General features: G+C 49.1%; 2 protein-coding genes across 4 annotated transcripts in view; one reads left to right on the forward strand and one right to left on the reverse strand.

The window, feature by feature from the left end:
* Positions 1-24641: 24641 nt before the first annotated feature.
* Positions 24642-73238, forward strand: LOC132591455 (tubulin polyglutamylase TTLL11-like). Of its 2 annotated transcripts, none has more exons than XM_060270080.1 (8): positions 24642-24735; positions 27530-27663; positions 30521-31099; positions 36282-36377; positions 40699-40817; positions 59647-59892; positions 66077-66180; positions 72790-73238. In XM_060270080.1, the coding sequence occupies exons 2-8, from the start codon at positions 27532-27534 to the stop codon at positions 73029-73031; spliced, it is 1518 nt and encodes a 505-aa protein (XP_060126063.1). In that variant the 5' UTR covers positions 24642-24735; positions 27530-27531; the 3' UTR covers positions 73032-73238. The 2 variants fall into 2 exon arrangements, with proteins under 2 accessions (XP_060126063.1, XP_060126061.1); XM_060270078.1 differs by lacking the exon at positions 72790-73238 and adding an exon at positions 69452-69717 and having other exon boundaries at positions 24643-24735.
* Positions 73239-102002: 28764 nt separating this feature from the next.
* The window catches only part of LOC132591434 (disabled homolog 2-interacting protein-like), a 52224-nt gene continuing 11194 nt past the window's right edge, over positions 102003-143032 (reverse strand). The window contains exons 3-10 of one of the 2 annotated variants that reach the window (XM_060270011.1): positions 140450-140686; positions 133293-133494; positions 125945-126123; positions 119638-120469; positions 117178-117330; positions 109023-109225; positions 105784-105871; positions 102003-102656 (exon numbers count right to left, since the gene is read on the reverse strand). In XM_060270011.1, coding sequence (XP_060125994.1) covers positions 102489-102656; positions 105784-105871; positions 109023-109225; positions 117178-117330; positions 119638-120469; positions 125945-126123; positions 133293-133494; positions 140450-140686 — 2062 coding nt within the window. In that variant the 3' untranslated portion in view covers positions 102003-102488. Of the gene's footprint in view, positions 102657-105783; positions 105872-109022; positions 109229-117177; positions 117331-119637; positions 120470-125944; positions 126124-133292; positions 133495-140449; positions 140687-143032 lie in introns of both variants that reach the window. The other variant, XM_060270010.1, reaches the window with a different exon arrangement.

Here is a 143032-nt window from a genome sequence, read left to right on the forward strand (position 1 = left end):
TCATCCAGAAGTCATGTGTGTGAATAGGTCATCATAGATCAAAATACCACAGGAGAAGCCTTCACCACATCACAGACATAATGAGATATCTCCAATCCTAGCCCTACTCAGAGTAGACCCATTGAAAACAATGATCATTATGAGATCCATTGTTTTCAATAGGTTTACTCAAGTATAACTTACATGGATATAACCAGATGATCTTTTTCAATAGAATCAGTCCCCATATTTAGCTGCAAGTTACGAGTTGAGTATTCAGAGCTAAGAGAAACCAGGCAAATCTACATATATATGTAAATAAAGTATAGGTAGCTTACCTTGGGCCAAAATACATTTTAATGAGATGGTGGAAAGTTGGGAGAAACTCAAAGCACACAGGCAAAGAAGAAAATGGGGAGCCTTTAAAAGTAAGTAATCAAGATTATGGTCTGTGAGCAAATTTCAAGAACTGTAGCTCTAAATCTTCCAACCCTTTTAAAAGTGAGTATTGGCTGGCAGAATTTAAATAGCTATAATCATATTCAAGTACCCTACAGATGAATAAAAATCTCAGCCCAGGATTGAGAGCCCACTCTGAACAGCGTGCATTGTAAAAGAGGAAAGGGGCGAGATTTCCTGGCCTCAACTGCAAGAATACTGTGCAGGAGCCAATGACAGCACACCCACCAGCCATAAGGCCACAGAGGCTGCTACACAAGGTGGACGCAAGAGTGTAGGAAGCAAACTGCTGCCTATTAAGAATCATCTCAGAGCTCAACACCACCCTGCCAGCAAACACACTGTTATAAGAAAAACATTCAGAAAGAGCAAAACATACTGTGAAAACAACTTTTCTTTCGTGGCTTGCAGGTTCTATTCCCCCCCCCCCCCAAAAAAAAAGGTTACCGTGCTTTCTTTTATTACTGTGTTGTCCTCCATCGCTTGACAGAACATTGCCCAGGAGCTTCATGTGACTTGGCTGCCACACTCACCGGCCCTCACATGGCTTTCTCCGGCCTCTGCTGTACTGGCATGGGCTTCAGGGTCTTATTAGCACTACATGCAGGGACAGCGGGTGGCGCTGTGGGTTTGGTGCTTGCCGATCAGAAGGTCGGCGGTTCAAATCCCTGCGAAGGGGTGAGCTCCCGTTGCTTGGTCCCTGCTCCTCCTGCCAACCTAGCAGTTTGAAAGCACGTCAAAGTGCAAGTAGATAAATAGGTACCGCTCCAAGCGGGAAGGTCAACGGCATTTCTGTGTGCTGCTCTGGTTCACCAGAAGCGGCTTTGTCATGCTGGCCACATGACCTGGAAGCTGTACATCGGCTCTCTCGGCCAATAACGCGAGATGAGCGCCACAACCCCAGAGTCGGTCACGACTGGACCTAATGGTCAGGGGCCCCTTTACCCTTTTTTTACTAGCACTACATGCAAAGCAAGGAATACTGTTGACGTGGCATTTGAGGTCTTGATGAAGGAACCTCTTTTCTGAGCATCTTGAATCAATGCATTCCTATTTCAATTTTACTCCAAAGGGATTAAACAACAGCAACCAATGAATTATTAGGACAGGAGACTTCAAGGGTTGGTGGCAATTTATTGATTCTCTGCTGCGCTGCAGGAAAGTGAGAGTCTGACTGTGTGGGTCTTGGGCTTCCCCTGCTTTTGGAGTACACCTCTCAAGAGCTTCCCGTTGGGGAAAATGGGGGCCTTAGCTTGAAAGGTCTTCTTCACCCTTTGTCTAAGGCTGGCTGAATTAATCTAAAATACTAGAAATCACCAATAATGGGTGTCAGGAGAAATGAGGACAAACTTCCCCTGGATTGCACCCACTGAACACACAACAGAGGATCCCTCCAATATGCCCGTACTCAGGCTATAAGGATCCTTCCCTCTTCACTGCAGTTACAAAACAAGCAGCAGCAGCAGCAGCAGCAGCAGCAGCAGCAGCAGCAGCAGCAGGGAAACGAGTGTTTAACAGGAATTCATTCGCAACTCTGAACTGTACAGGAGCAAACCATCATTGCCAGGCCTTCCAATGGACAAACCTGGATTGGAGGCCCTCTAGTGGCAAAGTCATTACGCTACAAGGCTGGGGAAAAAGGACCATATGAAGACTTTGCACCCACATGGGAGTAATTGTGACCTCATGCAGGAAAGTGGCAGGATGGAAAGAGGGAAGTCCCCCATGCCACCTGCTTTATCCCCCGACTGGGCTCACTCCCAGCCCAAGCGCCTTCCCAGAGAAAGCTGGGAGGACAGGAATCTGATGGGACAGAGGCAACAGGCATGGCAGAGGATGGCATTCCTTTCTCTGCTTGGAATCAACGCTCCCCTGCACACAGCTGGCATTCTAGCACAGAGGAAGGAGTGGGGAACTTTTGTGGCCCTGCAGAAGTTGCTGAATTCCATCTCTCACCACCCTTGACCAATGGCCAGGCCAGTGGGGCTGCTGTCTGTCACACATCTGGAGGGCAACAGGAGCCCTGGCCCTTACAGCATCTCACAATCAACCTTCCGGCCTCCTCCCATAAATGCCATGCTTGGCCCTGCATGAAAAACCACAGTGGTCAATGGTCAGGAGTGATGGGAGTTGTAGTCCAGCAACCCACAGCTTCCTTAGCTCTGGCCTCTGGAATACCATACTGCCAGTCTAAGATCAATTGGTGAAAGAGCTAAAGTAACGTATGTTTTGCAATCTATGAAACCCGAGTTTCAGGTTCCTTTGGGCGCCCACAAGCAGGGGCAAAATTGAAATGGCACTGACCCCCCCCCCCAACAGGGCCTTCTCAGTAGTGGCGCCGTCTTTGTGGTGACCCCCTCCCTGGGAAGCTGCGCCTGTCTCCCCCATTATTGCCTTTCAGGAGCAGTTTGAAAACCTGTTTGTTTACACAGGTGCCTTCGGTGGCTGAAGGAAACTGGATACAGGATGAGAGAATGCCTTTTCCAAAGAGGTTTAGATCTGTAGCTCTTCTTAGAAGACTTTTAAAACCATTGTTTTGTGTGTGATATGTTTACCGCCCTGGGCTCTTGAGGGCTGGACCTAAATTCAATGAATGAATGAATGAATGTGGCCCAACATTTTCCCCAACCCCGCAGATTCAAAAGATTTAATTGTCTACAACACCTTTGGCCAGCCTGGATCCCTCCCAAAGTTTTGAACTACAATTCTCACCTGCCACAGCCGCAGCAAATCCCCCTTTTCAAGGGCAGGCAAATGACACCACCTATAAATACAGCGTACTGGGCCTGTTGGCACCCTGCTCCTCAAAAGAACCCTATGAAGTAGGCTTGATTTATAGCTTTGGGAGGCAATGGGGGGCACCACCACTGGCCCTCCAAGTCCCGCTTTTCCCTACAAGGAGGGCTGACATATACATCCCGAAACAGAGTACTGTACAGTATATGCCTTCTTCCACATACCATGAGCGTCTGCAGGTGTCCAAGGATGAAGAGGCTGAACTTGGCTCGGGTGAGGGTGACATTCAGACGCTGGAGAACGCAAAACAATCCACAGGTGAAACTGGCTCAGGATGGGCAGTGCCCCCTGTGTCCTCCTAGCTGACCACAGTGGAGTTAACTAAATCCCTGTTGAAGTTTCAAGGGCATTAGAAATGCATTTGTAAGTGCACTACTAAAAGGTTGCAGGCATTCCTACCAAGGTTTCCATGTCTATGTATAATTTCAATGGGCCTCCTCTGAGTAGAGACAAGCCCCTGCTGCCATGTTTCTGCTTTACATTTTTTATTGGAGGCCCTGATTTTGATCAATTTTGTTAGTGGTGAATATTTATTACTGATACTCATTTATACATGGTTTCCCCCCCTTGCTTTGCAATATTTTAGCTTCTCTCTGCCTCCCCCATAGGTTCTTTATGAAGGTTCTTTTAAGATGATAATTTAAAACATTCAGAATGGTTGTTTATTGATAGCTTTAATTACCATTTAATTTACTTGTTCCTTGGGTGCCTCCTTTATTGGACATCATTTGAGAGCAAAGTGAGAAGCTTGGGGCATAAATCTTAGAAGCCAGTCCATGATCTGCTTTTGCACAGAGCACCCTTCCACCCCCCCCACCCCCCATGTGGAAAGGAAGTGGGCTGGTGGTGGGAACCAGCTTTAGGTCAAGACCTTGAGCCACACACACACACCCCTTTGCAGCACAAACCATTGGTGGATTAATATTATTTGTTGTGATTCATGTGAAAACTCTCTCGTTAATATTTCAAAACTGTGCCTGAATATTTTATTCATTTCAAAGGTGACTTGCAAAACAGAAAGGCACCAAGAGCGCAACTGTGACCTTTTTCTCCTTCTCAAAAAAACAGGAAAAGTCCACAGGAAAAGTCCAAACCTGTAAAGGAAAAGGAAACGAAGTGCAGCCCTGTTTGCCTATTTCACCCCATCAGCCCTCCGTGGGGCCAACAATTCTGCTGGGTCACATCTCAGAGCACCAAACCCCTTGCCTGCCAGGGAGGACAGGGGTTTGGTGCTCCATTTCTCCTCTCCCCCAGTGAGACACCGTGGAAGCTCCCTCACAGAGAAGCACCAGGAATTGTAAGTTCACTGGAGTAAGAAGCTGCAGTGATGAAGCTCACATGGCCTTGGCCTGCCCTCATCCCCTGCAAATAATATTGTGGGACCAGAAACCTCTCCTCTCCTGAATCCCTTATGGGCATCGCAGGTGGCTGCAAGAATGCAGCCAGAGACCAACAGGGGGCTCTAACAGACAACCTTGATTTGTGGACAATGGCCCACACACTTGACCACCCCAAGGATTGCACCTAAGCCATAGAATTGCCAGCAGAGGCACCCCAGTTGACACCTCAAAAGACAACAGCAGATGTAGACTGGAGATGTCACTAGAGTCACTGAGTGGGCTGTTGCACCTCACTTGGCCCTTCTCTAAAATGGGAATATATCCTGTATTTCACACACTGCTGTTGCATAAATAAATGATTTGGGGGGGGGGTATTATTGTAATGAGCTATCAGTCTACATACACTCTACTATCATCATCCAAGAAGAGAGGTCCCTGCCCCAGTGTTGGGGAATTTTATAGGGGGCGGGCACCCAAAAGAGGCTTCATTTGGGAATCAAGATTGGCACAAATGACCTCAAGGAGACCCCGTCTGATCCTACAAGACCACTCTAGTATCGCACCAACACGGACCCCTCGAGATCAAGCCCTGTGTAATAAAGGCTCCCTTTCCTACCCTTTCTCTGTTGCCTGAGACTCTATGTAACCATATTTCTTTATGAATGAATGAATACCGTGTATCTTTATTTCTAAATGAAACCCCTTTTGCTACTCTGGCCAAGGGCTCTCAGGGATGCAGGGAACAGCCATCATCCTTTAAGCGAGAGGTCACGTAGCCAGGGTGGTGCTCCTCTGCATATCCATAATGCATTCAGGTACCATCTCCTGCCATTCCCGACCCTCCGAAGCCAGAGGCAATACACACACCTGGCCCCATTGTCGTCGTCCCCCCCCCCCGCCAGGTACTCAAGGATCCCCTCCCAGATACTTACTGGTACTTGCTTATCAATGTCCTGGGACATCGTGCATTGTTACCTTATGCTAATCCTGCTTACCTCCTGTTTACCTGTATGCTAATGCCCCTTGCACCTTCCCCTTTTCTGACGTTTTACCCTGTCACAAGTGATGTATGCATGATGCTTTCGATGTGCATTATGGGATGGTGGTGGGAACTTTTAAAAGTTCCTGCAGCCCTGTTCACGGTGTTCAGTCTGGCATTGAACCTGCTGCGCAGTAATAAACCTTGCTGTTTGCTCCGGATCGTGGCTGGACTCCTTCCTTTTATACTCCGCAACGACCACAGGCCCTTGCCTGATGAATTTTGCCCTAACACCCAGGGACCCTACAATGTATATTTTAACAACAGGGAAACAACAGAGGGAGGGAAGTTTTTCTTTTATGAAACAAGTGCAGGCAAGTCCAGCAAGAGATGACGGCCCAAGTGTACTTCAGCAGCAGGGAAGGCCTCAAATGAAAGGCCTCCCCAGCGACATCACTTTTGAAGGAAGATGAGGAGGGTTATGGCACAGTGCAAATGTTCTTGGAGAGGGAATTCCAAACATAAAGGGTCAGCAAAGAACAGGAGGCCTTCCGGCCACTGAGGGTGGTGGAGATGAAGGGATGAAGGTCACTGGGGCCAGGTGTTCCAGAGAGTAGGGGAGATGGGGAGTTGAGGAGAGGCTTGTCTGCGGCTGCAAGGAGTGCGCAATCTCCACATGCAGAAGCAGTCCACTTCTGAAGACGAGGTGCCCAGCTTGTGGGTTTCCTAGAAGCATCTGTAGGCAGTGAGGTGTAGTGGCTGGAGTGTTGGATTAGGAGCTGGGAGACCAGGCTTCAAATCCCTGCTCAGCCATGAAAGTGGGTGGCCTTGGGCCAGTCACTGCCTCTCAGCGCAGCCTACCTCACAGGGCGGTTGTGCAAATTAAATGAGGAGGGGGAGAACTCCTTGGAGGAAAAGGTGGGATATAAATGTAATGAATAAACTGAACCCTTGGCTTCATCCAGCAAGGAGATTATGGGCGGACCAGGCCTACTGCACCTACTGCACTTTTGTACACCACAGGACAGGGAAACCCTGACCCTCCAGGTGGCGCTGGACAGTATCCCCCACCCCCAATAGGCCATCCTGACTGGGGCTGTTGGGAGTCCAGCAGCATCAAGAGGGACACAGGTTTCCCAGCTCTGATCTAAGAATTTCACTTACAAAAAAAAGAAGTTCAGCAGCAGCAGCAGCAGCAGCAGCAGCAGCAGTTTAGCATAAATATAGCTACTTGCCACTATAAAAATCCAGACAAGCATCAAAGAGCACATAATTCAACAGTAACATTTCAGAAATGGTTAGAAAGGAAGGGGTTTTTTTTGTTTATGTTTAAGTATCAAATCAGGTTCCCAGAAGGAGTCAGGATGGATGCCTATGATCATGTGCAGAATTTTCATTCAGCTGAGCAAGTACAAGTTTCCCCATCCCTGACCACTGGCCCTTCTGGCTGGGGCTGCTGGCTGCTGGACTCCAGCAGCATCTGGAGAGCACAGCCGACGCACCACTGGACTTCGGGGTTCTGAAAAATCCAGGATAAAGTGGAACCTTCATCCACATTCAGGTTCATTCGTCCACATTCATTCGTCCACTTCTTCTTCCGTAACATCTGTTGGCTTGAGGTGAGATAATCATTAACAAAAAGATGACTACGCACCCATCGGTTTTCAGGGCACGGTCATAGACGTAGTTAGAAGGGAAGAGGCAGATCTCGGGGTGCATCCTGTACTGAATGGTGAAGCGCAGGACTGGAAGCCTGTCAATGACTTTCTCCTGGAGCTGCCCATTCAACTGTCTGCTCAGCCGCTCCATCAGAGACTGCCCATAGCCGTAATCCTCAGCTTTCTGCCATGGTGGGAAAGAAGCAAGAGAGAGGAGGAGGAATGAGAGTTTCAGTGGGTGGGCCAGGCGTAGGCAGCAACTAAAGAACAAGAGGTTGCCATTTGAAATTGCTCCCTGCTCAAGAGTACAGTTAACAAAAACTACTCCAAATAGCCACAAAATTAAGGGTATAGAATACAATGGTCAGACTTAACCTCTCAACACATGCCACCAGATACTTGACACCATTTGAAAATTAATTCTGGACCCAATAAAACAGACAAACCCTTTTTATCTATACCCTACAAAATACTGAACAAATTAACATTGGGCAATATGATCCTGTAAAACAGTTGTGGGAATCTGATTTAGGCATTGAAATTGAAGAGATGGATTGGAATAACCTGCTGGCAAAAAAAAAAAGGTGAATCACTCTCAACTCATATACTGTATGAGAGAATACATTTAAGCTATTACTGCACATAGATGGCATCCGACCCCACTAAAATGTTCATATAAATAAGACACAACACAGGAGAAGAAGTACAGTGCACACCAAGTTTAGGACTGTTAACCACTTTCAGGGAAGAACACCTTAATCTTTACTACAGATAACTGAACACTTCTTGTGGCAGCACGCCTTACGGTGACACAGAATTGGAAGAGCCTGGAACATTTACGTTTCTCACTGGAAACAAGTGAATGGACAATTGCCTTAGCTACTGAAAGAAAATTGACAAGAGAGCACAAGCAGTGAGCAGCACAAGAGTCGTAGATGACTTTATTGACATTTGGAATCCTTTCATTGAGTTTTCAAATGATAACCTGGCCAACTGGCACACACACACACACACACACACACAGAAGTTGCTGAATTGGAACTCATTACCAAGCTTAAAACCATGGAGCCACCTGGGATGAATAAAGACATCGGAGTCTTATCTCATTATGCATGATCAAGCTTTCTTTAGCGCCTCAGCCCTTGCTCCCCCCCCCGGACTAATTGCAGTCATCAGCAGTCGTTAACAGCCATCTACAGGTTTACCACTCCCATCAGCCCATCACCCATTCCCACCCACCCACCCCCACCACCCTCTGTATATATATAAGGGTCTGACACTTCCGTTTCAAGTGTATCTGAAGAAGTGTGCATGCACACGAAAGCTCATACCAAAATAAGAACTTAGTTGGTCTTTAAGGTGCTACTGAAGGATTTTTTTTTATTTTACACACACACACACACACACACACACACACGTGCTCTCATAACACAGAAGTGTGCCCGCTCCACCTTATCCCCAGGAGGCAGGACACTCAGCGCACGCAGCTCCCAACGGGGAGAACGAAGGCCTGACACCTACTAAAACTTTGGGTTTCCTGCCCTCCTTGCCGCCATATGCGGGGCGGAAAGAGAGTGTTGCTTATGAGGCGTCCTTCCCTCCTGAGGCACTTCTTTGTCCGTGAGGAGATGCTCTTTTTTAAAAAATAATGGTGACGATAATGATGGTGTGAGAGGCTGGTGTGTGTGTGTGTGTGTGTGTGTGTGTGAGAGAGAGAGAGAGAGAGAGAGAGAGAGAGAGAGAGAGAGAGAGAGAGAGATATGATACAGGTCAACTTCGTTATTAATTTGGGTAGACTGATGTGTCTAAATTTGGGTAGACTGATGTGTCTAACTTAAACTTTTTCCATGACCAATTCTAATTTAGACTATGACTATTCCCAATATAACCTCTCTTAAGAGTAAAAAGTCCTCTTTTCCTTCGTGGTGGGCTTCATTTTGTATTATATTATCACTGTCGTCATCGTTATCTTTGCATTCCAAATCACAGTCACTATCGTTGTCACAATCTTCCCCTTCGGTTTCGGTATCTTCATCCTCTGAGAAATCATATTCAGCAACCACCATCTGAAATTGGTGCTTTAACTCTTGTAGTTGTTTCTCATCTCGGCAGAGTCCTATCCTTAATTCCCACAGGGTTGTCAAAACAATCCGCTGGAACTCAGGGGAATACCTTTTTGTTGACATAGTTCAGTCCTGTCAAGGTCAGTACTTATCTTATGGGGTGGGAAATGGTCGCTGCTTGTTTTCCCAGCCTCATTTTAACAAACGAACTGGCTGCTTTTTCCAATTCTTAATACATAAAGATCCAGGTTGATTTTTAAAGAGCATATAACCATAAATTCTTAAAAAAACAACCCCAAAAAGCATCCCCGTCAAGAGTTCCCGAGAGCTGAAACCTTTCAGTTGATCGGTCCATAGATTTAGTAATCAAAGCTGCGGTGAAGCTGAAATAGCTGGTTTTGCGTAATTTGGTCACTTCTTCTATAAGATAAGATATCTTTATTGTCATTGTCCCCTTGCGGGAACAACGAAATTACTCGGTTGCTACATCCACTCCGATAAAGCATTCCGCATAATCCAAAATTACAAAAACCTAATTAAAAACAGTAAATATAATACAAAATAACAAGTCAAATAAGATGACTTCAAAGTCCAGGCTTTCCATTTAAGGCAAAATCGCTCTAGAGAAGAAACTGTTCCTGAGACGGCTCGTTCTTGCCTGCATTGTTCTATATCTCCGTCCCGATGGCAGGAGCTGAAAGAAATGGTGACCAGGGTGCGTTGGATCCCTTGATATGTCTAGCGCTTTTCTATGGCACCTGGTGGTGTAGATTTGTTCTAAGGTGGAGAGTGAGCAGCCAATAATGTTCTCTGCTGTTTTAATAATTCTACACAGCCCTGCTCTGTCCTGGGAAGTACAGCTTCCGTACCACACACATAAACCGTACGTGAGCACGCTCTGTATGGCACAGTGATAGAAGGCAAGCAGCAGCTTTTGTGGAAGATGGTTTTTCCTTAAAATTCTCAAAAAAATACAGTCTCTGCTGCGCCTTCTTCACCAGCCCCCTTGTATTAACACTCCAGGACAGATCCTCCTGTAACTCAATGCCTAGAAATCTAAACGTTGTTACCCTCTCCACACAAATTCCGTCAGTCAAAAGTGCCTGGACCTTGTTCCTCTGTCTCCTAAAGTCCACCACAAGCTCCTTTGTTTTCTTTGTATTTATGAGCAAGTTATTAACTCTGCACCACTCTGTCAGCCGCTCCACCTCATCTCTATAGTCTGTTTCACCCTCCTTATCAGAGATGAGCCCGATCACGGTTGTGTCATCTGCAAATTTGACAACCCTATTTCTAGGGTGGGCAGCGACACAATCATACGTATAAAGAGTATAAAGGAGCGGACTAAGCACGCATCCTTGTGGTGTTCCTGTGTTAGTCCTAAGCATGTTAGACATATAAGGGCCCAACCGGACCCTCTGGGAGCGATCTGAGAGAAAGTCCAGTATCCACCCACAGAGTGATAGCGGGAGCCCCAGATTTCCCAATTTAGTTACCAGACGTCGCGGTAGAATGGTATTGAATGCCGAGCTGAAATCTACAAAAAGCACTTCTTGACAAACCGCTGTCCAAAATCTGAATACCTGTGGGCAGGGTCACCACAGGTGGAAAACGGTTCCTTTTTTCAAATCCCCCCCACCTTTTTTTTGTAAGCTCATCTGTGTAGACGTAATGTGAAGCTTGGCTCTTAGATGGCTTTGGAAGTACAAGAGACAGTTTGTTAGAAAAGGAGAATAGGTTTCGATGAAACCTCCTGTTCAGAGGCAGCCTGCCTTTTGAGTACCAGCTGCTTGGTAGGAGATATCCTGTTGGGCCCGTATCCTGCCTCTGGGCTTCTCATGGGCGTAGGCAGGGGGGGCAGGAGGGGGCAGCTGCCCCCCCCTAGAAGCAAAAAAATTAATGTATTTTACAGACCATAACCAGCACTTTTCCCCTCCAAAAACTGAAGTGGAAAAGGCTTTGCTTTAGCAAGAGCAGCTAAGTCTCCGCTTGCTGGGGGGGGGGGGGGAACACAGCAGTAACAAAAACACATCAAATAAATAAAGCAAAGTGGCTACCAGTAGTTAAGCAGTTAAGACAATGGAGCATATATCCCCAGGCAAGATTTGATAGCTGACCATTTCACCCTATTGTTCTTAAGTGGGACTTGTTAATGAGCATTCAGGAACATTAAGAGTTCTATTGGCGATTTAATGAGGGTGCAGACTCAGAGGATTCAATTTGACTAAGGTGGCTCTGCAAGGCTAAAAGGAAGTGAATAAGAAAGGGGGGGCTGTAGCTTTGACAGACACAGTGATGTTTATAAAAAGCATTGGTGTTCCAGTCTGCCCCTCCTCCTGCATCTGTATACTGTAAATCAGGGGTGGCCACCTCCCAAGAGTCTCTGATCTACTCAGAGTTTAAAACTGGGGGTGATCTACCCCCTTTTGGGGGGTTCAGGTCAAAGCTGTTGAGTTTTTTTTTAAAGGAAGGGAAGCCCTGTTTTGGGGGGTTTAGGTCAAACTTGTTGAGCTTCTTTTAGGAGGGAGGGAGGCCCATTTTTGTTTAGGGCTTCAGGTCATAGTTCAATTTTTTTGAGGGAGGAGGAAAATTTTGGGTGAGCTTTTTTTAGGGGTGCCAGTGGATCTACCACAGACATCCAGTGATCTACTGGTAGATCACAATCTACCTGTTGGACGTGCCTGCTGTAAATCAAGCAGAGAGAAAGCTGCTTACAAGGCTCCTGTACATGCAGAGTTCCAGCATCACAGCGTCACCCAGAGGCACCCACAAATATGAGTTATCCCTCTCTCTATTTCTTCCTTCCTTCCCTCCCTCTTCCATCCTTAATAAAATACGGGGGGGGGGCAGATAAGCCCCACATAGAAAGCCCATCAACATGGGGGGATGACTCTTTCAAATACGGTATTTACCAGTAATTGGGGGGGGGGAGAGGCACCTAGGCCTCTAGGAGTTGGCTGCTATGCCTAGGAGTAGGACAATTCAAGAAAGCAGAACGATGCATATGGTATGGTAATATATCAATAGAATCGTAGAATTGTAGTCGGAAGGTACCACAAGGGTCATCTAGTCCAACCCGCTGCAATGCAGGATTTTTTTCCTAAGGTGGGGCTTGAACCATGGTTGAAATATTATGCTGATATGCAGCAACGCCTCGGAGCTGTCGTAGCTGCGGCCATGCCTTGCCCCGCCCTCGCCCGCCCTTCCACCCCCTCTCGCCTGCCCGACCCTCCCGTCCTCTTGCTGCAGAGTTCCAGCATCACAGCGTCATGAAGAGACACCCACAAATATGAGTTATCTCTCTATTTCTTCCTTCCTTCCCTCCCTCTTCCATCCTTAATAAAATACGGGGGGGCAGATAAGCCCCACATAGAAAGCCCATCAACATGGGGGGATGACTCTTTCAAATACGGTATTTACCAGTAATTGGGGGGGGGGCACCTAGGCCTCTAGGAGTTGGATGCTATGCCTAGGAGTAGGACAATTCAAGAAAGAAGAATGATGCATATGCTATGGTAATATATCAATAGAATCATAGAATTGTAGTCGGAAGGGACCACAAGGGTCATCTAGTCCAACCCCCTGCAATGCAGGATTTTTTTCCTAAGGTGGGGCTTGAACCATGGTTGAAATATTATGCTGATATGCAGCAATGCCTCGGAGCCGTCGTGGCTGCGGCCGTGTCTTGCCTCGCCCTCGCCCGCCCTGCCACCCCCTCTCGCCTGCTCGACCCTCCCGTCCTCTCCAGCCAAGCAGGGTAGCCGCCAACGCTACCAGCCCCAGAAGCACAAGGTGGCCGCTGCTGCCACCGCCACGATGTCATCAGGCCCGTTGGCCCTTTAGCCCCGCCCACTTTGTGGCCCCTCCCCTTCTGTGCCTTGGCCCCGCCCCTGAACGACCATGGCTTGCCCCCCCCCCCTAGTTTTGATCCTGGCTACGCCCTTGGGGCTTCTGGCTGTCCAGCATGGGAAATGGGCTATTGGAGTAGATGGGCCTTTGGTCTGATGCAGCTGCAGCGTTCTTCATCATAGGCTGCATGCTTTTATCTATCGTGTGTGTGTGTGTGTATCGCATTGCCTCCCTCACCTCTCCCAGTCTGGAACAACATTTCCCACCCCCTGCTAACCTAAAAAAGACTTGAAACACTCCCTGCTCTTAAATCCTTGCTATACTGTCAGTGTGAAACGCTTTGACAAATGCTGTAAATGAGAGGTGCCCTGCCAGCATAATTTTTATTTATTGGTATTTTGAAATTGGCATTGATTTAAATATTAGTTACTTATTAAAAATGAAGATTCCAGGGGTACGGGAGAGCTACCCTGATGCTTGCCTCCAAATCTGTATTTCTCGTGCATTTGAAGAGGGCGTGGAAAGGTGGTTGTTTTCCTGAGAATTGCATATTTTTTTGCCTCACTCTCTCCAACCTTTCGTCTTCACGAGTAAATCGATAACGAAATGAACCACAGGTCCTCCTTCGTGCCTTGTTGACTCTTGTGGGTGTCATACTTGCTCCATTAAGCAGCAGAGGAAAAAATAATTTCCCCAATTAGCATGCATGCTAATTAATTTCAGGGACACCCCCCCCCCCACATTTCCCAAAGCACGCTGCCTTCAAAACTAAAGCTTTTAAAAAATAAAAAAAATCCTTCAGTAGCACCTTAAAGACAAACTAAGTTTTTATTTTGGTATGAGCTTTCGTGTGCATGCATACACTGGAAACAGAAGTGTCAGACCCTTATATATATTCAGAGGGTGGGGGGGGGGGTTGATGGGAATGGGTGATGGGCTGGTGGGAGTGGTAAACCTGTAGATGGCTGTTAACGACTGCTGATGGCTGCAATTGGTCCTGCGGGGAAAAAGCAAGGGCTGAGGCGCTAAAGAAAGCTTGATCATGCACAATGAGATAAGAATCTGATGTCTTTATTTATCCCAGGTGGCTCCATGGTTTTAAGCTTGGTAATGAGTTCCAATTCAGCAACTTCTCTTTCCAGTCTGTTCCTGAAATTTCTCTGTAATAAATTATGGCGCCACCTGGGATGAATAAAGACATCGGATTCTTATCTCATTATGCATGATCAAGCTTTCTTTAGCGCCTCAGCCCTTGCTTCCCCCCCATAGCTGCCAAGTTTTCCCTTTTCTCACGAGGAAGCCTATTCAGCATAAGGGAATTTCCCTTTAAAAAAGGGATAACTTGGCAGCTATACCCCCCCCGGACTAATTGCAGTCATCAGCAGTCATTAACAGCCATCTACAGGTTTACCACTCCCATCAGCCCATCACCCATTCCCACCCACCCCCACCACCCTCTGTGTATGTGTATATATATATATATATATATATATATATATATATATATATATATATATATATATGTCTGACACTTCTGTTTCAAGTGTATCTGAAGAAGTGTGCATGCACACGAAAGCTCATACCAAAATAAAAACTTAGTTTTTTTTAAGGTGCAACTGAAGGATTTTTTTTTAATTTTGCTTCGACTCAGACCAACACGGCTACCTACCTGTAACTAGAGCTTTTAAAAAAGGCATTCTTGGAAATAATCCGGAGACATGTTTGCATCCTTCCCCCCAACCTCCCATCTTTGCGCACAAAACTCCCATAGTAAAGGGGGGGGGATAACCCGTAAATAGCCAGGGGGTGTTTTTTTCATGCAAACTTCTTTTAAAATGTTGTCGCTCCAGTGGTGAACATGCTTCTCTGCAAAAAGGGGTGGCAGTGGAAATGAAGGTGTTCTGTGTTGCTGGAAACGGCCTCTGCATTCACCCTGGGAAAACGGTTGCATCCTGAGTCTGGCACCTGTTGCAATACACCTCTGAGAGTGTTCCAGTCAGTCTTGGGGGCACAGGCTTGTTTGTCCCAGGGGTGGACGCACGATTTGAAGCAGGTGTTGGGCGGGGGGGAAGTGGAGGGCAGCAAGCTTGCATCAGCTTAACGGTCACCCAGGATTAAGTAGCTGCACCAGTGAAGGAAGTTTCAATTGCCAAGCCAGTGAACTGGGGCAACTGGGGTTGGCTTCCCCCCCCCCTCTAAAACCTGGTTGGGGCTCTGGGGTGTAATAGAGGAGAGAAGCTGAAATGCCATTGCTCTGATGGCGAGCGGTTAACTTTTGTTCCTTAAGTTGTATGCTTCTGTGCATGTCTTTCTGCGATAATTTATTTTGGTCTATTCCATCTTCAGGCACCCAGCTTCACTGGATATCCATAATACCGGAATTCAGGGGGCGTCCAGTGAAGCTCTGGTTGGCCACTGTGCGAACAGGAACGCTGGACTAGATGGGCTCCTTCTTATGTTCTGTGTCCTCACAACGGCCCAGTTGAGTTGGCCCAACTTCACTTGGTGAGCTTATGGTTGGGGTGGCAGTGGGGGGCTTGAATGTGGGCCTCCCCAGTACAGCCTTCTCCAAATGGGTGCCTTCCAGGTGTTTCGGATTGCGACAGGTTGGCAGAATCTGCCCAGGAACAGCCAATGGCAATTCTATACATTTTTGGATGTTAGTAGGGGGATTGGCACTGGTTTTACTGGCTAAAAGGAATGGTGCCAACCCAGTACCAAATTTTGATGACTGTATTTAAATCCTTCCCAACATAGTCCAAAAACATGCCCCAAAAGCAGGAGGGTCTAACTGAGTTACCTGAGGGTCAAGCTGAATGAGTTACATAAGTGTCAAGCCGATTGGTGCGAGTAATCTCGCACCTTTTAGCTTCAAGTCAAAGGAAGGAATGTATTTGGGGCCCAAAGGGCCCCAATTAAGGTGATAGTGTAAATCCCTATAAATCCTAGAATATGCTTATAATAGTGAATTATGGTAACCTGTTGCTTTAGAGAAACTGATGATTCAGCAAGAAGCCGTCCCTACTGGGAAAGAAGGTCAGCTAATACGTAAATCACAAAGAAGCAATTCATGAACTAGAACATAAATTGTTCCATCCACACGTGACACAGGTTCCCATAAATGCAAACTAACAATATGTAACAGATCATGGTAAGAATAAAAGTTTAGTTAGCAACGCTTATTGCGCATGCGTATTAGATTAGGTAATGACATACGTATTAAATATGAAATGAGGTGATGAATATTAAATATTAAATGATGTAATGCTTTATGTGATTGGTTAAATCAAAATCCTTTGTCTGAAATGTTATAAATTCCTGCCCGACCTTTGGGCGGGGTTCCGGTTTACCGAAATGATTCGACTGTAACCTTATTGCTTTGCAATAAACATAATGGACTCCTAACTCCTCTTGTCTCTGAGTTTTATTGGCTAACTCAGAAGATAAGCCATTTTTGGCTTACAACAACGCCTCCCCTAGCCAGCATAGCCAGCGGTCAGGGAGGATGGGAGCTGTGTGGTCCAGTGACCAATGTTAGCTTTGCTTTTTTTTCTATTAAAAATAAATTTTATTAGTTTCCATTTAAAAGATCACAGCAAACCACAACATTACAAAAGCAAAAATCATGGCATTTATCTATCCCAAATGAATCCAAAGAGAGAGAGAGAGAGAGAGAGAGAGAGAATACACAATCACAAAGAAAGAATACAAACAAACCAAAAACATATGCCTCATATCAGATGGGCGCAGAAAAAAAGAAAGGAGAAAAAGAAGAAAAAAGTATAAGATAAACGGAAAAAGAAAGAAAAAAGGAAATTAAGATTTGACTTCCAGTTTACCTCTCTGTAACTCATAAAATTAAGTTCTATTTCATGGCACGGTTCTTAATTTATTTACATCATTATTCCTCAAATATTCCATTTCGGGCTCAGGTACGATCTGCTGGTTGGCTTAATTATTTAATTTGTTTCTAAATATTCGTAAAATATCCTCCATTCCTTTTTAATTTTTTGTCTCGTCCGTCCTCTAATTCTTCCTGTGAATTTTCGCTAGCTGTGCCTATTCTTTCATTAATAATTGCCACTCAAGTTTGCTGGGTATGTTGTTGCTTTTCCAATTTCTCACTAACAGAATTCTTGCCGCTGCTATTCCGTACATCGTCAGCGTTCTGTTAGCGCTTTTAACATTCTCGGGAATTATGTTCAACAAAAAAAAGCTCTGGTTTCTTTTTAAATGTTGTCTTTGTCATTCTCTTAAGTTCCTCGTAGATCACGCTCCAATACTTATTTATCTTGGAACATTTCCACCACATATGTATTTGTGTACCTGTTTCTGTTCCACACCTCCAGCATTTATCTGATTGATTGACCAACGTTGGCTTTCCATGTGCTCATCAACGCAGTTACTGCTGGCTTCCTCCATCCCATGATTTATTTATTTTTCAAAAAGACAACCCTGCACCAAATCCAACTCTGCAATTGTGAGGGACAGGGGATATCGCGAAGTCCCTCCCCTCCTGAGTTCAAGCCAATCCCCGAGCACAGGGGGAAGCAGAGAGAGTTCCGATTCCAGTGGGGAAGCAGGAAGTCGTGTCCGAGGCTCAGGCAAGGTAGAGGAGCCAGGGTCCCAGGTGGGACAGGAAGGGGCGAATAAGGGGGGGAGACCCATCCCCCCAACTCCGGAATTACGCAGAAAGAGGAGGGGAAAGAGGATGGGTCTGCCAAAGCTTTTGTGTTGGAGAAAGACGCACCAAAAGCCATTAGGAGGTTCTGAAACCGACTGACCACATCACTCCGTGTAAATAGCAATGACTTCAGCACTGTAAATACGCAGCACCAATAAAAGAATAAAATGCAGAGCTGCGTAGCGTCGTTACTCTGAAGTAGTCCACTCCGGCCACTGTGACAGCAACCTCCGAATCCTTTTTGGGCTACTTTGGAGTTGCCGGGATGAGCGTGTCAGAGGCGGAGAGATGGCGGCAGATCGCGGAGCAAGCCCAGCAAGAACTGCAGCAGCTGTCGCTGCAGGCGCAGGGGGAATTGAAGGCAGCTAAAGAAGAGACTAAGAAGGTCCAGGACGACCGGCTACAACTTGCGGAACAGGTGAGAGCGCTTCAGGAAAAAGAGCAGCAATTAAGGGCGGCGGCGGTAGACCTCCAAAACAAGCTGGATGCAGAGAAAAACAAGGCGGGAGGGGCACCCCAAGTCCAAGTGCTGCCAGGAAGGAGAGCCGGGACGCTAGTAAGCAAGTTCAATGGAGACCCGAGGGAATATCAGGGCTTTGAGACTGAGATTGTGTATGCTCTTGAGCTGCACCACGATGAGTTCCCTGATGATGAGCACAGGGTAGCGTTTATTGTGGAGCACCTTACCGGGGCAGCCAGGGAGTGGCTAAGACCGTTAATCGCAACAAAGAATCCTTGCATGAAGAATGTCAAACTATTTCTAGAAGGTTTGAAAACGATGTATTCGTCCGATAGTCATATGGACCAGACTAAGGAGGAACTTCATAATTTACGCCAAGGAAATATGACAGTTCGCGCGTATTGGGCGAAATTCACCATGCTGGTGCACAGATTGGGGTGGGAACTAGAGTCACCCCCAATGCAAGCGGCGTTCTACTTGGGGTTGCATGAGGAGGTGAAGGATGAGCTCTCGAGAGGTCCAAAGCCCAGTAATATGGATCAGCTGAGCAAAGCGGCTCTGGCGGTGGGGGTGAGACAGGAATCCCGGTGGAGCGACAAGCAAGCAACGCGCGCAAAGCGGGCTTGGTTCCCACGGTCGCAGGAGAAGCCACTCCCCCAACAACCCTTTCAAGCCACGCCTGGGGCCAGTCAGGACCAGGAACCCATGCAGATTGATAGCGCGCGCGCGCGGGCTTTTCAAACCCCAGCGGCGCCAAGACGCAAGGAGGGAAGGGGTGGGAATTGCTTTCTCTGCAACTCCCCCCAGCATCTCGTCAGAGACTGCCCACATCGCAGGGAGTGGCAAGGAAAGGCGGGAACGGTTGTGCCCTCCCCCACTGACGCAGCACCACAGCAGGGAAACGGGAAAGCCTGGCTGCAGGAGACAAGGGGCAGCAGCCAGGCACAGTCCGCAGACAACAGCCCCAGCCCACCCACCCGCACAGAGAGGAGCAGAGCCAGCCCACCCCTCCCAGAGCAGGAGTGGTTCTAGAAGTGACGCTAACGCTCCCAAATGGCTATCCCCTGACGGTCCTCGCCCTAATTGACAGTGGTGCCTCAGCCAACTTCTTCTCGAGAAACTTTGCAGAAGAGCACCAGATCCAGCTTCTGCAGCTGGATTTTCCCCTGCACGTGGCAACCATTGACGGCAGAGAGCTGCTGGGAGGGGCCATCACTCATCAACCCCCCCCCCATGAGAATGACGGTGGGAAGGCACTCAGAGACACTGGCATTCAACGTCACAACCATCTCAGACCCCCCCATCGTCTTGGGCATGAGCTGGCTGGCGCGCCATGACCCCTCCATCAGTTGGCACCAGAGATGCATCACTTTTGGATCGGACTTTTGCCTGGAACATTGCATGCAGCACCAACCAGGGGAGGGGCCTCCGATAGCCACGGTGGCCACCATGCACGTCAAAGGGGGTGAGGCGATACCCAAGCCGTACTGGGACCTGCAGGAGGTCTTCAGCGAAGCGGAGTCCGACCACCTACCCCCACACAGGCCTTTTGACTGCCAGATCAACCTGGTGCCAGGGGCAACTATACCCCCAGCCAAGCTGTACGCCATGTCAGACCAGGAACTGGAGGATCTGCGCGCTTTCATCGACAAGAACCTCAAGCGGGGGTTCATCAGAGAAAGCAAGGCAGCAGGGGGCAGCCCGGTCTTCTGGGTGGACAAGAAAGACACGCAACAGCGCCGTCTTGTGGTGGATTTTAGACGGCTGAATTCAGTGACAGAGCCAGTGGCTTTCCCCATGCCCAGAGTGGATGATCTCCTGACAGCGGCACGCAGGGGCAAGATTTTCACCAAGCTAGACCTGAGGGGGGCGTACAACTTGATCAGGATCCGGGAAGGCGATGAATGGAAAACCACGATGTTCACGCCTCTGGGCTCTTTTGAATATCTGGTGATGCCCTTCGGGTTGCAAGGGGGCTCAGCATGCTTCCAGGCCTTCATGCACCACGTCCTGGGGTCCCTCCTCTTCAGGAAATGCTTGGTCTTCCTGGATGACATCCTTATCTATTCCGATGACCCGGTGCAGCATGTGAAAGATGTCAGGGAGGTGTTGCAGCGCCTGAAGGAGAACCACCTGTATGTGAAGCTGGAGAAGTGCAAGTTTCACACCAAGGAGGTGGACTTCCTGGGCTACAAGCTGTCAGACAAGGGGCTGGCGATGGACAAGGACAAGGTGCAGGCCATCCTGGACTGGCACAGCCCCAGGACGCGCAAAGATGCCCAACGCCTACTAGGCTTCGCCAACTTCTACAGGAAGTTCATCAAGAACTTCTCTCGCGTTACGGCTCCCATCACGGACTGCCTGAGAGGCAAGCAGAAGTTCAGGTGGACACCAGAGGCGCAAGCAGCGTTCGAAAGCCTCAAGAGGGTGTTCGCCTCAGACCAGAACCTGTTCCACGTGGTTCAGGACGCGCCCCTACGCGTGGAGACAGATGCTTCTGATAAAGCTGTGGGCGCCATTTTGTTGCAACTGGACGCCAACAGAGAGTGGAGACCCTGTGCCTTCTTCTCCAGGAAGTTGACCCAGCCAGAGCGAAACTACACGGTGTTTGATCGGGAACTTCTTGCGATCCACGCTGCGTTCCAGCACTGGAGACACTTCCTGGTGGGCGCCAAGCACCCCATCCAGGTGTGCACAGACCACAAGAACCTGGAGTTCTGGAGAACTGCCAGGGTGCTCAACCAGCGGCAGATACGGTGGGCAGAGTTCTTCTCGAACTTCAACTTCTCCATACACTACATCCCGGGAGAGCAGAATGTCAGGGCGGATGCCCTCTCCCGCAAGCCAGAGTACATGGAGGAGGAGGCGCCACCGGCACCCAGGCACATTTTCCCCCCGTCAGCATGGTCCTGCGGAGCAGCAGTGGTGAGCGAGGCGGAACTCACAGCACTGACGGCAGCGGATGAATTTGCCAACCGCATCTTCAGAGAACTGAGAGGGGGGGGGAGCAGGCAAAAGACTTTGCAGAACGCAGGGGGCTGCTTTTCTACAAGGGTGCACTGTACCTGCCCACCACCCAGCTTAGACGTACGGTCCTCAAGCAGATGCACGACAACCCAACGGCGGGTCATTTTGGGAGGGACAAAACCGCTCACCTAGTCATGAGACACTTCTGGTGGCCAGGGGTGCGGGAAGATGTTCGAGACTATGTAAGGGGCTGTGACACCTGCCAGCGGGCAAAGGTGGTCAGAGCAGCGCCACCGGGATTGCTGGAGCCCTTAGCCACGCCACACAGGCCGTGGGAAGTGGTGTCCATGGACTTCATCACAGATCTGCCCTCTTCCAGGGGCAAGACCGCAGTGTTGGTGGTGGTGGACCTCATGTCCAAAATGTGCCACTTTATACCGTGTGCCAGGGCGGTCTCTGCAGAAGAGACAGCCAAACTGTTTGTGGATCACGTATTCAGACTGCATGGATTACCTTTAAGGGTTATTTCGGATCGTGGCCGCCAATTTGTTTCCAGGTTCTGGCGGCGGCTCATGAACCTCCTGCAGGTGGAGGTCAGCTTGTCGACGGCTAGACACCCGCAGACCAATGGACAGGCGGAGAGGGTCAACGCCATTCTGCAGCAGTACCTGAGATGCTACGTCAGCCAGCGGCAAACGGACTGGGTGGATCGCCTGCCACTGGCAGAATTTGCCTACAACAATGCGGTGCACGTCTCCACAGGGGTGTCGCCCTTTAAGGCCAATTACGGGCGTGACCTCAGATCTTTCCCAGAGAGGGAGGGGGAGGAGGAGGAGGAGGGCCCACAGGCTGAGGATTGGGCAGAGGAACTGGAGACGGTGCACCAGCAGCTCAGAGAACACTTGGAGAGAGCCAAGGAAGCGTACAAGAGGGGGGCAGATCGCCACAGGCGACCGGGGGAGGTCATTAGGGTGGGGGACAAAGTTTGGTTGTCCTCGGAGGGCCTTCCCATCAGAGGGCGATGCAAAAAGCTGGCGCCCAGAAGGTTGGGCCCCTTCACGGTCACGCAACAGGTCAACCCGGTGGCATACAGGCTGGCACTACCAGAGGACATGAGGGTGCACCCAGTGTTTCATAGATCGCTGCTGTCGCCGTACAGGGAAAGCAGCAGGCTACGAGACAGCGAACAAACCCCTGAGGGAGGGGGGGAGAGGGAAGGCAGGGAGCAACTCAATGAGGCCACGGCCATCCTGGATTCAAGGTGGGGGGTGGGGGGACTGGAGTACCTCATGGCATGGGAGGATGCTCCACCGTCCCAGAATGAATGGGTCCCAGCCACTCAGATACAGGAGGAATTCCTGGTAGAAGAATTTCACGCCCTCTTTCCCCATAGACCCAAGCCCTGGCACATGGAAAGGGAGGGGGAGGGGGAGGAAGCACGGGAGAGCAGTTCACCATGGCGCTGGGAAGCGGAGTTTGAGGAACCAGAGGATGAGGTATGGGTGTCACCGAGATCCACCCAGTCAGAGGAAGGAGCAGATTGGCAGAACATTTTTACCCCCACCAGCTCTGACGCCACGGACTTTTTGGGATTCCCATCCTCCCAGGCGGAAGGGGGGGGCTTGCAGGACTGGGGGGAGGTGTTCACACCAACGGGCTCGGAAAGCACTGAGTTCTTAGGCTTCCAGTCGTCACCGACACCTGGGGGGGACCTGGGGAGGGGTGAAGGAGAGCTTGGAAGGGGGGTGGATGTGAGGGACAGGGGATATCGCAAAGTCCCTCCCCTCCTGAGTTCAAGCCAATCCCCGAGCACAGGGGGAAGCAGAGAGAGTTCCGATTCCAGTGGGGAAGCAGGAAGTCGTGTCCGAGGCTCAGGCAAGGTAGAGGAGCCAGGGTCCCAGGTGGGACAGGAAGGGGCGAATAAGGGGGGGAGACCCATCCCCCCAACTCCGGAATTACGCAGAAAGAGGAGGGGAAAGAGGATGGGTCTGCCAAAGCTTTTGTGTTGGAGAAAGACGCACCAAAAGCCATTAGGAGGTTCTGAAACCGACTGACCACATCACTCCGTGTAAATAGCAATGACTTCAGCACTGTAAATACGCAGCACCAATAAAAGAATAAAATGCAGAGCTGCGTAGCGTCGTTACTCTGAAGTAGTCCACTCCGGCCACTGTGACAGCAATGAAAAAAGCTGAATTCTGGAACCTTGTAAATCGGGCAAATGTGCATACAGTGGTACCTCTGGTTAAGAACTTAATTTGTTCTCGAGGTCCGTTCTTAACCTGAAACTGTTCTTAACCTGAGGTACCACTTTATAGCTAATAGGGCCTCCTGCTGCCGCCGCGCTGCCAAAACACAATTTCTGTTCTCATCCTGAAGCAAGGTTCTTAACCCGAGGTACTATTTCTGGGTTAGCAAAGTCTGTAACCTGAAGCGTCTGTAACCTGAAGCATTTGTAACCCAAGGTACCACTATGCTGAATCTTCCACCCTGCACCCCTGTATTTCTCCCAGTGTGATGCAGCAGCTCAAAAAGCCAATGCAATTCTGGGCTGCATCAAGAGGAGTATAGCATCTAGATCAAGGGAAGTAATAGTACCACTGTATTCTGCTCTGGTCAGACCTCACCTGGAGTACTGTGTCCAGTTCTGGGCACCACAGTTCAAGAAGGATACTGACAAGCTGGAACGTGTCCAGAGGAGGGCAACCAAAATGGTCAAAGGCCTGGAAACGATGCCTTATGAGGAACGGTTTAGGGAGCTGGGTATGTTTAGCCTGGAGAAGAGAAGGTTAAGGGGTGATATGATAGCCATGTTCAAATATATGAAAGGATGTCATGTGGAGGAGGGAGAAAGATTGTTTTCTGCTGCTCCAGAGAAGCGGACACGGAGCAATGGATCCAAACTTCAAGAAAGAAGCTTCCACTTCAACATTAGGAAGAACTTCCTGACAGTAAGAGCTGTTCGGCAGTGGAATTTGCTGCCAAGGAGTGTGGTGGAGTCTCCTTCTTTGGAGGTCTTTAAGCAGAGGCTTGACAGGCATATGTCAAGAATGCTTTGATGGTGTTTCCTGCTTGGCAGGGGGTTGGACTGGATGACCCTTGTGGTCTCTTCCAACTCTATGATTCTATGATTCTATGATTCTTCCATGAGAACTGAGCCCAGTGCTGCTTCCTTTTGAGGAATCAGGCACAGGAGTCAGAGGATGAAAGCATCTTCCAGATCACAGAGAAGGGGTGATGTGCCCACCAGTCCTGTTAACTGTCTGCTCAGAAGTAAATCCTTCTCTGTCCAATGGGACTTTCTCCCATGTCAACGTAGGCGATAGAATTGCATATCTCAATCATTTCTTACTTGCGTATAGCATTCGCTTCAAAGGTGTTTGTCTCTTATCTCTTTGCTCCAGTTTCCATTTGGCCGCCGCATACCCTGCGACATTTACTGGCACGGTGTCTCGTTTCACGATAATGCCATCTACTCGGGCCAGGTCAACAAATTTCCAGGTAATAGATCTATTTGCGTCGCTCATTTGAAAGAAGCCAATTGTAGGAACTTGATCTTGCTTCCACACTTGTGCTAGGGTTAGGGTTAAGTTCCAACGATACAGGATGGTGCCACAGGGTTCTGTCTTGGGCCCAGTCTTCATCAACATCTTTATCAATGACTTGGATGGTGGGCTTGAGGGCATCCTGAGCAAGTTTGCAGACGACACCAAATGGGGAGGGGTGGCTAATACCCCAGAGGACAGGATCACACTTCCAAATGACCTGAACAGATTAGACAACTGGGCCAAAGCAAACGAGATGAATTTTAACAAGGAGAAATGTAAGGTACTCCACTTGGGCAGAAAAAAAAAATGAAAGGCACAAATACAGGATGGGGGACACCTGGCTTGAGAGCAGTACATGTGAAAAGGATCTAGGAGTCCTGGTAGACCACAAACTTGACATGAGTCAGCAGTGTGATGCAGCAGCTCAAAAAGCCAATGCAATTCTGGGCTGCATCAATAGGATTCAAACTTCAAGAAAGAAGATTCCACCTCAACATTAGGAAGAACTTCCTGACAGTTAGAGCTGTTCGGCAGTGGAATTTGCTGCCAAGGAGTGTGGCGGAGTCTCCTTCTTTGGAGGTCTTTAAGCAGAGGCTTGACAGGCATATGTCAAGAATGCTTGGATGGTGTTTCCTGCTTGGCAGGGGGTTGGACTGGATGGCCCTCAGGGTCTCTTCCAACTCTATGATTCTATGATTCTATGATCTTGCTTCCACACTTGTGCTAAGGTTAGGGTTAGGGTTAGGGTTAAGTTCCAACGATACAGGACTGGCGTAGGAGAATGATGGCGTATATGGGAATTGCGGAATTGACATCTAGATTGAGACAGTAGGGTAGCAAGTTGTAGGAGAAAGAATGGGGAAAAGTTAAAAAATATATGGATAAGGCAATTGGGAAATGAAAATATTGACAAATAAAGACACCTCATAGTTGGAAATAAAAACTCTTTATTGGCTTCATTTTAGGAAAAGACAAATTACAATGTATATACAATGAAAGAAAATCAGCGATGAACAAACGTATTTTTATAAAATGGAATATAAAAAAACAAAATAGAAAGGAAACTAGTCTAACAATAAAGAGGAACAAACTGCAGAAAACAGAAATTTATCCTTAAAAAAAACACACAGCAAAAGTAGGTGTGGAAGTCTCTTTTTATGTTATCCGTTTTATTTTATTTGTATGTTAAAAAGTGTTACAATTTTGTTGAAAATGTAAAATCGGTGATATATCTGTTATGTGAAAACGAATGAAAAATTACTGTAAAAAAATAAATAAAAGAAAAGAAGCAATTGTACAAGGAAAGGGGGGGGCCCTTTGTGGTGTTTTCTGTCTTCACAGACGGACAAGCCCTCTTCAGGTGCCGGAAGGGTTTTCTCATGGGAGAGTGGAGCAAGCTTCTTTTCTCCTGCTCGGGGTCTAGGACCCAAACCAACTCCATTATTTAGATCCGCACTTCGCTTTTCCTCCGTTCACCTAACCCTTCTTCAGTCGACCCTCTTTCTCCCTTAAAAGGACCAAAGCGCTTTATGTGTAATTGGAACTGTCCTGCCCGATTCCCGGCCATGGATAAAACCAACACTGAATACCGGCCGGCCCAAACTTGTCCTTGGACGTGTCCAGAAGAGGGCAACCCAAATGGTCAAAGGCTTGGAAACGATGCCTTATGAGGAACGGCTTAGGGAGCTGGGTATGTTTAGCCTGGAGAAGAGAAGGTTAAGGGGGGATATGATAGCCATGTTCAAATATATCAAAGGGAGAAAGATTGTTTTCTACTGCTCCAGAGAAGCGGACACGGAGCAATGGATTCAAACTTCAAGAAAGAAGATCCCACCTCAACATTAGGAAGAACTTCCTGACAGTCAGAGCTGTTCGGCAGTGGGATTTGCTGCCGAGGAGTGTGGTGGAGTCTCCTTCTTGGGAGGTCTTTAAGCAGAGGCTTGACAGGCGTATGTCAAGAATGCTTGGATGGTGTTTCCTGCTTGGCAGGGGGTTGGACTGGATGGCCCTCGGGGTCTCTTCCGACTCTAGGATTCTATGATTAGGAAGAACTTCCTGACAGTAAGAGCTGTTCGGCAGTGGGATTTGCTACCAAGGAGTGTGGTGGAGTCTCCTTCTTGGGAGGTCTTTAAGCAGAGGCTTGACAGGCATATGTCAAGAATGCTTGGATGGTGTTTCCTGCTTGGCAGGGGGTTGGACTGGATGGCCCTCGGGGTCTCTTCCAACTCTAGGATTCTATGATTAGGAAGAACTTCCTGACAGTAAGAGCTGTTCGGCGGTGGAATTTGCTACCAAGGAGTGTGGTGGAGTCTCCTTCTTTGGAGGTCTTTAAGCAGAGGCTTGACAGGCATATGTCAAGAATGCTTCTCCAGACCCATATGCCTGTCAAGCCTCTGCTTAAAGACCTCCAAAGAAGGAGACTCCACCACACTCCTTGGCAGCAAATCCCACTGCCGAACAGCTCTTACTGTCAGGAAGTTCTTCCTAATGTTGAGGTGGAATCTTCTTTCTTGAAGCTTGAATCCATTGCTCCGTGTCCGCTTCTCTGGAGCAGCAGAAGACAACCTTTCTCCCTCCTCCATATGACATCCTTTCGTATATTTGAACATGGCTATCATATCACCCCTTCAGCTTCTCTTCTCCAGGCTAAACATTCCCAGCTCCCTAAGCCGTTCCTCGCCCAATACCCCTTTGTCCTAGAGTTGCCAGTTGTTGAGGCCCTGCTCACGCTTGACCTTCTTCCCCAGGCATGACCGAGGTGGTTCGGAAGATCTCCCTGAGCCGTGCCATGCGGATGATGCAGGAACTCTTCCCCGAGGAATATGACTTCTACCCGCGCTCCTGGATCCTGCCAGAGGAGTTTCCCATTTTCCTCGCAGAGGTGGGCTATCCCCGCTAAGGTCTTTGAGATTTGAAAGAAGTTGACGTTTTCGTATGGCCTCTCGATACCAGGAAGGTTGTCTTTGTTGTGCTTCAGCTCCTGCCAAAAACGGCCTTTTTTCGACTTTTTTTCAGCTTGCCTAGGTATTTGGAATGCTGACTTTCTTTTTGGTTTCTCACCGATTTTCATTCTTTAAAGTGTTTTCAATTATTGTTGTTGAATTATTTTGCAATGGTCGGTGGCTCTCACTTGCCCCTCCCCGCCAATCTCCTGACTTGAGCAGCTTGTGGGAAACGCACAACTCGGCACGTCTCTTGTGAGCCGTAGTCAAAACAATTTCCCAGTAGTTCGCCGCCACCACCCTTTCTCACTTGCAGCTGGCCAGGGAGTCTAAAAGGGATAGCCCTCCGCCCTGTTACGAGGTTGCAAGCCTCTGACTACCCTTAGTAAAGCAGGCAGAAATTCAACCGGTTTGGTTTCTTTACTCAAACCCAGGCACACTCACTTGTGCAGCCCACTCACTTGTGCAGGGGGTTGGACTGGATGGCCCTTGGGGTCTCTTCCAACTCTGTGATTCTATGATTCTATGAAATATATGAAAGGATGTCATATAGAGGAGGGAGAAAGGTTGTTTTCTGCTGCTCCAGAGAAGCGGACACGGAGCAATGGATTCAAACTTCAAGAAAGAAGATTCCACCTCAACATTAGGAAGAACTTCCTGACAGTAAGAGCTGTTCGGCAGTGGGATTTGCTGCCAAGGAGTGTGGTGGAGTCTCCTTCTTTGGAGGTCTTTAAGCAGAGGCTTGGCAGGCATATGTCAAGAATGCTGTGATGGTGTTTCCTGCTCGGCAGGGGGTTGGACTGGATGGCCCTTGGGGTCTCTTCCAACTCTAGGATTCTATGATTCTATGAATTTAATTTAGGGAGGCCATAGTTAAAGGCTTGCCAAATGCACACATAGAAAGGAAGCAGGACTGAATGTGGATCCCCTGGGGCTGGATCCTATTGTGTTTCACTGAGCAAGGGGAGTAGCCTCTGAGCACACGCAAAGTGCCACTGTCCCTCTTATGAATACCTGCAGGCAGCTCTCATATACCTTGGTTTAAGCAACAGGACTCCTGTTGCTTTGAAGATTCCACCTCAACATTAGGAAGAACTTAACCACCTAAACATTAGGAAGAACTTCCTGACAGTAAGAGCTGTTCGGCAGTGGGATTTGCTGCCAAGGAGTGTGGTGGAGTCTCCTTCTTTGGGGGTCTTTAAGCAGAGGCTTGGCAGGCATATGTCAAGAATGCTTTGATGGTGTTTCCTGCTCGGCAGGGGGTTGGACTGGATGGCCCTTGGGGTCTCTTCCAACTCTAGGATTCTATGATTCTATTTTCAGGTGTGGCTTATTCTATGATTCTATATTCAGGTGGGCCAATACTGTACCTCCCTGGAATGTAAGCCCCGAGTAAGTTGCTGACTTAGTCAGGGAGAGAGGGTAGGTGGGTCGGTAAATTTTTCACCCCCATGTTTTGAGCTGTTCTTACTTTTATCTGTAAGGTAAAGGTCAAGGGACCCCTGACCATTAGGTCCAGCCGTGACCGACTCTGGGGTTGCGCGCTCATCTCGCATTATTGGCCGAGGGAGCCGGCGTACAGCTTCCAGGTCATGTGGCCAGCATGGCAAAGCCGCTTCTGGCGAACCAGAGCAGCGCACGGAAACGCCGTTGACCTTCCCCGCTGTAGCGGTTCCTATTTATCTACTTGCACTTTTGACGTGCTTTCGAACTGCTAGGTGGGCAGGAGCTGGGACCGAGCGAGGGGAGCTCACCCCGCCGCGGGGATTCGAACCGCCGACCTTCTGACCGGCAAGCCCTAGGCTCAGTGGTTTAACCCACAGCGCCACCTGGGCATAGCTGCCAAGTTAGAGACAGTAAGAGCTGTTCGGCAGTGGAATTTGCTGCCAAGGAGTGTGGTGGAGTCTCCTCCTTTGGAGGTCTTTAAGCAGAGGCTTGACAGCCATCTGTCAGGAATGCTTGGATGGCGTTTCCTGCTTGGCAGGGGGTTGGACTGGATGGCCCTTGGGGTCTCTTCCAACTCTAGGATTCTATGATTAGGAAGAACTTCCTGACAGTAAGAGCTGTTTGGCAGTGGAATTTGCTACCTAGGAGTGTGGTGGCGTCTCCTCCTTTGGAGGTCCTTAAGCAGAGGCTCGACAGGCATATGTCAAGAATGCTTTGATGGTGTTTCCTGCTTGGCAGGGGGTTGGACTGGATGGCCCTCGTGGTCTCTTCCAACTCTACGATTCTATGATTAGGAAGAACTTCCTGACAGTAAGAGCTGTTCGGCAGTGGAATTTGCTACCAAGGAGTGTGGTGGAGTCTCCTCCTTGGGAGGTCTTTAAGCAGAGGCTTGACAGCCATCTGTCAGGAATGCTTGGATGGCGTTTCCTGCTTGGCAGGGGGTTGGACTGGATGGCCCTCGGGGTCTCTTCCAACTCTATGATTCTAAGTTTTCCCTTTTCTCGCGAGGAAGCCTATTCAGCATAATGGAAAATCCCTTTAAAAAAAGGGATAACTTGTATTTGTGTGTATATGTATTCTTCTACTTGTTTTTGTTATTGTATTGTTACTTTATTAATGTTAAAAAGAATAAAAATTTTTGGAAAAAAAAAGGGATAACTTGGCAGCTATGCACCTGGGTCCCACTTTTATCTGTAAGCTGCCTCAAATCCTTGCCATGGAGAAAGGCGGGGTATGTATGTATTGAATGAATGAATGAATGAACGAATAAAATAATTTATGCCCGTCTAGGACCAAGAAGGGGCGGTCAAAAGGTAACAGACGTTCTTTTTCCCTCTTGTTCCCTTTCAGGTCCAGATGATGAAAGAAGCCAACCCCAGGTGGAAGCCCATATTCATTGTGAAACCTGACGGCGGGTGCCAGGGGGACGGAATCTACCTCATTAAAGAGCCCGCCGACATCCAGGGGACGGGGAGCGCCCGACCCCCCCGACCTGCGGTGGTCCAGGAGTACGTTTCCCAACCCTTTCTCATCGACAACCTGAAGTTCGACATCCGCCTCTACGTCCTGCTGAAGTCTCTGGACCCGCTGGAGTTCTACGTCGCCAAGGACGGCCTCTGCCGCTTCTGCACGGAGCGCTACCAGGAGCCGACCCACAAGAACCTCCACCAGGTCTTCATGCACCTGACCAACTACTCCCTCAACGTCCACAGCGGGAACTTTGTCCACTCCGACAGCGCCAACACGGGCAGCAAACAGACCTTTTCCAGCGTCCTCAATAGGTTGTCCTCCGGCGGCGGCGACCTCGAGGACCTCACCGAAGACATCGTTTCCCTGGTCATCAAGACTGTGATTGCCATGGTCCCTAACCTGAAAATTTACCACCAGTCCGATATCCCTGCCGGAAAACCGGGGCCTTCTTGCTTCCAGGTGAGCCCTAACTTAGACCAGAGGGCATTTGAGGGTGCGCAAGACAGGGGTTCCCAACGAAAATTTCTCGAGGACCCCTCACCGAGCCACTACCGTGTTTCCCCTTTTTTTAATACGTAGTCAGAAAGTAAGCCATGGGAGGGTTTTTCTAGAAGTGAGATAAGTAAGACGTACCCCGAAAGTAAGCCACCATTGTTCATAGCTGCCAAGTATCCCGTATCCGCCGGGAAAACCCCTTTTTTCTCACCGTTTCCCGGCGGTCTCCCGTTTGGCAGAGAATCCCGGCATTGTCCCTTAGATTCTATTCTTCCTGGCGGCCATTTTTCTGGTGCCGCTTTGCCCTTCTATGGGCACCAGGAAATGGCGGCGCCGGAAGTCGCTTCCCCGCATGACCGGAAGTTGCGTGACGCGACTTCCGGTGGCGCTTCGCCCTTCTATGGGCATCCGAAAATGGCGGCGCCGGCGCCGGAAGTCGCTTTGACGTGTTTCCGGTCGTGCGCGGAAGCGACTTCCGGCGCTGGCGCTGCCATTTTCTGGTGCCCATAGAAGGGCGAAGCGCCACCGGAAGTTGCGCCACGCAACTTCCGGTCGTGCGCGCGCTGCCGATCCCGGATCTTTACGATCCGGACTTGGCAGCTATGCCATTGTTCCTGTCACCTCCTCAGCCCCTCCTGGGTGCTCAGGGAGCCAGCGAACCAGCGACAGGCGTGGGGGGGGGGGGAAACGCGCCTCTCAGCTGATTTCTCCACCGCCTGCTGAGCGCACAGGGAGAGGGGGGGGGGAAGCCTCTTCCTGCCCCTCTGGAGCAGGCCTGTCTTTCCTATTGGGGCTACTGGTGCTTTCCTTTTCGAACCCTGGGAGGCAGCGAATACATCCAATGGTCAGGGCGCTTTGGGGCGCCCATCTCCCCCCGCCTGCACCTTTTCTCCTCCTTCTGGGCCAGCGCGCGCCCTCTTTTGCTCGCTCCCTGCCTCTCCCGTGACAATAGGCGGCGGCGGAATCATAGAATCATAGAGTTGGAAGAGACTACAAGGGCCATCCAGTCCAACCCCCTGCCAAGCAGGAAACACCATCAAAGCATTCCTGACAGATGACTGTCAAGCCTCTGCTTAAAGACCTCCAAAGAAGGAGACTCCACCACACTCCTTGGCAGCAAATTCCACTGCCGAACAGCTCTTACTGTCAGGAAGTTCTTCCTAATGTTTAGGTGGAATTTTCTTTCTTGTAGTTTGAATCCGTTGCTCCGTGTCCGCTTCTCTGGAGCAGCAGAAAACAACCTTTCTCCCTCCTCTATATGACATCCTTTTATATATTTGAACATGGTTATCATATCACCCCTTAACCTTCTCTTCTCCAGGCTAAACATACCCAGCTCCCTAAGCCGTTCCTCATAAGGTATCGTTTCCAGGCCTTTGACCATTTTGGTTGCCCTCTTCTGGACACGTTCCAGCTTATCAGTATCCTTCTTGAACTGTGGTGCCCAGAACTGGACACAGTACTCCAGGTGAGGTCTGACCAGAGCAGAATACAGTGGTACTATTACTTCCCTTGATCTAGATGCTATACTCCTATTGATGCAGCCCAGAATTGCATTGGCTTTTTGAGCTGCTGCATCACACTGCTGACTCATGTCAAGTCTGTGGTCTACCAAGACTCCTGGATCCTTTTCACATGTACTGCTCTCAAGCCAGGTGTCTCCCATCCTGTATTTGTGCCTTTCATTTTTTTTTTGCCCAAGTGTAGTACCTTACATTTCTCCTTGTTCAAATTCATCTTGTTTGCTTTGGCCCAGTTGTCTAATCTGTTAAGGTCATTTTGAAGTGTGATCCTGTCCTCTGGGGTATTAGCCACCCCTCCCAATTTGATGTCATCTGCAAACTTGCTCAGGATGCCCTCAAGCCCATCATCCAAGTCATTGATAAAGATGTTGAACAAGACTGGGCCCAAGACAGAACCCTGTGGTTCTTCCCACTAGTCTCAAAGATTCCCGGATTGCTGTCAAAGGCTGTTGTTGCACCTACTCTAGAGTAACGGCGCTCCACATTCTTGTCTTTAGACAGTTTTATTTAGTGCAGTCTATTTACAGTCAAATGGGGGTGCGGAAACATGTCTGCTTAGTCCGAGCCGGAATCCGGGAATGGCGCGCCCCTCTTCTTCTTCCAGCATAAGAGTCTTGGGGCGCCAAACCTTCTTCCTCGCCTTCTCCTGCGTAATTCTGGAACCGGAGGAAAAAGGGGCCTGCGCTCCATGTTTTCCTTCTCCCCCCTTTCCCCCCTCTCTTTCTTCCTCCCTCATGTGTAGCAGGGGCTCATCTGTGTTGCCGGAGCCCTGCATCCCTCTTCCTCCTTCCTCACTGGACCCCCCCCTCTCCCCGCTGGCATTGCTGCTATTGGAGGAGCTGCTCTTGATGATGGGAGGGGGATCTCTGTATTCCAAGGTGCCAGGTGAAAAGATTCCTTTTCAACCATGCCGTGGGCTGATTAACATCCTATAGCCTGTTCTTTGTTTTTGTTTTTGTTATGTATTTTATGTTTTATACATTGGCTCCCAGTGCGTTTCCGAGCACAGTTCAAAGTGTTGGTGCCGACCTTGAAAGCCCTAAACGGCCTCGGTCCAGTATACCTGAAGGAGCGTCTCCACCCCCATCGTTAAAGACCTCCAAAGAAGGAGACTCCACCACACTCCTTGGCAGCAAATCCCACTGCCGAACAGCTCTTACTGTCAGGAAGTACTGAAGGAGCGTCTCCACCCCCATCGTTCTGCCCGGACACTGAGGTCCAGCACCGAGGGCCTTCTGGCGGTTCCCTCGTTGCGAGAAGCCAAGTTGCGGGGAACCAGGCAGAGGGCCTTCTCGGTGGTGGCGCCTGCCCTGTGGAACGCCCTCCCAACAGATGTCAAAAAGGAAAACAACTACCAGACTTTTAGAAGACATCTGAAGGCAGCCCTGTTCAGGGAGGCTTTTAACATTTAATAGATTACTGTGTTTTATTTTTCTGTTGGAAGCCGCCCAGAGTGGCTGGGGAAACCCAGCCAGATGGGCGGGGTATAAATAATAAATTATTATTATTATTATTATCTTGTAATTTTATTTTGTGAACTGCCTGAGCTCTTCAGACAACGGGCAGCGTACCAATTAAATAAATCAATGCAATATAACACAGCTATCCCACTTCATTCATGGCGTGCTCTGGTCCATGGGGTCACGAAGAGTCGGACACGACGAAACGACTAAACAACAACAACAACATCCTATTTCATTTATTTCTTTAACAAAATGTCAGAAGATAGCTGCTTACTAAAATATATTGCAAAAAATAATCTCAAACCTACTTACTGCTTTCCATTGATACTACCCGATATATATATATATATTCTTTAAATGGTGCAAATCTGAGAATTAACCCTGTTAGAGTATTTCTTTACATTTTGCCAGCCTTCCTCAGCTGGTGCCCTCCTGGTTTTTTTTTAGGCTCCCAACACCGTCCCCTTTGGGCTTAATGGTTTAATGGTGCCCTCCTGGTGTTTTTTTTTAGGCTCCCAACACCGTCCCCTTTGGGCTTAATCATGGTTTGTTGATCACGCTAAGACAGTGATGGGCAACCTTTTGAGCTTGGTGTGCCAAAATTTCGTCAAAAAACTGAGCATAACTCGGGTGGTGTGTCACTTCGAGAAAAACCCCATAATTGCATGATATTTAGAGTTTAAATAACAAAAAATGTATACAGTGGTGCCTCGCTTAACGAAGGCCCTGCTTAACGAAATTTCCGCTTAACGAAAGGATTTTTCGAGCGGAGGCTGCCTCGCTAGACGAATGCGTTTTACGAAAAATCCGTCTAGCGAATCGCGGTTTCCCATAGGAATGCATTGAAATTCAATGAATGCGGAATACATGGAATTAGCCGACCTGACCGGGAGACTTCGAGACCAGCGAGAAAAAACGGTGGAAGAAGATTGGAAGAGTTTTAAAGACTCTTTGAAAAAGAATAATATAGAAATAGAGTAACAAGAAAGGGTTTTTGATAGAAACAGGGAGCTGTAGCTTATGAAAACAGATTTGTGTTGAAGGAAAATTGTAATATTTATTAAGGTTATGGATGGATTAAGATATAAAGAGGAATATGAAGTAGAAATTGCTAACAGATTAATATGTTATGAATCGCAGTAAGGAGGAACCGAGGAAGTCAAACACAATGATTAGAGACGAAATTCAGATTATGAAATTTTTGTTTGTGTGTGTCTTTTGTTTTGTTTGTGTTTAATTAAAAAATAAAAAAATTAAAAAAAAAGAAATTCAATTAATGCGTTCCTATGGGCAAAAAAAAATTTCAAATTTTTTTTCAATGCATTCCTATGGGATTCGCTAGACGAATTTTTCGCTATAAGAAAAGACCCGTGGAACGAATTAATTTCGTCTAGCGAGGCACCACTGTAATTGTAATATATAACTGTATTTAATAAACCAAAAAATAATAATTATTTTTTAAAAAATAAATACCCCATAGGTTCGCCATCAGGGTGCTAAGAGAAGATTGAGGCAGGAACCACTTGCCCATTCGTGGTAAAGCCTTACCTTCCAAGTTCCGGACTTCAGAATCCGGGACCGGCAGCCATTTGACACCGGAAGTTGCGTCGATGTAACTTCCGGTGTCGCTTTGCCCTTCCATGGGCACCCAAAATGGCCGCCGCCAGCTTCGAAAGTCGCTTGCGCGCATGTCAGGAAGTGCTCCGGGGCAACTTCCGGTGACGCCCCGCCCATCTATGGGCACCAAAATGGCCGCCGCCAACACCGGAAGTGACGACTATGCACTTCCGGACATGCGTACATGCGACTTTTGAAGCTGGCGGCGGCCATTTCTGGTGCCCATAGAAGGGCAAATCGGAAAGGGGGGAAATGGCCGCCGGCAGGAGAAAATAATGGAGAAAAACGGGAGACGAAGTGATACGGGGGACCACCGGGAAAAGGTAAGGAAAACGGGAGACTTGGCAGCTATGGGTAAACCATATTAATTGCATGTGACGTGTGAATGCAGCCATTTTATCCAGCCGACACATTGATTGATTCCATTTAGAGATTAACTGCAGGGCTGATTCTGAAAATGCTTAATGTCCAGCATAGGGGAGTTTGGAAATGTCTTTTTTTTAAAAAAAAACACCAAAAAACGCTGTTGTCTCTTGTCTAAAGATTTTAGGATTTGACATTCTGCTGATGAAAAACTTGAAGCCAATCTTGATGGAAGTCAATGCGAACCCCAGCATGAGAACGGAGCACGAGAAAGAGGTAAGACCCTTGCTTTAGACTCTCCCCCCCCCCTGAAAGACAGAAGCTGGCTATGGACTTCAACAGCTCCTGCCTCCCCTCAGGGTGCCACCTCGCTTCCTTCCTAATAATAATAATAATAATAATAATCTATATATATATATAAATGTAAAAATCGTGAAAATCCAGGTTCCACTTGTCTCCGAAACCGCTTGACCGATCGTCCTGAAATTTTGACACAACGACCCAGGCCCCTCCCCGAGCGTTGTCGGGGGCAAAAATCCCTCAAATCGCACACCTGGGCAGGTGTAGACCTGGTTTTCCACCAAGTCAAACAGCGCCCTCAAGTGGCGTAGTACTCTCCTCCACCCCCTCCCTTCCTGTGAAATCTAAGCCACACCCACAAACCAAATGACATCATCAACCAAGCAACTGAAACCACCAAGGTGGCCATTATCAGACAGACTAGGCCGCTTTCCAGACTATCTTCTTTTCTAGGCTCAACATTCCCAACTCTCTCAACCCTCCCTCCTAAGGCTTACTTGATCATCTCGGCCACCCCCCTCTGCACACCTTTCAGCTTGTCAATGATATAATAATATGAATTAGCAAAGGCCAGCTGGTATTATTTTCAGAAACCTGCCGAGGTAACAGATAAAGGGCAGGTAGAAAATCTATATATATAAAAATGTAAAAAAAAACTTGAAATGAAAGGGACATGAAAACCTCAAATAGCACACCTGCGCAGGTACAGACCTGGTTTTCCACCAACTCAAACAGCGCCCTCAAGTGGAATTCCTCCCACAGTACACCCCCTCCCTTCCTGTGAAATCTAAGCCACACCCACAAACCAAATGACATCATCAACCAAGCAACTGAAACCACCAAGGCGGCCATTATCAGACAGACTAGGCCACTTTCCAGACTAGGCCAAGTGGAGGTAGGGGGGGGGCGAATAGAGGGCAGGGATAGGTAATGGGTCAGAACAGGGTGGGGGGAGACACAGGAATGAAAGCTGCCCTCTCCACAGTATCTCACCTCGACTCAGGGGGACTCTGAGGCTCAGGGGGATCTGAAGGGGGGCTATTACCCTCCATTTCACAGACTAACGCACAGCAACGCGTGGCAGGGCCAGCTAGTTAATAATAATAATTAAATGCACCTCCTCTCCTCCCAGGTAGCTAAATTGGGCTTGACCCTAAGGGCTAAACTCCACACCACATGCTGCAGATCTGCAGCTGGATTTCCTGCCTCTTCTCCGTCAAGACCACAAACTTGACATGAGTCAGCAGTGTGATGCAGCAGCTCAACAAGCCAATGCAATTCTGGGCTGCATCAATAGGAGTATAGCATCTAGATCTAGGGAAGTAATAGTACCCCTGTATTCTGCTCTGGTCAGACCTCACCTGGAGTACTGTGTCCAGTTCTGGGCACCACAGTTCAAGAAGGATCCTGACAAGCTGGAACGTGTCCAGAAGAGGGCAACCAAAATGGCCAAAGGCCTGGAAACGATGCCTTATGAGGAACGGCTTAGGGAGCTGGGTATGTTTAGCCTGGAGAAGAGAAGGTTAAGGGGTGATATGATAGCCATGTTCAAATATATGAAAGGATGTCATATGGAGGAGGGAGAAAGATTGTTTTCTGCTGCTCCCGAGAAGCGGACACGGAGCAATGGATTCAATCTACAAGAAAGAAGATTCCACCTCAACATTAGGAAGAACTTCCTAACAGTCAGAGCTGTTCGGCAGTGGAATGGGGTTTCCTGCTTGGCAGGGGGTTGGACTGGATGGCACCATCAAAGCATTCTTGACATATGCCTGTCAAGCCTCTGCTTAAAGACCTCTAAAGAAGGAGACTCCACCACACGCCTTGGCAGCAAATTCCACTGCCGAACAGCTCTTACTGTCAGGAAGTTCTTCCTAATGTTTAGGTGGAATCTTCTTTCTTGTAGTTTGAATCCATTGCTCCGTGTCCGCTTCTCTGGAGCAGCAGAAAACAACCTTTCTCCCTCCTCCATAGGACATTCTCACTACCTCCACTCTGCACCCCCTCAAGAGGCGCCCGCCCCTCGGCCGAAGAGGTTCCGGGGACCAAAGGCAGCAGGCAGGAAGGACGCGGGACACAAACGCCTACCTCGCCGCCGCTGCTTCGCGGCCTCCCGCCGCTCCTCTCACGGGCCAGGGAGGGTTGTGAGGAGGAGGCCTCCGCCGGGCCCTCCACCCTCGCTTCCCTGACGTGCCCTGCAGTGACCGGCCGGGAGCGGCGGTTGGAGGAGGCGGGGGGGGGGGAGAGTGCGCGCGTGCAGTCTCTTCGTCCAATCCCTGTGTCCCTGGGGCAAATGCGCATTAGCGCGGAAAACGGGACACAGGGAATCAGGACGCAGAGACACTTGCACTTTATTATATAGGATTCCATTAAAGGTTGGATTTTTCTGGGCTCTGCAAAACACACACACACACACACACAGGAAGTTGAACAGGGGGAAAAAGAGACAAGCGCTCACAGTTACGCAGAAACTCCAAAAAAGTGTATGAACATGTTCCCAGCAGGGAGGTAGCCTAGGATGTCTAATACAGAGCAAGTTACAGGTAGGTAGCCGTGTTGGTCTGAGTCGAAGCGAAATAAAAAAATTCCTTCGGTAGCACCTTAAAGACCAACTAAGGTTGTTTTTTTTTGGTATGAGCTTTCGTGTGCATGCACACTTCTTCAGATACACTTGAAACAGAAGCAACCAGACCCTTACCGTATATATATATTCAGAGGGTGGGGGTGGTGGGCTGTAAGAGTGGTAAACCTGTTGATGACTGCGGATGACTGCAATAGGTCCTGCGGGGAAAGGTTGGATTTTTCTGGGCTAAATTGCTGAATTGGAAATCATTAGCAAGCTTAAGTAATGCAAAAGGCTGGACTAGATGAATCCCAAGCCGGAATTAAGATTGCCGGAAGAAATATCCACAACCTCAGATATGCAGATGACACAACCTTGATGGCAGAAAGCGAGGAGGAATTAAAGAACCTTTGAATGAGGGTGAAAGAGGAGAGCACAAAAGATGGTCTGCAGCTCAACATCAAAAAAACCAAGATCATGGCCACTGGTCCCATCACCTCCTGGCAAATAGAAGGGGAAGAAATGGAGGCAGGGAGAGATTTTACTTTCTTGGGCTCCTTGATCACTGCAGATGGTGACAGCAGTCACAAAATTAAAAGGCGCCTGCTTCTTGGGAGAAAAGCAATGACAAACCTAGACAGCATCTTAAAAAGCAGAGACATCACCTTGCCTACAAAGGTCCGTACAGTTCAAGCTATGGTTTTCCCAGTAGTGATGTATGGAAGTGAGAGCTGGACCATAAAGAAGGCTGAACGCCGAAGAATTGATGCTTTTGAATTATGGTGCTGGAGGAGACTCTTGAGAGTCCCATGGACTGCTAGAAGATCAAACCTATCCATTCTGAAGGAAATCAGCCCTGAGTGCTCCCTGGAAGGACAGATCGTGAAGCTGAGGCTCCAATACTTTGGCCACCTCATGAGAAGAGAAGAATCTTTGGGAAAGACCCTGATGTTGGGAAAGATGGAGGGCACTAGGAGAAGGGGACGACAGAGGACAAGGTGGTTGGACAGTGTTCTCGAAGCTACGAACATGAGTTTGACCAAACTGCGGGAGGCAGTGCAAGACAGGAGTGCCTGGCGTGCTATGGTCCATGGGGTCATGAAGAGTCGGACACGACTAAACGACTAAACAACGACAACAACCAAGCTTAAAACCACGGAGCCACCTGGGATGAATAAAGACATTGGATTCTTATCTCATTATGCATGATCAAGCTTTCTTTAGCGCCTCAGCCCTTGCTTTCCCCCCCGCAGGACCTATTGCAGTCATCAGCAGTCGTTAACAGCCATCTACAGGTTTACCACTCCCATCAGCCCACCACCCATTCCCACCCACCCCCACCACCCTCTGTATATATATATATAAGAGTCTGACACTTCTGTTTCCAGTGTATCTGAAGAAGTGTGCATGCACACGAAAGCTCGTACCAAAATAAAAACTTTAAGGTGCTACTGAAGGAATTTTTATTTTATTTTAATACAGAGCAGCGAGTGTGCTTCTGTTGTGTGTTTGTTTTTGTAGGCTGGGGGCAAAGCAATACTGTAGACCAGGGCTGGGGAAACTCTGCCCCCCCCCCCCCCAAGAAGCTGTTGGACTCTATCAGCCAGTTGCGTAGCCATTAGGTCAAGGATGAAGGAAGTTGTAGTCTATGAGCATCTGGGAATTCACAGGTTCCCCCATACCTGATCTAGGGAGAATTTTGTCATTCATCTGTGTGCGCTCTTTGAATCCAAGGTTTCTCCAGGGGTCTATGAGTACATCCGAAGCCCTGTTGACGAGGCAGTCAAAATCTCCGTCATCCGGGACACCCTGCGGTTAGTGGATCCGCGCAAGAAAAAGAGGGAAAAGACATTGTAAGTGTGCATTGATTTCGTGTCCTTTTGACCAGATATACATGTCTGTTGTTCGCAGAAGGGAGTTGCTTTTCTTTTTTTCTTTTTTTAATATATTTTTTCTTAATCGTTTGATCAACAAACATACAAAATACAAAAATACAGATACAAAAAACATCAAAATACAAAAATACAGAAATCGAACAACATATAACAGAAAAATATATCATTTCTCATCCATTTTGATATTCATTGTCTTCAGGCTTCCCCAATTCCCTACTATCTGATTTTCATTTTTATAAACTTCTATAGCAGTTTCTAAATCATCTTTCTTACCCATCATGTAATCCCTTTAACACTTCAAAGTTAATTCATCTTCATATCATCTACCCTAATTTCTAACTTTCAATCTTCTATTATCTCCCTAATGCCTTATCCTCTTTATTTTCCTGGATATTCAAACTCTAATTATCAAATACATTCCCTATATACATTTTAAATTTCTTCCAATCTTTTAAAACTTTGTCATTTGTCTGGTCCCGGAGTCTTCCTGTCAGTTCTGCCAATTCCATATAGTCCATCATTTTCATTTGCCATTCCTGCATCGAAGGCAGTTCCTCTTTTTTCCAATATTTTGCTATTAAAATTCTAGCAGCTGTGGTGGCATACATAAACAAATTAACATCGTCCTTGGGGATTTCTTCCCCAATGATTCCAAGCAAAAAGGCTTCCGGTTTTTTCAGAAATGTGTTTTTAAACATCTTTTTCAATTCATTATAAATCATTTCCCAGAAGCCTTTTATCTTAGGGCATGTCCACCACATATGGTAGAATGAGCCAACATCCTGCTTACATTTCCAACATTTGTTGTCGCTTTTGTGGTACATTTTAGCTAACTTGGCCGGCGTCAGATACCATCTATACAGGGAGTTGCTTTTCTCATACTAGAGTTCAGTGACCAGGCAGTCAAAATTCTGCATCAGGAGCAGCCGGATTCTGCAACCTGCACAAGTGACTTTCCCCGTAACCTTTGCCGCTTTGCAAAATGCACCCCGGCTCTGATTTTAGCAGGCCTCGCCAACTGACGCTCAAGCACATCTCTGCAATCATAATGGCTAGTGACTTTATTTGTAATGGAAACGGGAGATTCGTTGGGAGTCTGCAGGCGCCGCCGATTCTGTTGCCCCCTTCCCCGCACGCTAGCGCCCCCTAAGGCGTGGCATCCATACAAAGCTACTATGCATATTATTGCAGTGAGCTTTTCTGTGGGGCTTCAGTTGGTCTGAAACGCAGTAGCCAGGTTGCTTAGCGGAGCAAGGTGGTTGGAGCATATTGCACCAATCCTGACCTTACCTTCCGAGTCCCGGACTGCAGAATCCGGGACCGGCAGCCGTGTGACACCGGAAGTTGCGTCGACGTCGCTTTGCCCTTCTATGGGCACCAAAAATGGCCGCCGGCGGCTTCAAAAGTAGCTTCTACACATGACCGGAAGTGCGTCGGCGCGACACCGGAAGTCGTGTCTATGCACTTCCGGTCATGCGTAGAAGCCATAGCTGCCAAGTCTCCCGTTTCCCCCGGGAAAACCCCTTTTTTACTTACCTTTTCCCGGTGGCCCCCGTATCACTTCGTCTCCCGTTTTTCTCCGTTATTTTCTCCTGCCGGCGGCCATTTTTTTTCTTTCCGATTTGCCCTTCTATGGGCACCAAAAATGGCCGCCGCCAGCTTCAAAAGCCGCATGTACTCATGCCCGGAAGTGCATAGACGTCACTTCCGGTGTTGGCGGCGGCCATTTTGGTGCCCATAGATGGGCGGTGCGACACCGGAAGTTGCGTCGGAGCACTTCCTGACATGCGCACAAGCGATTTTCGAAGCCGGCGGCGGCCATTTTGGATGCCCATAGACGGGCAAATCGACACCGGAAGTTACATCGACGCAACTTCCGGTGTCAAATGGCTGCCGGTCCCGGATTCTGCAGTCCGGAACTTGGAAGGTAAGGTAGAAGCTACTTTTGAAGCCGCCGGCGGGCATTTTTGGTGCCCGTAGAAGGGCAAATCAGAAAAAAAAATAACGGCCGCCGGCAGGAGAAAATAACGGAGAAAAAACGGGAGGCAAAGTGATACGGGGGGCCGCCGGGGAAAGGTAAGTAAAAACGGGGGTTTCCCGGGGAAAACGGGGTACTTGGCAGCTATGATCCTGACCCGACGGCACTGGCTGACAGCTTGGGGGCCCAATTCAAAGTGCTGGTTTTGACCTATAAAACAGCTCCGGACTGCAGTACCTCAAGGACCAGCTCTCCCCTTACGATCTGACTCAGACTCTGTAGTCATCTTCTGATGCCCTTCTTTCCATGAGAGGTCCAGAGGGTGGCACCACGAGACGGGGCCTTTTCTGGGGTGGCTCCACGTTGGTGGAATTGCTCTCCCCAGCGAGGCTTGCCTGGAGCCTCCGCTACAGACCTTGAGGTGCCAAGCAAAACCAGCTCTCTAACCGGGCCTTTAACTATCTCTGGCCTTTAGAAGTGGGTGGGGGGATTTAAATGTGTTTTTTCTCTCTCACTCTCTCTCTGCCTCTCTTGGTCTTAATATATCTACAGTATGTGGGGTTGTTTTTGCAAGCTGCCTTGGGTTGCTTTGGGCAAGATACAGTCACTAACAATTAATAATAATAATAATAATAATAATGCAGGTTATTATAATAAGGGACGCAGGTGGCGCTGTGGGTTAAACCACGGAGCCTAGGGCTTGCCGATCAGAAGGTCGGCGGTTCGAATCCCTGCGACGGGGTGAGCTCCCGTTGCTCGGTCCCAGCTCCTGCCTACCTAGCAGTTTGAAAGCACGTCAAAAGTGCAAGTAGATAAATAGGGACCGCTCCAGCGGGAAGGTAAACGGCGTTTCCGTGCGCTGCTCTGGTTCGCCAGAAGCGGCTTTGTCATGCTGGCCACATGACCCGGAAGCTGTGCGCCAGCTCCCTCGGCCAGTAATGCGAGATGAGCGCCGCAACCCCGGAGTCGGTCACGACTGGACCTAATGGTCAGGGGTCCCTTTACCTAATAATAATAAAAATAATAATAGAATCATAGAGTTGGAAGAGACCACAAGGGTCATCCAGTCCAACCCCCTGCCAAGCAGGAAACACCATCAAAGCATTCTTGACATATGCCTGTCAAGCCTCTGCTTAAAGACCTCCAAAGAAGGAGACTCCGCCACACTCCTTGGTAGCAAATTCCACTGCCGAACAGCCCTTACTGTCAGGAAGTTCTTCCTAATGTTGAGGTGGAATCTTCTTTCTTGTAGCTTGAATCCATTGCTCCGTGTCCGCTTCTCTGGAGCAGCAGAAAACCATCTTTCTCCCTCCTCCATATGACATCCTTTCATGTATTTGAACATGGCTATCATAATAAATAGCAGCACCTGCATTTCAGAATGTACCAGGATGCTATTGCTTGGGAGAAAGGGGATCGGCTAAGGGGGTGGTTCCTTCTGCAGCCCTCCATGGAAATGTTTGGCGGAATGAACTCTTATCGGCCCCGGCGGCCCCCTTCTGCCGATGGCCTGGAGCTTCCCTGCTCTGTACCAGCTGGGCAACAGCTACTGGTCACAATATTGAAATGGCTGTATGGGAGAAAGTATGGAATGTTGGTTTGAAATTCACAGCATGTTATACACTGGAAGAAAATTATATGAAAATGATGTAGAGATGGTATTTCTAGCAGACATGAATCATAGAATCATAGAGTTGGAAGAGACCACAAGGGCCATCCAGTCCAACCCCCTGCCAAGCAGGAAACCCCATCAAAGCATTCTTGACCTATGCCTGTCAAGCCTCTGCTTAAAGACCTCCAAAGAAGGAGACTCCACTACACTTCTTGGCAGCAAATTCCACTGTCGAACAGCCCTTACTGTCAGGAAGTTCTTCCTAATGTTGAGGTGGAATCTTCTTTCTTGTAGTTTGAATCCATTGCTCCGTGTCCACTTCTCTGGAGCAGCAGAAAACAACCTTTCTCCCTCCTCCATATGACATCCTTTCATATATTTGAACATGGCTATCATATCACCCCTAAAACCTTCTCTTCTCCAGGCTAAACATACCCAGCTCCCTAAGCCGTTCCTCATAAGGCATCGTTTCCAGGCCTTTGACCATTTTGGTTGCCCTCTTCTGGACACGTTCCAGCTTGTCAGTCTCCTTCTTGAACTGTGGTGCCCAGAACTGGACACAGTGCTCCAGGCGAGGTCTGACCAGAGCAGAATACAGTGGTACTATTACTTCCCTTGATCTAGATGCTATACTCCTATTGATGCAGCCCAGAATTGCATTGGCTTTTTGAGCTGCTGCATCACACTGTTGACTCATGTCAAGTTTGTGGTCTACCAAGACTCCTAGATCCTTTTCACATGTACTGCTCTCAAGCCAGGTGTCCCCCATCCTGTATTTGTGCCTTTCATTTTTTCTGCGCAAGTGTAGTACCTTACATTTCTCCTTTTGCTTCCAGCAAAAAATCCCTTTGTACTGTTTCTTTGACCAAAATCTCCTGCCCTGCCCCTCCAAAACTGATTTTTTTTCTCTCCTTGGGAATAGAGAGGGCTTTTCGATTCTGTTTTCCTTGGTCTAATAAGGTCCTGTGGCCTGTGTCGACATTGTAGGCCAGGCATCCCCAAACTGTGGCCCTCCAGATGTTTTGGCCTACAACTCCCATGACCCCTAGCTAACAGGACCAGTGGTCAGGGAAGATGGGAATTGTAGTCCAAAACATCTGGAGGGCCGAAGTTTGGGGGTGCCTGTTGTAGGCATTTGGCATGCCCCTATCCAGTAGGTGAAGCTCTCAGTGTGCGGATAGATTTGATTTGCCACTCATTGCCTCCTCAATTAAAACAAAAGAAGCATCGGAATGAAAGTCAGGATTTTCAAGATACCACCCCAAAGCTTTTCACAGTCGTGAGAAATTAATGGCTCAGAGAAACATTCCGATGCCCTTTGTAGAAGCTGCACATTGTTCCCTAGCGAAGTTTATCTTTTACATGGAGTTAATAACGCCCTGCTTTGATCCCCACCCCACCCCACTACACTAGGCATCTCAAATCTTTCTGAAAGTGCTCCCGGATCTGTCGGGAGCTGCAGTGCGATTTATTTTTGGATCACCAATAAGAGATGTAGGAATGAGAACTCGTGCGGAGAAAGTGAATAGAAATCCCCCCCTTGCATAATAGTAGGACTCTGGTTATCCAACTAGCTGAATGTTGGAAGGTATAGGGAAGGGGACATGGGCGTAGGCGGGGGGGCAGGAGGGGGCAGCTGCCCCCCCTAGAAGCAAAAAAAAATATTGTATTTTACAGACCATAACCAGCACTTTCCCCCTCCGAAAACTGAAGTGGAAAGGGCTTTGCTCAATCTCCGCTTGCGGGGGGGGGGGGGGACGACACAGCTGTAACAAAAACACATCGAATAAATAAAGCAAAGTGGAGACCGGTGCTTAAGCAGTTAAGACAATGGAGCAGAATATCCCTCCAGGCAAGGTTTGATAGCTGACCACTTCACCCTATTGTTCTTCAGTGGGAGTTGTTAATGAGCATTCAGGGATCGCATTAAGAGTTCTATTGGCGATTTAATGAGGGTGCAGAGGATTCAATTTGACTAAGGTGGCCCTGCAAGGCTAAAAGGAAGTGAATAAGAAAGGGGGGGCTGTAGCTTTGACAGACACAGTGATGTTTATAAAAAGCATTGGTGTTCCAGTCTGATCTACCCCCTTTTTTGGGGGGGGTTTCAGGAGCTTCTTTTAGGAGGGAGGGAGGCCCATTTTTGTTTAGGGCTCCAGGTCATAGTTCAGCTTTTTTTAGGGAGGAGGAAAATTTGGGGTGAGCTTTTTTTAGGGGGGGGGAAGTGATCTAGCAGTGATCTAGCTGTGGAATTCACTGCTGCAGGATATAGTGATGGGTTACCAACCTGGACAATCGTCTAATGCGCTTTTGGCAGGGAACTCGGTTGGATGGCCCACGGTTCTAGTGGGGTGCCCTAGTGGAAGTGCCAAGTTACTGGGAATCACAAATGGGAAGAGCGCTGTTGTGTTCATGTCCCGCTTGCTGGCTTCTCAGGGGCATTTGCAAGGTGCAGGATTAGACGAACCTCTACCCCACCCCCCGGGAAAGATCATAGAATCATAGAATCATAGAGTTGGAATAATAATAATAATAATAATAATAATTTATTATTTATACCCCGCCCATCTGGCCAGGTTCCCCCAGCCACTCTGGGCGGCTTCCAAAAAAACAGAAATTCTAAAATACAGAAATCCAAGAGACCCCAAGGACCATCCAGTCCAACCCCCTGCCAGGCAGGAAACACCATCCAAGCATTCTTGACATATGCCTGTCAAGCCTCTGCTTAAAGACCTCCCAAGAAGGAGACTCCCCCACACTCCTTGGTAGCAAATTCCACTGCCGAACAGCTCTCACTGTCAGGAAGTTCTTCCTAATGTTGAGGTGGAATCTTCTTTCTTGGTAGTTTGAATCCATTGCTCCGTGTCCGCTTCTCTGGAGCAGCAGAAAACAACCTTTCTCCCTCCTCCATATGTTGTTGTTGTTGTTGTTTAGTCGTTTAGTCGTGTCCGACTCTTCGTGACCCCATGGACCATAGCACGCCAGGCACTCCTGTCTTGCACTGCCTCCCGCAGTTTGGTCAAACTCATGTTCGTAGCTTCGAGAACACTGTCCAACCATCTCGTCCTCTGTCGTCCTCTTCTCCTAGTGCCCTCCATCTTTCCCAACATCAAGGTCTTTTCCAAGGATTCTTCTCTTCTCATGAGGTGGCCAAAGTATTGGAGCCTCAGCTTCAGGATCTGTCCTTCCAGGGAGCACTCAGGGCGATTTCCTTCAGAATGGATAGGTTTGATCTTCTTGCAGTCCATGGGACTCTCAAGAGTCTCCTCCAGCACCATAATTCAAAAGCATCAATTCTTCGGCGATCAGCCTTCTTGATGGCCCAGCTCTCACTTCCATACATCACTACTGGGAAAACCATAGCTTTAACTATACGGACCTTTGTCGGCAGGGTGATGTCTCTGCTTTTTAAGATGCTGTCTAGGTTTGTCATTGCTTTTCTCCCAAGAAGCAGGCGTCTTTTAATTTCGTGACTGCTGTCACCATCTGCAGTGATCAAGGAGCCCAAGAAAGTCAAATCTCTCACTGCCTCCATTTCTTCCCCTTCTATTTGCCAGGAGGTGATGGGACCAGTGGCCATGATCTTGGTTTTTTTGATGTTGAGCTTCAGACCATATTTTGCGCTCTCCTCTTTCACCCTCATTAAAAGGTTCTTTAATTCCTCCTCACTTTCTGCCATCAAGGTTGTGTCATCTGCATATCTGAGGTTGTTGATATTTCTTCCGGCAATCTTAATTCCGGCTTGGGATTCATCTAGTCCAGCCTTTCGCATGATGAATTCTGCATATAAGTTAAATAAGCAGGGATGTCCTCCATATGACATCCTTTCATATATTTGAACAGATGCAGGATTTCCCCTTCCGAATGAGAAAGCGCCCACCTTCCTGCAAACTCTCCTCCTCCTGCAGGGTGGGTGAGTGATGGGTGGAGTTGCGTGCTCTGCAGGTGCAGCAAACTACCAATTTAAATGTCGCAAAAGTAGGATTTAATTGCTGGCGGTATATTTGGAAGGCGTCTGGGGTGTGTGTGCGCGCGCGCATACACAGAGGAGGCTATGATGCTTCAAGTTAGATTTCATAGAATCCTAGAGTTGGAAGAGACCCCAAGGGCCATCCAGTCCAACCCCCTGCCGAGCAGGAAACACCATCCAAGCATTCTTGACATATGCCTGTCAAGCCTCTGCTTCAAGACCTCCAAAGAAGGAGACTCCACCACACCCCTTGGCAGCAAATTCCACTGCCGAACAGCTCTTACTGTCAGGAAGTTCTTTCTAATGTTTAGGTGGAATCTTCTTTCTTGTAGTTTGATTTCTGATTCTTAAATGGGGGAGTGGAGGGAGGCTCTGCACCTTTCCCTTCCTTTTTTTCCTTTTTTGCCACCAGGCATTCTGCATTAATTGGAAGCTTCGTGTATCACTTTTGCCTGCATACGCTCTATAAACAGCTTTTGAAGTGCCTTCTTCCCTCCCGTCTTCCCAGGCGCTATTCCCTTCAGCACTAATGATTCTGCTTCCCCGTCGCATCAAAAGGAAATATTTGAGTCTAGCTTTATTAGCGCTAATTAGCCGAGAGAGAAATGGGGAGAGGCTTCTTCTTCTTCTTCTTCTTTTTCTTTTACGAATAATAATAAGAGTAGCTTCTTCGGACACCCATTTCCGCCATTTAAAAATGTCGCACTTTCCTCTTTTGTTTTTGTTTTTATTCCACAAGACTTGTGTGATTTTTTTTATTCCACAAGACTTGTGTGCGACGGGGGAGACATATCGAGGTTGCGGAGCCACCGGCCAAATTGGACCTCCTTGTAGTTTCACACTGGGCAGAAGAAAGTGTCCCCCCCTCTCACAATGCTAGATCTGAAGCTGAAGATTCGGGACAGATAACAGAAAGCCCTCCTTTGTGCAGTGCATAGTTAAACTGTGGAACTCACTTCCACAGGAGGCAGTGATAGCTGCAGCCTCCCCTCATCCACTGCCCTTGCCTTGGTTCTGGCTCACTTTGATATTTGGTCTATGCCCCAGATAGTTTTTAAAAATTGGTTTGTGGTTTATCAATGCCTAGCGGCTATGATTGTGAATTGGAACCTCCCTTGTCAGAAGCAATCTACCTCTTAAGTAGCAATTGCTTAGAGACAGGGTGGATTTGACTTAAATCAAACGGATTTAAATCACGATTTAAATCGCTAGTCAGTAAGGCTTGATTGAAATCATAGTTGATTTAAATCGTAAAGACTAATTCTTGCTGGTATAACTTTAATATGCAAGTAGATGAAGATTTTTAGAATCACAACTTTTCATATTAGTTTTTTATCCCCCAGTTTAATGGGTTATTCATATTTGGACCACTTGACTGTTGTACTTAGGAAGGAGAAAAATAATCATTACCTTAACAATAACAATTTAAATAGATTTATTCAACTGAAACAATAACATTGCAGCATATGTTATTTGCTGAAACAAACATCCATGTTTGTTAACTAATTTGGCTAAACAAAAACTATATATATATATATATATATATATATATATATATATATATATATATATATATATATAAACTTAGACTGTCAGCCCAGCCTACAAATGAAAAACTTAAATACTGTCCACTCCAAACAATCAGAAAAATATTGTTTCTATTCTATTCACTGAACTTCTTGAAACTTAGCACTGAAGGGGTTGATTCTGTATTCATAGGTTTGTAGAACAATAGGATTAAGGTCTTTTTCTCAACTCTGTTCATGTTATAACATTTTTGCTGTGAAGAAGAGGCATGTGATCTCTGCTGAGTCAAATTCAGTTTTGAGAACTGCAAAAATAACCCAAGCATCTGGGATAATATCTTGTAGGCAGAGAAACTGCCCAATAATCTTACAAAAACCTCTGGAAGAGCATGACATTGTGAATGGATGAATGGAATTTATTTACCCCCAAAATTAAACATATACAACCTTATTCTACATAATTAAAAAAACGAATCTTTATTTCATGATGGAACGACCTTTGGATGGTAATATATTTTCCTCAAAAAGCAAAAATCCGATTTAAATGAAAAAAAAATCCGATTTAAATAAAAAAAAATCATTGATTTTTATCCACCCTGGCTGCAGCCTCCCCTCATCCACTGCCCTTGCCCTGGTTCTGGCTCACTTTGATATTTGGTCTATGCCTCGGATAGCTTTTAGAAATTGTTTGTGGTTTATCAATGCCTTGTTGTTGTTTAGTCGTTTAGTCGTGTCCGACTCTTCGTGACCCCATGGACCAGAGCACGCCAGGCACTCCTGTCTTGCACTGCCTCCCGCAGTTTGGTCAAACTCGAATTCGTAGCTTCGAGAACACTGTCCAACCATCTCGTCCTCTGTCGTCCCCTTCTCCTAGTGCCCTCCATCTTTCCCAACATCAGGGTCTTTTCCAGGGAGTCCCCTTCTCCTAGTGCCCCCCATCTTTCCCAACATCAGGGTCTTTTCCAGGGAGTCCCCTTCTCCTAGTGCCCTCCATCTTTCCCAACATCAGGGTCTTTTCCAGGGAGTCCCCTTCTCCTAGTGCCCTCCATCTTTCCCAACATCAGGCTCTTTTCCAGGGAGTCCCCTTCTCCTAGTGCCCCCCATCTTTCCCAACATCAGGGTCTTTTCCAGGGAGTCCCCTTCTCCTTGTGCCCTCCATCTTTCCCAACATCAGGGTCTTTTCCAGGGAGTCCCCTTCTCCTAGTGCCCTCCATCTTTCCCAACATCAGGGTCTTTTCCAGGGAGTCCCCTTCTCCTTGCGCCCTCCATCTTTCCCAACATCAGGGTCTTTTCCAGGGAGTCCCCTTCTCCTTGTGCCCTCCATCTTTCCCAACATCAGGGTCTTTTCCAGGGAGTCCCCTTCTCCTAGTGCCCTCCATCTTTCCCAACATCAGGGTCTTTTCCAGGGAGTCCCCTTCTCCTTGTGCCCCCCATCTTTCCCAACATCACCGTCTTTTCCAGGGAATCCCCTTCTCCTAGTGCCCTCCATCTTTCCCAACCTCAGGGTCTGTTCCAGGGAGTCCCCTTCTCCTTGTGCCCTCCATCTTTCACAACCTCAGGGTCTTTTCCAGGGAGTCCCCTTCTCCTTGTGCCCTCCATCTTTCCCAACCTCAGGGTCTGTTCCAGGGAGTCCCCTTCTCCTTGTGCCCTCCATCTTTCCCAACATCAGGGTCTTTTCCAGGGAGTCCCCTTCTCCTAGTGCCCTCAATCTTTCCCAACATCAGGGTCTTTTCCAGGGAGTCCCCTTCTCCTTGTGCCCCCCATCTTTCCCAACATCAGGGTCTTTTCCAGGGAGTCCCCTTCTCCTAGTGCCCTCAATCTTTCCCAACATCAGGGTCTTTTCCAGGGAGTCCCCTTCTCCTTGTGCCCCCCATCTTTCCCAACATCAGGGTCTGTTCCAGGGAGTCCCCTTCTCCTAGTGCCCTCCATCTTTCCCAACATCAGGGTCTTTTCCAGGGAGTCCCCTTGTCCTTGCGCCCTCCATCTTTCCCAACATCAGGGTCTTTTCCAGGGAGTCCCCTTCTCCTTGCGCCCTCCATCTTTCCCAACATCAGGGTCTTTTCCAGGGAGTCCCCTTCTCCTTGTGCCCTCCATCTTTCCCAACATCAGGGTCTTTTCCAGGGAGTCCCCTTCTCCTAGTGCCCTCCATCTTTCCCAACATCAGGGTCTTTTCCTAGGATTCTTCTCTTCTCATGAGGTGGCCAAAGTATTGGAGCCTCAGCTTCACGATCTGTCCTTCCAGGGAGCACTCAGGGCTGATTTCCTTAAGAATGGATAGCTTTGATCTTCTTGCAGTCCATGGGACTCTCAAGAATCTCCTCCAGCACCACAATTCAAAAGCATCAATTCTTCGGCGATCAGCCTTCTTGATGGTCCAGCTCTCACTTCCATACATCGCTACTGGGAAAACCATAGCTTTAACTATACGGACCTTTGTCGGCAAGGTGATGTCTCTGCTTTTGAAGATGCTTTCTAGGTTTGTCATTGCTTAACAATGCCTACTGGCTATGATTCTGGGCTGCATCAATAGGAGTATAGCATCTAGATCAAGGGAAGTAATAGTATCACTGTATTCCGCTCTGGTCAGACCTCACCTGGAGTACCGTGTCCAGTTCTGGGCACCACAGTTCAAGAAGGATACTGACAAGCTGGAACGTGTCCAGAAGAGGGCAGCCAAAATGGTCAAAGGCCTGGAAACGATGCCTTATGAGGAACGGCTTAGGGAGCTGGGTATGTTTAGCCTGGAGAAGAGAAGGTGAAGGGGTGATATGATTGTTGTTGTTTAGTCGTTTAGTCGCGTCCGACTCTTCGTGACCCCATGGACCATAGCACGCCAGGCACTCCTGTCTTGCACTGCCTCCCGCAGTTTGGTCAAACTCATGTTCGTAGCTTCGAGAACACTGTCCAACCATCTTGTCCTCTGTCGTCCCCTTCTCCTAGTGCCCTCCATCTTTCCCAACATCAAGGTCTTTTCCAGGGAGTCCCCTTCTCCTAGTGCCCTCCATCTTTCCCAACATCAGGGTCTTTTCCAGGGAGTCCCCTTCTCCTTGTGCCCCCCATCTTTCCCAACATCAGGGTCTTTTCCAAGGATTCTTCTCTTCTCATGAGGTGGCCAAAGTGATATGATAGCCATGTTCAAATATATCAAAGGATGTCATATGGAGGAGGGAGAAAGGTTGTTTTCTGCTGCTCCAGAGAAGCGGACACGGAGCAATGGATTCAAACCACAAGAAAGAAGATTCCACCTAAACATTAGGAAGAACTTCCTGACAGTAAGAGCTGTTCGGCAGTGGAATTTGCTGCCAAGGAGTGTGATGCAGTCTCCTTCTTTGGAGGTCTTTAAGCAGAGGCTTGACAGCCATCTGCCAGGAATGCTTTGATGGTGTTTCCTGCCTGGCAGGGGGTCGGACTGGATGGCCCTTGTGATCTCTTCCAACTCTAGGATTCTATGATTGTGAATTAGAACCTCCATTGTCGGAAGCAATCTACCTCTTAAGTAGCAATTGCTTGGAGACAGAGAGAGATGGCGGCTCTTGTACCTGCTTGATGTAGCTGCCTGGCTGCTGTTGGAAATCGGACGCTGGATTAGAGCATCACTGGCTCTTCCTTGGCCTCAACAGAGGAATATCTTGGAATCGGAATCCGTGCTGGGAATGTAGCCTCGTTCCATTTGCCTCTGCAGCCTGTTTGATTAGAAAAGTCTTCTGTGTAGAGGGGGAAGAAGCCCCCGCCTCCAGGTCTCCCTGTTTTGGCCTACAACTCCCATGATCCCTAGCTGACAGGACCAGTGGTCAGGGAAGATGGGAATTGTAGTCCAAAACATCTGGAGGGGCTGAAGTTTGGGGGTGCCTGATATAGTTCGATCAGAATAAAGCCTGGCAGAGCAGCCCAGACCACCATACTGGCACTTCCTGCATTACAGGGGGTTGGACTAGATAACCCTTGGGGTTCCTTCCAAGTCCATAATTCTGTGGTTCCCACTTTCCTGGCAGGATGATTTCATCCAGCCTTTGCCAGCCCAGTGCCTCCCCCCCCCCCCCCGATCTGTTTCAGGCTACAGCTTCTGTCAGCTGCAGCATCTTACAGTCATGGGGGGGTAGCATTGCACCTCTTCTCTTTCAGCGGAGAGTTCTTGTCCCTTCATTCTCGTAGAATCATAGAGTTGGAAGAGACCACAAGGGCCATCCAGTCCAACCCCCTGCCAAGCAGGAAACACCACCAAAGCATTCTTGACATATGGCTGTCAAGCCTCTGCTTAAAGACCTCCAAAGAAGGAGACTCCACCACACTCCTTGGCAGCAAATTCCACTGCCGAACAGCTCTTACTGTCAGGAAGTTCTTCCTAATCATAGAATCCTAGAGTTGGAAGAGACCACAAGGGCCATCCAGTCCAACCCCCTGCCAAGCAGGAAACACCATCAAAGCATTCTTGACATATGGCTGTCAAGCCTCTGCTTAAAGACCTCCAAAGAAGGAGACTCCACCACACTCCTTGGCAGCAAATTCCACTGCCGAACAGCTCTTACTGTAAGGAAGTTCTTCCTGATGTTGAGGTGGAATCTTCTTTCTTGTAGCTTGAATCCGTTGCTCCGTGTCCGCTTCTCTGGAGCAGCAGAAAACAACCTTTCTTCCTCCTCTAGAATCATAGGGTTGGAAGAGACGACAAGGGCCATCCAGTCCAACCCCCTGCCAAGCAGGAAACACCATCAAAGCATTCTTGACATATGGCTGTCAAGCCTCTGCTTAAAGACCTCCAAAGAAGGAGACTGCACCACACTCCTTGGCAGCAAATTCCACTGCCGAACAGCACTTACTGTCAGGAAGTTCTTCCTGATGTTGAGGTGTAATCTTCTTTCTTGTAGTTTGAATCCATTGCTCCGTGTCCGCTTCTCTGGAGCAGCAGAAAACAACCTTTCTTCCTCCTCTAGAATCATAGGGTTGGAAGAGACCACAAGGGCCATCCAGTCCAACCCCCTGCCAAGCAGGAAACACCATCAAAGCATTCTTGACATATGGCTGTCAAGCCTCTGCTTAAAGACCTCCAAAGAAGGAGACTCCGTCACACTCCTTGGCAGCAAATTCCACTGCCGAACAGCACTTACTGTCAGGAAGTTCTTCCTGATGTTGAGGTGGAATCTTCTTTCTTGAAGTTTGAACCCATTGCTCCGTGTCCGCTTCTCTGGAGCAGCAGAAAACAACCTTTCTCCCTCCTCTATATGACATCCTTTGATATATTTGAACATGGCTATCATATCACCCCTTAACCTTCTCTTCTCCAGGCTAAACATACCCAGCTCCCTAAGCCGTTCCTCATAAGGCATCGTTTCCAGGCCTTTGACCATTTTGGTTGCCCTCCTCTGGACACGTTCCAGCTTCTCAGTCTCCTAATTGAACTGTGGTGCCCAGAACTGGACACAGTACTCCAGGTGAGGTCTGACCAGAGCAGAATACAGTGGTCCTATTACTTCCCTAGATCTAGATGCTATCCTCCTATTGATGCAGCCCAGAATTGCATTGGCTTTTTGAGCTGCTGCATCACACTGCTGACTCAGGTCAAGTTTGTAGTGAGCAAGTTTGTAGTGAGCAAGGGGTTGGACTGGATGGCCCTTGTGGTCTCTTCCAACTCTATGATTCTATGATTCAATGATCTGACTATGTATAAGAAACCTAACCTACGTTGCCGTTAATCTGAGGGGAAGTGACAATGGTCTGTTTTAAGAACCATTTTCTCCGGGAATGAAATATCCTAAGGGTGCTCTGCCTATATGCGAGGCTGCCGGTCCCGGATTCTGGCTTTGAACTTGACAGTTCCCGTTTGGGCATCTACCCACCCCCACCCCACCCCCAATGTAAATCTCAAAGCCTTTAATTAGCAGTTGGAAATGTAGCCGAGGGACCAAGAAAGGGGGTGGAGGAGGAAGCGCATTAGCATAAAGATTAAGGCCACTGAGACTGGAGAGGATATTTTGCAGACATGGAGAGTGTGTGGGGGGGGGGCATTAATAAATTAGCAATCATGTATATAAGATAAGCAGTCTTTGGGATTTTCATCAGCTTTGTTCAAATTGAGATTCCCTCCCTCTCCCCACTCCAACCTTCCTCTTCCTTCCTCGAAAAGTCCTTAATATTTTCTCGGCTGGTGATCCCTTCTGAAAGGGAGATCTGTCGCAAGCGGCAGAATTAAGAGAAACGAATGTATTGGGGTCAGGCATTAGGATGTCAACGAAGCGCTGCTTTTTTTTATTTCCGCGCGTCGCTGCAAGCCCTTCCGTGTGGTTTGACCTTTTGCTCGCTCAATCGGACCCCGCTGTTGTGCCAGTCAGACGATTTACAGTGGTACCTCTACTTACGAATTTAATGTGTTCCGAACGCACATTCGTAAGTCGAAAAAAAAATTGCAAGTCGAATCCCATAGGAATGCATTGGGAGAAAAAATGGAATAGAGACATGAATTATACGCCAAGTTACGAGCTTAAAGAAAATCTAATTAAAATGCAACATAGATGGCATTTAACCCTGCAAAAATTAGCCAAAATGTACAAAGGAACTGACGAGAAGTGCTGGCGATGCCAAAAAGAGATAGGCAGCTATATTCATATATGGTGGAGATGTAGTGAAATTAAGCCTTACTGGGATATAATATATAAAGAAATGAAAAAAATTCTCAAATATTCATTTAAAAAGTACCCAGAGTTATTCCTCCGTGGTATACTTCATGACGAAATTCGGCCAAAAGATAGAAGCATTGTAATGTATGCTTCGACAGCAGCTAGGAATCTGATTGGTTCAAATTGGAAAAGCAATAAGGTACCGACCAAACAGGACTGGCAGAAAAAATTGTTAACATATTATAATTCAGCTACAAAAAATGCTGAAATTAAGGGAATTAATGAGGAAATAAGAAATAAAGATTGGGGGAAATATAGAAATTATGTAATGACAATGGTGGAAAATCCCTCGCTTGCAGAAGCCATTTGAAGACTCAGACAAATAAGCTTTATTAACAGATCTACAATAAGGAATTAGGTATACAAATGACTGAGAGAACATGAAAGGCGCAGAACAAAGTACGGCTGGAAGTACTAAATCACGCATGGTGGGTGGAGGGATGGGTGGTGGGATGCAGGAAATTTTGATTTAGAAATTTTTCTTTGTTATCATGTTTGGTTTCCATCTGAAATTCTGCCTCAGTTTAATGTTTGATTCTATTTTCATTTGTGTAGAATATGTTGAATTTTATATGATTTTCCATTTTATATGTTTTTTTCCTTGATCTATATGATTTATGATTATCAATTTCTTTTTTTTCTTTTTTTCTCTTTCATTTCCTTTTTTCATTTTTGTGTTAACATGATTTGTAATATTTTGAAATACAAAATAAAATGTTTTCTGGGGGGGGAAATAAACTGATGATGTGGAAAAAAATAAAAATACAATAAAAAAACCCGCTAGGCGTGGACGATGTTGAAAAAAAGAAAAAGAAAGAAGGAAAAAATTTGTAAGTCGAATCCTATAGGAATGCATTGGGAGAAAAAATTCGTAAGTCGAAGCAACCCTATCTAAAAATTTGTAAGTAGAAAAAATCCTATCTAAACCGCATCCAAGATGGCGGACGGAGCTACATTCGTAAGTCGAAACATTCGTAAGTAGAGGTGCCACTGTAATTCTGTGGAGCAGACACCCCCTCTCTCACTGGCCCCCTCTCCCCACTTCCAGGCAGGTCTGCTCCAGAGGACTTTGCCCTCAGTTGTTCTGCCAGAGCAAAGAGCCACACCACGGATTCTGAGCTCAGAAGCCCTCAAAGCATAATAAGGACATACAAAGAGCCTCATGGATCAGGCCATGGGCCTACCAGTCCCAGCATTCTGTTCCCACAGTGGCCAACCCTTACCTTCCAAGTCCCGGACTGCAGAATCCGGGACCGGCAGCCGTGTGACACCGGAAGTTCCGTCGACGTCGCTTTGCCCTTCTATGGGCACCCAAAATGGCCGCCGCCGGCTTCAAGAGGAGCTTCTACGCATGGCCGGAAGTGCGTCGACGCGACTTCCGGTGTCGGCGGCGGCCATGGGCGGGGCGACACCGGAGGTCGTGTCTATGCACTTCCGGTCATGCGTAGAAGCTTAGTTTTGAAGCCGGCGGCGGGCATTTTTTGTGCCCGTAGAAGGGCAAATCAGGGGGAAAAAATGGCCACCGGCAGGAGAAAAACGGGAGACAAAGTGATACGGGGGACCGCCGGGGAAAGGTAAGTAAAAACGGGGGTTTCCCGGGGAAAACGGGGTACTTGGCAGCTATGCTAAGGACTATTGGTTCTAATATTAGCTGGAGCAAGTACAATGTAGCTGGGATGGAAGGAGTGGCAAGGAAGGAGGGGAGCAGGACCGCAAATAAATCTTTACAGCAAAACTGATACGGGGGACCACCGGGAAAAGGTAAGTAAAAACGGGGGTTTCCCGGGGAAAACGGGGTACTTGGCAGCTATGGTAAGGACTATTGGTTCTAATATTAGCTGGAGCAAGTACAATGTAGCTGGGATGGAAGGAGTGGCAAGGAAGGAGGGGAGCAGGACCACAACGAAATCTTTACAGCAAAACTGATACGGGGGACCGCCGGGAAAAGGTAAGTAAAAACGGGGGTTTCCCGGGGAAAACGGGTTACTTGGCAGCTATGCTAAGGACTATTGGTTCTAATATTAGCTGGAGCAAGTACAATGTAGCTGGGATGGAAGGAGTGGCAAGGAAGGAGGGGAGCAGGACCGCAACTAAATCTTTACAGCAAAACTGATACGGGGGACCACCGGGAAAAGGTAAGTAAAAACGGGGGGTTTCCCGGGGAAAACGGGGTACTTGGCAGCTATGCTAAGGACTATTGGTTCTAATATTAGCTGGAGCAAGTACAATGTAGCTGGGATGGAAGGAGTGGCAAGGAAGGAGGGGAGCAGGACCGCAACTAAATCTTTACAGCAAAACTGATACGGGGGACCACCGGGAAAAGGTAAGTAAAAACGGGGGTTTCCCGGGGGAAACGGGGTACTTGGCAGCTATGCTAAGGACTATTGGTTCTAATATTAGCTGGAGCAAGTACAATGTAGCTGGGATGGAAGGAGTGGCAAGGAAGGAGGGGAGCAGGACCGCAACTAAATCTTTACAGCAAAACTGATACGGGGGACCACCGGGAAAAGGTAAGTAAAAACGGGGGGTTTCCCGGGGAAAACGGGGTACTTGGCAGCTATGCTAAGGACTATTGGTTCTAATATTAGCTGGAGCAAGTACAATGTAGCTGGGATGGAAGGAGTGGCAAGGAAGGAGGGGAGCAGGACCGCAACTAAATCTTTACAGCAAAACTGATACGGGGGACCGCCGGGAAAAGGTAAGTAAAAGCGGGGGTTTCCCGGGGAAAACGGGGTACTTGGTAGCTATGCTAAGGACTATTGGTTCTAATATTAGCTGGAGCAAGTACAATGTAGCTGGGATGGAAGGAGTGGCAAGGAAGGAGGGGAGCAGGACCGCAACTAAATCTTTACAGCAAAACTGATACGGGGGACCACCGGGAAAAGGTAAGTAAAAACGGGGGTTTCCCGGGGAAAACGGGCTACTTGGCAGCTATGTATGGTCGTTTCTCGGATGGCATCATGGCAGCGACAGCCGTGAGATGGGAAGCGATGAAGGTGCATTGATGCGATCTTTGTGTTGCTGTTTGGCCCGCAGAGCCGAGGTTTCAGAGGCCGAATGGGAGAGGGAAAACGATTTGCTGGAAGAAGGGCCAGAGCTGGATGACAGCAAGACGTCAGAAGCCAAGTTCCCTTCCATTTGCCTCAGGGAGCTGTACCCGAAGCTCGCAAAGGAATTTGACTATCTGCGGCTGGTCGAGCGGATTGCGGCTCTCTTCATCCGTTTCCTGGGCGTGAAGGGGACGACGAAATTGGGACCCACGGGCTTCCGGATGTTTATAAGGTGAGGGGGATCATAGAATCGTAGAGTTGGAAGAGACCCCAAGGGCCATCCATGTTAGAATATTGGGGTGTAAACCACCAATATTCTTACTACTGCCACTGGCTTCGGTAAAGAAGACAGCAAACAATCGTAGGTGCTAATCTGCGTTTATTCAGAGAGTGTGTGTTCAGCCATCACTCTCCAGTTCAAAAGAAAGCGAAAGTAGAAACAGAACAAAGAACATCACATGACAGGAGATCAGGTTACAGCTTGAGCTCCTGTGTGGGAAAGTTACAGCAATCATATAAAGTAAACATTCAGCCACATGCAGCATCTGTGCCATGCAGAGGATTTATGCTAACAATCCAGTCCATCCCCCTGCCGAGCAGGAAACACCATCAAAGCATTCCAGACAGATGCCTGTCAAGCCTCTGCTTAAAGACCTCCAAAGAAGGAGACTCCACCACACTCCTTGGCAGCAAATCCCACTGCCGAACAGCTCTTACTGTCAGGAAGTTCTTCCTAATGTTTAGGAAGATGGAGACTCCACTTTCAAGGGCAGCCTGCCCCAAAATGGTTAGCAGATTTTTTTTGCCATGAATCCGCGGACACTTTTCAGCTTCAATGGATTTTGTATGGGGACTGATTTGTAAATCCGGGGACTGTCCCCGGGAAACGCGGACATTTTGTAACCTTATGGGTGGGTGGGGCTGAGGCAGAGAGACCATCAGTATACCATATACTCAGCTGGGCCTGAGGTGAGATTTGAACCTGGGGCTTCTGTCTTAAAAAAAAAAAATCAAGTGAGAAATAAGAAGTAAAGGTGAGGGAGACCAGTACCAAAAGCCCCCCCAATAATAATAATAATAATAATAATAATAATAATATATAATAATAATAATTATATAATAATAATAAAAATTATTATTATTATTATTATTAAAAGTCATACAGTCGTACCTCGGGTTGCGAACACCTCGGGTTACGAACAACCCGGGTTACGAACTTCGCAAACCTGGAAGTATTTTCGCCGCGCGTGTGTGCGCAGAAGCGCCGCGCGCCTTTGCGCATGCGCAAAGCGCGAAAATAGTGAAAATAGCGCTTTGCGCATGCGCAAAACGGCGGTTTGGGCCCTTTTCGGGTTATGAACTTTTCGGGTTACGAACTGCGACCCGGAACGGATCGCGTTCGTAACCCGAGGTACCACTGTATACCATATATTCTGGCGTATAAGACGACTTTTTAAACCCGGAAAATCGTCTCAAAATTCGGGGGTCGTATTACACGCCGGGTATTGCCCGCTCGGCAAGTCCCCCGCACGCTGCGCTAAACCGGGACTTGCCGAGCGGTGCCAGAAACGGCTTCTGAGCATGTATGGACACAAGGACATCCTCAGAAGGCGATTGGCGAGTCCCCGCTGTGCCAGAAATCGCAAGTACCTTAAAATATAGAGAATATCCCAAACTCTATATTTTAATTTGAAAATTAGGGGGTTGTCATATACGCCCAGTCACGTTATATGCTGGCATATACGGTACCATCCTTCATCCATAGATCTCAGGGTAGAATCATAGAATCATAGAGTTGGAAGAGACCCCAAGGGCCATCCAGTCCAACCCCCTGCCAAGCAGGAAACACCATCAAAGCCTTCTTGACATATGCCTGCCAAGCCTCTGCTTAAAGACCTCCAAAGAAGGAGACTCCGCCACACTCCTTGGCAGCAAATTCCACTGTCGAACAGCTCTTACTGTCAGGAAGTTCCTCCTAATCATAGAATCGTAGAGTTGGAAGAGACCACGAGGGCCATCCAGTCCAACCCCCTGCCAAGCAGGAAACACCATCAAAGCCTTCTTGACATATGCCTGCCAAGCCTCTGCTTAAAGACCTCCAAAGAAGGAGACTCCACCACACTCCTTGGCAGCAAATTCCACTGCCGAACAGCTCTTACTGTCAGGAAGTTCTTTCCTAATGTTGAGGTGGAATCTTCTTTCTTGAAGTTTGAATCCATTGCTCCGTGTCCGCTTCTCTGGAGCAGCAGAAAGCAACCTTTCTCCCTCCTCCATATGACATCCTTTCATATATTTGAAGGGTGGTTCACAACATACAAAATACATAATAAAAACAAGAACAGAACAAACCAATACCCCCCCAGTTAGCTTCTAAAATAAAATACATTCTCAAGAATAATGGGCATAGTCAGGATTTTTGATGGGGGGGGAGGACTTGGGGGGGCAGAACCGAGGCGATCGGTCAGTTAGTTAAGTATTTATATTGTTTTACTTGATCTGGGGGGGGGGGACCCAGGTGGCGCTGTGGTTAAACCACTGAGCCTAGGGCTTGCTGATCAGAAGGTCGGCGGTTCGAATCCCTATGACGGGGTGAGCTCCCGTTGCTTGGTCCCAGCTCCTGCCAACCTAGCAGTTCGGAAGCACGTCAAAATGCAAGTAGATAAATAGGAACCGCTATAGCGGGAAGGTAAACGGGGTTTCCGTGTGCTGCTCTGGTTTGCCAGAAGCGGCTTTGTCATGCTGGCCACATGACCTGGAAGCTGTACGCCGGCTCCCTCGGCCAATAATGCGAGATGAGCGCGCAACCCCAGAGTCGGTCACGACTGGACCTAATGGTCAGGGGTCCCTTTACCTTGACTTGATCTGGGGAGGGGCACTGACCCCCCCCCCCCGGCTACACCCATGACAAGAACATAATGTAAGGTGATTGAAATGATTTAGAATTTGCTAACTATAAATGTGTTAAAGAACCACATTATACCAGCGATGGGCAACCCTTTGAGCTTGGCGTGTCAAAATTCGCCCAAAAAACGAGCATAACTCGGGGGGTGTGTCACGTCGAGAAAAAAACCCCACAATTTCGCGATATTTATAGTTTAAATAACAAAAAGGTATAATTGATATACCGTATATTCTGGCGTACAGGGACCCAGATGGCGCTGTGGGTTAAACCACAGAGCCTAGGGCTTGCTGATCAGAAGGTCAGCGGTTCGAATCCCTGCCACGGGGTGAGCTCCCGTTGCTCGGTCCCGGCTCCTGCCCACCCAGCAGTTCGAAAGCACGTCAAAGTGCAAGTAGATAAATAGGGACCGATCCGGCGGGAATCATAGAATCCTAGAGTTGGAAGAGACCACAAGGGTCATCCAGTCCAACCCCCTGCCAAGCAGGAAACACCATCAAAGCATTCTTGACATATGCCTGTCAAGCCTCTGCTTAAAGACCGCCAAAGAAGGAGACTCCACCACACTCCTTGGCAGCACATTCCACTGCCGAACAGCTCTTACTGTCAGGAAGTTCTTCCTAATGTTTAGGTGGAATCTTCTTTCTTGTAGTTTGAATCCATCGCTCCGTGTCCGCTTCTCTGGAGCAGCAGAAAACAACCTTTCTCCCTCCCTCCATAGGACACCCTTTCATATATTTGAACGTGGCTATCATATCGCCCCTTCACCTTCCCTTCTCCAGGCTAAGGTCAACGGGAAGGTCAACGGCGTTTCCGTGCGCTGCTCTGGCTCGCCAGAAGCGGCTTTGTCATGCTGGCCACATGACCCGGAAGCTGTCTGCGGACAAACGCTGGCTCCCTCGGCCTATAGAGCGAGATGAGCGTCGCAACCCCAGAGTCGGACACGACTGGACCTGATGGTCAGGGGCCCCTTTACCTTTACATTCTGGCGTATAAGACGACTGGGCGTATAAGACGACCCCCAACTTTTCCAGTTAAAATAGAGAGTTTGGGATATACTCGCCGTATAAGAAATACGACCCGGCGTACAAGACGACCCCCCCGACTTTTGAGAAGATTTTCCTGGCTTTAAAAAGTAGTCTTATACGCAGGAATATACAGTGTGTGTGTGTGTGTGTGTGTGTGTGTGTGTATATATATATATATATATATATATATATATATATATATATATATATATATATATATACAGTGGAACCTCGGTTTATGAACACCTCGGTTTATGAATTTTCGGTTTATGAACGCTGCGGACCCATCTGGAACGGATTAATCCACTTTCCATTACTTTCAATGGGAAAGTTTGCTTCAGTTTATGAACGCTTCAGTTTATGAACAGACTTCCGGAACCAATTACACCCATGCTTCAGTTTATGAACGCTTCAGTTTAAGTACTCCGCGGACCCGTCTGGAACGGATTAATCCACTTTCCATTACTTTCAATGGGAAAGTTTGCTTCAGTTTATGAACGCTTACTCTGTGGACCGTCTGGAACGAATTAATTCACTTTCCATTACTTTCAATGGGAAAGTTCGCTTCAGTTTATGAACGCTTCAGTTTATGAACAGACTTCCGGAACCAATTGTGTTCATAAACCGAGGTACCACTGTATCTGTATTTGGTTTATTTAAGAAACCAAAAACTAATTATTTAACCAAACCAAACCAAAAAACCCTTATTTATTTATTTATTTATTTATTTATTTATCACAAAGTGCCCAGTTGTTGTTGAGCGTTTTTTTTGGGGGGGGAGCTGCTGATCAAAGTTTGGGAGGTTTTTTTGGGGTGTGTGCGCAAAAGTAGCTTTGCTTTTTTGAGGGGTGCCCCAAAAGGTTAGAAAAACCAATCTCTGGCTACCAGCAACAACAACAACAACAAGGATCCGGGTTTTAACAGCGGAGGCAAGCTGTAGGAGGAGCGGGAGAAGAAATGGGGGGGGGACAACAAGAGCGCGAATGGGCCGATGGGGCGCGTGCCAGAAGTGAGGGCTCTGCGTGTTCACCATCACTGCATTATACCATGTGAAGTGATATGAGAATTGTTGTTTTATTGTTATTTGTTCTTTTCCCCCCTTTCTTTTTGTCTTTTTTTCTTCTTTCTTTATATATTGTTGTTATTTTGGTGAAAATTCTAATAATAATAATAAATATTATATATATATAAAAAAGACAAGAACATAAAGGTAAAGAAAAAAAGGTTCCCCATAGCGCTTCTGCCTTTTGCCTCAAGAGCTGCTTTAGTTGACCTGAGTCAGCAGTGTGATGCAGCAGCTCAAAGAGCCAATGCAATTCTGGGCTGCATCAATAGGAGTATAGCATCTAGATCGAGGGAAGTAATAGGACCACTGTATTCGGCTCTGGTCAGACCTCACCTGGAGTACTGTGTCCAGTTCTGGGCACCACAGTTCAAGACGGTTACTGACAAGCTGGAACGTGTCCAGAAGAGGGCAACCAAAATGGCCAAAGGCCTGGAAACGATGCCTTATGAGGAACGGCTTAGGGAGCTGGGTATGTTTAGCCTGGAGAAGAGAAGGTTAAGGGGTGATATGTTAGCCATGTTCAAATATATGAAAGGATGTCATATGGAGGAGGGAGAAAGGTTGTTTTCTGCTGCTCCGGAGAAGCGGACACGGAGCAATGGATTCAAGCTACAAGAAAGAAGATTCCACCTCAACATTAGGAAGAACTTCCTGACAGTAGGAGCTGTTCGGCAGTGGAATTTGCTACCAAGGAGTGTGGTGGAGTCTCCTTCTTTGGAGGTCTTGAAGCAGAGGCTTGACAGGCATATGTCAGGAATGCTTGGATGGTGTTTCCTGCTTGGCAGGGGGTTGGACTGGATGGCCCTTGTGGTCTCTTCCAACTCTAGGATTCTATGATTAGGAAGAACTTCCTGACAGTAGGAGCTGTTCGGCAGTGGAATTTGCTGCCAAGGAGTGTGGTGGAGTCTCCTTCTTTGGAGGTCTTGAAGCAGAGGCTTGACAGGCATATGTCAGGAATGCTTGGATGGTGTTTCCTGCTTGGCAGGGGGTTGGACTGGATGGCCCTCGAGGTCTCTTCCAGCTCTACGATTCTATGATTCTATTCTATGATTCTAGTTCATGGTGCCCTTGGGAGTCTGCTCTCCCTCCCCAGGATGATTCCCTCACAGTTTTCCAAGTCATTGATAAAGATCATAGAATCATAGAATCGTAGAGTTGGAAGAGACCACGAGGGCCACCCAGTCCAACCCCCTGCCAAGCAGGAAACACCATCAAAGCATTCCTGACAGATGGCTGTCGAGCCTCTGCTTAAAGACCTCCAAAGAAGGAGACTCCACCACACTCCTTGGCAGCAAATTCCACTGCCGAACAGCTCTTACTGTCAGGAAGTTCTATGATTCTATGATCTAGTTCATGGTGCCCTTGGGAGTCTGCTCTCCCTCCCCGGGACGATTCCCTCACAGTTCTCTTTTCCTGCCCCCAGGAACAGCAAGCTAAGCAACAGCGAGTTCAGCATGGCTTCCGCAGACATCCTGTACATTGACATCACCAAGAAGCAGCACGGTCTCGCGACAGACCGAGATGCGAGTAAGCCCTCTTGCATAATTCTGGGGGCAGACCTTTGGGGTGGGGGGTGGGGGGTGGGGGGGTCGGGCAGGCTAGGGCATGTGGATATCTGCATTTAAGTGGAGCATCTGTACCCTTCTCCTCTTCCGCAAAACAGCTTCCCAAGAGCAGTTTGCATACAATCGAAAGCAAGGCAGCCCTCTGCCCTTGCAGGCTTACGGCAGGGGCGTACCCAGGATCAAAACTAAGGGGGGGGCAAGCCATGGTCGTTCAGGGGCAGGGCCAAGGCACGGGAGGGGAGGGGCCACAAAGTGGGAATGTGGGCGGGGCTACAACTCTGCGGCCGCGAAATGAACCCCCTAAACTCTCTCCTACGAAATCCCCCTGCTCTGAAGCAGGGCCGTCTCTAGAGCCAGGTCCGGTGGCGCGGGGCGCCAGGCCACCAGGGGCGCCACTACGCCCGCCGAGAGGCGCGGCGGAGGCCGAGCCAGGCGCACCTCTCAGCTGTTCCGGAGGCGTGCGGGCCCCGCGCAGGGGCGTCGCAACAGGGGGCGGGCAGCCCCCCCCCCTGGACGCCCCTATGGCCAGACTGGGATGCGTAGGGCTCTGGCCCTCCAGGTGGCAGCCGTGCGGCGGGAATGGGTCGGGGTCGGGGTGGGGCAGGGGTTCCCAACAAAATTTCCTCGAGGACCCCTCATCGAGCCGCTATTGTGACGAGGACCCCCATTAATTCCTAATCCTAAAATTAAAAAGTGAGCGCCAAATTAAGAGTCTTTTTATATTTTATATTTATACGTTTTTTACAGTTACAACAGAGCACTCCATCAGTATACAGTTATATAATTTTTCCAGTAAGCTTAACACTGATCTTGGAAGGGTTAGGTTCAAGGGACGCCAACGATTTAGGTTCAATGGACACCGACAAGCTTGGTTTGAGAGTCACTGACTTACTTGCTTGAACATCAAATGCATTCTCTTCCTCTTCATCTGTAGGCCTTTGTCGTTTGAACGAACCACTTTTTAACCAACGGTCCATTTTTAACTACGCGAACTGTAGCTTCCGCGAAAAACAACGCTTTGTTGACAACACACGGCTGTTTTGCAAAGAGGCAGCGCGCGCCAGGGAGGAGGGAGGGGAATGGAGAAGACAGGGGGCATGCGCAGTAGCGCACCAATGAAGCCGACGCGCGCAAAGCATCTTGGGGAGGTGAGCGCTAGTCGAATGCGCGCGCTGCCTCTTTGCAAAACAGTCGTGTTTGTAAAGCTCCACCTAACGGCATACAGCAGAACTACGGCCTCTATCTAATTCTAGTTTTGCGCTAGACTCTGCTCATGCAGGAAGCGGCCGAAACAAAAAAATCTGTTCTCATACGAAATATAGTTAATATATTTTTTTATTCTAATAGCATCTTGCGGACCCCTCTGGCATAGCTCGCGGACCACCTGTTGGGAACCACTGCCTTAGAAAACAATCTTTCTCCCTCCTCCATATGACATCCTTTCATATATTTGAACATGGCTATCATATCCCCCCCTTCACCTTCTCTTCTCCAGGCTAAACATACCCAGCTCCCTAAGCCGTTCCTCCTGCCAAGCAGGAAACCCCCTGCCAAGCAGGAAACACCATCAAAGCATTCTTGACATATGCCTGTCAAGCCTCTGCTTAAAGACCTCCAAAGAAGGAGACTCCACCACACTCCTTGGCAGCAAATCCCACTGCCGAACAGCTCTTACTGTCAGGAAGTTCTTCCTGATGTTGAGGTGGAATCTTCTTTCTTGTAGTTTGAATCCATTGCTCCGTGTCCGCTTCTCTGGAGCAGCAGAAAACAATCTTTCTCCCTCCTCCATATGACATCCTTTCATATATTTGAACATGGCTATCATATCCCCCCCTTCACCTTCTCTTCTCCAGGCTAAACATACCCAGCTCCCTAAGCCGTTCCTCATAAGGCATCGTTTCCAGGCCTTTGACCATTTTGGTTGCCCTCTTCTGGACACGTTCCAGCTTGTCAGTATCCTTCTTGAACTGTGGTGCCCAGAACTGGACACAGTACTCCAGGTGAGGTCTGACCGGAGCAGAATACAGTGGTACTATTATTTCCCTAGATCTAGATGCTATCCTCCTATTGATGCAGCCCAGAATTGCATTGGCTTTTTGAGCTGCTGCATCACACTGCTGACTCATGTCAAGTTTGTGGTCTACCAAGACTCCTAGATCCTTTTCACATGTACTGCTCTCAAGCCAGGTGTCACCCATCCTGTATTTGTGCCTTTCATTAATTTTGCACAAGTGTAGTACTTTACATTTCTCCTTGTTAATATTCATCTTGTTTGCTTTGGCCCAGTTGTCTAACCTGTTCAGCTCATTTTGAAGTGTGATCCTGTCCTCTGGGGTATTAGCCACCCCTCCCCATTTGGTGTCGTCTGCCAACTTGCTCAGGATGCCCTCAAGCCCATCATCCAAGTCATTGATAAAGATGTTGAATAAGACTGGGCCCAAGACAGAACCCTGTGGCTCTTCCCACTAGTCACTACTCTCCAGGATGAGGAGGAGCCATTGATGAGCACCCTTTGGGTTCGGTCAGTCAGCCAGTTACAAATCCACTGAATGGTAGCATTGTCTAGCCCACATTTGACCAGCTTCTTTACAAGAATATCATGGGGCACCTTGTCAAAGGCCTGGCTGAAATCAAGATAGGCTACATCCACAGCGTTCCCTTCATTGATAAAGATGTTGAAGTCATTGATAAAGATGTTGAATAAGACTGGGCCCAAGACAGAACCCTGTGGCGCCCCACTAGTCACTACAGGGGAAGGCTGCCGAATGCCATGACAGAAGCACCGGAAGCCTGAAACTTTATTGGAAATTTTTAAACAATTACCTTCCAATATCGCCTTCCAAGTTAAATGCATGTACATATATTGAGTCTAGGCTCACATGCAACAGGCTACAATCTAGGGCAGGGATGTCCAATAGGGTGGGTCATAAAAAACTATTTTTTTTGGAAAATGCAGTGAGAAAAGCTGAATTCTGGAACCTTGTAAATCGGGCAAAGGTGCATTAGGGTGGGTCATAAAAAAAACTTTTTGGGGAAAATGTTTCCTCCCTCGATCTTATATCAGGCGTATGGTATAAACATAGTCACATTTCAAATTGGGGACAAATGGGTTCAGATTGAGACCCTGCTCCTACAGATTGACATTTGGCCTCGCTACGAGTGATGAAAACATAGGAATTTGACCCATTTATTCTCAGGATGTTAAATGGCGAACTAATCAGCATAAATTTTAGGTTTTATGTAGAGCAATAAGAGTTGCATACTCTTATTTTCTTGGAAAAGACCCTGATGTTGGGAAAGATGGAGGGCACTAGGAGAAGGGGACGGCAGAGGACGAGATGGCTGGACAGTGTTCTCGAAGCTACGAACACGAGTTTGACCAAACTCATATAGAGGAGGGAGAAAGGTTGTTTTCTGCTGCTCCAGAGAAGCGGACACGGAGCAACGGATTCAAACTACAAGAAAGAAAATTCCACCTCAACATTAGGAAGAACTTCCTGACAGTAAGAGCTGTTCGGCAGTGGAATTTGCTGCCAAGGAGTGTGGTGGAGTCTCCTTCTTTGGAGGTCTTTAAGCAGAGGCTTGACAGCCATCTGTCAGGAATGCTTTGATGGTGTTTCCTGCTTGGCAGGGGGTTGGACTGGATGGCCCTTGGGGTCTCTTCCAACTCTACGATTCTATGATTCTATGAACTTCCTGACAGTGAGAGCTGTTCGGCAGTGGGATTTGCTGCCAAGGAGTGTGGTGGAGCCTCCTTCTTTGGAGGTCTTTAAGCAGAGGCTTGACAGGCATATGTCAAGAATGCTTTGATGGTGTTTCCTGCTTGGCAGGGGGTTGGACTGGATGGCCCTTGTGGTCTCTTCCAACTCTAGGATTCTATGATTCTATGAAACTGCGGGAGGCAGTGCAAGACAGGAGTGCCTGGCGTGCTCTGGTCCATGGGGTCACGAAGAGTCGGACCCGACTAAACGACTCAACGACAACAACAATTTTCTGCAATATTTATTTATTTAAGAGGAAACATGTTGATAATTGACATGAAAAACCAAGGGTTTTGAACAAATTATACGGAACAAGAAAGCAAACGGGGTCCTAAACAAGTAAACATAAACATTAAACAATAAAACACCCCTCATATTATGCGTTGCGTCCAAACATCACGTTATACTTAATTACTTAGGTATAAATTGTACTAAATGCTTACATGTTGTGTAGTTAATAAAATTATGCCTTATGCAATATTATACATTGTGCTTGTACGCCATATATGCTAAAAAATATGCTTTTATGCCTTACACTAAACCTCTATTTTAGCAATTAAGTAATTAAGGATAATGTGATAATGCTTCTACGCATGACCGGAAGTGCATAGACACGACTTCCGGTGTCGCCCCGCCCATCTATGGGCACCAAAAATGGCTTTGATCTGCTCCCACTGGGTGTTTATCAGGATGCGGACGATGCCCAGCTCTACCTCTCTTTCAAATCAGAACCAGTGAAGGCATTGAAGGTCCTGTGTGAGTGCCTGGAGGTGGTTGGAGGTTGGATGGCGGCTAACAGATTGAGGTTGAATCCTGACAAGACAGAAGTACTGTTCGTGGGGGACAGGAGGCGGGTGGGTGTGGGGGACTCCCTGGTCCTGAATGGGGTAACTGTGCCCCTGAAGGACCAGGTGCGCAGCCTGGGAGTCATTTTGGACTCACAGCTGTCCATGGAGGCGCAGGTCAATTCTGTGTCCAGGGCGGCTGTTTATCAGCTCCATCTGGTACGCAGGATGAGACCCTACCTGCCCGCGGACTGTCTAGCCAGAGTGGTGCATGCTCTAGTTATCTCCCGCTTGGACTACTGCAATGCGCTCTACGTGGGGCTACCTTTGAAGGTGACCCGGAAACTACAACTAATCCAGAATGCGGCGGCTAGACTGGTGACTGGGAGCGGCCGCCGAGACCACATAACACCGGTCCTGAAAGATCTACATTGGCTCCCAGTACGTTTCCGAGCACAGTTCAAAGTGTTGGTGCTGACCTTGAAAGCCCTAAACGGCCTCGGTCCGGTATACCTGAAGGAGCGTCTCCACCTCCATCGTTCTGCCCGGACACTGAGGTCCAGCGCCGAGGGCCTTCTGGCGGTTCCCTCGTTGCGAGAAGCCAAGTTACAGGGAACCAGGCAGAGGGCCTTCTCGGTACTGGCACCTGCCCTGTGGAATGCCCTCCCACCAGAGGTCAAAGAGAACAACAATTACCAGACTTTTAGAAGACATCTCAAGGCAGCCCTGTTTAGGCAAGCTTTTAATGTCTGATGGATTTCTGTATTTTAATATTTTGTTGGAAGCCGCCCAGAGTGGCTGGGGGGAACCCGGCCAGATGGGCAGGGTGTAAATAATATATTATTATTATTATTATTATTATTATTATTATTATTATAAAAACTGGCAATGATCTACCCATTGTATTGGCCAACGTTGTTGAGCTTTTTTGGGGAAGCCGAAGTTGTAGCGGTTGCTGCTTGACTGAGGTGCTGCAACTAAAGCATCAATAATGGGTGCCACAGGGTTCTGTCTTGGGCCCAGTCTTGTTCAACATCTTTACCAATGACTTGGATGATGGGCTTGAGGGCATCCTGAGCAAGTTTGCAGATGACACCAAATTGGGAGGGGTGGCTAATACCCCAGAGGACAGGATCACACTTCAAAATGACCTGAACAGGTTAGACAACTGGGCCAAAGCAAACAAGACGAATATTAACAAGGAGAAATGTAAAGTACTACACTTGGGCAAAAAAAATGAAAGGCACAAATACAGGATGGGAGACACCTGGCTTGAGAGCAGTACATGTGAAAAGGATCTAGGAGTCTTGGTAGACCACAAACTTGACATGAGTCAGCAGTGTGATGCAGCAGCTCAAAAAGCCAATGCAATTCTGGGCTGCATCAAGAGGAGTATAGCATCTAGATCGAGGGAAGGAATAGGACCACTATATTCTGCTCCGGTCAGACCTCACCTGGAGTACTGTGTCCAGTTCTGGGCACCACAGTTTAAGAAGGATACTGATAAGCTGGAATGTGTCCAGAAGAGGGCAACCAAAATGGTCAAAGGCCTGGAAACAATGCCTTATGAGGAACGGCTTAGGGAGCTGGGTATGTTTAGCCTGGAGAAGAGAAGGTTAAGGGGTGATATGATAACCATGTTCAAATATATAAAAGGATGTCATATAGAGGAGGGAGTAAGGTTGTTTTCTGCTGCTCCAGAGAAGCGGACACGGAGCAATGGATTCAAACTTCAAGAAAGAAAATTCCACCTCAACATTAGGAAGAACTTCCTGACAGTCAGAGCTGTTCGGCAGTGGAATTTGCTGCCAAGGAGTGTGGTGGAGTCTCCTTCTTTGGAGGTCTTTTAGCAGAGGCTTGACAGCCATATGTCAAGAATGCTTTGATGGTGTTTCCTGCTTGGCAGGGGGTTGGACTGGATGGCCCTTGGGGTCTCTTCCAACTCTATGATTCTATGATAATAAGCGATATAAATCAAGAACGAAAGCCTCGAGAGGTTTCTGATGCTTTCCTTTTCCCTCCCAGGGATGGACTTGCACACTTTTGTGGAGGCGATTTGCTTCCTCGCCCAGAGGAGGTACAAGTCCCTCTCCCTCCACGAGCAGGTGGAGCTCCTCATTGACTTCGCGGAGTCCAACTTGGCTGCCCAGGACAAGAAGCGCGCCTGCTGGGACCAGCGCGTGGCCCTGGTGACTTGCCACCAGAACCGGCTCCAACTCCGCCCTGCCACCAACATGCTGGTCGATTACAGAAGCTCCCGCCCGTGAAAGACTGCCTTTGCTGATGCGGATTTAAAGGGAGGTTTAGACCACATTCTAGTCCATTGGGTGACGTTAAATCTCATAGCCTATGTCAGGGGTCCCCAGACTTACCCGCCTTTGGGCCGGTGCCCGCTGCGCCGATCGCTCGGCGGGCGGGAGAGTGCGCGCGCAGCGGGCCGGAGGGTGGGGGAAGCGCGCGCCGGTGCGCATGCGCACACCCATTTACTGGCGCAGTGGCGCGCTTCCAGGCCGGAAAAATCGCCGGAAATTGTTTGTGCGCATGCGTACCGGGTCCCCCCGACCCGGAAGTGCACGTCCCCCACCCCGGAAGTGCACCGGAAATGACCTCTTCTGGGTCGGGAGAGGCCCATACGCATGCGCAGAAACGATTTTCGGCGATTTTTTTCAGATCTGGAAATGCGCCGCCGAGCAGCGCGCCGCAAGAGCGGGCGCCGCAAGAGCGGGCGGCGGGGGTCGTCGCGGGCCGGATTGGGAGGCCAATTGGGCCGCATCTGGCCCGCGGGCCGTAGTCTGGGGACCCCTGGCCTATATCATCCTCTCATTGTATTTTTATTATGTCTGGGGGCGGTTTGTGGGATTTTGGAGTAGTACTTTCTTTCTTCTTCTTTTTTGCGATAATTTTTATTACGTTTTCCATTTCTGTGTTCATTACATCGTATTCATTACATTTATCGTGGCTTTAAATTCTTAAATTTCCAATCAAATAGAAAGAAGAGAAAAGGAGGAAAGGAAAGAAAGGGAGGGGGAAACATAAAGCTCGAAACGAAAATAAAAATATTACTAAGTCCAATTTCTATTCAACTTTATACGTTGGACTTCCATTCTTCTTCCTTCTGTCACCTTTCCCCTTTTCGCAGATATTTTCACACTTCGTTTTAATTAAGAAAATTAATTATTTCTCTCTTTTATTAATAAAATAATAAATTCTCTCTTTCACAGCTTATAAACATAACATTGAATATACATACAGTATATAACCTGGCTTTTAGTCAATCATGTATTTACCAAATTAATGAACTTCTTTTGTATCGTATGTGATGTTTTTAATATTCGTACCCTGTTATCTTATTGTAATAAAGCATTTTATAACATCTAGTTATGAGGTTTTGCTAGTATTCATACATTCAACACACCTTACTGTTATATTTTTACATATTTCTTTTCGTAATGTTTTCTTCGCCCTACTGTCAAGTTTCTGCTGTTGATTTAGTTTTTACCTTGTGTCCCATTTTTCCCTCTCACCATTCATCCACCAATAAAATTTGCTACAATTTCCAAACCTAAGAAAAAGAAAAGCAAACCAACCAACAACAAAACTAAACTAACCATTTCAATAGAAGGGACCCCGTTAGAGTCTCCCGTCGTTGGTATTTATTGTCCATACAATCTATCGAAATTTCTTCTAATTTTCGAGAAGTTTCCACTTTCCTCTCAGTACCTGCTAAGCTTAATTTTCCACCCTCTTATCATTATATATATCTATGTATATATATATATATATATATATTTCCTGCTCAATTTCTTATTTATCTCCATCAGGTTCCTCTACCGCTCCTTGTATTTTCCCCAACTCTTTATGGCTTCTTCCAAATTCCTTCATCTCCTGCTCTTGTTTTAATCTTAAATTTTTTCATCCTTGTAATAGAATAATACACCTTCGAAATCTTATTTTGTTTTCAGTCACATTTTTTTTGGTCAATTCTTTGTAAACATTTCTTTTGCAGTGGTACCTCGGTTTATGAACACAATTGGTTCCAGAAGTCTGTTCATAAACTGAAGCGAACTTTCCCATTGAAAGTAATGGAAAGTGGATTAATCCATTCCAGACGGGTCCGCGGAGTACTTAAACCGAAGCGTTCATAAACTGAATCATGGGTGCAATTGGTTCCGGAAGCCTGTTCATAAACTGAAGCGAACTTTCCCATTGAAAGTAATGGAAAGTGGATTAATCCGTTCCAGATGGGTCCGTGGCGTTCGTAAACCGAAAATTCATAAACCGAGGGGTTCATAAACCGAGGTGACACTGAATTTAAAAGCCAGTTTGGAATATCTCTGTACACCACGATTGGTTTCCCGTCTATATACCACTTCTCCTCTCTACTTTTCTTCATAATTGTATTTCTGGCTTCTATTGAACTCAATGTTACTAAACAGACCCCTGGAGATTTTTTCGATCTTGTTATCGGTGAGTTGACCTTTATTCTGAATGCATTGGTTATCATATAATCAACTTCCTCTTCAGCAGTTTCTCTAATTAATTTACCCCTTAGGTTTCCCCCCTCCATTTCTGGGACACCACAAAATTTTAAGTTCTGTGACCTTTCATTCATTTGAAGAAGCGCCAGGTGGTCCAACATATTCTCCTGTGTTTTTATTATTTCTGTTATTCGTCCTTTCATTTTTTCCCCCTTCTAACCTATTTCCTCTGACCTCTATGTGTATCCTTTTTGTCTGCTCTTCAGCTGTCTGGATTTTATTTTCCAGTGTCTTTATTTGTCCTGATAGTTCATAGAATCATAGAATCATAGAGTTGGAAGAGACCACAAGGGCCATCCAGTCCAACCCCCTGCCGAGCAGGAAACACCATCAAAGCATTCTTGACATATGGCTGTCAAGCCTCTGCTTAAAGACCTCCAAAGAAGGAGACTCCACCACACTCCTTGGCAGCAAATCCCACTGCCGAACAGCTCTTACTGTCAGGAAGTTCTTCCTAATCATAGAATCATAGAGTTGGAAGAGACCACAAGGGCCATCCAGTCCAACCCCCTGCCGAGCAGGAAACACCATCCAAGCATTCTTGACATATGCCTGTTAAGCCTCTGCTTAAAGACCTCCAAAGAAGGAGACTCCACCACACTCCTTGGCAGCAAATCCCACTGCCGAACAGCTCTCACTGTCAGGAAGTTCTTCCTAATCATAGAATCCTAGAGTTGGAAGAGACCACAAGGGCCATCCAGTCCAACCCCCTGCCAAGCAGGAAACACCATCCAAGCATTCTTGACATATGCCTGTCAAGCCTCTGCTTAAAGACCTCCAAAGAAGGAGACTCCACCACACTCCTTGGCAGCAAATTCCACTGCCGAACAGCTCTTACTGTCAGGAAGTTCTTCCTAATGTTGAGGTGGAATCTTCTTTCTTGAAGTTTGAATTAACTAATTAACTAATCAGCTAATTTTTTGCCTATATTCATCTCCCTCTCCCTCAATTCTGCCCTTATTTGCTTAATCTCTTCCAGGATTTTAATCAGAACCCCATCCCCTTCTATTTCTGATCTTCTCTCCTCAGGGGTTTCTGTTTTTACTCCTTTGCGAGGCATTTTAAGGTCTCCTTATTTAGGCAAAAATTAAAAAAAATTCCTTCAGTAGCACCTTAAAGACCAACTAAGTTTTTATTTTGGTATGAGCTTTCGTGTGCATGCACGCTTCATCACAAGGTTCCGGGATTATTTAGGGTGCTTGTATTTTTTTTTCCTATTGTTTTATACCTTCTTCCCCCACTAGAGGTCCTATCCCCCCGGGAGTCTTCCTTTATTCACCTTTAAACACAACCCAAAAGCAATATCAATAAGTTAACCACAAGGAACCGCTTATCAGTCCAGCCCCCTTAAGCCATGTTATACTTTCCCACCATTTATCCTTTTGTTGTTGTTGTTTAGTCGTGACCGACTCTTTGTGACCCCATGGACCAGAGCACGCCAGGCACTCCTGTCTTGCACTGCCTCCCGCAGTTTGGTCAAACTCATGTTCGTAGCTTCGAGAACACGGTCCAACCATCTCGTCCTCTGTCGTCCCCTTCTCCTAGTGCCCTCCATCTTTCCCAACATCAAGGTCTTTTCCAGGGAGTCCCCTTCTCCTAGTGCCCTCCATCTTTCCCAACATCAGGGTCTTTTCCAGGGAGTCCCCTTCTCCTAGTGCCCTCCATCTTTCCCAACATCAGGGTCTGTTCCAGGGAGTCCCCTTCTCCTAGTGCCCTCCATCTTTCCCAACATCAGGGTCTGTTCCAGGGAGTCCCCTTCTCCTAGTGCCCTCCATCTTTCCCAACATCAGGGTCTTTTCCAGGGATTCCCCTTCTCCTAGTGCCCTCCATCTTTCCCAACATCAGGGTCTGTTCCAGGGAGTCCCCTTCTCCTTGTGCCCTCCATCTTTCCCAACATCAGGGCCTGTTCCAGGGAGTCCCCTTCTCCTAGTGCCCTCCATCTTTCCCAACATCAGGGTCTGTTCCAGGGAGTCCCCTTCTCCTTGTGCCCTCCATCTTTCCCAACATCAGGGTCTTTTCCAGGGAGTCCCCTTCTCCTTGTGCCCTCCATCTTTCCCAACATCAGGGTCTGTTCCAGGGAGTCCCCTTCTCCTAGTGCCCTCCATCTTTCCCAACATCAGGGTCTGTTCCAGGGAGTCCCCTTCTCCTAGTGCCCTCCATCTTTCCCAACATCAGGGTCTGTTCCAGGGAGTCCCCTTCTCCTAGTGCCCTCCATCTTTCCCAACATCAGGGTCTTTTCCAGGGAGTCCCCTTCTCCTAGTGCCCTCCATCTTTCCCAACATCAGGGTCTGTTCCAGGGAGTCCCCTTCTTCTTGTGCCCTCCATCTTTCCCAACATCAGGGTCTGTTCCAGGGAGTCCCCTTCTCCTAGTGCCCTCCATCTTTCCCAACATCAGGGCCTGTTCCAGGGAGTCCCCTTCTCCTTGTGCCCTCCATCTTTCCCGACATCAGGGTGTGTTCCAGGGAGTCCCCTTCTCCTTGTGCCCTCCATCTTTCCCAACATCAGGGTCTGTTCCAGGGAGTCCCCTTCTCCTAGTGCCCTCCATCTTTCCCAACATCAGGGTCTGTTCCAGGGAGTCCCCTTCTCCTAGTGCCCTCCATCTTTCCCAACATCAGGGTCTGTTCCAGGGAGTCCCCTTCTCCTAGTGCCCTCCATCTTTCCCAACATCAGGGCCTGTTCCAGGGAGTCCCCTTCTCCTAGTGCCCTCCATCTTTCCCAACATCAGGGTCTGTTCCAGGGAGTCCCCTTCTCCTAGTGCCCTCCATCTTTCCCAACATCAGGGTCTGTTCCAGGGAGTCCCCTTCTCCTTCTGCCCTCCATCTTTCCCAACATCAGGGTCTGTTCCAGGGAGTCCCCTTCTCCTAGTGCCCTCCATCTTTCCCAACATCAGGGTCTTTTCCAGGGAGTCCCCTTCTCCTAGTGCCCTCAATCTTTCCCAAGATCAGGGTCTTTTCCAGGGAGTCTTCTCATGAGGTGGCCAAAGTATTGGAGACTCAGCTTCAGGATCTGTCCTTCCAGGGAGCCCTCAGGGCTGATTTCCTTCAGAATGGAGAGGTTTGATCTTCTTGCAGTCCATGGGACTCTCAAGAGTCTCCTCCAGCACCATAATTCAAAAGCATCAATTCTTCGGCGCTCAGCCTTCTTGATGGTCCAGCTCTCACTTCCATACATCGCTACTGGGAAAACCATAGCTTTAACTATACGGACCTTTGTCGGCAGGGTGATGTCTCTGCTTTTGAAGATGCTGCCTAGGTTTGTCATTGCTTTTCTCCCAAGAAGCAGGCGTCTTTTAATTTCGGGACTGCTGTCACCATCTGCAGTGATCAAGGAGCCCAAGAAAGTCAAATCTCTCCCTGCCTCCATTTCTTCCCCTTCTATTTGCCAGGAGGTGATGGGACCAGTGGCCATGATCTTGGTTTTTTTTTGATGTTGAGCTTCAGACCATCTTTTGCACTCTCCTCTTTCACCCTCATTAAAAGGTTCTTTAATTCCTCCTCACTTTCTGCCATCAAGGTTGTGTCATCTGCATATCGGAGGTTGTTGATATTTCTTCCGGCAACCTTAATTCCGGCTTGGGATTCATCCAGTCCAGCCTTTCGCATGATGAATTAGTGTGTTAGCCAGGGCATTTGGGTGTTCCCTAGTTTCCCTTGCATTTCTTGATATGGGTTTGTTATTTTTGTAGAAGTCCGTTAGGTGGTAGAAGCCTTTGGTTTGCCAGGTTTTTAGCGGGAGGTTTTGTGCTGCGTGATGGAATTGCCAAGTCACTTTCGGACTCTCTCACAAGTTTGCTCTTTAACCGTTTGCTTGTGGGTGCAAGACAAGCGCACCTAAATTAACCCTTTATTTCCCTTCTCTCTCTCTCTCTCCCTCTCTGCAGGCAGGGCTCTGCACCCCGGGCTGATCACACGATGAACTGGAACTGGAGGAGGGAGAGTCCAGCCTCAGCCTCACCAGAAATTCTTCCGTTTGCCTGGAATTGGTGGGTGGGGGGGTGGCTGGCTGCCCTCGAATGTCACACATTGGGAGGGGTGGGTTTTGTAAATGTGCACTAAAATTAAAAATCAAAATCCTATTTGGTTTACTCCTATTTTGTTTACAGTAAAGTGGCAGAGATGGGGGGGGGGCTGCCTGTTCAAAGTTTTGACTTGAAACTTAATATTTATACGGAAGAAGGGCAGATTGGGGGGGGGGCGAATAGGGCCTCACTTCCAATTCCACTACCACTTTTCCCTAATGAAAGCTTTCGTTTTTGGAACGCTGCATTCTGCACTCGACGCAAACTCTGCATTTGCCATGGTGCCTTCAAGGGAATGTGGGGTGTTCACAGACCGCAAGTAAGTTAATGGACTCCTCCCCTTCCTTGGATTAGGATTGATGTTCTCCCTTTTCTACCACACACTTAAGGGGTTCCAGGACTCACACAGGGGCTCTTTTCTGCTTGTTTTCGGGGAGAGGGACAACCACCCCACCACCTGCACAAACCTGAGACTTAGAACCACAGAATGGTAGAGTTGGAATAATACTTATTATTCCAGTTCTGGGCACCACAGTTCAAGAAGGATACTGACAAGCTGGAACGTGTCCAGAAGAGGGCAAGCAAAATGCTCCAAGGCCTGGAAGCGATGCCTTATGAGGAACGGCTTAGGGAGCTGGGTATGTTTAGCCTGGAGAAGAGAAGGTTAAGGGGTGATATGATAAGGTAAAGGTAAAGGGACCCCTGACCATTAGGTCCAGTCGTGACCGACTCTGGGGTTGCGCACTCATCTCACATTATTGGCCGAGGGAGCCGGCGTATAGCTTCCAGGTCATGTGGCCAGCATGACAAAGCCGCTTCTGGCAAACCAGAGCAGCACACGGAAACGCCGTTTACCTTCCCGCTGTAGCGGTTCCTATTTATCTACTTGCATTTTGAGGTGCTTTCGAACTGCTAGGTTGGCAGGAGCTGGGACCAAGCAACGGGAGCTCACCCCGTCACAGGGATTCGAACCGCTGACCTTCTGATCAGCAAGCCCTAGGCTCTGTGGTTTAACCACAGCGCCACCTGGGTCCCATGTACGGAACAGCTTAGGGAGCTGGGTATGTTTAGCCTGGAGAAGAGAAGGTTAAGGGGTGATATGATAGCCATGTTCAAATATAGGAAAGGATGTCATATGGAGGAGGGAGAAAGGTTGTTTTCTGCTGCTCCAGAGAAGCGGACACGGAGCAATGGATTCAAACTTCAAGAAAGAAGATTCCACCTCAACATTAGGAAGAACTTCCTGACAGTAAGAGCTGTTCGGCAGTGGAATTTGCTGCCAAGGAATGTGGTGGAGTCTCCTTCTTTGGAGGTCTTTAAGCAGAGGCTTGACAGGCATATGTCAAGAATGCTTTGATGGTGTTTCCTGCTTGGCAGGGGGTTGGACTGGATGGCCCTTGTGGTCTCTTCCAACTCTAGGATTCTATGATTCTATGAAACTACAAGAAAGAAGATTCCACCTCAACATCAGGGATAACTTCCTGACAGTAAGAGCTGTTCGGCAGTGGGATTTGCTGCCAACTCTATGATTCTATGATTCTATGAACTTCCTGACAGTAAGAGCTGTTCGGCAGTGGATTTTGCTGCCAAGGAGTGTGGTGGAGTCTCCTTCTTTGGAGGTCTTTAAGCAGAGGCTTGACAGGCATATGTCAAGAATGCTTGGATGGTGTTTCCTGCTCGGCAGGGGGTTGGACTGGATGGCCCTTGGGGTCTCTCCCAACTCTAGGATTCTATGATTCTAAATGAGGAGGGGGAGAACCGTGGTCACCTTCAGCTCCTTGGTGGGAAAAGCAGGATAGAAATGCAACAAGTAAGTTAGCAAGTTCTCACAATTTCCAGCCAGCATGGCCAATGGTTGTTGTTGAGCAACATAGGGAAGGCTGTAAAAAATGTGGGAGGGTGCAGTTACAAGATATGGGTCTCAGCAGCCACAAGCAGGCGCTGTGATTCTCCAGCAGCTTGACTTCACCCGTGGAAGGAATGGCCAAGCGATGGAGCGCCTCTTGCTCCAGGAACTGCTGTCTTCAGATGTGACCCTTTCTTGCAAATCTTCACTGTAAACCGTAAACAGCTCCTTCCCCCCACTAGGAACGCTGAATAGCCACTGAGAAAGAATTGCAAACCCAGGGGACCTACCTTATACTGCGCCAGAGGGCATCTAGGCCAGGGCTATGAACTCTTAATGGGCAGAGAAAAAATTCATTCCAATCACCTCCTGGCTTGCACGCAAATCAGCTGCTTTGCCCGAAAGCAGTGGGCTCAGGTGCAAGGGCGTACCCACCATGCGGCAAGTTAGGGCAGCTGCCCTACTCTAGAAGCAGGGCTGGTGGGCAGAGGCGGAGCACAGCCCGGCGGAGCGCGAGTTCGCCATTCCCGCCGCACCGCGCCGCACCCTCCCTCCAGCTCCCCGGCGCGCCCTCAGGCAAGGCCAAGCGCGGCGGGGAACCAGGGAGCGCGGCGCGGTGGGCGGGAACGCCGAACTCGCGCTCCGCTGGGCTGGGCTCCGCCTCCGCCCACCAGCCCTGCTGCTAGGGAGGGGCACAGCCCGGCGGAGCGCGAGTTCGCCGTTCCCGCCCGCCGCGCTGCGCCCTCCCTCCAGCTCCCCGTCGCGCCCTCTGGCAAGGCCAAGCGCGGCGGGGAACCAGAGAGCGCGGCGCGGCGGGCGGGAACGCTGAACTCGCGCTCCACTGGGCATAACTCGGGTGGTGTGTCACGTCGAGAGAAAAACCATAATTTTGCGATATTTATAGTTTAAATAACAAAAGTGTATCATTGTAATATATAACTGGATTTAATAAACCCAAAACTAATGATTTAACCAAACCAAACCAAATACCCCTTATTTATCACAAAGTGCCCAGAGTTGTTGAGCTTTTTTGGGGGAGCTGCTGAACAAAGTTTTGGAGGTTTTTTGGGTGTGTGTGCAAAAGTTGCTTTGCTATTTTTTTTGGGGGGGGGGGAATGCCCCAAAGCTGCTTTCCTTTTTTTTGGGGGGGGGGGAAGAGAATAATACCTTCGCTGGAACTAGAGTGGCTGGGGGAACCCGGCCAGATGGGCGGGGTATAAATAATAAATTATTATTATTATTATTATTATTATTATTATTATTATTATTATTATTACTAACACGCAGCACAGACATAGTCTGCCAAAGCGCCAAAAAACCCAGCAGAGAACAGGTTAAAAAATGAATGCTGTTACACCCAATCATCATCTGCCAAAGCGCCAGAAAAAAACAGCATAGAACGGGTTAAAAAACCAATCTCTGGCTACCAGCAGCAACAACAAAAGGATCGGGTTTTAACAGTGGAGACAAGTTGTAGCGGGAGGAGGAGCGGGAGAACAAATGGGGGGAGAAAAACAACAACAACAGAGCGAATGAGCCGATGGGGCGTGTGCCAGCAGCGAGGGCTCTGCGTGTCACGCCTGACACGCGTGTCATAGGTTCGCCAACACTGGACGAGATGAACCTTGGGGATCCATCCCAGCTCTACGATTTTACAATTCTGGCTATGCTGTCCTACGCGGGAATGCAGGGCATCTTCTGTTGAGACATTTCAGGAGTGCCTCAAATTGGGAGGGGTGGCTAACACCCCAGAGGACAGGATCACACTTCAGAATGACCTTAACAGATTAGACAACTGGGCCAAAGCAAACAAGATGAATTTTAACAAGGAGAAATGTAAAGTACTACACTTGGGCAAAAAAAATGAAAGGCACAAATACAGGATGGGAGACATCTGGCTTGAGAGCAGTGCATGTGAAAAGGATCTAGGAGTCTTGGTAGACCACAAACTTGACATGAGTCAACAGTGTGATGCAGCAGCTCAAAAAGCCAATGCAATTCTGGGCTGCATCAATAGGAGTATAGCATCTAGATCAAGGGAAGTAATAGTACCACTGTATTCTGCTCTGGTCAGACCTCACCTGGAGTACTGTGTCCAGTTCTGGGCACCACAGTTCAAGAAGGAGGCTGACAAACTGGAACGTGTCCAGAGGAGGGCAACCAAAATGGTCAAAGGCCTGGAAACGATGCCTTATGAGGAACGGCTTAGGGAGCTGGGTATGTTTAGCCTGGAGAAGAGAAGGTTAAGGGGTGATATGATAACCATGTTCAAATATATAAAAGGATGTCATATAGAGGAGGGAGAAAGGTTGTTTTCTGCTGCTCCAGAGAAGCGGACAAGGAGCAACGGATTCAAACTACAGGAAAGAAAATTCCACCTCAACATTAGGAAGAACTTCCTGACAGTAAGAGCTGTTCGGCAGTGGAATTGGCTGCCAAGGAGTGGGGTGGAGTCTCCTTCTTTGGAGGTCTTTAAGCAGAGGCTTGACAGGCATATGTCAAGAATGCTTGGATGGGGTTTCCTGCTTGGCAGGGGGCTGGACTGGATGGCCCTTGTGGTCTCTTCCAACTCTACGATTCTATGATTCATGTCTGCTAGAAATACCATCTCTACATCATTTTCATATAATTTTCTTCCAGTGTATAACATGCTGTGAATTTCAAACCAACATTCCATACTTTCTCCCATACAGCCATTTCAATATTGTGACCAGTAGCTGTTGCCCAAGGAGCAACGGATTCTTCTTTGGAGGTCTTTAAGCAGAGGCTTTGACAGGCATATGTCAAGAATGCTTTGATGGTGTTTCCTGCTTGGCAGGGGGTTGGACTGGATGGCCCTTGGGGTCTCTTCCAACTCTATGATTCTATGATTCTATGATTGGAATAGACTCTCTTTGGCGGTGGCTCAGCTACAGCTTCATTAGAACAAAGCAGCACGTCTGAAAAAATCTTAAGTGGCACAGGAAGGGCTCTGAGCTTTTGACAGCGCTCTCTGGAAGCTGGGGCCTCCCTGCCTCCCCCTTCAGCACATGGAGAGGAGTTGTCAGCAGGGAAGAACGAGACTCCGGGTTGCAAATCATTTTGACAGATCCAGGCAGGGAGTGGCGGGGGGGGGGGGGGGGGAGAGAGAGAAGGGGTATATTTGGAAGGATTCGTCAACATTAATCCCGCTTTGCTAATTTCACTCGCTTGAGATGCGCAATCCACTTTGCATGCAGGAGAGGAAATCTTTGTCGTCTGGGTCCGGGACACAGCGCTGCCACCACAGCCTGCTGTTCAAGGATGCGGTAGGATCCAGCTTGTCCTGATGTGGGGCTTGTGGGTTGTGTTACCACTACCCTGCTCCTGGTTACAGCGCCACATGGCCAGAGTGTGGCGTGTGACCCCATTACACATTCTAAAGGATGGGAGGAACAAGGAGATATGGGGGGGGGGGACATTCTAGAACAGTGTTGGGCAACCTTTTGAGCTTGGTGTGTCAAGATTCGCCAAAAAACCGAGCATAACTCAGGTGGTGTGTCACTTTGAGGGGGGAAAAAAACGTAATTTCGCGATATTTATAGTTTAAATAACAAAAATGTATAATTGTAATATAATGTGAGATGAGCGCGCAACCCCAGAGTCGGTCACGACTGGACCTAATGGTCAGGGGTCCCCTTTACCTTTTACCTAACTGTATTTAATAAACCAGAAACTAATTATTTGACCAGACCAAACCCAAAACCCCTTATTTATCACAAAGTGCCCAGAGTTGTTGAGCATTTTGGGGGGGGGGGGGAGCTGCTGACCAAAGTTTTTTGGGGGTGCAAAAGTTATTTTGTTTTTTTTTTTCGGGGTGGTGGTGGCCCAAAGCTGCTGTGCTTTTTTTGGGGGGGGGGAAGAGAACATAAATAAATGACGAATAATACCTTCGCTGGAACGAGAGTGGCTGGGGGAACCCGGCCAGATGGGCGGGGTATAAATAATAAATTATTATTATTATTATTATTATTATTATTATTATTATTATTATTATTATTATAACTAACACGCAGCACCGACATAGTTTGCCAAAGTGCCAAAAAAACCCAACAGCACAGAACGGGTTAAAAAACGAACGCTGTTACACCCAATCATCGTCTGCCAAAGCGCCAGGAAAAAAAGCACAGAAAGGGTTAAAAAACCAATCTCTGGCTACCAGCAGCAACAACAACAAAAAGGGATCCGGGTTTTAACAGCGGAGACAAGCTGTAGCGTGAGGAGGAGCGGGAGAACAAATGGGGGGGGGGAAACCAACAACAGGGCGAATGGGCCGATGAGGGCTCTGCGTGCCAGAATGAGGGCTCTGCGTGTCACGTCTGACACGCGTGTCATAGGTTCGATTCCCTCTCCGCTTTTTCCACGGCATGCATAATTTTAGAAACTTCTGCCCTGTTCCCTCTTACCTGCCTTTTCTCTGAACAGAAAAGTCTCAAGCGCTGCCCCTTTTCCTCACAGGGGGAGTTGCTCCATTTTGTTTTATTTCTGTTGCCCTTTTCTGAACTTTCCCCCAACTCTCCAATATCCTTTTTCAAGGCGAGGCAACCAGAACTGGGCACAGCACTACTCCCCAAAGGGGTAGCCCCATAGATTTGTGTGCTTTTGGCCCCCCAAGATTGGCGCATGGGAGTTCTTAAACCAGCCACTTCCCAATAGTCCCTGACCAACTCCCTTGCGTGACACAGAAGTCACGAAAAATCACGGGCCAAATGGAGCTGTTCGGCAGTGGGATTTGCTGCCAAGGAGTGTGGTGGAGTCTCCTTTGGAGGTCTTTAAGCAGAGGCTTGACAGGCATATGTCAAGAATGCTTTGATGGCGTTTCCTGCTCGGCAGGGGGTTGGACTGGATGACCCTTGTGGTCTCTTCCAACTCTATGATTCTATGATTAGGAAGAACTTTCTGACAGTAAGAGCCGTTCGGCAGTGGATTTTGCTGCCAAGGAGTGTGGTGGAGTCTCCTTCTTTGGAGGTCTTTAAGCAGAGGCTTGACAGGCATATGTCAAGAATGCTTTGATGGTGTTTCCTGCTCGGCAGGGGGTTGGACTGGATGGCCCTTGTGGTCTCTTCCAACTCTATGATTCTATGATTCTAATAGTATAACCACCTAAACTTTAGGAAGAACTTCCTGACAGTAAGAGCTGTTCGGCAGTGGGATTTGCTGCCAAGGAGTGTGGTGGAGTCTCCTCCTTTGGAGGTCTTTAAGCAGAGGCTTGACAGCCATATGTCAAGAATGCTTTGATGGCGTTTCCTGCTCAGCAGGGGGTTGGACTGGATGGCCCTTGGGGGTCTCTTCCAACTCTACGATTCTATGAGGGCACTCGTCCCTGCAGCTGACTTTGGAGTGAAAAAGCATCCCACAGAGAGAATCTCGGATAAAATAGCTAAATAAATCTTTAATATTTTCTAATTGCAAATGTACATAAATTGCACACTCAAATCAATTCATTATCTCCCCGACCCCCCCCCCCCCAAACACCAACTACGTTCTCTGTACATTATTACATGGTGGTGGTTGTTTTTCAAAGAGCATGAAAGAGATTTGGCCAGCCTGGCTCCTTACGTTTCATATTACCATCATCAATACTTTTTTTTAAAACATACTTACAAAAAAATTATTATTTGCTTTTGTTTCCTTTGTAAGAGGGTATAAAACATCATTTTTAACTGCTTTTGGATAGGAACTAGGATTGACCTAAGCAGATATACAGAGATAAACTGAGCGAGGGGGTATATTTTCAGACACAGCGATGCAGAAATGAAAGGGTAATAATAATAATAATAATAATAATAATAATAATAATAATAATAATAATAATTTATTATTTATACCCCGTCCATCTGGCCGGGTTCCCCCACAACAAACCTAAACAGGTGGACACAGAGACTTGTGAATATTGGGTGTCGAAACACAGAATGCTTACAGCTCGCACAGACCTGGAAGGGTTTGTTCTGGAGTTGCTGTGTAAGAGTGCTCAGAGTCCCATCTTATTTGCATTGGGTTCGGAACATGTATGTGCAATAATTTAAAGGCTTGCCCTTTTGGTTCCTGTCCTGTTTTAGCAAATTAAGAACACCTTTCCATTTTGACTCAAACTAAAAGGCTTTCCGTTTTGGGGTGCCTGCCCAGGGACTATTCAACTGGAAGCATGTGCGGGCAGAGTCCTTCCAGGCAGCTCATATGTGCCAAGAGACCTCGCCACTTTTCTGAACTCAGCCTTTGCCAAGCTGGTGCCCTCCAGATGTTTTGGACTACAGCTCTCATCAACCCCCCCCCCCAGGAAGCACAGCCGAGTTGTAGCCGCCAAACACCTGCGGGGGCACCAGGTTGGCAAAGTCTGGACTAAAAGAAAGATTGTTTTCTGCTGCTCCAGAGAAGCGGACACGGAGCAATGGATTCAAACTTCAAGAAAGAAGATTCCACCTCAACATCAGGAAGAACTTCCCGACAGTAAGAGCTGTTCGGCAGTGGGATTTGCTGCCAAGGAGTGTGGTGGAGTCTCCTCCTTTGGAGGTCTTTAAGCAGAGGCTTGACAGGCATATGTCAAGAATGCTTTGATGGTGCTTCCTGCTCGGCAGGGGGTTGGACTGGATGGCCCTTGGGGTCTCTTCCAACTCTGTGATTCTATGATTCTATGAAATATATGAAAGGATGTCATATAGAGGAGGGAGAAAGGTTGTTTTCTGCTGCTCCAGAGAAGCGGACACAGAGCAATGGATTCAAACTTCAAGGAAGAAGATTCCACCTCAACATTAGGAAGAACTTCCCGACAGTAAGAGCTGTTCGGCAGTGGGATTTGCTGCCAAGGAGTGTGGTGGAGTCTCCTCCTTTGGAAGTCTTTAAGCGGAGGCTTTGAGGACAGGAATGCTTTGATGGTGTTTCCTGCTTGGCGGGGGGTTGGACTGGATGGCCCTTGGGGTCTCTTCCAACTCTAGGATTCTATGATTCTAAACTGCAGGTTAAGGACCGGCTTGCTGGGGAATCTTAAACCCAAACCATTCTGCTGTTTCCTCCTGCACTCTGGCCATGGGTGGTTCTATCTAGCCTGTGGAATAGTTTGGTTTTTTTGCAACAAGGCTGCAGGGGCAGACTAACCATGTTTCAATGATTCTAGTTACAGGTAGGTAGCAGTGTTGGTCTGAGTCGAGGCAAAATAAAAAAAAATTCCTTCAGTAGCACCTTCAAGACCAACTAAGTTTTTATTTTGGTATGAGCTTTCGTGTGCATGCACACTTCTTCAGAAGTGTCAGACCCTTATATATATATAAGGGGGTGGGTGGGAATGGGTGAAACCAGTAGGAGAACACTTCAATCTCCCAGGACATTCTATGCAAGATCTCAAAGCAGCTGTTTTATTACGGAGAAATTTCAGGAACAGACTGGAAAAAGAGAAGTTGCTGAATTGGAACTCATTACCAAGCTTCAAACCACGGAGCCACCTGGGATGAATAAGGACATCGGATTCTTATCTCATTATGCATGATCAAGCTTTCTTTAGCGCCTCAGCCCTTGCTTCCCCCCCCCCCCGGGACTAATTGCAGTCATCAGCAGTCGTTAACAGCCATCTACAGGTTTACCACTCCCATCAGCCCATCACCCATTCCCACCCACCCCCACCACCTTCTGTGTCTGAAACTTCTGTTTCAAGTGTATCTGAAGAAGTGCGCATGCACACGAAAGCTCATGCCAAAACGAAAACTTAGTTGGTCTTTAAGGTGCTACTGAAGGATTTTTTAAAATCGTGTTTCAATGACAAACACACAACAGTTCTGCCTGGATTAGCTGCCTTCCCCAGCAGGATTTTGCAGTTTGGTGGCGCAGGCAGAGTGTAGTTGAGCGGCTGCCTGTGAAGCTGGATAAAGTGGCTGAAGGGCACTACTTCCTACTGCCCCCATGGAAATCAACCAGAAACAGACGAAGCCCTGGTGCCTGTGGGGTTTTCCACTTGTTCCAGAGCAGGTGACCAACATCTCTGTCCCGTTCCTTTCCCCACTGCGCAGCTGTCCTCCCCCTTGAAACAAATCGGGTCATGTGCTTGTGAGCTGGGTTGTACATAGTGGAATTCAACCAGATCAGACTCTTTCTACTGTCGTGATTTTTTTGTTTGTTTGTTTTACACAAATGCAAACTCCTGACTTGGATGATGGGCTTGAGGGCATCCTGAGCAAGTTTGCAGATGACACCAAATTGGGAGGGGTGGCTAACACCCTAGAGGACAGGATCACACTTCAGAATGACCTTAACAGATTAGACAACTGGGCCAAAGCAAACAAGATGAATTTTAACAAGGAGAAATGTAAAGTACTACACTTGGGCAAAAAAAAAAATGAAAGGCACAAAATACAGGATGGGTGACACCTGGCTTGAGAGCAGTACATGTGAAAAGGATCTAGGAGTCTTTATTGGTAGACCACAAACTTGATATGAGCCAGCAGTGTGATGCAGCAGCTAAAAAAGCCAATGCAATTCTGGGCTGCATCAATAGGAGTATAGCATCTAGATCTAGGGAAGTAATAGTACCACTGTATTCTGCTCTGGTCAGACCTCACCTGGAGTACTGTGTCCAGTTCTGGGCACCACAGTTCAAGAAGGATACTGATAAGCTGGAACGTGTCCAGAAGAGGGCAACCAAAATGGTCAAAGGCCTGGAAACGATGCCTTATGAGGAACGGCTTAGGGAGCTGGGTATGTTTAGCCTGGAGAAGAGAAGGTTAAGGGGTGATATGATAGCCATGTTCAAATATATAAAAGGATGTCATATAGAGGAGGGAGAAAGGTTGTTTTCTGCTGCTCCAGAGAAGCGGACACGGAGCAACGGATTCAAACTACAAGAAAGAAGATTCCACCTCAACATTAGGAAGAACTTCCTGACAGTAAGAGCTGTTCGGCAGTGGAATTTGCTGCCAAGGAGTGTGGTGGAGTCTCCTTCTTTGGAGGTCTTTAAGCAGAGGCTTGACAGGCACATGTCAAGAATGCTTTGAGGGTGTTTCCTGCTTGGCAGGGGGTTGGACTGGATGGCCCTTGTGGTCTCTTCCAACTCTATGATTCTATGATTTTATGTTCACTTTAGGACCCAATTTATGATATGTGTGCACGCTGCAGAATATCTGGTATCTCCACCAAATTCCATTAGAGACGACCTGATCCACTTGCAAGTCAAGGTTTTGAAGCAGGGTAGAGTAGTCAACTCCACTATTGTAATTCGCTCTACGCGGGGCTGCCCTTAAAGCTGACCCAGAAACTCCAGCGGGTGCAGAATGCCGCCGCGAGGCTCCTGACGGGCTTCTGGCCGCGGGATCACATTCATCCAGTGCTTTACCAGCTGCACTGGCTCCCGGTGGAGTACAGGATCAGGTTTAAGGTGCTGGGTTTGACCTTTAAAGCCCTATGCGGCTTGGGACCCTCGTGCCTACGGGACCGCCTCTCCTGGTATGCCCCGCGAAGGACCTTAAGGTCCACAAACAACGATATTCTGGAGATCCCGAGCCATAAGGTGGCTAGATTGGCCTCTACTAGAGCCAGGGCCTTTTCAGTACTGGCCCCAACTTGGTGGAACGCTCTTTTTCCCAGGAGACCAGGGCCCTGCGGGATTGGTCATCTTTCCGCAGGGCCTGCAAGACAGAGCTGTTCCGCCTGGCCTTTGGGTTATTAGACTCAGCCTGACCCCTGTGTTTTTCCTCCCTCGTGGCTTGGATTTATGGACCACTTGAAATGAGGCTGCACTTTAAATTTTAATACTGTATTTTAATTAATTGTTTTTATGTTTCATTGCAATTCTGTTGGTGTCAGCCGCCCTGAGCCCGGTTTTTGACTGGGGAGGGCGGGGTATAAATAAAAATTTATTATTATTATTATATTATTATTATTTATAAACTGAAGCAGATTAAGAGAATCTACACTGGAAGCTGCATCGCACCGCACACCTGATAGACACCAGGGCGTGGCCCCTGATCCAAACAGGCAAAGATCTAGGATATACTTTTTTCACGGCGGGAGTTTTGTCTTTTGCATGTGGCCTCCGGGTTCGCTTGCTCTCCCTTATCAAGCCGCCTGCCGCAACCCCCAGGGGAAAAGCAAAGATGAGGGCAACTTGTGCGTGCGACTCCCGTTTGTTCTTTGCCTCTTCCGAGCCACCCATGTCTCCCAATGAGCTTGCTTAGCCCAGACGGGTGTTTATTATGGGAGAAGTGCAGGAAAAAGGGGGCCGCTCTCCTCTTTTTGGCACTACTCATAGAGCAGTGGTTCCCAACAGGTGGCCCGCGAGCTATGCCAGAGGGGTCCGCAAGATGCTATTAGAATAAAAAAATGTATTAAATATATTTCGTATGATAACAGATTTTTTGTTTTGGCCGCTTCCTGCATGAGCAGAGTCTAGCGCAAAACTAGAATTAGAGGCCGTAGTTCTGCTGTATGCCGTTAGGTGGCGCTTTACAAACACGACTGTTTTGCAAAGAGGCAGCGCACGCATTCTACCGTGTTTCTCACATTTTAAGACATGTCTTATATTTATTTTTACTCAAGAAAATAAGCCTATGGCTTATTTTCGGGGGGGTGTCTTATTTTATATTTTTTACTAACCAGTAAGTTGCTGCTGCTGCTCAAGTGCCAACAAAGCACCCAGCAGCGTGCGCCACATGGAGCCCCGAGCCAGCGGGACCCGCTGAAGCGCCGACAAAGCTCCCGGCAGCGCTGCACAGAGAGCCCTGAGCCGCAGGAGGAGCACCGTGGCTCTCGGCCTCTCCGCCGTCCCGTTCCTGTCTCCACCGCAGGCGCCGCCGCCTCCCGCTCCCTCCCGGGGCGTCCCAGGCTTCACCCGCTCGGCAGCACTCCATGCAAAGCCAAGGGCAAGCGCAATTCCACCAGGAGGTTCCCTCCGCGGCACCCATAGAGGAAAGGCGCGCGGCAGACACACCACTTCCGACTTCCGTTACCCTCACCCACTCCTGCTACGGCTCGGGGCGCTCTGCGCAGCGCTGCCGGGAGCTTTGTCGGCGCTTCAGCGGGTTCCATGCCAAGGGGAAAGGAAGGGAGGAGGGGAGAGAGAGCGGGGAGAAAGGGAGGAGGGGAATAATCGCTGGCGCTACACGACAAAAGAGAAAGGCAAGTTATGGCTCCACGTGGAGCGACTGTCCCTTCCAGTTTGCTGCTGCTGCACGCCACGAACAGCGTAGGGTGAAAGGAGCAGCACCGGGTAGCCAGAGTAACCTCCACCACCCCACAGCCACGACGTTTCCCAGCACAGGACGATTGAGGCTTTGTCAGCGCTTCAGCTGGGTCCCGCTGGCTCGGAGCTCCACATGGCGCGCGCTGCTGGGTATTTTGGCGAGGCCCTCCAGAACTGCACTTACGGTAGCACTACGGCTTATTTTCGGGGTATGTCTTATATTTTTTCAAAGCATGAAAATCGTGCCATGGCTTATTTTATAGGCACGTCTTAAAATGTGAGAAACACGGTACTAACGCTCACCTCCCCAAGATGCTTTGCGCGCGCCGGCTTCATTTGTGCGCTACCGCGCAGGTCCCCTGTCTTCTCCATTCCCCTCCCTCCTCCCTGGCGCGCGCTGCCTCTTGGCAAAACAGTAGTGCTTGTAAACAAAGCGTTGTTTTTCGCGGAAGCTACAGTTCGCGTAGTTAAAAATGGGCCGTTGGTTAAAAAGTGGTTCGTTCAAACGACAAAGGCCTACAGATGAAGAGGAAGATAATGCATTTGATGTTCAAGCGAGTAAGTCAGTGACTCTCGAACCGATCTTGAACCTAAATCGTCGGCGTCCCTTGAACCTAACCCTTCCAAGATCAGTGTTAAGCTTACTGGAAAAATTAGATTAGGAATTAGGAATTAGATTTAGGATTAGGAATTAATGGGGGTCCTTGTCACAATAGCGATGAGGGGTCCTCGGGAAAATTTTGTTGGGAACCCCTGTCATAGAGGACATAAACGGCACTGAAACAAGATCCTGCATTTTCCTCCCATTTAATCCAGACTGCCCCTTTCGGGGGATTTGGCAGGCCGAGAATTAAATAAACAAACAAATAAACAAACGTTGCCATACCTCGATGATTTATCTGCAGATTAGGCCCTGCTCGGAAAACCCTTTGATCTCTTTGGTCTCCATCTTTGGAGGTCTTTAAGCGGAGGCTTGACAGGCATATGTCAAGAAAGCTTTGATGGTGTTTCCTGCTTGGCAGGGGGTTGGACTGGATGACCCTTGTGGTCTCTTCCAACTCTATGATTCTATGATTAGGAAGAACTTCCTGACAGTAAGAGCTGTTCGGCAGTGGGATTTGCTGCCAAGGAGTGTGGTGGAGTCTCCTCCTTTGGAGGTCTTTAAGCAGAGGCTTGACAGGCATATGTCAAGAAAGCTTTGATGGTGTTTCCTGCTCGGCAGGGGGTTGGACTGGATGACCCTTGTGGTCTCTTCCAACCCTATGATTCTATATGATTCTACCTCAACATTAGGAAGAACTTCCTGACAGTAAGAGCTGTTCGGCAGTGGAATTTGCTGCCAAGGAGTGTGGTGGAGTCTCCTCCTTTGGAGGTCTTTAAGCAGAGTCTTGACAGGCATATGCAAAGCTGCCAAGTTTTCCCTTTTCTCGTGAGGAAGCCTATTCAGCATAAGGGAAAATCCCTTAAAATAAGGGATAACTTGGCAGCTATGCATATGTCAAGAATGCTTTGATGGTGTTTCCTGCTCGGCAGGGGGTTGGACTGGATGACCCTTGTGGTCTCTTCCAGCTCTATGATTCTATGATTCATGCAATCTGGAATTGGGAGGCTGGACTGGAACAAGGAATATCTCATTTTCCCTCCCCGCATTCCCAAGATCCAGTGGATCACAGAGCCAACCACCGATGGCAAAACTAGGAGCTGGGTTCTTCCGCTCATTAAGAGCTACAATGGCAATCTGAACTTGGTGGCCGCGTGAGCCCCATTTCCACGCCTCTGTGGGACGCAGCCAGTTAACAGCAGACTGGCGATCTCGGCCAAAGCAGCCACACCAATCGGAACCGGAAATTGCTTTGTACAGCCGTTAGGCAAAAAAATGGCACGTTATACAATCACACACTCGAGAACATCTTTGTTGGCTTACAAAAGAGAACCTGTACAATTTCTAGTCATAAAGATCTGTGTATTATCATCATCATCATCAATAATAATAATAATAACAACAATAATAATATTAATAAAAAAGACTTACAGATTGTTTGCATTATATAACAAGTTCTTACAGCAGAAAGCTCGAGAACGAGGAAGAACGGCTCCGGGGCCGTGTCTCTTTTCTGCACGGTGGACGCACACCGCCGGGAGGGCAGAAATTAAACCAAGCAGGGAGGGCGGAGGGGGCGGAAGAGGGTTTGGTTGGTGGCAAACTGTTGCCCCTTGTGCCTTTCACACAGCTTCAGGAAGGACAGCGGGAGCAGCCAGTGGAGAGAGGTTGCATGGAGTTTGAGATCCGTTTGCTGAGCCTTGATCCTCGGGGTGGGGGGGTGGGGGGGTGGGGGGGGTGGGGAGATGACTGCAAACTGCTGGGAAGGACCAACCCCTCCCCAAGGACCAGCTTCCTCTTCTGCAGGGAAACCAAACCCTGTTAAAACATCCCCATTGAGCACGAGAGCTGTGTCAAAGAGAGGGGGAGTGCCAGGAGGGGGTCACCTGTTAAGCTACCACCCGCATAGACCAACGGACGTATCAACCTCTGTGTGCAAGTGCAGAACTGGAAGATTTGGGTACTAGAGGTGCCCGGGCAACAGGGCCTCTTCTCCGCAACAACAGACCCCCCCCCACCCTGCAAACCTAAAGCAAGGGGGTGGGCTATGGGCGGCGGCGGGGGGGGGGGGAAGTAGCTGCTCCAAAAGTGCCTATAGGACCACTCCCCACTAGAACTCCACTTAAACATTAGGAAGAACTTCCTGACAGTAAGAGCTGTTCGGCAGTGGGATTTGCTGCCAAGGAGCGTGGTGGAGTCTCCTTCTTTGGAGGTCTTTAAGCAGAGGCTTGACAGGCATGTGTCCAGAATGCTTGGATGGTGTTTCCTGCTCGGCAGGGGGTTGGACTGGATGGCCCTTCTGGTCTCTTCCAACTCTAGGATTCTATGAACTTCCTGACAGTAAGAGCTGTTCGGCAGTGGGATTTGCTGCCAAGGAGCGTGGTGGAGCCTCCTTCTTTGGAGGTCTTTAAGCAGAGGCTTGACAGGCATATGTCCAGAATGCTTGGATGGTGTTTCCTGCTCGGCAGGGGGGTTGGACTGGATGGCCCTCGGGGTCTCTTCCAACTCTAGGATTCTATGAACTCCTCCCTGGCATTTTAAAAGGCGCACATTCAAAATGTTCACAACCCCCACCCCCCGCCCCCACAAAAAAGTTCTCGCAAAGAGGGATTCCTGCCAGGGGCGATGCGTCCTGCGTTTAAAATCTTATACCGAGAAAACTTGCAATACTTCCACGGGGCTCATTATTGGGACGGATCTCATTCTGGGACATGATCTGTTCAATCTTTTTCCCCACCCGCACAGGTGACTTGGTGGCATGTTTTTGGTTTTTTGCGGGGTTGGGGGCAAGTATAAGGAGGCAGGAAATCCTTACGGTTCACACGTTCAGCGGTTGCTCGTTTTATGCTAGTGCTTCGCCCGCACCCCTTGCGGAGATCAGGGTGCACCCAAAAAAACCTGATTGTCTGAGGCCACAGACTGTTCTGGCGGCCCTTATGGACTCTTGGGGCATTGTAAAATAGGGCTGTTGTTGTTGTTGTTGTTTAGTCGTTTAGTCGTGTCCGACTCTTCGTGACCCCATGGACCATAGCACGCCAGGCACTCCTGTCTTGCACTGCCTCCCGCAATTTGGTCAAACTCATGTTCGTAGCTTCGAGAACACTGTCCAACCATCTTGTCCTCTGTCGTCCCCTTCTCCTAGTGCCCTCAATCTTTCCCAACGCTCCTTGGCAGCAAATCAATTTCCTTGGCAGCAAATCAATCAATTTGGCAGCAAATCAATCAATTTCCACACTCCTTGGCAGCAAATCCCACTGCCGAACAGCTCTTACTGTCAGGAAGTTCTTCCTAATGTTTAAGTGGAATCTTAAAATAGGGCTGCAAGTTTTCAAATTAGATTTGCTGGCAAAGGCCTAAAAGCCCTCCATGTCGCCTTTATCGACTTTAGGCAGGCCTTTGATCTGATCCCCAGGAACCAGCTATGGCCAAAACTGGCAGCGACGTCTATCGACCGCCGCCTCCTTTTGCTGATTATGAATTTGCATACAAACACCTTCCTGAGAATTAGGCTAGATGGCAAGGGGCTAGTCTCTAATCCGGTTGCCACCACTAGAGGGGTAAGACAGGGCTGCTTGCTTGCCTGCTTGCCCCTGCCCTGTTTAATTTCTATATTAACTCACTAGTGGCCCATATGACCAATGCTGCTTTCCACCCGCCAAAATTAGCAGGTCGAGCCTTGAATGTCCCCCTGTGTGCGGATGACGCCGCCCTCTTAGCTACCTCCCCCATTGGGTTAAGGGGGATGCTTCGAGCTCTTCATGAATACAGTGGTACCTCGGTTTATGAACACAATTGGCTCCGGAAGTCTGTTCATAAACTGAAGCGTTCCTAAACTGAAGCGAACTTTCCCATTGAAAGCAATGGAAAGTGAGTTAATCCGTTCCAGACAGGTCCGCGGAGTACTCAACCTGAAGCGTACTTAACCCGAAGCATGGGTGTAATTGGTTCCGGAAGTCTGTTCATAAACTGAAGCGTTCATAAACTGAAGCGAACTTTCCCATTGAAAGTAAGGGAAAGTGGATTAATCCGTTCCAGACGGTCCACGGAGTAACCGTTCATAAACTGAAGCGAACTTTTCCATTGAAAGTAATGGAAAGTGGATTAATCCGCTCCAGACGGGTCCGCGAAGTACTTAAACTGAAGCGTTCATAAACTGAAACATGGGTGTAATTGGTTCCGGAAGTCTGTTCATCAACTGAAGCGTTCATAAACTGAAGCAAACTCTCCCATGGAAAGTAATGGAAAGTGAATTAATCCGTTCCAGATGGGTCCGCGGCGTTCATAAACTGAAAATTCATAAACCGAGGTGTTCATAAACCGAGGTTCCACTGTACGTGACCCAACACGAGCTCCACCTTAATCATGCCAAGACCCAAATAATGGTCTTTGCTGCTCGAGCAAAACCTAATTTGTGGTCCATCAATGGTATTCCCATAGAGCAGGTTAGTTGCTTCAAATACCTGGGTCAGATAGTTCGATCAAACAAACAGGTCCTTCTTGGCACACAGAGGATATATAGATTGGAAACCACATCTCCTGGGGTGGGGTGGGGGCGGGGAGAGGGGAGAAGTTCGTTCTCGTCACGGTCCACGTTTCTGAGGGCTCGCGCCGGACCTACGGGCTTGGTGTGTGGGGCAGCACAAAGCCATGTTGGAGCCACGAGGAATTCAGGGAAGTCCCAGTTCTTCCGAGACTTGCGCGTGCATGGAACACGTTCTCTTTAAAGAGGGGCTCCTCGGCTCCCCGACGCTTTGATCCGCCCACCGCTGTGATAAGCCGGTTGGAGGTTAGTAAGCACAGCACCCGCCCCCCCGCCCCCGCCATGATGCTGCTTAGGAACCAGGGGTTAGTTAGGAACCACTAATCCCGGGCTGATGGCGATCCTGACAGGGGGAGGCAATTTTTTTTTCGGAAAGCTGCCGTCCTTGCTCCACTCCCCATTAAAACGGGATAGTACTCCAGAAACTGGACTGCTTGGGGTTTTTTTTTTTTTTGGACTGTTTTTATTCCTAACGCAGACTGTGGAAGAAAAGAGAGAACAGTTACCGATCTTCATGCTTCTGGGAGGCCGGTTCCCCACCCCTCCTTCTTTGTCCTCCTCGTCCGGCTGTTTAGCGGCGACGCCGTCAGCAGCAGCAAAAAGCTTCACGCAACACAACCCTTTCCACTAACAAACCTCCAGAAAGCTCAACTAGGCCAGAAAAGAGAGAGAGAGAGAGAGAGAGAGAGAGAGAGAGAGAGAGAGAGAGAGAGAGAGAGAGAGAGAGAGAGAGAGAGAATGTGTGTGTGTGTGTAAGTTTGGGGGTGCGTGGGGGGAATGCTGCCCATCTGAAGTGAAACCACCACCTCAACATTAAGAAGAACTTCCTGACAGTAAGAGCTGTTCGGCAGTGGGATTTGCTACCCAGGAGTGTGGTGGAGTCTCCTTCTTTGGAGGTCTTTAAGCAGAGGCTTGACAGGCATATGTCAAGAATGCTTTGATGGTGTTTCCTGCCTGGCAGGTGGTTGGACTGGATGGCCCTCGTGGTCTCTTCCAACTCTATGATTAGGAAGAACTTCCTGACAGTGAGAGCTGTTCGGCAGAGGAATTTGCTGCCAAGGAGTGTGGCGGAGTCTCCTCCTTTGGAGGTCTTTAAGCAGAGGCTTGACAGGCATATGTCAAGAATGCTTTGATGGTGTTTCCTGCCTGGCAGGGGGTTGGACTGGATGGCCCTCGTGGTCTCTTCCAACTCTAGGATTAGGAAGAACTTCCTGACAGTGAGAGCTGTTCGGCAGAGGAATTTGCTGCCAAGGAGTGTGGCGGAGTCTCCTCCTTTGGAGGTCTTTAAGCAGAGGCTTGACAGGCATATGTCAAGAATGCTTTGATGGTGTTTCCTGCCTGGCAGGGGGTTGGACTGGATGGCCCTTGTGGTCTCTTCCAACACTATGATTAGGAAGAACTTCCTGACAGTGAGAGCTGTTCGGCAGAGGAATTTGCTGCCAAGGAGTGTGGCGGAGTCTCCTCCTTTGGAGGTCTTTAAGCAGAGGCTTGACAGGCATATGTCAAGAATGCTTTGATGGTGTTTCCTGCCTGGCAGGGGGTTGGACTGGATGGCCCTCGGGGTCTCTTCCAACTCTAGGATTCTATGATGCTAAAGTGTAGCCGAGAGAGCTTCTTGCAAATGGATACCTTAACCTAAGTTGGCAGATCTGCAAAGAGGAACATGGGGCATTGTTGTTCTGCATCGTTAATGGCACATCATTAATGCCTCGATTTCCCCCACTTGTCCAATGAAGAGGTTGGGGGACAGGAAGCGCGGATCTGCCTCTATGTATTTTACATTGCACTTGGCCTTGCACACTCTTATAGTTTATAGACAACTAGCAGCAGGAGCTGGTCTTCTGGCCCTACCGCATCTCAACAACCTCCTGGCACTCTGTCATGTGCCTTGGCTGAGTCAGGCCATGTGCCTTACCTTCCAAGTCCCGGACTGCAGAATCCGGGACCGGCAGCCGTGTGACACCGGAAGTTGCGTCGACGTCGCTTTGCCCTTCTATGGGCACCCAAAATGGCCGCCGCCGGCTTCAAAAGCAGCTTCTACACATGACCGGAAGTGGGTCGACGCGACTTCCGGCGGCGGCCATTTTTTGTGTCCCTAGACGGGCGGGGCGACACCGGAAGTCGTGTCTATGCACTTCCGGTCATGCGTAGAAGCTACTTTTGAAGCCGGCGGCGGCCGTTTTTTGTGCCCATAGAAGGGGAAATCAGAAAAAAAAAATAATGGCCGCCGGGCAGGAGAAAATAACGGAGAAAAACGGGAGACACAGTGATACGGGGGACCGCCGGGAAAAGGTAAGTAAAAACGGGGGTTTCCCGGGGAAAATGGGGTACTTGGCAGCTATGCATGTGCCAGTCTAGCTCAGTGCTGTCTGCACTGATTGGCAGCAGCTCTCCTTGGTTTCCTTCCCAGCCCTACCTTAGACATGTTTTCGGGGGTTGAACCGGGGTGCGCTTAACATGCAAAGCAGGTGCTCTGTCCACTAAGCGAAGAACTAGCTTTCTCCACCCATCTGCCCAGAGATTGAACCCAGAACCTCCTGCGTGCTCTGCCAATGAGCTACAGTCCATCACCACAAGGGTTCGCTGAGTTGGCACAATCTGGAGGAAGGCAGGCCAATCTCTGCTGTCTCTCAGACTTTTTGCTCCAGTGTCCCAGTTTTCGGTCCAGCAGTTCTGGACCACAAGGGAACCCAACTGAAGCTTCAAGCCAACTGAAGCCATGCAGAGACTTGGGCCAGACATGGGCACTGCCTGGGCAGCCGAGGCTGGCAGAAACCACAATGCTAAGGTGTGCCGTTTCTCAGAAAGTTAGCCCTGTCTACAAGGGTAATTTGGGGACCCAGGTGGCGCTGTGGGTTAAACCACTGAGCCTAGAGCTTGCTGATCAGAAGGTCGGCGGTTCGAATCCCTGTGACGGGGTGAGCTCCCGTTGCTTGGTCCCAGCTCCTTGCCAACCTTGCAGTTCAAAAGCAGGTCAAAATGCAAGTAGATAAATAGGAACCGCTACAGCGGGAAGGTAAACGGCGTTCCCGTGCGCTGCTCTGGTTCGCCAGAAGCGGCTTTGTCATGCTGGCCACATGACCTGGAAGCTGTACGCCGGCTCCCTCGGCCAATAATGCGAGATGAGTGCCACAACCCCAGAGTCGGTCACGACTGGACCTAATGGTCAGGGGTCCCTTTACCTTTACCTTTTACAAGGATAATTTACCTTGCCAGCGGTAGGCAAGCCCAAGGCCGCTTAGGTGCGAGAGGGACAATGTACCCAAGCTGGTGAGTGAGATCATGTGTTTGTGGGCAGGTTATGGCTTGGCGCAGAGCCTTGTCTCCAGCATGGCAGAGGGCCCCCCAAAATGAATGGCCCAGCCACCCTCCAGGTACTTTATACATATACTAGTGTCATCCAGCCCGTTTAATAAACGGGCGCTAGAGCATTCAGCCTTTTTTGGTGGCGCTGGCGCGTGGGGGGGGCGATTGGCCCCTCCCACGGCCGCCGCTTCGTCGGGGCGCTCCGCTGAGCCCAGCTGGCCGGCGGGCGCCCAGGAGAAGGCCGCGATTCTTCTGAGGACTGCGAGGGAAACGGTAGGCAGAGGGGTGGGGAGGGTGTGTGTGTGTGTGTGTGTGTGTGTGCGTGCGTCAAGTCTCTGCGTCCAATCCCTGTGTCCGTGGGGCACATGTGCAGTAGCGCGGACACAGGGACACAGGGAATCTGGACGCAGAGACATTTGCACATTATTATATAGGATTAGATATGTTGCCTTAGGAATGGAGGAAGCTGCTTTCAACTGAATCAGACCACTTCTCAGTACTCTCACGCAGAAATGGGGCTCTGCGATCATCTATTACGTAGCCCTTTGGGGTGCTCCTGCCAACCTAGCAGTTCGAAAGCACGTCAAAGTGCAAGTAGATAAATAGGGGCCGCTACAGCGGGGAGGTAAACGGCGTTTCCGTGCACTGCTCTGGTTCGCCAGAAGCGGCTTTGTCACGCTGGCCACATGACCCGGAAGCTGTACGCCGGCTCCCTCGGCCATTAACGCGAGGTGAGCGCCGCAACCCCAGAGTCGGTCACGACTGGACCTAATGGTCAGGGGTCCCTTTACCTTTACTGGGTGACTGGCCTGGGAACCTTCTGCATGCAAAGCAGGTGACCTGCCACTGAGCTATGAGCACTCTGATCGCTGGCTACTGCAGAGGTCATCCTTTCAACTTCACTGTGATGGCTGTGTCCCCACCCCACCCCATCCCGCTCTGTGTGGAGGCATAGCTTGAAGGACACCTCCCGACGCCTGTGTGGAATTCTGACACCCTGCCTCCTTCTACAGGTGGAGCATAATCTGGAGGTGGGGCTTCCATTCATCCTCTCGGCCCTCCTGGGGAATGAGCTACGCCTGTGAGGAGAGGCCAGGGCGAATCCCAAAGCAGAGGCAGCAACGGGCGATGGCCGGCAGCGGGACGCAGCTAGAGAGAACTCCCCAGCGCAGCAGGGCAGGGCTCCCCAGCGACGCAGCTGGGCCCGTGGCGGGCGGGCGGCGGTTTGGCCCTGCAACCTTTCGCGCAAGTCCTGCTAGCTTGTCCCTCGGCCTCTAGCGGGCTCCCGAGGCGCGTCCTTCAGGAAGTAGGAAAGGGCGGTGACTCTCCTCCCTGCAACGATCTGCTCCGCACGGTCGGCGATCTCCTCTCCGTCTCCCCGTCCCTCGAACTCGGGGTCGGGCTGGGGGGACATCGGGGCTCCCCGTCTTTGGTGAAAGAGGGCTGTGGGGTTCTCTCTTTCCTCCCCCCACTCGGGGGGGGGGGCGGTGGGCGGGTAGGAAGCACCAAGCACCCTTGCAACGTGGTGGCTCACCCTTCCTGCCGCTGCTGCTGCCGCCGCTGCTCTCTCTCTGCCCGGGCTGTCCTCTCTTTCTCTCCTCCTCCTCCTCCTCCTCCTCCTTCCTCCTCTCCTCTCCTTCCTCTCTCCTCTCCTCTCAATCTCCCTCAGCAACAGCAGCCGCCAACTCCCACCGGCTTAACAATTGCTGCTGTTTCGGAATTCGCCGTTCTCGGTAATCTGCAATTTAGTCGGGTTGGTAGGGGAGATCCCATTACGGGTCTGCGAGCTGTACCTCTCTTTCAGCTGGGTGAGGGCGCTCATGAGCCGGGCATTGGCTGCGTCCAGGGAGGCGATGCGCTTTTCCTGCAGCGGAAGGGGGGGGGGGGAGAGAGAAGACAAAACAGAGAGAGAGAGAGAGAGGGAGAAAGAGAGAGAGAGAAAAAGAGACCAGCATTGGAACAGGGGGAGCTGCCTCTCACCAAGTCAAATCCTGGGGTCTTACCTTCCAAGTCCCGGACTGCAGAATCCGGGACCGGCAGCCGTGTGACACCGGAAGTTGCGCCGACGTCGCTTTGCCCTTCTATGGGCACTCAAAATGGCCGGCGGCGGCTTCAAAAGGAGCTTCTACGCATGACCGGAAGTGCGTCGACGCGACTTCCGGTGTCGGCGGCGGCCACAATTTTTTGTGCCCATAGATGGGTGGGGCGACACCGGAAGTCGTGTCTATGCACTTCCGGTCATGCGTAGAAGCTACTTTTGAAGCCGCCGCCGGCCATTTTTGGTGCCCATAGAAGGGCAAATCAGAAAAAAATAATGGCCGCCGGCAGGAGAAAATAACGGAGAAAAGCGGGAGACAAAGTGATACGGGGGACCGCCGGGAAAAGGTAAGTAAAAACGGGGGGGTTTCCCGGGGAAAACGGGGTACTTGGCAGCTATGGCTTGCTGCACCAGCTCAGCGGCCCAACTAGTTCAGCCCCCTCTTCTCGCGGAACATAGTTACGCTGGCTTGTACCCATGGATCACTTTATCCTTCCCCATGAATGTGTCCACTCCCCTTTGAAGCCGTCCACGTTAGTGGCCATCGCTGCCTCCTGGGGAAGCGATTGCCATGCTTTAACTCTGCATTGCATGAAGGAGTTTTTCCTTTTCTCCGTCCTGAATGTCCCACAACTCAGCTTCATTGGGTATCCACAAGTTCTAATGTTTTGAGACAGCGAGGAAAACTTGCTTCTCTCTGCTTTCTGCATGCAATATATGATTTTATACACTTCTATCATGCCACTTTTTACTCACTTTCTCTCTAACCCAAATCCTGCGGCCTTTCCTCATTGGGTGGTGGCGGTGGAGGTGGCGGGGGGGGGTGTTTCCCTCCATCCCTTCGATCATTTCTGCTGTTCTTTCCCAGACCTTTCCCAGGTTTTTTTTGAGGTGGGGCCACCAGAATAGGACATACAACTCCAAAGGCAAAAGGGTTTTCAAAAAGAAAATCCATAGAATCATAGAGTTGGAAGAGACCCCAAGGGCCATCCAGTCCAACCCCCTGCCGAGCAGGAAACACCATCAAAGCATTCTTGACATATGCCTGTCAAGCCTCTGCTTAAAGACCTCCAAAGAAGGAGACTCCACCACACTCGTTGGTAGCAAATCCCACTGCCGAACAGCTCTTACTGTCAGGAAGTTCTTCCTAATGTTGAGGTGGAAACTTCTTTCTTGAAGTTTGAATCCATTGCTCCGTGTCCGCTTCTCTGGAGCAGCAGAAAACAATCTTTCTCCTTCCTCCATATGACATCCGTTCATATATTTGAACATGGCTATCATATCCCCCCTTAACCTTCTCTTCTCCAGGCTAAACATACCCAGCTCCCTAAGCCGTTCCTCATAAGGCATCGTTTCCAGGCCTTTGACCATTTTGGTTGCCCTCCTCTGGACACATTCCAGTTTGTCAGTATCCTTCTTGAACAATCTTCTTTCTTGTAGTTTGAATCCATTGCCTGTCAAGCCTCTGCTTAAAGACCTCCAAAGAAGGAGACTCCGCCACACTCCTTGGCAGCAAATTCCACTGCCGAACAGCTCTGACTGCCAGGAAGTGAGGAATGAGGGAATGAGGAAGCAAAGAGGAGACTGAGCAGGCAGGATGGGGAGAGATCTGCATCCCACCATGTGCGCCTGTGCGTACACACTCCATATACCTGCCAACTGGGCCACTGCTGGCATACGGCCCCTGGAGGTGCTGGAAAGGTGGTGATGTGGCCCTCAGACTCCCATCGCAGAACATTAAGAATCTCAAAATTCTTGAACTGATGGACAACCCCAAGCTGTGTGTTTGATAATTATTTTCTTTTCTCCTCCGTTGTATAAGAGAGTTGGGGTATGGATGTTGGTGGCGCAGGGGTGACCCCCCACCCCACCCAGGGAGCAGGAAAATCAGAATTTCTGTGACAAGGGGACACAACCTCTCTCTGGAGACTGGTCTGATTTTCGATATTGAATAGGGCCAAGAGACTTGGATGATGGGCTTGAGGGCATCCTGAGCAAGTTTGCAGACGACGCCAAATTGGGAGGGGTGGCTAATACCCCAGAGGACAGGATCACACTTCAAAATGACCTGAACAGATTAGACAACTGGGCCAAAGCAAACAAGATGAATTTGAACAAGGAGAAATGTAAGGTACTAATACAGGATGGGTGACACCTGGCTTGAGAGCAGGACATGTGAAAAGGATCTAGGAGTCTTGGTAGACCACAAACTTGACATGAGTCAGCAGTGTGATGCAGCAGCTCAAAAAGCCAATGCAATTCTGGGCTGCATCAATAGGAGTATAGCATCTAGATCAAGGGAAGTAATAGTACCCCTGTATTCTGCTCTGGTCAGACCTCACCTGGAGTACTGTGTCCAGTTCTGGGCACCACAGTTCAAGAAGGATACTGACAAACTGGAACGTGTCCAGAGGAGGGCAACCAAAATGGTCAAAGGCCTGGAAACGATGCCTTATGAGGAACGGCTTAGGGAGCTGGGTATGTTTAGCCTGGAGAAGAGAAGGTGAAGGGGTGATATGATAGCCATGTTCAGATATATGAAAGGATGTCATATGGAGGAGGGAGAAAGGTTGTTTTCTGCTGCTCCAGAGAAGCAGACACGGAGCAATGGATCCAAACTTCAAGAAAGAAGATTCCACCTAAACATTAGGAAGAACTTCCTGACAGTAAGAGCTGTTCGGCAGTGGAATTTGCTGCCAAGGAGTGTGGTGAAGTCCCCTTCTTTGGAGGTCTTTAAGCAGAGGCTTGACAGGCATATGTCAAGAATGCTTGGGTGGTGTTTCCTGCTTGGCAGGGGGTTGGACTGGATGGCCCTTGTGGTCTCTTCCAACTCTACGATTCTATGATTCTAAGGTGTTGTGACAACTCTGGAGCTGCTTGGTGCTATAGGACCAAAATGTGTGCCTTCCTGGGTGACAGGTGCTCCAGGTGAGCTTCGCTCGCAGGCACTTACCTGTGCGTCTATGATCTTCTGCTTGGAGTCCACAGCCGCCTGCATTTCTGCGTGATCTTTTTTCAACTCCTCCTCCACTGACATCAGCCTGTGGGTGGAAAAATTCCAATAGTTTAAAGTCTAACTGTCCTCCTTTGCTGGGTTTTTTTTTTTTTGGCAATTTATAATGCCCGCCCCAATTTGTGGCTACAAGCCTGGAGCAAACCATCAAAGCAAGGTTTTGGGAACTTGCTTAGGGCAAAAGGGCAGGAAGCTGAGGACATCTGGGGAGCGATGCAGCTGGATTCAGCCAAAGGCTCACTTAGCCTGGAGCACTCGAAGTGGGGACTAGGGGAAGGGGCAACGGTAGTGGCTGAATCAATCTGTGGATCATCAGGATGAAAGCCTGGAATTTCATCACAAACCCGGGAGAGGGGGTTGGGGGCTGCCCCATGGCTGATGACCCCCCCCCACTGCACCTTGCTCCTTTCCAGACATCCTTAGATTATTTCAAAAGCTTACACCCCGAATTTAAAAGTGAAATGAATTATCAAGGTAGCACCCAGCATTAAAAACCTATGGACTGGAAACTTAGTTATGGTGTTCTAAATAAGGGGTGGAATTCAATTTATGAGTCCCTTCAGAGGAAGCTCCAGTCTTACCTTCCAAGTCCCGGACTGCAGAATCCGGGACCGGCAGGCGTGCGACACCGGAAGTTGCGTCGACGTCGCTTTGCCCTTCTATGGGCACCAAAAATGGCCGTCGCCGGCTTCAAAAGTAGCTTCTGCACATGACCGGAAGTGCGTTGACGCGACTTCCGGTGTCGGCGGCGGCCATTTTTTGTGCCCATAGATGGGCGGGGCGACACCGGAAGTCGTGCCTATGCACTTCCGGTCATGCGTAGAAGCTACTTTTGAAGCCGGCGGCGGCCATTTTTTTGTGCCCATAGAAGGGCAAATCAGAAAAAAAATAATGGCCGCCGGCAGGAGAAACTAACGGAGAAAAACGGGAGACAAAGTGATACGGGGGACCACCGGGAAAAGGTAAGTAAAAATGGGGGGTTTCCCGGGGAAAACGGGGTACTTGGCAGCTATGGAATCAGCGTGTTTTTACATGACTAGAATGTATCCTTTTGTTTAAAATGCATCTCTGGGTTATTTGTGGGGCATAGGAATTTGTTCACCCACCCCCCAAATATAGTCTGGCCACCCATATGGTCTGAGGGACAGTGGACTGACCCCCTGCTGAAAAAGTTTGCTGACCCCCGCTCTAACCACTATAGTGGTACCTCGGTTTAAGTACACAATTGGTTCCGGAAGTCTGTACTTAACCTGAAGCGAACTTTCCCATTGAAAGTAATGGAAAGTGGATCAATCCGTTCCAAATGGGTCTGCGGAGTACTTAAACTGAAAGTACTCAAACTGCAGTGAGAGATTTGACTTTCTTGGGCTCCTTGATCACTGCAGATGGTGACAGCAGTCCCGAAATTAAAAGACGCCTGCTTCTCGGGAGAAAAGCAATGACAAACCTAGACAGCATCTTCAAAAGCAGAGACATCACCTTGCCGACAAAGGTCCGTCTAGTTAAATCTATGGTTTTCCCAGTAGTGATGTATGGAAGTGAGAGCTGGACCATAAAGAAGGCTGATCGCCGAAGAATTGATGCTTTTGAATTCTGGTGCTGGAGGAGACTCTTGAGAGTCCCATGGACTGCAAGAAGATCAGACCTATCCATTCTGAAGGAAATCAGCCCTGAGTGCTCCCTGGAAGGACAGATCCTGAAGCTGAGGCTCCAATACTTTGGCCACCTCATGAGAAGAGAAGACTCCCTGGAAAAGACCCTGATGTTGGGAAAGATGGAGGGCACAAGGAGAAGGGGACGACAGAGGACGAGATGGTTGGACAGTGTTCTCGAAGCTACGAACATGAGTCTGACCAAACTGCGGGAGGCAGTGCAAGACAGGAGTGCCTGGCGTGCTCTGGTCCAGGGGGTCACGAAGAGTCGGACACGACTAAACGACTAAACAACAACAACACTCAAACTGAAGCGTAATTAAACCGAGGTATGACTGTACACACTCAGGGGCTCTCTCTTGGGTGCATCCAGCCGGGGTATTGAGCTAGTGTGTCTGGTTTGACTGCCTGAGGTGAGACAAGAAGGGGCTTTCCTGCCGCCATCGCTTCCCTTCCCTAGGTCGCACATTAGCGCCCACAAGGTAGTGATGACAAGGGCGGGTCTTGGCGAGATTTTGCAGAGCGCGAGAGAGATCTCGCTAAATCCGGGCAACATCTCACAGAGCATGCACGGTACCTTGCGAGATTTAAGCGAGATCTCGGCGAGATCGCACAGAATGCGTGCGAGATCTTGCGAGATTTCAGTGGGATCTCACGAAGCGCACAAGGCCTTGCAAGATTTTGGTGATACGGGGAGTGGTGTTGGTGATGTCTCACCAGAAGCATGGGCGTAGGCAGGGGGGGCAGGAGGGGGCAGTTGCCCCCCCTAGAAGCAAGTGGGGAATTCAAATCCTGACACAATAACCCAGGGCATCCCAACTTTGGGTCCTCCAGCTGTGGTCGGAATCCAACTCCCATCATCCCTGACAACTGCTCCTGCTAGCTAGGCATGGTGATGGGAGTTGTAGTCCCCAACAAAACCCAGGGACCCATACATGGGCGTAGGCAGGGGGGCAGGAGGGGGCAGTCGCCCCCCCTAGAAGCAGGGCCGCTGGCCAGCCTGCCCCGCTGCCCGCCCGGTGCCGTCTCCCTTCTCCCTGGCTGGCTGTGGGGCGGGTGGAGGGAAAACCCCAGAGCCGCGCAAAGCGTTTGGCTGGCTTTCCCTCCGCCCGCCCCACAGCCAGCAAGGGAGAAGGGAGACGTCCCTCCTAGCCGGCTGGCTGTGGGGCGGGCGGAGGGAAAGCCAGGCAACCGCTTTGCGCGGCTCTGGGGCTTTCCCTCCACCCGCCCCGGCGATCGCAGAGGGGGAGGAGGGGTTCGGAGCAGCCCGATTTCCGGCTGATCCTGGCGCCCCCTCGCCCCTCCGCGATCGCCGGGGCGGGTGGAGGGAAAGCTGGCAAGGGAGAAGGGAGCTTTCCTTGCCCCACTGTGGCCCCTCCCCTGCCCCTTGGCCCCGCCCCTTGCCCCCCTAATTTTCATCCTGGCTACGCCCCTGACCGGAAGCTTTGCCCACGGGGTTCCACATCCCGAGGTGGGCGCCTCAGCCTGTCCCATGGACAGGTCGGCTCTGCCAGGGCCCCCTCCTACCTGCTGATGATGCCCTTCATCTGCATCTCTTTGTCTTCCTGCTGCCGCCGCAGGCGCTCCTCGCTCTCCTCCAGCCGCGCCTGGTACTCCAGCACCAGCTTCTGCGTGTTCTCCTCCTGGCACTTGAAGCGGGCTTCGTACTCCTCCAGCTTCTTGTTGGAGATGCGCAGCTTGTCCTGCAGGGCCGCCGCGTCCTGGTGATACTGCTGTCGTGCGGGAAACATGCGGGAGAAATGGCTTTGAGCATCCTCGCCACCCGCAGACTCCACACCTGTGTGCCAGCAACCACACCCGCCCCGGTCAGCCGCTCAGAGCCCTTCTGCGTCTGCCCAGCCACCTCCTCCAAGCCACCACTGGAGCGATGCCACCCGTCCACAGGTATGGGTGCGTTTTGCCACACTGGAAAGACTCCGAGAAAAGGAATTGTATGGAATCGTGGAAGAGGGGATTTCAGCTTAGTGGGGGGGGGGGGGAGAGACAGGAGCAAGGCAAGTCTTAGCGGGAGGTGTGTGTGTGTGTGTGTGTGTGTGTGTGTGTGTTCTCATTTCGGGCACTTCTTTGGGCAGCGGTCAACGGTGGGTGGGTGCGAAGAGGCAACACACAACCTAGGCTCCTCCGGGTGCTGCTGGACTACAAGAAATTTGCTTCCGGGCCAGGTTCAAGGTGTTAGAAGTTAGTATATAAAGCAGCGGTGGCGAACCTATGACACGCGTGTCAGACATGACACGCAGAGCCCTCACTGCTGGCACGCGCCCCATTGGCCCATTCACGCTGCTGTTGTCCCCCCCCCATTTGTTCTCCCACTCCTCCTACAGCTTGTCTCCGCTAGAGCTTGTCTCCGCTGTTAAAACCCGGATCCTTTTGTTGTTGTTGTTGCTGGTAGCCAGAGATTGGTTTTTTAACCCTTTCTGTGCTGGTTTTTTTTGTTGTTGCTGCTGGTAGCCAGAGATTGGGTGTAACAGTGTTTGTTTTTTTATCCCGTTCTGTGCTGGGTTTTTTGGCGCTTTGGCAGACTATGTCGGTGCGGCGTGTTAGTTCCAGCGAAGGTATTATTCGTCATTTGTTTCTGTTCTCTTCCCCCCCCCAAAAGCACAGCAGCTTTGGGGCACCCCCCAAAAAAAGCAAAGCAACTTTTGCACCCCCCCAAAAACCTCCAAAACTTTGGTCAGCAGCTCCCCCCCCAAAAAAAGCTCAACAACTCTGGGCACTTTGTGATAAATAAAGGGTTTTGGGTTTGGTTTGTTTAAATAATTCGTTTTTTGGTTTAATAAATACAGTTATATATTACAATTATACATTTTTGGTACCGTATTTAAACTATAAATATCGCAAAATTATGGTTTTTGTCTCAAAGTGACACACCACCCGAGTTATGCTCGGTTTGTTGGCGAATTTTGACACGCCAAGCTCAAAAGGTTGCCAATCACTGATATAAAGCCTTTAACAACTTGGGCCTAGTTTACACGCAAGATTGCCTTGCCCCAAAAGGCACCCACTTGACCGCTTTGACAGGAAGAACTGGCACCTCTACAGGTGCCACAGAAAACCCAATTGTTTATAGTGTGGCAGCACCTGCACTTTGGAACTCCCTGCCTATTGATACGAGACAGGTGAATTCGCTGTATTCTTTTTCAGTGCCTGCTAAAAAATTCCTGTTTAGACAAGCCTTAGCCTTTTTCAGAATTTCAACATTCCCTGTGTTTTAAATTCTTGTTGTAATTTTTTTCTCTTTCGTAAACTGCCTCGAGGCTCCTTTCTTTACAATAAAGCGGGGTGCAAATTTTATGAAATAAATACACCTGCTGGCTCCTAGGAGCTGGGTTCCCTTAGTCTTGCTTCCCCAATGGAAACAGGGCATTTAAATGGTTCCACTGAAAAGAGAGGGAGGCACCCTGCAAAAGGACAGCACCCTGCAAAAGGACAGTTTGGTCCGGATTTTAATCCTCTCTGCTTCCCCACCCCCAACAGCCCACAACTACCCTATACAGCCGAGATCTGGGAGATTGAAACCACTGCTGCTATTTTTTTTCTTATTTATGATTTTAGTGCTTCTTATCTTTTCTGGTTTGAGGCAGTCAAGTGGTGCAGAAATTTAATTAAATAAATAAATGAATGGATAAACAGCATTGACTCAAAGCCTGCAACGCATGCGTGTGCGCATGCTATTTGGCTTACCTTCCAAGTCCCGGACTGCAGAATCTGGGACCGGCAGCCGTGTTGACACCGGAAGTTGCGTCGACGTCGCTTTGCCCTTCTATGGGCACCCAAAATGGCCGCCGCCGGCTTCAAAAGTAGCTTCTGCACAGGACCGGAAGTGCGTCGACGCGACTTCCGGTGTCGGCGGCGGCCATTTTTTGTGCCCATAGGTGGGCGGGGCGACACCGGAAGTCGTGCCTATGCACTTCCGGTCATGCGTAGAAGCTACTTTGGAAGCCGGCGGCGGGCATTTTTTGTGCCCATAGAAGGGCAAATCAGAAAAAAACAATGGCCGCCGGCAGGAGAAAATAACGGAGGAAAACGGGAGACAAAGTGATACGGGGGGCCGCCGGGAAAAGGTAAGTAAAAAACGGGCGTTTCCCGGGGAAAACGGGGTACTTGGCAGCTATGGCCATTTGGTTGTACAGTATCAGGATTATTTTGCTCCGGACTTTATTTGCTGTGCTTTATTGACCCATCCAAACGCTGCAGGAATCTCCACTGAAAGAACTCTGTGGATGCCCTCGCAGCATTCCTTTCTTACAGGGGTTCCAGCAATGAACGGCAAAGGAGGGATTCGTCAGTGTAGTAGTTGTGTCTCTCTCTCTCTGTGTGTGTGAATGCACAAAAGAACTGAGGCAGTGCAAAGCCATGGCAAGGGTGCCCATGTGCATCCGTTTTACGGCGCCACCCTGGAATTCAGGAGAAGTGAAGAGCTTTATTTAGGAAGGGGCAGTGTCTTAGCGGCAGAGCATGTGCCTGGCATGCAATGAGGCGACAGGTTCAACTCCCGCGAGGATCTCCAGGTAAGGCTGGAAGCGACTCCCCACCAGAAATCTCAGGAGGGCCAGTGCTGCTGCCCGCCAGTGTAGGTGACGCTGAGCTAGATGGACCAAGTGCCTGACTCATAGAATCATAGAATCATAGAGCTGGAAGAGACCACAAGGGCCATCCAGTCCATAGCTGCCAAGTTATCCCTTTTTTTAAAGGGATTTTCCCTTATGCTGAATAGGCTTCCTCGCGAGAAAAGAGAAAACTTGGCAGCTACGATCCAGTCCAACCCCCTGCCAAGCAGGAAACACCATCCAAGCATTCTGGACATATGCCTGTCGAGCCTCTGCTTAAAGGCCTCCAAAGAAGGAGACTCCACCACACTCCTTGGCAGCAAATCCCACTGCCGAGGAGCTCTGACTGTCAGGAAGTTCTTCCTCAGTATAAAGCAGCTTCCGGCACCCTCACAAAGAAACAAACGAAGCTGCGGGCGCGGAGGAGGAGGAACTTCTCACCTCTCCCTTTTATATGGGTGGCTTCGGGAGAGGCAGGCAGAAAGCAGGCGGGAGGTCGAGAAAGAGGCGAGAATTTGAAGGCACTCGTGCCAACCAGAAAGAATGGTTCCAGTGGAGACAGCGGCAACGAGGGTGGCACTGGCGGCGAAGCAACAACGGTTGCTCCTGTGCCCGCTCTCCTCCCGTCCAGATCTTACCATGGGGGCACAGTTGTGGGAGGTGTGTCTGTGGGGCGGGGAAGGGGGGCGTGGTTTATGACGTCAATGGTCGCCAGCGAGGGAATGACAACAGCACGACAGAAATGCAGGAAATGAGCAATGGCGGGGGGGCGAACGGAGGCTCTGAGCCTCAAGCTGGGCTTATAAAAATGCGCAGAGCTGCCCTTGGTCAAGGCGAGACAGGCGCCTCCTTTGGGGGGTGTGGGCTGGGGAAGGAGGAGGGACATAACCTGCCGCCCAGGTTCTCTCTCTAGGAGGGCCGTCTCCAGATACATCTGCCTGAAAGCCCGGGGAGGTGCTGCCAGCCAGAGTCGACAACACTGAGCTGGCAAGACCAATGGTGTTTATTAAACACCTGATGAAGTTAAACAACAGATCAACAGAGCCAGACTGATACCTGGGGAGAACCTGCTGCAAGACAGACCCCAAAAAGAAAATAACAGAACACCACTAGTCGTCACATACAGCTCCCAAGTTAAAACAGTACAGCGCATCATCAGAGATCTACAGCCCCTCCTGGACAATGACAGCTCCCTTTCTCAAGCTCTGGGAGGAAGACCTTTCATTGCCTACAGACAGCCACCCAATCTTCAACAACTCCTCACCCACAATAATACCACCACCAGACTTAACATGGACACTGGTACCAGAGCCTGCAATAAACCCAGATGCCAACTTTGCTGCCACATCCACCCGGACAACACCATTACTGGCCCCAACAACATCCAACATACCATCTCAGGACTATTCAATTGCTCATCTTCTAACATTGTGTATGCCATCAAATGCCAACGGTGCCCTTCAGCTCTCTGTATTGGACAAACGGGCCAAACCCTACGCCAAAGGATCAATGGACATAAATCTGACATCAGGAACCAGAAGACAGAAAAACCAGTAGGAGAACACTTCAATCTCCCAGGACGTTCTATACAAGATCTCAAAGCAGCTGTTTTATTACGGAGAAATTTCAGGAACAGACTGGAAAGAGAAGTTGCTGAATTGGAACTCATTACCAAGCTTAAAACCATGGAGGCACCTGGGATGAATAAAGACATCGGATTCTTATCTCATTATGCATGATCAAGCTTTCTCAAAGTAGCTGTCTTACTACAAAAGAATTTCAGAAATAGACTGGAAAGAGAAGTTGCTGAATTACAACTTATCACCAAGCTCAAAACCATGGAGGGACCTGGTTTGAACAGAGATATCGGATTCTTATCTCATTATACATGATAAGCGATCTTCAGCCATCTCAACCCTTGCTTTTTCATGCAAAACCATTTGCAGTCGTTTTCGGTCATCAACAGCTATCAGTCAGTCAATCACCCACTTCCACCACCCTTCTGAGTGATCCCCCCTCCCCATCCCCACCCCTCCCCACCCCTTCTCCACATAAGCGCCTGGGGACTCCCATTTCGGTGTATCTGACGAAGTGTGCATGCACACGAAAGCTCATATACCAAAATAAAAACTTAGCTGGTCTTTAAGGTGCTACTGAAGGATTTTTTTTAGTTTATTTACCCGTTTCACTTATTCATCGCTTTTATACTCCACCCTGACCTACACGCAGAGCAGGAGTGGGCATGGGGCAAGGGCCACTGCCAGGGGGGATGAAAATCAATGATTTTTTTAAAAAAATAAATAAATAAAATCAGATTTTTTTTGATTTAAATAGATTTTTTTATTTAAATCGGATTTTTTTTTAATAAAATGCTTTTTGAGGAAAATATATTACCATCCAAAGGTTATTCCATCATGAAATAAAGATTAGTTTTTTTTAATTATGTAGAATAAGGTATATGTTTAATTTTGGGGGTAAATAAAATCCATTAATCCATTAATCCACAATGTCATGCTCTTCCAGAGGTTTTTGTAAGATTATTGGGCAGTTTCTCTGCCTGCAAGATATTATCACAGATGCTTGGTTTACTTTGGCAGTTCTCAAAACTGAATTTGACTCAACAGAGACCACATGCCTCTTCTTCACAGCAAAAATGTTATAACATGAACAGGGTTGAGAAAAAGACCTTAATCCTATTGTTCTACAAACCTATGAATACAGAATCAACCCCTCCAGTGGTAAGTTTCAAGAAGTTCAGTGAATAGAATAGAAACAATATTTTTCTGATTGTTTGGAGTGGACAGTATTTAAGTTTTTCATGTGTAAGCTGGGCTGACAGTCTAAGTTTCTTAAAAGATATATAATTTGTTTTTGTTTAGCCAAATTAGTTAACAAACATGGATGTTTGTTGAAGCAAATAACATAGGCTGTAATGTCATTGTTTCAGTTGAATAAATCCTTTTAAATTGTTATTATTAAGGTAACGATTATTTTTCTCCTTCCTAAGTACAACAGTCAAGTGGTCCAAATACAGTATGAATGATTAACCTATTAAACTGGGGATAAAAAAACTAATATGAAAAGTTGTTATTCTAAAAATCTTCCATCTCCTAGCATATTCAAGTTGTACCAGCAAGAATTAGTCTTGATGTAGAAAACGATGATTTCAATCAAGCCTTGCTGACTAGTGATTTAAATCGTGATTTCAATCGTGATTTAAATCAGTTTGATTTAAATCAAATCCACCCTGGCCACTGCAGCTTCTAATGCAGTGGTTCCCAACAGGTGGTCCAGATGGGTGGTCCCAGCCCAGATGGGTGTTTATTATGGGAGAAGTGCAGGAAAAAGGGTGCTGCTCTCCTCTTTTTGGCACTACTCATAGAGCAGTGGTTCCCAACAGGTGGAACAGCTATGCCAGAGGGGTCCGCAAGATGCTATTAGAATAAAAAAATATATTAAATATATTTTGTATGATAACAGATTTTTTTGTTTTGGCCGCTTCCTGCATGAGCAGAGTCTAGCGCAAAACTAGAATTAGATAGAGGCAGTAGTTCCGCTGTATGCCGCTAGGTGGCGCTTTACAAACACTACTGTTTTGCAAAGAGGCAGCGCGCGCATTCGACTAGCGCTCACCTCCCCAAGATGCTTTGCGCGCGTCGGCTTCATTGGTGCGCTACTGCGCATGTCCCCTGTCTTCTCCATTCCCCTCCCTCCTCCCTGGCGCGCGCTGCCTCTTTGCAAAACAGTCGTGTGTTGTCAACAAAGCGTTGTTTTTCGCGGAAGCTACAGTTCGCGTAGTTAAAAATGGACCGTTGGTTAAAAAGTGGTTCGTTAAAACAACAAAGGCCTACAGATGAAGAGGAAGAGAATGCATTTGATGTTCAAGCAAGTAAGTCAGTGACTCTCAAACCAAGCTGGTCGGTGTCCATTGAACCTAAATCGTTGGCGTCCCTTGAACCTAACCCTTCCAAGATCAGTGTTAAGCTTCCTGGAAAAATTATATAACTGTATACTGATGGAGTACTCTGTTGTAACTGTAAAAAAATGTATAAATATAAAATATAAAAAGACTCTTAATTTGGCTCTCACTTTTTAATTTTAGGATTAGGAATTAATGGGGGTCCTTGTCACAATAGCGGCTCAATGAGGGGTCCTCGAGAAAATTTTCATAGAATCATAGAATCATAGAGTTGGAAGAGACCACAAGGGCCATCCAGTCCAACCCCCTGCCAAGCAGGAAACACCATCAAAGCATTCCTGACAGATGGCTGTCAAGCCTCTGCTTAAAGACCTCCAAAGAAGGAGACTCCACCACACTCCTTGGCAGCAAATTCCACTGCCGAACAGCTCTTACTGTCAGGAAGTTCTTCCTAATGTTTAGGTGGAATTTTCTTTCTTGTAGTTTGAATCCGTTGCTCCGTGTCCGCTTCTCTGGAGCAGCAGAAAACAACCTTTCTCCCTCCTTTATATGACATCCTTTTATATATTTGAACATGGTTATCATATCACCCCTTAACCTTCTCTTCTCCAGGCTAAACATACCCAGCTCCCTAAGCCGTTCCTCATAAGGCATCGTTTCCAGGCCTTTGACCATTTTGGTTGCCCTCTTCTGGACACGTTCCAGCTTATCAGTATCCTTCTTGAACTGTGGTGCCCAGAACTGGACACAATACTCCAGGTGAGGTCTGACCAGAGCAGAATACAGTGGTACTATTACTTCCCTTGATCTAGATGCTATACTCCTATTGATGCAGCCCAGAATTGCATTGGCTTTTTGAGCTGCTGCATCACACTGCTGACTCATGTCAAGTTTGTGGTCTACCAAGACTCCTAGATCCTTTTCACATGTACTGCTCTCAAGCCAGGTGTCTCCCATCCTGTATTTGTGCCTTTCATTTTTTTTGCCCAAGTGTAGTACTTTACATTTCTCCTTGTTAAAATTCATCTTGTTTGCTTTGGCCCAGTTGTCTAATCTGTTAAGGTCATTCTGAAGTGTGATCCTGTCCTCTGGGGTGTTGTTGGGAACCCCTGTTCTAATGGGGGAGTGGATGTGTTTACAAAGGCAACTGTCTCTCCCTCCGGAGATGCCACCTCTGCGTCCTGCCCGGCGTTACCTTTTCCCCTTGGCCGAACTCCTCTTTATTCCGGATCTTATCCCTGTGCTTGGGGTCTGGGTCACTGCTCTCCTCTTCTAAAAACTGCACGTTCATATTCAAAAGCCAAGCGGCTGTGCGGTCCAGGGCATTGGGGTTCACAGGAGAAGGGGCCTAAAAATGAAACACAGAACCACAAGCGAAAAGAGGGAGTGGAGGGGGGTGGGGGGTGGAGAAAAAGAAAAAAAAGGGGAAACCGGAATGGACATGAAGCTAGAGAGAGAGACAGAGAGCACACACGTCCCAAATACCCAACCACTTGGGTGTCTTGGGTTTTAGTAGGCACACCCAATATTACTAGAGCCAAGCCTTTTCTAGGACTTTAGACCGGAGGGAAGCTTCACCTGTCAACTGAAATGGTTTGTTTTGAGCCTGAAATGGTTCACACCACAACAGCATTCTACGCAGGCGTTCTGTTCCAAGGGTCCCGTGTACACACACAAATGCATATACACAAAACCAATCCCCCCGCCCCCTACAAGCACCACTAGCCTTCTGGAGCCAAGTGGGCTTTGACGCCCCCCCAAGTGATGCACAGTGCTCAAAAGTTCCACAGGGGAAAAAGAGCTTTTGAAGCTCTCTCCTTTGCTTGCGTTCAGCTCGTGGAATTTCTACCTGCGCTGGGTTGAAATCACGCGAGTTAAATCTGCTCAAGGCGTCACCGCGTTGGGCTTTCAACCTTACTCCAGGCCCAACTTCATCGCTGAAGGAGAGGGCTGCCCCTCTCAAGTCCGCTCCCCATATTTGGAGGCGCTTTTTACAGAGGGACCATTTCCCCCAGGACAGTGGACAGCATAGCTGCCAAGTCCTCCCTTTTTTTAAAGGGATTTTCCCTTATGCTGAATAGGCTTCCTCGCGAGAAAAGGGAAAACTTGGCAGCTATGGGGGACAGAGATAGCAAAGTTTTATTAGGGGGGGGGTTGGGGTGGGGGTGGAGCTCTCTACTGCTAGAAAGAGGTATTTTTAATGTCTTCCCTCCCCCCTCCCTGATGTAATGCTGTTCCACACGGCGTAGCAGGAAGAAATCTTGCCCCTGCACCCCTCCCCATGACACAATGATGGGGAAAAGAAAATGGCAGGTGTATCAGAAAAATAGGGCAGCAGCGGCGCTAGCAGGTTTACCGCATAAAGACCTGCTGCCAGGGCCCTGAACCCATCAGGAAATCTGGGTTCTCCCTCTCCCAGATTTGCCTCCGAAATCCACCTACTGCTTGAGCTGAAGAATTTTGAAATCTGTATTAACGCCTTATCTCCAGCTCGCCAAATCTGTTTTGTGGCTGAGCTGACCTCTAAAGGAGAAACAACCCGGCTCACAGCTCCTGCTTGCAACCTCCCCACTCTGCTGGCTAAGGAATCAGGAGCGAGAGGCACTATGCCTGCTCCCCACACCACAAGCCGCAAGTGGACCTAAGGGAGAGCGCATGTGACTTGAGGCCTTAATTCGCCGTCAAATAGCAATTAACATGGTTGAATTTGAACAAGGAGCTTCATTATTTATTGTGCTCCCAGCTAAGAGGTGATGGTGGAGGAGAGATTATGGGACCTGTCTCAGGTGCAGGTTGGGGGGGGGAGGGCTTGATCCAACCACTGACCCCTTTCCATACCTGCCAAGTCCTGGACGGAAAAATCCAGGATCGGCAGCCCGCGACACCGGAAGTTGCGTCTATGCATGACCGGAAGTCTGAACACGCGTAGAAACGACTTCCGGCATTGGCGACGCCATTTTCTGGTGCCCATAGAAGGGCAAAGCGGCATCAGAAAAATGGCCGCCGGCAGAAGCAGATTTAAGGGAGAATATCGGGATAAAGGCCTAAACGGGAGACCGCCGGGAAATGGTAGGAAAAAAGGGTTTTCCCGGCGAAAACGGGATACTTGGCAGCTATGCCCCTTTCCTGCTGTAGTTCCCGGTCAAATGGGGCTGTTTGGAACGACTCCAGAAGCTTGCAAGTCCCTGTTTGAGCAAAGGCCACAGTGTTTAGGGAAGGATACCAAAGGGTCATCTAGCTGGCTGGCTTAGTGTGGCAGCTCCTCTCACCCACCCCTTCAGCTGCTCTGAGCATTCGCTTCCCAACACCCTCAACCCGTGTGTATGTGTTTCGGCTGGGGAGGGCAGAGGGAACGACCAGCCTGCTCCCGCTTTCTCTCTAGCTTCAGCCAGTTGTGCTTCGTTCCAGCACACGGAAGCGGCGAGGTCATGAGATGGCACTGGATCTGGTGTGGCATGGGATGGGGTGGGGGAAGCCGGAACATTTATGGGCAAAGGAGCAGCTGAGTGGCAGAGCAAGATGAGGAACAGCCCCCCCCCCACTCCCGCCCTGAACCACAGACCTGAGATGGTGCAGATTCTGGCTGGAGAAGCGAGGGCCTCAGCCAGGTGCCCCTCTCCGCCACCTCTACCCAACCTGCCACGCCCGCACTGACCTGCTTATGCACCATCGTCCGCTGCTTCATCTCCGGGCTGTCTCCCTTGGAGGAGGAGGACTGCTGCCGCAGCCGTGCCCCGCTGCCCGGCCAGTCGGGCGAGGAGGAGAGCATGCCCCCGCTGGAGGGGCGTGGGTACTGCATTGTGCTCAGCAGCGAGGGCGGCGTCCGGCCCCGAGTCACCGGCGGGGGCGGCGGGGGCGGTGGCGGTTGGTCTATCCGCCTCTGGGGCCCCCCGCTGTTCTGCCGGGGCATGGTGGGCTGCCCGCCCTTGTCCGAAAGCGAGAGTTGCCGGCGGGCCAGCTCCCCCGCCCGCCGGTTGAAGTCCTCCGTCGCGGCGGCGACCGCGGCGGGGTTGCCGAAGGCGTGCTTGCCCACCGCTGCCAAGTCCTCGCTGTTGCTGTGGGAGCTGAGCGAGCTGTGGCATTCGGAGCCGGAGTCCGCCAACCCCCGAGGCGAGAGGGGCAGGCCCGCGGCCATCTGGTACACAGGGTTCTGGAAGGAGAGGGGCGCCAGGAGCTGGGGCCGTCCGGGGGCGCCCTCTGCGCCGGGCGTGGTGGGGGTCTGGCCCGCCCGCCGCACGGTGGCCATGGCGGCCACGGCGTTCTGCTGAGTCCGCATGCCCCAGGGGCCCGGGGCCTGCCCGATGGAGGGGGGCCCGTCGCCGAGTGGGTCGGCCGGCCCCGGGAGGGCGGGCACACCCTCCAGAACCCGGCTGTCCTGCAAGTCCACCATGGAGAGACTCTTGCTGCCGTTGGACATCTGGACGTCGGGCTCATTGGCCTCCGAGTAGCTGGAGCTCCGGGCGGGTGAGGGCTGGGCCCCCGCAGACCTTGTGACAAAAAACAAGTCCTTGTTTTCAGGGGTTGGAGACGGTAACCGTGTGAAATCTATCAGACTGTGGGGGAAACAAAAACGCATAAGGAGGAGAAGGAGAGGAGGAAAAGAAGGAGACACAGAGAGAGAAAGAGCTGCGGTCGCTGCACAAAGAGGCAGCAGCTCCTTCACAGGACAGCGAGCAAGCAAGCAAATAAAAAACACCCCCGTGCCATCAATGTTCATGCGCCACACGCAGGCTTTTGGGAGGGAGGGAGGGAGGGCCTCTCCTGGATGTGGCGCGCCAAGTGAGAAATGCTGGCTCTCCATGCATGCCTTTTAAATCAGAACCAGTGAAGGCGGTGAAGGTCCTGTGTGAGTGCCTGGAGGCGGTTGGAGGATGGATGGCGGCTAACAGATTGAGGTTGAATCCCGACAAGACAGAAGTACTGTTCGTGGGGGACAGGAGGCGGGCAGGTGTGGAGGATTCCCTGGTTCTGAATGGGGTAACTGTGCCCCTGAAAGACCAGGTGCGCAGCCTGGGAGTCATTTTGGACTCACAGCTGTCCATGGAGGCGCAGGTCAATTCTGTGTCCAGGGCGGCTGTTTATCAGCTCCATCTGGTACGCAGGCTGAGACCCTACCTGCCCGCGGACTGTCTCGCCAGAGTGGTGCATGCTCTAGTTATCTCCCGCTTGGACTACTGCAATGCGCTCTACGTGGGGCTACCTTTGAAGGTGACCCCGAAACTGCAACTAATCCAGAATGCGGCAGCTAGACTGGTGACTGGGAGCGGCCGCCGAGACCACATAACACCGGTCCTGAAAGACCAACATTGGCTCCCAGTACGTTTCCGAGCACAATTCAAAGTGTTGGTGCTGACCTTGAAAGCCCTAAACGGCCGCGGTCCAGTATACCTGAAGGAGCGTCTCCACCCCCATCGTTCTGCCCAGACACTGAGGTCCAGCTCCGAGGGCGTTCTGGCGGTTCCCTCATTACGAGAAGCCAAGTTACAGGGAACCAGGCAGAGGGCCTTCTCGGTAGTGGCACCCACCCTGTGGAACGCCCTCCCACCAGAGGTCAAAGAGAACAACAATTACCAGACCTTTAGAAGGCATCTCAAGGCAGCCCTGTTTAGGGAAGCTTTTAATGTTTGATGGATTTCTGTATTTTGGTGTTTTGTTGGAAGCCGCCCAGAGTGGCTGGGGGAACCCGGCCAGATGGGCGGGGTATAAATAATAAATTATTATTATTATTATTATTATTATTATTATTATTATAGCTTTTGTTTTGCTTTAGTTTTAATTTTCGTATTACATTGGAAGTCTGCTTTCCTTTTCCTTTTAAAAAAGCAACTGGTAAGAGGAAGAAAATAATAAAATAGCAGCACAAAAGGATTTCGACGAAACCTTCGGAAGAACTTAGCAATGATTCGACATTGGAAGAGAATGCCAGAGATGATGATGATGATGATGATTATTATTATTATTATGCAGACGATCCCGAGCTCAATCCCCAACTGGGAATAGGGCCGGGAACTGGGGCCTGCCTGAACTCTTGAGGTGCTGCTGCCAACCAGTGTAGGGAGCATTGACCCTGGTAGAAGTTTCCTACGGTCCTAGGCCTCCCCCTTTCGTTATTACTCCTCCCTTATTTTTCTGGCTGCTGGCAAGCCAGCTTCCGCCGCCGTTGCACTGTTAAGGTTCTGTTAATGGGTTCGGCACCAGGGTACCGAAAAGCCCAGTTGCACCAAGGGAAAGCATTTCCTTCTGTCCAGGAGGCCGGCTTTCGACGGAATATACAGTGTGCGCCAGGCAGCCCTCAGAAGCGGCCTGTGGGCAAGTCTCTCCCTCTTGGCTTCCCCTGATGGTTGTTAACTAGCTGGCTGGGTTATCTGGCTCGGGGGGGGGGGGGGCGGTGGCTACCCACAGCTCAGCTCGGGCACAGGGATGCTCAACGGTAAAGGAGAGCCAGCGCCGGTAGCATAGCGGTTACAGCAGTGTTTCTCAACTTGGGTCCCAGGGGCGTAGCCAGGGTGAAAATTAGGGGGGGGGCAAGGGGCCACAGTGGGGCAAGGAAAGCTCCCTTCTCCCTTGCCAGCTTTCCCTTCACCCGCCCCGGCGATCGCGGAGGGGGAGGAGGGGATCGGAGCAGCCCCATTTCGGGCTGCTCCGACGCCCTCCTCCCCCTCCTCGAACGGCAGGGGCGAGGGGGCGCCAGGATCAGCTCCGATCCCCTCCTCCCCCTCTGCGATCGCCGGGGCGGGTGGAGGGAAAGCCCCAGAGCCGCGCAAAGCGGTTGCCTGGCTTTCCCTCCGCCCGCCCCACAGCCAGCCGGCTAGAAGGGACGTCTCCCTTCTCCCTTGCTGGCTGTGGGGCGGGCCGAGGGAAAGCCAGCCAAACGCTTTGCGCGGCTCCGGGGCTTTCCCTCCACCCGCCCCACAGCCAGCCAGGGAGAAGGGAGACGGCACCGGGCGGGCAGCGGGGCAGGCTGGCCAGCGGCCCTGCTTCTAGGGGGGGCAACTGCCCCCTCCTGCCCCGCCTGCCTACGCCCATGTATGGGTCCCCGGGTTTTGTTGGGGACTACAACTCCCATCACCATGCCTAGCTAGCAGGACCAGTGGTCAGGGATGATGGGAGTTGGATTCCGACCACAGCTGGAGGACCCAAAGTTGGGATGCCCTGGGTTGTTGTGTCAGGATTTGAATTCCCCACTTGGACATGAAGCTTCCACTGTCTATCTCAGCCTAACCTATCTCACTGGGTTGTTGTGGGGATTAAAATGAGGAGGGGGGGGCATCGTTGCCAACTTGAGCTCCTTAAGAGGGGGGGGGGGGAAAGGAAGCATACAGAAGCAATAAGTGACAAAATAAAATGAGACAATCTCAAAGATGATGGAGATTCATGATTTTGATTCGTTACCAATATATTTTGGTGCAATAAAAGGGCTAATAATAATAATAATAATAATTTATTATTTATACCCCGCCCATCTGGCTGGGTTTCCCCAGCCAGTCTGGGCGGCTTCCAACAGAAAATTAAAACACAATAATCTATTAAACATTCAAAGCCTCCCTGAACAGGGCTGCCTTCAGATGTCTTGTAAAAGTCTGGAAGTTGTTTTCCTCTTTGGCATCTGTCGGGAGGGCGTTCCGCAGGGCAGGCGCCACCACCGAGAAGGCCCTCTGCCTGGTTCCCTGCAACTTGGCTTCTCGCAACGAGGGAACCGCCAGAAGGCCCTCGGTGCTGGACCTCAGTGTCCGGGCAGAACGATGGCGGTGGAGACGCTCCTTCGGGTATACTGGACCGAGGCCGTTTAGGGCTTTCAAGGTCAGCACCAACACTTTGAATTGTGCTCGGAAACGTACTGGGAGCCAATGTTGGTCTTTCAGGACCGGTGTTATGTGGTCTCGGCGGCCGCTCCCAGTCACCAGTCTAGCTGCCGCATTCTGGATTAGTTGCAGTTTCGGGGTCACCTTCAAAGGTAGCCCCACGCAGAGCGCATTGCAGTAGTCCAAGCGGGAGATAACTAGAGCATGCACCACTCTGGCGAGACAGTCCGCGGGCAGGTAGGGTCTCATCCTGCGTCCCAGACAGAGCTGCCCTGGACACAGAATTGACCTGCACCTCCATGGACAGCTGTGAGTCCAAAAAGACTCCCAGCCTGCGCTCCTGGTCTTTCAGGGGCACAGTTACCCCGTTCGGAACCAGGGAATCCTCCACACCTGCCCGCCTCCTGTCCCCCACGAACAATACCTCTGTCTTGTCAGGATTCAGCTTTCCTCGTGGGGGAGGGCGTCATGCAAACAGCTCAGAAACAGCTGTTTTTAGAGAATCCTGGAGTTGGAATGGATTCTCCATGTTTCACTCTGCCCAGTGGATACTTCCTAATTATTTTATCTTATCGGGGAGGCTTACAGAATTTGTTTTGCAAACCAAGTTATGTTTATGCATATATTTGATGTATTTAGAGAAGCACGGAACTGCAGAGGTGGAAGGGGACCTCAAGGGTCACCAACTGCTTGCAATGCAGGAACTCCAGCTAAGAAGCCGGCCTGTCGAGACGGGCGCTGCCTGCCTGTGCTAGGGAGCCTGCTCTTCCCCTTAGGCATCTGGGGCTGCCTCACCCTGCAGCAACTCAGGGCTCCGGAACCATTATACAGTGGAACCTCGGTTTATGAACACCTCGGTTTACGAATTTTCGGTTTACGTACGCCGTGGACCCCTCTGGAACGGATTTGATTCACTTTCCATTACCTTCGATGGGAAAGTTTGCTTCAGTTTAGGAACGCTTCACTTTACGAACAGACTTCCTGAACCAATTGCACCCATGCTTCGGGTTAAGTACGCTTCAGGTTGAGTACTCGGCGGACCCGTTTGGAACGAATTAATCCACTTTCCATGGGAAAGTTCGTTTCAGTTTAAGTACTCCGCGGACCATCTGGAACAGATTAATCCACTTTCCATTACTTTCAATGGGAAAGTTCGCTTCACTTTATGAACGCTTCAGTTTATGAACAGACTTCCAGAACCAATTGCACCCATGCTTCGGGTTAAGTACGCTTCAGGTTGAGTACTCCGCGGACCCGTCTGGAACGAATTAATCCACTTTCCATTACTTTCAATGGGAAAGTTCGCTTCAGTTTATGAAGGCTTCAGTTTAAGTACTCCGCGGACCCGTCTGGAACAGATTAATCCACTTTCCATTACTTTCAATGGGAAAGTTCGCTTCAGTTTATGAACGCTTCAGTTTATGAACAGACTTCCGGAACCAATTACACCCATGCTTCAGTTTATGAACGCTTCAGTTTAAGTACTCCGCGGACCCGTCTGGAACGGATTAATTCACTTTCCGTTACTTTCAATGGGAAAGTTCGCTTCAGTTTATGAACGCTTCAGTTTATGAACAGACTTCCGGAACCAATTGTGTTCATAAACCGAGGTACCACTGTATTAAAAAAGCCTCTTGTTCTGCAAACCGCCAAGAAGGTGAACAATTGATTTTCGGCGACGGGGGAAGAAAATGGGTTTTTGCAACAGCTAATGCTCTTAAGCCCAGATCAAAGGTGGGGTGGTTTTACAAGGATGGTTAAAGACATGCTGCTCTGAGAGACAGCCTTGTGCATCGTTTAAATCACCCCCCCCCCCCGCTTACACAGAGAATCTTGCTAAATCTGCCACCCCTCTCCAATGGCTCATTTCTCCAGTTTAAACATACAGCTTCCACCTGAAATTCATCCATTTCAATGTTTTACATTTCCGGGCCTTCGAAATGAGGAGCTGCGCGAGGCGGCAGAAACCTTTAGCGGGCGAAGTGTTCAGCCGTCATGGCCACCTTTTAGCCTCCCCCCCCTGCCCGTGGCTGTCCCCCACCCCCAGGATCCTCTGGGGCTGCCTCAGCCAGCTTTCCCACAAAAGCTCTCCCCCATTTGCCTGGCAAGGCTCATCTCTGCTCCGCCCCCCACCCCACCCCCGCCCTTGCCCGCCCTTACCCAGATAAGTCGTTCTCGATCACCATCTTCTGCAGCCCCACAGATATGCTGTTGCTGGCGTTGGGCGGTGAGGCAGCATGATCGGCTGTGATGGAGACTTGCACGCAGGACGGGTTGCTGAGGGCCGAATTGACATCCCTCAGAATGCGTGGCAAGGGGCCAAGCTTTGTTGCCGTGCTCTGGGGGAGGGGGGGAGAAACGCAACCATCACTGACCATGCCGACCCTAGCCAGACAACAGAGAGGCGTCCAGTTCCGCCGTCAAATATTTTGTTAACTGGAGTCCACTATCAGCTTGACGCAAGAGGTTTCCCAGTGTGATGCAGCAGCTCAAAAAGCCAATGCAATTCTGGGCTGCATCAATAGGAGTATAGCATCTAGATCTAGGGAAGTAATAGGACCACTGTCTTCTGCTCTGGTCAGACCTCACCTGGAGTACTGTGTCCAGTTCTGGGCACCACAGTTCAAGAAGGAGACTGACAAGCTGGAACGTGTCCAGAAGAGGGCAACCCAAATGGTCAAAGGCCTGGAAACGATGCCTTATGAGGAACGGCTTAGGGAGCTGGGTATGTTTAGCCTGGAGAAGAGAAGGTTAAGGGGTGATATGATAACCATGTTCAAATATATAAAAGGATGTAATATAGAGGAGGGAGAAAGGTTGTTTTCTGCTGCTCCAGAGAAGCGACACGGAGCAATGGATTCAAGCTACAAGAAAGAAGATTCCACCTCAACATTAGGAAGAACTTCCTGACAGTAAGAGCTGTTCGGCAGTGGGATTTGCTGCCAAGGAGTGTGGTGGAGTCTCCTCCTTTGGAGGTCTTTAAGCAGAGGCTTGACAGGCATATGTGAAGAATGCTTTGATGGTGTTTCCTGCTCGGCAGGGGGTTGGACTGGATGGCCCTTGTGGTCTCTTCCAACTCTATGATTCTAGAGGAGGAAGAAAGGTTGGGGAAGCAGGAAGTAGAGGACATGGCAGGGGCGTAGCCAGGATGAAAATCAGGGGGGGCAAGGGGCGGGGAGCAAGGGGCGGGGCCAAGGGGCGGGGGCGGGGCCACATCGGAGCAGCCCAAAATCGGGCTGCTCCGACTCCCTCCTCCCCCTCCACGATCGGAAGGGACGAGGGGGAGCCAGGATCAGCCCGAAATCGGGCTGCTCCGACTCCCTCCTCCCCCTCCACGATAGGAAGGGGCGAGGGGGAGCCAGGATCAGCCCGAAATCGGGCTGCTCCAACTCCCTCCTCCCCCTCCGCGATAGGAAGGGGCGAGGGGGAGCCAGGATCAGCCCGAAATCGGGCTGCTCCGACTCCCTCCTCCCCCTCCACGATCGGAAGGGGCGAGGGGGAGCCAGGATCAGCCCGAAATCGGGCTGCTCCGACTCCCTCCTCCCCCTCCACGATCGGAAGGGACGAGGGGGAGCCAGGATCAGCCCGAAATCGGGCTGCTCCGACTCCCTCCTCCCCCTCCGCGATAGGAAGGGACGAGGGGGAGCCAGGATCAGCCCGAAATCGGGCTGCTCCGACTCCCTCCTCCCCCTCCACGATAGGAAGGGAAGAGGGGGAGCCAGGATCAGCCCGAAATCGGGCTGCTCCGATCCCCTCCTCCCCCTCTGCAATCGCTGGGGCAGGTGGAGGGAAAGCCCCAGAGCCGCGCAAAGCGGTTGCCTGGCTTTCCCTCCGCCCGCCCCACAGCCAGCCGGCTAGAAGGGACGTCTCCCTTCTCCCTTGCTGGCTGTGGGGCGGAGGGAGGGAAAGCCAGCCAAACGCTTTGCGCGGCTCTGGTGCTTTCCCGCCGCCCGCCCCACAGCCAGCCAGGGAGAAGGGAGACGGCACCGGGCGGGCAGTGGGGCAGGCTGGCCAGTGGCCCTGCTTCTAGGGGGGGGCAATTGCCCCCTCCTGCCCCCCTGCCTACGCCCATGGGACATGGCTCTGGCAGGGTTGCAGAGCCCCTGCTCCGCTTGGGAGAGGGAGGAAGGGAGAGGGAAAGGGGGAGGAAGGAAAACACGGCAAGAAGACCTTTCGCTCCAGTTCCGGAATTGCGCCGAAAGAAACGGGGGAGGAGATTTGCGATTCCCAGACTTCTTTGTTGGAAAAGAACGCGGGAATCGCCATTCCAGGGTTCTGACCCAGACTGAGAACATGTATCTTGTACAGCTCCAGCACTGTAAATAGTTTGCGCACAATAAAAGCACGAAAAGGCAACATTCTGGAGAGTCGTTACTCTAGAGTAGCCCCAACGGGCCTCCTGTGACAGTTGTGTTTATTGTTGTTTACCAATGGGATAACTGGACAACACATTCTACAAAGTGTTTCCAAGGACTGTGGTTGGATGAGAGTTGCTGCAGCAATAGGGTGGCAGAAGAAGGGGGTTGGGGAGAGGACGAAACAGCCAAGATGGTGCATCCTTTGCCCATGGAGCATGCGTGCTGACGGGAAGCAGACTCAATGGACTCTGTCTGGCGATGTGTTGTCTTTGTCCAACCACCTAAGACTCTGTCTGGCGATGTGTTGTCTTTGGAGAAGATCAGTCTACATCCCAATTCCAAAGAAGGGCAGTGCCAAAGAATGCTCCAACTACCGCACAATTGCGCTCATTTCACACGCTAGCAAGGTTATGCTTAAAATTCTACAAGGCAGGCTTAGGCAGTATGTGGACCGAGAACTCCCAGAAGTGCAAGCTGGATTTCGAAAGGGCAGAGGAACCAGAGACCAAATAGCAAACATGCGCTGGATTATGGAGAAAGCTAGAGAGTTCCAGAAAAACGTCTACTTCTGCTTCATTGACTATGCAAAAGCCTTTGACTGTGTCGACCACAGCAAACTATGGCAAGTTCTTAAAGAAATGGGAGTGCCTGATCACCTCATCTGTCTCCTGAGAAATCTCTATGTGGGACAAGAAGCTACAGTTAGAACTGGATATGGAACAACTGAGTGGTTCAAAATTGGGAAAGGAGTACGACAAGGTTGTATATTGTCTCCCTGCTTATTTAACTTATATGCAGAATTCATCATGCGAAAGGCTGGACTAGATGAATCCCAAGCAGGAATTAAGATTGCCGGAAGAAATATCAACAACCTCAGATATGCAGATGACACAACCTTGATGGCAGAAAGTGAGGAGGAATTAAAGAACCTTTTAATGAGGGTGAAAGAGGAGAGTGCAAAATATGGTCTGAAGCTGAACATCAAAAAAACCAAGATCATGGCCACTGGTCCCATCACCTCCTGGCAAATAGAAGGGGAAGAAATGGAGGCAGTGAGAGATTTTACTTTCTTGGGCTCCTTGATCACTGCAGATGGTGACAGCAGTCACGAAATTAAAAGACGCCTGCTTCTTGGGAGAAAAGCAATGACAAACCTAGACAGCATCTTCAAAAGCAGAGACATCACCTTGCCGACAAAGGTCCGTATAGTTCAAGCTATGGTTTTCCCAGTAGTGATGTATGGAAGTGAGAGCTGGACCATAAAGAAGGCTGATCGCCGAAGAATTGATGCTTTTGAATTATGGTGCTGGAGGAGACTCTTGAGAGTCCCATGGACTGCAAGAAGATCAAACCTATCCATTCTTCAGGAAATCAGCCCTGAGTGCTCCCTGGAAGGACAGATCGTGAAGCTGAGGCTCCAATACTTTGGCCACCTCATGAGAAGAGAAGAATCCTTGGGAAAGACCCTGATGTTGGGAAAGATTGAGGGCACTAGGAGAAGGGGACGACAGAGGACAAGATGGTTGGACAGTGTTCTCGAAGCTACGAACATGAGTTTGACCAAACTGCGGGAGGCAGTGGAAGACAGGAGTGCCTGGCGTGCTATGGTCCATGGGGTCACGAAGAGTCGGACACGACTAAACGACTAAACAACAACAACTGGCGATGTGTTACTGAACAAACTAATTGGGAATTTGGTGTGAACCTCTGCACTTGAAACCCCCCCCCCCCCCGGCAGTTTCTGATAGCTAGTTTTCTCTTGCATAGGAGACGAGATGATCTCAGAGCAAGAAAATAATCTGGACTACTTCCCCTTAGCTTGGAAAACTGAACTGGAGGCAGCCGCCCACCCCCTCAGGCCCAGCAGGCTGATGTCAAGGGTCCCCCAATCACCTGGAATGTACCAGTTTAGGGAAGGCCTGCTTTCCAGACTGTCCCGTTTTAATAGAGGGTTTTGTTTTGCCTCATTTTTTGAGTTACAGGTAGGTAGCCGTGTTGGTCTGAGTCAAAACAAAATAAAAAAAATTCCTTCAGTAGCACCTTAAAGACCAACTCAGTTTTTTTTATTTTGATATGAGCTTTCGTGTGCATGCACGATCGTGTGCATGCACAGATGCTTTCGAAAATCAGAAAAATCGAAATTAGAGACGGAGTTATTAGAGACAGATCACAAGAATTTGTCCAGAATGTATAATTTGTTGTTAGAATGGCATTTGAAAGATGAGCAAACAAAATCAGTTATGATTGAATGGGCCAAGGATCTGGGTCATAATGTGATGATGTCGGAGTGGGAAAAATTGTGGAAGAAAGGTATGAAAGTTACGGCTTGTACGGTGTTGAAGGAAAATTTGATGAAAATGATGTATAGATGGTATCTGACGCCGGTCAAGCTAGCTAAAATGTACCACAAAAGCGACAATAAATGTTGGAAATGTAAACAGGATGTTGGCTCATTCTACCATATGTGGTGGACATGCCCTAAGATAAAAGGCTTCTGGGAAATGATTTACAATGAATTGAAAAAGATGTTTAAGAACACATTTTCGAAAAAACCGGAAGCCTTTTTGCTTGGAATAATTGGGGAAGAAATCCCCAAGGATGATGTTAATCTGTTTATGTATGCCACCACAGCCGCTAGGATTTTATTAGCAAAATATTGGAAAAAAGAAGAATTGCCTTCGAAGCAGGAATGGCAAATGAAAATGATGGACTATATGGAATTGGCAGAATTGACAGGAAGACTCCGGGACCAGACAAATGACAAAGTTTCAAAGGACTGGAAGAAATTTAAAATGTATATAGGGAATGTATTCGATAATTAGAGTTTGAATATCCAGGAAAGTAAAGAGGTTAAGGCATTAGGGAAACAATAGAAGATTTAAAGTTTGAAATTAGGGTAAATGATATGAAGATGAATTAATTTGGAAGTTTTAAAGGGATTGCATGATGGGAAAGAAGATGATTTAGAAACTGCTATAGAAGTCTAAAAAAAATGAAAACCAGATAGTAGGGAATTGGGGAAGCCTGAAGACAATGAGTATTATAATGGATGAGAAATGATATATTTTTCTGTTATATTTTTGTATTTTGTATTTTGATGTTTTTGATATGTTTTTGTATTTTGTATTTTGTATGTTTGTTGTATGTTTGTTGAAAAAATGTTCAATAAAAAATATTATAAAAAAAATAAAAAAAATAAAGACCAACTAAGTTTTTTATTTTGGTATGAGCTTTCGTGTGCATGCACACTTCTTCAGATACACTTGAAACAGAAGCAACCAGGCCCTTATGTATATTCAGAGGGTGGGGGGTGGGGGAGATGGGAATGGGTGATAAAAAAGCAGGTCTCAAAGCAGCTGTTTTATTACAGAAAAATTTCAGAAACAGACTGGAAAGAGAAGTTGCTGAATTGCAACTCATTAGCAAGCTTAAAACCGTGGAGCCACCTGGAATGAACAAAGACGTAGGATTCTTATCTCATTATACATGATCAAGCTTTCCTTAGCACCACAGCCCTTGCTTCCCCCCCCCCCCGCAAGACCAAATGCAGTCATAAACAGTCGTTAACAGTCATCAACAGGTTTACCACTCCTATCAGCCCATCACCCATTCCCATCTCCCCCACCCCCACCCCCACCCTCTGAATATACATAAGGGTCTGGTGGATTCTGTTTCAGTGTATCTGACGAAGTGTGCATGCACACGAAAGCTTATACCAAAATAAAAAACTTAGTTGGTCTTTAAGGTGCTACTGAAGGGATTTTTTTATCTTATTTTTTGAAAAAGAATAATTCTTTACTTAACATTTACCAACAGCAGCCAAGAATGTAGAACTTGAGCTGGCAAGATCCAACCTAAGTTAGATGGAAATAAGGTTCGCTATGGTTTTTAAGAAGCCTGCAAACTCTGATGGTCACAAAAAATCCAACTAATTTTGTTCTCACAACCATGTGGCTGGGGGATGGATTTGGCATGCAAATTCTGCTGTCAAAGTCAGAACTCCTTTTTGCTCCTGAGTTTCCTGTTTTCAGCCAGCTCCTCCAGCCTGCCTGTCTTTGCTTATAAACATATCCCCAGTTTTGTATGCGGACCGAGACTCTCCCGATGAAGAAGGAATGTTCAAATGCTGACAAATCACTGTTGATTTCACATGATTATACAGTGGAAGCTCGGTTTATGAATTTTCGGTTTATGAATTTTCGGTTTATGAACACCGCGGACCCACCTGGAATGGATTAATTCATTTTCCATTACTTTCAATGGGAAAGTTCGCTTCAGTTTATGAACGCTTCAGTTTATGAACAGACTTCCGGAACCAATTACACCCATGCTTCGGGTTAAGTACGCTTCAGGTTGAGCACTCCGCGGACCCGTCTGGAACGGATTAATCCACTTTCCATTACTTTCAATGGGAAAGTTCGCTTCAGTTTATGAACGCTTACTCCGCGGACCGTCTGGAACGGATTAATTCACTTTCCATTACTTTCAATGGGAAAGTTCGCTTCAGTTTATGAACGCTTCAGTTTAAGTACCCCGCGGACCGTCTGGAACAGATTAACCCACTTCAGTTTATGAACAGACTTCCGGAACCAATTGTGTTCATAAACCGAGGTACCACTGTACACTGCATTTTTAAAATTATTGCTTTGGTGGGGTAGTTTACTGACGGGTAGATATAGTTCAAGCTATGGTTTTCCCAGTAGTGATGTATGGAAGTGAGAGCTGGACCATCAAGAAGGCTGATCGCCGAAGAATTGATGCTTTTGAATTATGGTGCTGGAGGAGACTCTTGAGAGTCCCATGGACTGCAAGAAGATCAAACCTATCCATTCTGAAGGAAATCAGCCCTGAGTGAACCCTGGAAGGACAGATCCTGAAGCTGAGGCTCCAGTACTTTGGCCACCTCATGAGAAGAGAAGACTCCCTGGAAAAGACCCTGATGTTGGGAAAGATGGAGGGCATAAGGAGAAGGGGACGACAGAGGACGAGATGGTTGGACAGTGTTCTCGAAGCTACGAACATGAGTTTGACCAAACTGCGGGAGGCAGGAGTGCCTGGCGTGCCATGGTCCATGGGGTCACGAAGAGTCGGACACGACTAAACGACAACAACAACAACAGATATACAACTTCAACAAGCCAACAGGTTACCTGGTCCAGCTGAATCACAACCTCCCAGAGCAGAGAGTGCAAGGTGGAGAGTTCGCGGCCAAGGTCAATGTACCCTTCGAAGCCGGCCGTGTTGGAGAGCGTCTCCGGGTTGGAGATCTCCAACAGGAACCGCTGCATGTTGGTCCACTCGTGCTCCAGGAACTGGTTCATGAAGGACATGTATTCTTCTTTGCTGCCAAACCTGTTACGAACAAAGCACATGAAGCGGTCTGGTTGGCCGCTGTGAGAACAGGGCGGTGGGAGAAGGGAAGTCTTTACATCCGACCCAGCGGCCAGGTTCCCCCCCCCCCGATGCTCATTAAGAATGGAACCTCCATGCCCAGAGGCTTACCTTCCAAGTCCCGGACTGCAGAATCCGGGACCGGCAGCCGTGTGACACCGGAAGTTGCGTCGACGTCGCTTTGCCCTTCTATGGGCACCAAAAATGGCCACCGCCGGCTTCAAAAGGAGCTTCTACACATGACCGGAAGTGCGTCGGCGCGACTTCCGGTGTCGGCGGCGGCCATTTTTGGTGCCCATAGATGGGCGGGGCGACACCGGAAGTCGTGTCTATGCACTTCCGGTCATGCGTAGAAGCTACTTTTGAAACATCACATTATACTTAATTACTTAATTACCAAAATAGAGGTTTAGTGTAAGGCATAAAAGCATATTTTTAGCATATATGGTGTACAAGTACAATGTATAATATTGCATAAGGCAGGCATCCCCAAACTTCGGCCCTCCAGATGTTTTGGACTACAATTCCCATCATCCCTGACCACTGGTCCTGTTAGCTAGGGATCATGGGAGTTGTAGGCCAAAACATCTGGAGGGCCGTAGTTTGGGGATGCCTGGCATAAGGCATAACTTTATTAATTACACAAAATGTAAGCATTTAGTACAATTTATACCTAAGTAATTAAGTATAATGTGATGTTTTGACGCAACGCATAATATGAGTGGTGTTTTATTGTTTAATGTTTATGTTTACTTGTTTAGCACACGGTTTGCTTAATTGTTCCATATAATTTGTTCAAAACCATTGGTTTTTCACGTCAATTATCAACCTGTTTTATCTTAAATAAATAAATATTGCAGAAAATAAGAGTATGCAACTATTATTGCTCTCCATAAAACCTAAAATTGATGTTGATTAGTTCGCAATTGAACATGCTGAGAATAAACGAGTCCAATTCCTATGTTTTCGTCGCTCGTAGTGAGGCAAAATGTCAATCTGTAGGAGCAGGGTCTAAATATGAAGCGATTTGTCCCCAATTTGAAATTTGACTATGTTTATACCAGACATCCCCAAACTTCGGCCCTCCAGATGTTTTGGACTACAATTCCCATCTTCCCCAACCACTGGTCTTGTTAGCTAGGGATCATGGGAGTTGTAGGCCAAAACATCTGGAGGGCCGCAGTTTGGGGGTGCCTGGTTTATACCATACGCCTGATATAAGATCGAGGGAGGAAACGTTTTCCCAAAAAAAGTTTTTTATGACCCACCCTACTGTCTATGGCATGGGACCCAGGTGGCGCTGTGGTTAAACCACTGAGCCTAGGGCTTGCTGATCAGAAGGTCGGCGGTTCGAATCCCTGCGACGGGGTGAGCTCCCGTTGCTTGGTCCCAGCTCCTGCCAACCTAGCAGTTCGAAAGCACGTCAAAATGCAAGTAGATAAATAGGAACCGCTACAGCGGGAAGGTAAACGGCGTTTCCATGTGCTGCTCTGGTTTGCCAGAAGCGGCTTTGTCATGCTGGCCACATGACCTGGAAGCTGTACGCCGGCTCCCTCGGCCAATAATGCGAGATGAGCGCGCAACCCCAGAGTCGGTCACGACTGGACCTAATGGTCAGGGGTCCCTTTACCTTTACCTTTACTGTCTATGGCAGAGCCAACTAGCCAGAGTTTGGGGTGTTGCTAGGTACATTGGAGACGTGGAATAAAGATGCACGGCCCAAGTTAGGGTGGTGAACAGGTGTGTTTCCCGCCAGAGCCGTGCTTTTGCAGACTGTACCCACCCACCTTGCAAGCGTAGTAAACAAACCTGGTGATAGCGGGGGGGGGGAGGAGAAGCAGGGGGCCTGGTGCAAAACACACACCGACGGCGCACCTGGTTGGGGTGCTAATGTCTGGAAATGAAGCTACTTCTCCTGTTGAGCCAGTGATGGTGTAGTGCAGGCACCCCCAAACTTCGGCCCTCCAGATGTTTTGGACTACAATTCCCATCATTCCTGACCACTGGTCTTGCTAGCTAGGGATGGTGGGAGTTGTAGTCCCAAAACATCTGGAGGCACAAGGTTGGGAAACACTGGTGTAGTGGTTAGAGCAGCCTGTCTCAACCTTGGGTCTCCAGCTGCTGTTTCGACTATACCTCCCATCACCCCTAGCGAGCAAGACCAGTGGTCAGGGATGATGGGAGTTGTAGTCCAACAACAAAAGTTGAGAATCACTGGATTAGAGAACCTGGGGGACCAGGGTTCTAGCCCCCACTCATCCCATGAAGGTTTTTTTGGATCCATCTAGCTCAGTATTGCATGCACTGACTAGCAGCACTCCTCCAGCGTCTGAGACTGGGACCATTCCCAGCCCTAACTGGAGATGGCCCAGATTTGAGCTTGGGTTCTTCTGCATGCAAAACAAAGCTTGGATCTTTCCCCAACAGGTAGGTAGGAAGCCGCCTTATACCATGTCCAACCATTGTTCCACCTAGCTCAGTATTGCCTACAGTGACTGGCAGCAGTTTCAGATAAGGCAGGCATGTCAAACCTGCGGGCCTCCAGATGTTTTGGACTACAATTCCCATCTTCCCCAACCACTGGTCCTGCTAGCTAGGGATCATGGGAGTTGTAGGCCAAAACATCTGGAGGGCCGTAGGTTTGACATGCCCGAGAGAAAGGATCTTTCCCCAGTACTGTCCAGAAATGCTGGGGGGATTGAATCTGGGGTGCCATGGGTGCAAAGGAGGCACTCTCCCCACTGAGCTGGGGCCATAACAGCACGAGAAGAGCCTGCTGGGTCAGGCCAATGGTCCATCTGTCCCAGCATCCTGTTCTCACTGTAGCCAACCAGGCACCTGTGGGATTTGACCGCAAGAGCAACTCTCCTCTTCTGTGGCTTCTAGCAACTGGGACACTAGAAGCAGCAGAGCAGAGCCATCGTGGCTAGTAACCCTCAATAGCCCTCTCCTTTTATATCTCTGCACATGGGTGTACCCAGCATGGGGCAGGGTGGGGCAGCTGCCCCCCCCAGAAGCAAAAAAACAAAAAAATTAAATCGTCCTGCTTCACGGTGGCTGCAGCTGAGCTGGAGACGCGCCGGGGTCCCGCAAGAAGAGCCTGAAGCGGCTCAGCAAGGCGCAGCGGCGTCGCCTGGGGCAGCCGGGGGGGGGGCGCGTCTGTCACATGCATAAAGGCTAGCGACGCCACTGGGAGGAAGGGACCCGTGCGAAGGGAAAGGAGGAGCAATGGAGACAGGGAAGCGGCTTCCTCCTCCTCTCCGTTTCTCCCAGCGTGAGGGCAGCGCGGGAGCCGCGTCCCTAACCAGCCCAGCCCAACCCCGGCGGCGCTGCCGCCACCACTTACTGCTCCTGCCGGCTGCGGCCCGATGGCGCGCCCAACCCCGCTGGCCCCGACTCCGAGGGCTGCCCATGGGTCGCCCCTGGCGGCTGCAACACCAGCAGGACCCACGTGAAGGGGAGGGGGCTTCACAGGAGGTGGAGAAGGCGGAGGGGCTCTAAGCCGCAGAGCCAGGCCTTGCCCCCGGGGAGGGACGGAGGGAAAGGAGGGCGGACCTCAGCTCGCGCCGCTGCCGGGTCTGTGGGAATCAGAGGCAACTTGAGTGCGCAGCTTCTTGGCTGCTCGGCCAGCCCTCCCTCTCTCCTCCTCCTACTCAGGCGGGGCAGCCGTCGGCGGAGGTGGCGAGGGAGCGCCGTGCTGCCCCCCCCCCCCACAAAGTGGAGCCCGGGCCCTCCTGCCCCCCTATTGTGATGCCCCTGGCAGCGCCCAGGATGAAACTTCTTCCCGGAGTCAGTTTCACCTGGGCTCCGTAGCCCCGCCCACCTTCCCACTTTGTGGCCCCTCCCCTCCCGTGCCTTGGCCCTGCCCCTGAACCACCATGGCTTGCCCCCCCCCCTAGTTTTGATCCTGGGTACGCCCCTGTCTCTGCACTGTTGGGCCAAGAAGATTCTTGGGTGGTGGGAGGGCAATGCCAAATTAGACGGCCGCGTTGGCAGGGACGATGGCTGGCCAGCAATTTGAGCAGGTGGGTGTACGAGTGAGAGAGAGATGGTGGAGGAGGGCTTGATCCTGTCAACTCATGCAAAACAGATGCATGTCTCTCCTCTGTTCCAGCAGACCCCATCTTAAGATGCTTTTGTCGGCAAACTCACTCACTGCTGCTACTACCCTCTCTCTGTCTCTCTCTCTCTGTCTCTCTCTCTCTCTCTGTGTGTGTGTACAGATTCTCTTTCGGTCACTCTCTATCTCACAGCTCAGGATAAGCAGCTCAGAGCTCCTGAGCAAAGCCAGCGGGGAGATTTCTAAAATCTCTTCCCCTTTGTTTCCACCAAACCTACAGGCTTAGTTTTGAAAACCGACAGCACGACTGTTTCCCCTCGCCAGAGCTGATCCTCCTGGTTTTAGGGGCTTTTTAAAAAAATCGTAGCGCCAAGATGTGTAGGGTGGGGGTGGGGGTGGGGAGCCTTGTGCAGAGTGTGGGGTCCAACACGTTCCCTATCCTGGCTCCATTTGTGAGCTTGCTTCTCTCGCAACTGGAACGGCAACTGCAAAGATAAATCGGCCCACCTATTTCCTAGAATCATAGAGTTGGAAGAGACCCCGAGGGCCAGCCAGTCCAACCCCCTGCCAAGCAGGAAACACCATCAAAGCATTCTTGACATATGGCTGTCAAGCCTCTGCTTAAAGACCTCCAAAGAAGGAGACTCCACCACACTCCTTGGCAGCAAGTTCCACTGCCGAACAGCTCTTACTGTCAGGAAGTTCTTCCTAATGTTGAGGTGGAATCTTCTTTCTTGTAGTTTGAATCCATTGCTCCGTGTCCGCTTCTCTGGAGCAGCAGAAGCTTGGGGTCGCTCCCAACTCTATAATTCTATGCTGATGCCGGTCACTTAATAGCAAGGAAGAGGCATCCTTATCCAGATTTCCCTCCCCGTGCAGTTCTGGGGCAAAGGGTTGGGTGGGATGTTGTAGTAGTAGTAGTAATTTATTATTTCCACCCCACTCCTCTGGCTGGGTTTCCCCAGCCACCCCCAGGGGTCCGCGAGCTATGCCAGAGGGGTCCGCAAGATGCTATTGGAATAAAAAAATATATTAACTATATTTCGTATGATAACAGATTTTTTGTTTTGGCCGCTTCCTGCATGAGCAGAGTCTAGCGCTAAACTAGAATTAGATAGAGGCAGTAGTTCCGCTGTATGCCGCTAGGTGGCGCTTGACAAACACGACTGTTTTGCAAAGAGGCAGCGCGCGCATTCTACTAACGCTCACCTCCCCAAGATGCTTTGCGCGCGCCGGCTTCATTTGTGCGCTACTGCGCAGGTCCCCCGTCTTCTCCATTCCCCTCCCTCCTCCCTGGCGCGCGCTGCCTCTTTGCAAAACCGCCGTGTTTGTCAACAAAGCAAGCATTTTCTTCCATGTGTTTCATGAAAAACAAATATCGGAATCGGCTCGACATGCGGTCGGATTTCAGAGTGAAAGTTTCAAGTTTGGAACCTAATATTTCAGAAATAATGGACTCAAAGGACAGATTTAACTCATCTCATTAAGAACTGAAAATTAAAACTCACTGTATGCTGATGGAGTACTCTGTTGTAACTGTAAAAAACGTATAGATATAAAATAGAAAAAGACTCTTAATTTGGCTCTCACTTTTTAATTTTAGGATTAGGAATTAATGGGGGTCCTTGTCACAATAGCGGCTCGATGAGGGGTCCTCGAGAAAATTTTGTTGGGAACCCCTGGCCTAGAGCAATGCATAATGAATGGGTGTGGATGAGGGAGAGGGTGTGTGTTCTGGAAGAGGGCCAAGGGGCAGAGAGAGAGGGGGGCCTGGATGGCCACTTTCAGCTCTCTGGCCCGAGGTTCCCCACCCCTGAGTTATGATAAGTCACAGCCCCCAGAAAATCCCCGTTTGGTATGATCTCAGATTAGCAGAGCTGGGAAGTATCTTTCCCAAAGAGCTTTGGAGAAGCAGATGGGGAGCAGCGCGTAAGGAATACTGCCCTGACCCTATAAGCTGCGGGGTGAATTACTGAGTGCGGAACGCAGCTGCCTGAGAATCTTAGCTGTTTCTTTTCCTAATTCAAGTTTCTAGTCCTTACTGTGGACTAGTGTGGAGGCAGGCAGCCGGGCCGTGCATCCACAGCAGTGACCACAGGAGGAATGACCGCTGGGAGGAGGGCAGAGAGAAGGAACGCCGCGGTGCATCTGCAGCAGCACAACCGGACCCCTTCCTCTGCCCCAGCTGCAACAAAACATGTCTCTCCTGTATTGTTCCCCCACAACAAGCGCTGCAGCCTGCCAACCGCTTGACATCCCCTGCAAAGACGCACTCCTCTACTGTCTCCTGAGACAGACGGATGCCAACAACTGTTGCCAGTTGAAATTTAAGAAGGCAGAAGGGTGCCCAGATGAGATTCATATCCCTTGGGGCAGAGGGAGGTGGGCCTGCTGCCCTCGCCTCTCATCCAGCAGAATGAAATACAGTGGTGCCTCGCTTAACGAATGCCCTGCTTAACGAAATTTTCGCTGAACGAAAGGTTTTTTCTAGCTGAGGTTGCCTCGCTAGACGAATTCGTTTTCGTCTAGCGAATCGCGGTTTCCCATAGGAATGCATTGAAATTCAATTAATGCGTTCCTGTGGGCAAAAAAAATCCCCCCAAAATTCAATGCATTCCTATGGGCTTCGCTAGACGAATGTTTCCGTTATAAGAAAAGACCCGTGGAACGAATTAAATTCGTCTAGCGAGGCACCACTGTATATGCAAATTGGGCAGATTTATAGCCATTTATGTGGGCAAAATGGTGAGCATTGGGAGCGCTCGGCCTCCAGACCTAAGGCAGCTTCCCGGTCGTTTTTAAGAGAGAGAGAGACGGAGAGAGAGAGAGAGAGGAGTTCCTGGGGGAAAGGTTTACTTTGCAAAGTTGGCCAGGTTCTGCGTGACCTTGGCGATCAGGGTCAGGGTGCGGGCTGTGCGGTCATCGGGGTACTCCTGGAGGAGGCTGAAGAGGGAGGGCGACATGATGGCCGGGCAGAGGAAGCGGAGGAACAGGGAGGCGCTGATCAGGCGCTCACTGATGTCTGGGCGGCCGCGGCTGCTGCACTCCTGGCGCCACGAGGCGAAGACCTCCTTCAGCTCTCTCGGGAAGACGCTGCAAAGAGAGGCAAGAGGAGGGAAGGTGGGTACCAGGCCTTTTGCTTCCCCAGAGAGAAATCTTTTTTTTTTTTAATGATTTTTATTGGTTTTATATACAGTGGAACCTCGGTTTACGAATTTTCGGTTTACGAACGCCGCGGACCCATCTGGAACGGATTAATCCACTTTCCATTGCTTTCAATGGGAAAGTTCGCTTCAGTTTATGAACGCTTCAGTTGATGAACAGACGTCCGGAACCAATTACACCCATGCTTCGGGATAAGTACACTTCAGGTTGAGTACTCCGCGGACCCGTCTGGAACGGATTAATCCACTTTCCATTGCTTTCAATGGGAAAGTTCGCTTCAGTTTATGAACGTTTCAGTTTAAGTACTCCGCGGACCATCTGGAACAGATTAATCCACTTTCCATTACTTTCAATGGGAAAGTTCGCTTCAGTTTATGAACAGACTTCCGGAACCAATTACACCCATGCTTCGGGATAAGTACACTTCAGGTTGAGTACTCCGCGGACCCGTCTGGAACGGATTAATCCACTTTCCATTGCTTTCAATGGGAAAGTTCGCTTCAGTTTATGAACGCTTCAGTTTATGAACAGACTTCCGGAACCAATTACACCCATGCTTTGGGTTAAGTACACTTCAGGTTGAGTACTCCGCGGACCCGTCTGGAACGGATTAATCCACTTTCCATTACTTTCAATGGGAAAGTTCGCTTCAGTTTATGAATGCTTCAGTTTATGAACAGGCTTCCGGAACCAATTACACCCATGCTTCGGGTTAAGTACGCTTCAGGTTGAGTACTCCGCGGACCCGTTTGGAATGGATTAATCCACTTTCCATTACTTTCAATGGGAAAGTTCGCTTCAGTTTATGAACGCTTCAGTTTATGAACAGACTTCCGGAACCAATTGTGTTCATAAACCGAGGTACCACTGTACACATCAACATCACACATAAAACAGATATTAAAGAAAAAACAACAACAACAAATAACAAGAAAAAATACAATGCAAATAAAAAACATAAAAATAAGAATACTTTTAAACAAATATCGACTTAATTCAACTCTTACAACCATTGTTTCTCGTACTTCCCCAAATCCCTTCTAACTGATTTCCCTTTTCAATTCGTCTTTAGCAGTTTCTTATTCATTGCTTCAAATATTAATCATCATATTATTATTCCTTCCCTTTTTGCCTTAGTCCTTTAAAATTAGTTCACTTATCTTTTTTCCTCCCATCTTATTCTTCCCTAATGCCTTAACAACAAGCTATTCCCATAGATGCTCAGTCTTTTATGTTCTAAAATATTTCCCTAGATATAGTTTGAATTTCTTCCAATCTTCCTCCATCATCTCATCTGCTTGGTCCCGGAGTCTTCCTGTCAGTTCCGCGAGATCCATAAAGTCCATCGTCTTCATTTGCCATTCTTCTACAGTAGGCAGTTCATTTTTCTTCCAGTATTTCACAATTAGAATCCTTGCTGCCGTAGTAGCATACATAAAAAAAATTGACATCTTTTCTTGGGATTTCATCTCAGAGAGAAATCTTTTTGGGGGAGAGAAGCACCCTCTGGTGGTCTCAGTTCTCCTCTAGCACAAATCAAATCTGAGCTCCCAAAAAATATTTTGAAATTTCTCCTATCCTGGTGCTTGCATCGAAATTCTTTATTATTTGTTCCCTTAAATTCATATACCCGCTTCGTTGTGCAGAAAAGACTTCAAAGAGGTTTATAAAACAGTATGGCTGTTGGTAAAAGAAAACAAAAAATATTCCAAAAATTTAAAACCAACCATTAACCAAAAACCACACCAGCAATCCTATATATCTTGGCAGGCTTTGCCTAAGCAAAATGAGTGCAACAAAGGTGCCCGTCTAGTGCCAATAGGCAGGGAATTCCAAAGACCAACACCTTACAAACGCAGAATGGGAATTATCTGACACTTGTAACCGTGCAAGTTGGAATGGGAAGGAAGACTACTGGTAAACTGTAGCTCTGGGAGGGGAATGGAGAGTCTCCTATCAACCCGCAAGCCCTTAACCAACTGCAGCTCCCATAATTCTTGGGGGGTGGGGGTGGAGCCACGACTTACCTTCCAAGTCCCGGACTGCAGAATCCGGGACCGGCTGTGACACCGGAAGTTGCGTCGACGTCGCTTTGCCCTTCTATGGGCACCAAAAATGGCCGCCGGCGGCTTCAAAAGTAGCTTCTACACATGACCGGAAGTGCGGCGACGCAACTTCCGGTGTCGGCCATTTTTTTGTGCCCATAGATGGGCGGGGCGACACGGGAAGTCGTGTCTATGGACTTCCGGTCATGCGTAGAAGCTACTTTTGAAG

This window comes from Zootoca vivipara, chromosome W (genome assembly GCF_963506605.1).
Source record: "Zootoca vivipara chromosome W, rZooViv1.1, whole genome shotgun sequence".
Lineage (NCBI taxonomy): Eukaryota > Metazoa > Chordata > Lepidosauria > Squamata > Lacertidae > Zootoca > Zootoca vivipara.

Coding starts and splice junctions, on each gene's coding strand:
- LOC132591455 (XM_060270080.1), top strand. CDS start 27,532: ATGACCGAGGTGGTTCGGAAGATCTCCCTGAGCCGTGCCATGCGGATG. Junction 36,378..40,698: donor GAACGGAGCACGAGAAAGAG/GTAAGACCCTTG, acceptor TTTGAATCCAAG/GTTTCTCCAGGGGTCTATGA. Junction 59,893..66,076: donor GGCTTCCGGATGTTTATAAG/GTGAGGGGGATC, acceptor TCCTGCCCCCAG/GAACAGCAAGCTAAGCAACA.